At 52.1% G+C, this 141,757-nt stretch overlaps 3 protein-coding genes across 4 annotated transcripts; all 3 read left to right on the top strand.

The window, feature by feature from the left end:
- Positions 1–14,196: 14,196 nt before the first annotated feature.
- On the top strand, positions 14,197–16,800 carry LOC123354110 (resistin-like). The gene is made up of 3 exons (XM_044995795.1): positions 14,197–14,335; positions 16,124–16,201; positions 16,621–16,800. Exons 1-3 carry the CDS (start codon positions 14,218–14,220, stop codon positions 16,749–16,751), a joined length of 327 nt encoding a protein of 108 aa, XP_044851730.1. The 5' UTR covers positions 14,197–14,217; the 3' UTR covers positions 16,752–16,800.
- A 22,268-nt stretch (positions 16,801–39,068) lies between these two features.
- LOC123353799 (resistin-like) lies at positions 39,069–137,552 on the top strand. Its single transcript, XM_044995213.1, has 4 exons — positions 39,069–39,072; positions 55,073–55,210; positions 136,923–137,000; positions 137,422–137,552. Exons 1-4 carry the CDS (start codon positions 39,069–39,071, stop codon positions 137,550–137,552), a joined length of 351 nt encoding a protein of 116 aa, XP_044851148.1.
- Positions 80,954–90,730, top strand: LOC123354109 (G-protein coupled receptor 54-like). 2 transcript variants are annotated; one of them, XM_044995793.1, is made up of 6 exons: positions 80,954–81,090; positions 81,574–81,951; positions 84,154–84,278; positions 84,500–84,635; positions 85,329–85,567; positions 85,801–90,730. In XM_044995793.1, exons 2-6 carry the CDS (start codon positions 81,660–81,662, stop codon positions 86,155–86,157), a joined length of 1,149 nt encoding a protein of 382 aa, XP_044851728.1. In that variant the 5' UTR covers positions 80,954–81,090; positions 81,574–81,659; the 3' UTR covers positions 86,158–90,730. The 2 variants fall into 2 exon arrangements, with proteins under 2 accessions (XP_044851728.1, XP_044851727.1); XM_044995792.1 differs by having other exon boundaries at positions 85,798–90,729.
- Positions 137,553–141,757: the final 4,205 nt, after the last annotated feature.

Genomic DNA, 141,757 nt, shown 5'->3' with positions numbered 1-141,757 from the left:
GGAACTGATGGGCAAGGTCCCCTGGGAGAATAACATGACGGGGAAAGGCGTCGAGGAAAGCTGGCTGTATTTCAAAGAAACCTTATTGAGGTTGCAGGAACAAACCATCCCGATGTGTAGGAAGAAAAGTAAATATGGCAGGCAACCAGCTTGGCTTAACAGTGAAATCCTTGCTCGTCTTAAACACAAAAAAACAGCTTACAAGAAGTGGAAGATTGGACAAATAACCAGGGAGGAGTATAAAAGTATTGTTCTGGCATGCAGGTGTGAAATCAGGAAGGCCAAATCACACTTGGAGTTGCAGCTAGCCGGAGATGTTAGGAGTAACAAGAAGGGTTTCTTTAGGTATGTTAGCAACAGGAAGAAAGTCAAGGAAAGTGTGGGCCCCTTGGTGAATGAGGGAGGGAACCTAGTGACAGAGGATGTGGAGAAAGCTAGTGTACTCAATGCTTTTTTTGCCTCTGTCTTCACAGACAAGCTCAGCTCCCAGACAGCTGCACTCTGCAGCACGGTATGGGGAGGAGGTGACCAGCTCTCTGTGGAGAAAGAAGTAGTTTGGGACTATTTAGGAAAGCTGGACGAGCACAGGTCCATGGGGCTAAAGGAGTTGGCTGATGAGATTGCAGAGCCATTGGCCATTATCTTTGAAAAATCATGGCGATCGGGGGAGGTCCCAGATGACTGGAAAAAAGCTAATGTAGTGCCCATCTTTAAAAAAGGGAAGAATCCTTCGAAGAAGAAGGATTGCTAGGCAGAGACGGGCTCCACCTCACGAAGAGAGGGAAGAGCATCTTTGCAAGCAGGCTGGCTAACCTAGTGAGGAGGGCTTTAAACTAGGTTCACCGGGGGAAGGAGACCAAAGCCCCGAGGTAAGTGGGGATGTGGGATACCGGGAGGAAACACAAGCAGGAGATTACAAGAGGGGAGGACTCCTGTCTCAGACCAAGAAAGCGGGACAATCAGCGGGTTATCTTAAATGCCTATACACTAATGCAAGAAGCCTGGGGAACAAGCAGGGAGAACTAGAAGTCCTGGCACAGTCAGGGAATTATGATGTAATTGGAATAACAGAGACTTGGTGGGATAACTCACATGATTGGAGTACTGTCATGGATGGATATAAACTGTTCAGGAAGGACAGGCAGGGCAGAAAAGGTGGGGGAGTTGCATTGTACGTAAGAGAGCAGTATGACTGCTCAGAGCTCCAGTATGAAACTGCAGAAAAACCTGAGTGTCTCTGGATTAAATTTAGAAGTATGAACAACAAGGGTAATGTCGTGGTGGGAGTCTGCTACAGACCACCGGACCAGGGGGATGAGGTGGACGAGGCTTTCTTCCAGCAACTAACAGAAGTTGCTAGATCACAGGCCCTGGTTCTCATGGGTGACTTTAATCACCCTGATATCTGCTGGGAGAGCAATACAGCAGTGCACAGGCAATCCAGGAAGTTTCTGGAAAGTGTAGGGGACAATTTCCTGGTGCAAGTGCTGGAGGAACCAACTAGGAGAAAAGCTCTTCTTGACCTGCTGCTCACAAACAGGGAAGAAATAGTAGAGGAAGCAATAGTGGATGGGAACCTGGGGGGCAGTGACCATGAGATGGTCGAGTTCAGGATCCTGACACAAGGAAAAAGGGAAAGCAGTAGAACAGAGACCCTGGACTTCAGAAAAGCAGACTTTGACTCCCTCAGGGAACTGATGGGCAAGGTCCCCTGGGAGAATAACATGACGGGGAAAGGAGTCGAGGAAAGCTGGCTGTATTTCAAAGAAACCTTATTGAGGTTGCAGGAACAAACCATCCCGATGTGTAGGAAGAGAAGTAAATATGGCAGGCGACCAGCTTGGCTTAACAGTGAAATCCTTGCTCGTCTTAAACACAAAAGAACAGCTTACAAGAAGTGGAAGATTGGACAAATAACCAGGGAGGAGTATAAAAGTATAGTTCAGGCATGCAGGTGTGAAATCAGGAAGGCCAAATCACACTTGGAGTTGCAGCTAGCCGGAGATGTTAGGAGTAACAAGAAGAGTTTCTTTAGGTATGTTAGCAACAGGAAGAAAGTCAAGGAAAGTGTGGGCCCCTTGCTGAATGAGGGAGGGAACCTAGTGACAGAGGATGTGGAGAAAGCTAGTGTACTCAATGCTTTTTTTGCCTCTGTCTTCACAGACAAGCTCAGCTCCCAGACAGCTGCACTCTGCAGCACGGTATGGGGAGGAGGTGACCAGCTCTCTGTGGAGAAAGAAGTAGTTCGGGGCTATTTAGGAAAGCTGGACGAGCACAAGTCCATGGGGCCGGATGCGCTGCATCCGAGGGTGCTAAAGGAGTTGGCCGATGAGATTGCAGAGCCGTTGGCTATTATCTTTGAAAAATCATGGCGATCGGGGGAGGTCCCGGATGACTGGAAAAAAGCTAATGTAGTGCCCATCTTTAAAAAAGGGAAGAAGGAAGATCCAGGGAACTACAGGCCAGTCAGTCTCACCTCAGTCCCTGGAAAAATCATGGAACAGGTCCTCAAGGAATCAATCCTGAACCATTTAAAGGAGGGGAAAGTGATCAGGAACAGTCAGCATGGATTCACCAAGGGCAAGTCATGCCTGACTAACCTAATTGCCTTCTATGACGAGATAACCGGCTCTGTGGATGAGGGGAAAGCAGTGGATGTACTATTTCTGGATTTTAGCAAAGCTTTTGATACAGTCTCCCACAGTATTCTTGCCAGCAAGTTAAAGAAGTCTGGGCTGGATGAATGGACGGTAAGGTGGATAGAAAACTGGCTAGATGGTCGGGCTCAACGGGTAGTGATCAATGGTTCCATGTCTAGATGGCAGCCGGTATCAAGTGGAGTGCCCCAAGGGTCGGTGCTGGGGCCGGTTTTGTTCAATATCTTCATTAACGATCTGGAGGATGGTGTGGACTGCACCCTTAGCAAGTTTGCAGATGACACTAAACTGGGAGGAGTTGTTGATACACTGGAGGGTAGGGATAGGATACAGAGGGACCTAGACAAATTAGAGGATTGGGCCAAAAGAAATATGATGAGGTTCAACAAGGACAAGTGCAGAGTCCTGCACTTAGGACGGAAGAATCCCATGCACTGCTACAGACTAGGGACCGAATGGCTGGGTAGCAGTTCTGCAGAAAAGGACCTAGGGGTTACGGTGGACGAAAAGCTGAATATGAGTCAACAGTGTGCCCTTGTTGCCAAGAAGGCTAATGGCATTTTGGGTTGTATAAGTAGGGGCATTTCCAGCAGATCAAGGGATGTGATCATCCCCCTCTACTCAGCACTGGTGAGGCCTCATTTGGAGTACTGTGTCCAGTTTTGGGCCCCACACTACAAGAAGGATGTGGATAAATTGGAGAGAGTCCAGCAGAGGGCAACAAAAATGATTAGGGGGCTGGAGCACATGACTTATGAGGAGAGGCTGAGGGAACTGGGATTGTTTAGTCTGCAGAAGAGAAGAATGAGGGGGGATTTGATAGCTGCTTTCAACTACCTGAAAGGGGGTTCCAAAGAGGATGGATCTAGACTGTTCTCAGTGGTAGAAGATGATAGAACAAGGAGTAATGGTCTCAAGTTGCAGAGGGGGAGGTTTAGGTTGGATATTAGGAAAAACTTTTTCACTAGTAGGGTGGTGAAGAACTGGAATGGGTTACCTAGGGAGGTAGTGGAATCTCCTTCCTTAGAGGTTTTTAAGGTCAGGCTTGACAAAGCCCTGGCTGGGATGATTTAGTTGGGTTAGGTCCTGCTTTGAGCAGGGGGTTGGACTAGATGACCTCCTGAGGTCCCTTCCAACCCTGAGATTCTATGATTCTATGATTCTATGATTCTATGAAGATCCAGGGAACTACAGGCCAGTCAGTCTCACCTCAGTCCCTGGAAAAATCATGGAACAGGTCCTCAAGGAATCAATCCTGAACCACTTAAAGGAGGGGAAAGTGATCAGGAACAGTCAGCATGGATTCACCAAGGGCAAGTCATGCCTGACTAACCTAATTGCCTTCTATGACAAGATAACCGGCTCTGTGGATGAGGGGAAAGCAGCGGATGTACTATTTCTGGACATTAGCAAAGCTTTTGATACAGTCTCCCACATTATTCTTGCCAGCAAGTTAAAGAAGTCTGGGCTGGATGAATGGACGGTAAGGTGGATAGAAAACTGGCTAGATGGTCGGGCTCAACGGGTAGTGATCAATGGTTCCATGTCTAGTTGGCAGCCTGTATCAAGTGGAGTGCCCCAAGGGTCGGTGCTGGGGCCGGTTTTATTCAATGTCTTCATTAACGATCTGGAGGATGGTGTGGACTGCACCCTTAGCAAGTTTGCAGATGACACTAAACTGGGAGGAGTGATTGATACGCTGGAGGGTAGGACTAGGATACAGAGGGACCTAGACAAATTAGAGGATTGGGCCAAAAGAAATATGATGAGGTTCAACAAGGACTAGTGCAGAGTCCTGCACTTAGGACGGAAGAATCCCATGCACTGCTACAGACTAGGGACCAAATGGCTGGGCAGCAGTTCTGCAGAAAAGGACCTAGGGGTTACGGTGGACGAAAAGCTGAATATGAGTCAACAGTGTGCCCTTGTTGCCAAGAAGGCTAATGGCATTTTGGGTTGTATAAGTAGGGGCATTTCCAGCAGATCGAGGGATGTGATCATTCCCCTCTATTCAGCACTGGTGAGGCCTCATTTGGAGTACTGTGTCCAGTTTTGGGCCCCACACTACAAGAAGGATGTGGATAAATTGGAGAGAGTCCAGCGGAGGGCAACAAAAATGATTAGGGGGCTGGAGCACATGACTTATGAGGAGAGGCTGAGGGAACTGGGATTGTTTAGTCTGCAGAAGAGAAGAATGAGGGGGGATTTGATAGCTGCTTTCAACTACCTGAAAGGGGGTTCCAAAGAGGATGGATCTAGACTGTTCTCAGTGGTAGAAGATGACAGAACAAGGAGTAATGGTCTCAAGTTGCAGAGGGGGAGGTTTAGGCTGGATATTAGGAAAAACTTTTTCACTAGTAGGGTGGTGAAGAACTGGAATGGGTTACCTAGGGAGGTGGTGGAATCTCCTTCCTTAGAGGTTTTTAAGGTCAGGCTTGACAAAGCCCTGGCTGGGATGATTTAGTTGGGTTAGGTCCTGCTTTGAGCAGGGGGTTGGACTAGATGACCTCCCGAGGTCCCTTCCAACCCTGAGATTCTATGATTCTATGATTCTATGACTGGTGGGGATACTGGGAGACTGGAGTGTCTAAGGAAATTGCTTGTGTGACTTGTGGTTAGCCAGTGGGGTGAAACCGAAGTCCTTCTTGTCTGGCTGGTTTGGTTTGCCTTAGAGGTAGAAAAACCCCAGCCTAGGGCCGTGACTGCCCTGTTTGAGCAATTGGTCCTGAATTGGCGCTCTCAGTTGGGTCCCATCAGAACCGCATTGTCACAACAACTCACACAGCACCGTACGTATTTCATGACATCTGTTTGTTACCTCCCCTTATTTCTGCTATCTTGGACAAAACATCCCTATCCATAGTCTTGTCAAACCATCTCAACTTGTATTAGATTGGGGTGTATCAGTACTAGCTGGAATATATTTATGTAACTATCTAGTGCCTAGTACACGAGCAACAATTCTGCCAAGTTCATGTACCGGACAGTGAACCTGTAAACATTTGCTTTAACACATGTGTAAGCGGGGGAATGGTTCCGCTATTGTGGGGAACTTTCCTGGCTTCTGCACTACCCCGGTGAAGTGGGCTAGCGAAAGGATCTGAGTCCTCGCTCCCACTTCCTTTACCCAGAGGCCTCCCTGCCCTTGAGGACTCCCCTTCCACTCTCCTGTCTGGCAGAGTCCTCGTAACCCCAACAAGGCTGGGCCCAGGATTCCTAGGGGGCTCGACCCCCAACCCTGCTGTGGTCACCGAGGACAGGGGCTAGGGTGTCCCCACTCCGGGGTACTCTCTCTGCACTGCGCACATCCCTGACCCACTGATCACATCATACAATTTAAAGCAAATACAAGTTATTTAATTAACACTTAATTTAAAAAAAGAATAAGGAAAAATGGGAAAGGTTACAGGAAACACATCACCCTGCTCTGTGGCAGGGAACATCACAAACAGTGTCTCTGAAAGGTCAGGGCAGTTCACAGCCTGCTCCTTGTAGGTCCCAGGCCTCCTTCTCAGGCCCTGGCTGTGCTGCAGGGACGCTGCAGGTCGGACACTTGTTCCGGCGGTGGCCACACACTCTCAGGCTCTGGGTGGCAGGACCCTTCTCTCCAGCGTCACCCCCGCCCTGTCAGGGTTACAATCCCCCTCCCAGTCTGGCCTGCAGGGCCTCTTGGCTGAGGTATCTCCCTGCGCTGGGCCCACTGCCCGGGGTCCCCCTCGCTCTGCCCAGCTGCTCACCGCACTCAGCTCCAGACTGCCCCTGCTCCAGCTCCAGCTCCACTCTGCCTCAGCACGGCGGCTGCTGCTGCTCTGACTTCAGCTCCCTGGACTGCTTCTCTGGCCTCTCTGGCTCCAGTTGCTACCACTCTGCTCCCAGGGCAGGGCTGCTCTGCAGGCTGCTTCTGTGACTCTGCTCTGAGCTCTCATCTGCTTCCTGGGCTGCTTGTCTGGCCCCTCTGGCTCTGGTTGCTACAGCTCTGCTCCCAGGGCAGGGCTGCTCTCTCTGGGCCGTGCTCTGGCTTTTTGGGCTGCAGCTCCGCTCCCATCAGCTTAGCTTGGGGCCCCACTCTCTCCTTAGCTCGGCCCCACTCCATCTGACTCAGACAAATCCAGCTCACACGGAGGACGGGACCCCCCTGGCCTCCTGACTCCTTGATTAGCCTGCCCGCCCTGTCAATCAGGCTGACCTGGAGCACTGGCCTCTCCACATTGTTCCTGGAGACTGTCAGTCTCAGGCTCCTGATTTCCCATCGACCGCTCCCTTTTTAGTGCTGGGAGCTAGCAACCAAACACCCCCACTGAATGTTAGTAAGAGGGCAACAGTCCCCTTACACATGGCCTGATTTTGGTTCACAGCCACTGGTTCAGGCCTCAGATCTTGCACCAGGCCGAGTGCTCCAGGCTCTCACTCTCTCTCTTCTATATAGGGCAGCTGGGTGCTGGAGGGGGGGGTTGAGGTCTAGTGCATTACAGGAGGGAGGCAGGGAGCCAGGCCTTCTGGGTTCCATCACTAGTTCTGGGAGGGGACCTGTGTCTATTGGGTTAGAGCAGGGGACTGTGAGCCAAGACTCCTGGGTTCAATTCCCAGCTCTGGGCCAGGAGTCAGGATCTGTGCTATGTCCCAGCTTTTAAACATTCCCTCAAAGGCTCCCCTGCAGTGGGCCAGCCCCACAACAGGGCCCGCTCTTCCTCAAACATAGGCCACATATCCTCAATGCCTCTGCGACTGAGCTTCTGAGGCTCCTGCGCACTGACAGGGGAAAAGAAGAGTAATTCTATTTTGAAACCCTTCCGACCATGAAGTGTAAGTGAGCATCACTCCACAATGTCTGAAAGCAGGCAAGTCATGTAGCAGTAGAAATTGGAATGGAAAAAATAACAAATGGTGGTAAGCCAGCAGATCGTGACACTGAGTGCAGAACAAAAATAAGGGTTAACCACGATGTTGATGCGCACCCAAATGAGTGTAGAACAAGTTACCAAAATAAGGGCTAACCACGATATTGACGCGCACCCGAAGTCTTGACTATAAAATAAGCAAAAGCATAACGCTCTGTGGAGATGCCTAAGAAGCACTAGCAAAGCTGTTGTTCTCCCCAACGACCTGTGGAAGACTGGCCATTGGAAGAGGAGTGCCGCGGACTCAGCTTCACCTCTGACTGTTCGTAGTTGGGACTCGGGGTGCTTTCAGCCTATGGTAATAGTGATTTTTGTATCAATAAAAGGGGTTGTGTCAATCACTTAATGGACAGAGGTGCCGCATCCCCAGGAACTTCTTAAGATCACCCTGGCATAGTTAGCCCTTGGGAGTAACACAGTGAATCCAGCTGAGACAGACTCCTGGCCAGAGACTTGTCCACTCTTCAGGGCCCAACACACCTTGGCAAGAACTTGTAGTGACACCTTGCAGCCTTTACAGCCAGTCAGGTTTCTCGGATGGATCCCAGCCCCCAAGTCCCCAAGTTAGCACAGAGAAGCAAAGGCTAAAACATCTTCCATCCTGGCCACACCAGCGCACCAACCTGCCAAGCTGGCCTGGAACCCATTTTTGGCCCTTTCTCTTTCAGTCCCAAGTGAGAGCTCTGCATCTCCTCAGAGGCCAGCTCTTATCCTAGCCTCCTGCCACCCCTCAGTCCATCCTCCTCCTCTCCCAGGCCCATGCTGAGTTCACATGTTCCGCCTGCAGAGAGGTGTCAGTTGTTCAGGCTTTAGGGCTCCTACTGTCTTTCCAGCCCTTCCACTGATACAGCCAGTCCTTTAACACCCCACTCATTCCACCCCAGACAGCTGCGTGACCCATCGCCTCATGGCTTCTGCACTGACCCAAGAGCACATTTAACCCTTCTGTACTCACTGGGTAGCAATGTAAAATACATAAGGAAGCTGAGGCACGCATCCAGGGGCGGCTCTAGTCATTTCGCCACCCCAAGCATGGCGGCACGCCGCAGGGGGCGCTCTGGTGGTCGCCAGTCCCGCGGCTCCGGTGGAACTCCTGCAGACGTGCCTGCGGAGGGTGTGCTGGTCCCGCGGCTCCGGTGCAGCATCGGCAGGCATGCCTGCGGGAGGTCCGCCGGAGCCGCCTGCCGCCCTCCCGGCGACAGGCAGAGCGCCCCCCGCGGCTTGCCGCCCCAAGCACGTGCTTGGCGCGCTGGGGTCTAGAGCCAGCCCTGCACGCATCGGAATCATAACAATATTACAGAACATTCCCCTTTGTCACAGGATTAGAGCAGGGTGGCTGGGAGTCAGGACTCTTGGATTCTGTTTCCTGCTCTGCTGCAAGCTCACTATTTACAACACGTCTATATTGCCTCTCTGAGGTATTTGTTTAGCAGCAAGAATGGCAGTTACTAAACACCATCTGTTCAGCTTGTCAGGCCGGCGATGTTTTCCTGGTTCGCTCTGTGTGAGTTCTGGAAGGTCTCTGCCTCATCTTTAGATTCCGTATCTTTAGAGGCAGCGTGGTCTAGTGGCTAGAACATCAGGCTGGAAATCTGGGTTCTAGTCCTTGCTTTGCCACTGCCTTGCTCACTTGTGCCAATCACTTCCCCTCCCTCTGCCTCAGTTTTCCCTCCTCTTTAGACTGTGAGCTCCTGGGGCAGGGACTGTCTCTCCTTCTGTGTCTGCACACAAGCTACTACAGCCCATGAACTCTCAGGCTAATTGTTTCTATGTTCCCATGGCCCAGTGCTACCATGGGAAAGGCTGTGATTTGTGCAGTGGTACATAGAGGTGCCAGTCATCCCAGGGCTGGGAGGATGGCGCTCAGGTCTGTGGCTGGTGGCTCTTGCTCCCATGCTCAAGGTTTGAGATTTGGAAGGAAGCTTCTCCTGGTTTTGCAATGGACCTTGGTGTGTTTTTGCTTCTTGTGGAGCTTGGATCGCCTGCTGGGACGAGCTGGGCCTCTCCCCTAATCAATTCCCTGCCTTGCGGGGCCTTGGCCATTGATGGCACCTCTATTTCAACATTAGAGACATGTGGGTGACGTGCAATGGCCTGTGCTACACACACTGGATGCTCTGATGGTGCCTCCTGGCATAAGCTCTGTGAGACGGGGCTCACACTAGCAACTAGAGAGAGGTCAGAAAGCTGGGCTCTGATTGCGTGTTTGTCCTCCCTGCCCAGCCCCGTGCTGGGCTACGAATCCTGCTGGTGCATTTTCAAGCCATCTCTGGCTCTTGCCTCTACTCTGTTACCAGATTTGCCCATTACTTTGGGGTAGGCTCATTTATTCGGGTTACTCTTCTGGGGAAGGGATTCTGTAATTCTATCAATGTGCTGCTTGTGTCACTTGTGTGTTCATATGGAGCTCTACTTCTCCCTTCTGCAAGTCTCCTCCTAATGGAGCTATCCTGCAGGACCACAGTTCCCCAGGGCTGGGTTTCTCCAGCCCAGAACCAGATAAACACACAGCCACACCCACACATACATTAACAGAGCAAGGCTGAGTGGACCGGGTCAGTCAGCACTGTCAAGCTGACCCCTTATATGTCTCTGGACTCACGGGGCTGGATGAAGCAGCACTTTCAAGCTGCCTCTCCTTGTATGCCCCTGGGCTCCATGGACTGGGTCAAGCAGCACTTTCAAGCTGTTTCCCTCATGCGTCCCAGATTCAGCATGTCCCTATCCCCACTCTCACATCACTGGCAGTAACCTACTTGATGAGCAAACCCCACAGTAATTTTGGGCGCTGCAGGGATCTTTAGCTTAGGTAAAAGACGCGTTGCTGCAGAGTAAATGTGGGAAGCTAAAAACACAAAAGAGTAAAGTTCAGCAAGAGGGAGAGAAGCAACCAGCTTAACCATAAAAGTTATTTATTGAATAACTACACAAGGAGGCTTTGTGTAGTTGGCTTTGTTTAGTTGGGTTTGGTCCTGCTTTGAGCAGGGGGTTGGACTAGATGACCTCCTGAGGTCCTTTCCAACCCTGAGATTCTATGATTCTATGATTCTAAACCAACATAACATACAGTATTAAAGGTTAATACCTAAGGTAGAAAGGAAAACGAAGAAAGAGAGGGAGAGAAAAAAAGAGAAGGGGATCTCACCGCTCTCTGAAGCTTGAACTGGTCGGGGTTCCCAGGTGATGGTGGTCGCTCAGGGTCCTGAGTGCTGGAGACAGGCAGAGCCCCCAGCACGATCAGTCAGGAGAAGATAGAGTCCCAGTGGAACTGATGCAGAGTTTGGATCTAAGCATCAGAACACTGACTGGAGGGTGAGTAGGGATTTTTGTAGAGAAATTACAATGGTTGAAGGGAGAACACTAGACTTGTTTATAGGTAAGCTGATGACTCAAGGGTTTTCTTTAGGCTAGACAATAGAAGCTGATCACTCTTGGCTATGGGTGGTGTTTTCTTCCAGGGAGCTCACAATGCAACTAGGCTGCTTCAGTATTTTGGATATTGATCAAGGATTCCTTACTAGAATTGGTCTGATAATTGCTGAGCTGGGTATGTGCAGGCGTAGGTTCATTAGCATCTGGAGCAGAGATTCCCATGATTCATCATGCACTGCTACAGACTAGGGACCGAATGGCTGGGCAGCAGTTCTGCAGAAAAGGACCTAGGGGTTACAGTGGACGAAAAGCTGAATATGAGTCAACAGTGTGCCCTTGTTGCCAAGAAGGCTAATGGCATTTTGGGTTGTATAAGTAGGGGCATTTCCAGCAGATCGAGGGATGTGATCATTCCCCTCTATTCAGCACTGGTGAGGCCTCATTTGGAGTACTGTGTCCAGTTTTGGGCCCCACACTACAAGAAGGATGTGGATAAATTGGAAAGAGTCCAGCGAAGGACAACAAAAATGATTAGGGGGCTGGAGCACATGACTTATGAGGAGAGGCTGAGGGAACTGGGATTGTTTAGTCTGCAGAAGAGAAGAATGAGGGGGGATTTGATAGCTGCTTTCAACTACCTGAAAGGGGGTTCCAAAGAGGATGGATCTAGACTGTCCTCAGTGGTAGAAGATGACAGAACAAGGAGTAATGGTCTCAAGTTGCAGAGGGGGAGGTTTAGGTTGGACATTAGGAAAAACTTTTTCACTAGTAGGGTGGTGAAGAACTGGAATGGGTTACCTAGGGAGGTGGTGGAATCTCCTTCCTTAGAGGTTTTTAAGGTCAGGCTTGACAAAGCCCTGGCTGGGATGATTTAGTTGGGTTAGGTCCTGTTTTGAGCAGGGGGTTGGACTAGATGACCTCCTGAGGTCCCTTCCAACCCTGAGATTCTATGATTCCCTGCTTTTCTGGTCCCAGGGTTCAGTGCGGTTCTCTGTTCTCCATTCTGTATGCAAATTGTGATGTCTCCCTGTCCCATCTTTCAAGCAGATGAGGCTAGGGGAGTTGTCTGGGTTCTTCATTCTGTATGCTAATGGAGATGCCTTAATCTTGTCACCCTTGTCAGGAGGGGTCTAGGTGTGTCTCCCAACGCCCTTCACTGCTCTCTGCAAGTTTTTTTATCCTCTGCTGGGTTTTGGTTTAAGCAGAGGCTGGGGTTGGGGGTGTCTTTCATGAGTCAGGCTGGATACTGCACCCTGGTTCGCCAACAACATGGAGCTGACTTGTATCAACACTGTATCCAAAGATGTAATTTCCAGCTCAGGAACCGACTGAGCTAGTGGGGTAGAGCAGCTGTGTAGCCACGGCAGGATGGGAGGCGGTGTGGGCTGTCCAGGACCCAGGGTACATGCATGGGGCACCTGGCCCAGTCCACCTCCTGCACCACCGAGGCTACGCTGCTAGTTTCACTTCGCTAGCTCCAGCAAAGTTAATTACACCTCCAGCTGCAGCGCAGCCCACTCCTCAGTCTCCAAACCCAGAGTGGCCCTTCTTTCCAGCAAGCGCCTTACAATACCCAGGATGTTCCCACAGAGGGGAGCCCAAGAGGCAGGGCTGTCCAGACCCTCAGAGCCTACCCTGGTGTAATGGAGTTACACCAAGGGAGAATTTGGCCCTGGCAATGAAGAGCTGGGCAGGGGTTGAGCAAACAGGGAAGTTGCAAAAGAAACGTTTTTTGTTAGGAACAGCCCTGGGGTTGCCTCACACTTGCAGGAAGGGGGAGTCAATTGTCAAGCAGCCAATGGGGTGGAAGATTTCACCTCGTCTGCTCCAGCTGGCTCCTATTTAAAGGGGCAGCTTGTGAACTGGGAGCAGCCTCTTGCAAGATTGTGCCAGAAGGTGAGTTTGTACCATTGGTCGGGTGGGATTCTCCAGACTCAGCCGTGGGGTAGGTTTGGGGCACAGCTCCTGTGTGTGTCCAGCTCCCTCGGGCCTCGGCCATAGTCAGGGTGGCAGTGGTGTAACTTTCAAAGGCTTTCAAAAGTGATGGAGTTAATCTGGTTCCAGGCACAGTGGGGATGCTCTTAATCCAATGTGAATCAAGCTCCTCTCCATGTAGCAAGGGATCGGCTTGGGATAAAGTTTTATAAAGCAGCTAAGGGATTTAGGAGCCAATGTTCCATTTTCAAAAATAATGTAGCTGCCTATGTGCATCATTAGGTGCCTAAATGCCTTTGGTATCTGGCCTCTAGGAGCCTCATCTCATTGAAAGTCAATGGGAGTTAGAATCCTAAATCATGGGAAAATGTTACCCTTAAACTAAATCAATATAAATCTGGTTTTAATCCCATAAGGACTGGTCTAAACCCAGTTTTGCACCTATTTAAGGATACTTATTAACTAAAAAACTCTTTTGCTATAAATGATTTTATACTATTCTAGCTGCATCCGCCCCAGAGGGGCATGGCTCGAACTAGATCAGTCTGTAACGGATAACTCAGTGCAAAATAGTGCGTAGCTCAGTCTGAACCTGATTCACACCAGACGTATGTCAATTTAGCCCTTACCAAATGGTGATTCCATTGGAGTAGGAATGTTCACACTGCGACTCACATGGCTTTCACCGAACTGGTTTACAGTCATGCCGAGCGAAACAGGTGCAGCTTGGAGCAGAGAGACGAGGCTCTTTTTGTGGGTGCTTAAATTTTGTTTTGGGGAGGGGTCGCTGGGGGAGGGAATCAGTTCTCTAAGGAGCTCATTCCAAACCTTTAACGGGAACCTCCTTCCCGTGTGTGTGTGTGTGTGTGTGCATATGTGTTTGTGTGTGTCGATTTCAGCCTGAAAATGCAACCGCCAGTGCACATGGTCCCCACTGTCAGCTTGGAAGCAGTCTTGCTCTGCTAGCCCCTAGGTTGGGGGTGCCATTCCAGCCCTCCCCAATAACCCCCCATTGCCATCCTGCCTGCCTCCCCACCCACCAAACACTCCCAGTCTCCTGTTCCAAATCCTTCCTCCTTTTCCCCTATTTGCTGCCATTACATTTCCCCCACCCCTCAGTATCCCTTCCAGCCCCCTCCATTCTCCTCCCCACATCCCCTGCCCCCTTGGCCCTGCCTGTCCCCACTCTCACCCTCACCCCCTTCCCTGGCACTGTGGCTTTCCATCATGCCTGTGCCCCACTCCGCTGCCTTGTGTGCACCTCGGCTCCTGCCACCGGTTCCTGAGGGCTCCTGTTCTGGGGTCTCACGCATTGGCCGGGTCTCTCCCCTGCAGGTAGCTCAACACCCAGCGGGATGAAGGCTGCCGTGTTCCTGCTGCTCACCCTCCTGGTGCCCGCGTACCACACGGGTGCTCAGTGCATCATTGACAATGCGGTCGATCTGAAGGTGCAGTCAGCGATTAGTTCCATAGGTAACTGACCCAGGGTCACCACCCCCAGAAATGGGGGGTCACATATAGGGGAGGCCGGGGGATGGGACTTTGCAGCAAAAGGCGAAGCTCCGGCAGTCTCTGCTCTGAGCCCCAGACTGGGCGAGGGAGCTGCCAAAGCTACGACTTTCCTCCCAAACTGCCTCATTTACACTCTCTGCTGTACCTGTCTCTCCTCCTTCCTGCCATGCAGCATCTGACCCCTGCACCCTCTCCAGTGTATTCTTACTGCAAACACTTGGGTGCCAGGTTTATTAGGTGTCTGGCAGTGGCCAAATAGGAGTTACAGGGCTTTCAGGGTGTCTAGAAACAAGGGACTTTTGTAGATTTAGGCCAGAGAAGCTAAATGACTTACCCAAGATCATACAGGGAGTCTGTGGCAGAGCAGGGGCTTGAACCTAAATTTCTTCAGCTCAAGTCTGGACCATTGCACCAGCCTGCCCAGGCTCACAAGTCATTTGTGCATTGGTGAGATACGACACAGGCAGCGTCAGTGACTGGGTCAATCTTCTCCTGATTTTTAAACCAAGATTAATGGGATCAACTAAACTGCTGGGAAAGCCACATGAGAACTTGTTGGAACCAATCACATACAAGAGCAACATTACCTGTGCCCCACACTGTGGCTCAGACATGTAGTTTCTAATACTGCCTCTGAGCTGATGGGCCTGGGGCTTTGACTTAGGCAGAGACTCCAGGAGTCCCAGGTTTGATCCCTGCTCCTGCTGAGCCACCCAGGGCCGCTTTCTCACTGCCTGTCCCATTCTGCTCCCAGCCAGCCCGTAAACAGGATGAGCGGAGCTGAAACACTTGGGGTTCCCTGAAGTTCCTCAGCGTCAGTTCAGGCCTGAGCACAGCACGGAGCCGGCATTTGTGTTAGTTCTATTTCAGTGGCTGCGCTCTGGGCCCCGTCATGCCAGGCGCTGCACAGGCCATGGTGAGATGCTCCCTGCCCAAAAGAGCTGCCAAGAGATGGATTGTCATCCCCATTGCACAGAGGGGAACGGAAGCCCAGAGGGACTATGTGATTCACTCAAGGTCACAAAGGGAGTCAGTGGCAGAGGCAGGAATTAAACCCACATCTCCTGCAGCCCAGTCCAGTGCCTTAGCCACAGACCCACTGGATTGGTCAGTCACCCCATGGGAGTTTCTGGAGATGGGGTCCATGAGATGCCATCTTCACAGCTAGCGCCACCTCACCCCAGGGGCTGAACCGGGCTGGCTGGGGTTGCTCTACCCATCTCTCTCAGGCTGCTGCTCACCTGGACATGGCTGCATTCAGCGGGGCTGGAACAATTTGTATTGTGGGGGAGCTGAGAGACATTGAACCAAACTGTAAACCATGTATATGATGGAATCCTCTTCAAGCCCGGAGGGGGGGTGCAATAGCGCCCCAGTTCCAGCACCTAAGGGTGTATTGGCTGGGGGAAGCAGCCAGAAATTACTTCTGCTCCCTCCACCCCTGCCCTTTGTTCGCAACCCAAAGGGGTCTTGTTGGATGCCCAGCGGCTTCCACCAGGTAACATTCTTCTGGGGGGCTGTGGGCAACCGGCATCAAACATGAGACCTCCAGATCTCAGGCCAGGAGCCTCTATTGCCTGAGGCTTAGCTACAGGACGCAGTTCCAGGCACTGCGGCTCTGGGAGGGTTACACCTGCCCAGGTAGCAGCTGGGGCAGAGGCAGCTTCTCTCCACCTGAGCCTGGGGGGAGGGGACAGCCTTTCCGCACCCAGGGTCCTGCCGGCTACAACTCTGCTTCTTGCCTTGCAGTGTCCTCCACCCTGGCCAAAGCCAAGCTACTCTGCCAGGACGTCTCGGCACGTGGGGCACTTGTCTCCTGCCCAGCAGGTGAGAGCACTTTCCCGAGTGCCCCGCAGGCCCAAGGAGGGAGGCGCCCCTGGGGCACAGACCCCACCCCCTCTGCAATCCTGGGCGGGTGTGGAGCTGGGGCAGCGATGCACCACCAGCCTGCCTGGGGCCCCCCTGCCCATGTGCTGCTCAGTGCCGGGAGCAACAGCATTCACATGACTCCTGAGTCCCTGGGGGCACTGGATGCTGTGGAGCTGGGACCAGTGTGGGCCCCTGGGCCAGACCTCTGGGACGTCTCACTGGCCTCCCTTGCTTGGGCAGTGACCTGGCTGCAAGGGAACCACAGGGCCATGGCCTGGGTGCTGGGAGGAGGAGAGAGCAGGGCACCTCGCTGCCCCCCATGATCCCATCCTGCCACCACCTGCTCCCCTAACCCCACCTCCTCCATCCCCCCACAGGGTACAAGCCCACGAGCTGCGCCTGTGGAATGGCTTGCGGCTCCTGGGACATTCGCTCCGACTCCACCTGCCACTGCCAGTGCAGCGGCATCGACTGGACGTCCGCGCGCTGCTGCAAGATAGGGCTATAGTGATGCCAAGAAACAGCCTGGGGCACTGGAGAGCCCCACCTGGCCTGCTGCCCCCTCGCCGTGGGCCCTGGCACAGAACCATGGTTTGCCCTTTGTGCCCAGTGCAATAAATAAACTTGAATCTGAGGCTTCTCTGGCTCTGTTCTTCCCCTGACTCCAGGTCTCTGGTACCTAGGGCCAGAGCATGGGCAGGGGGCACAACTCTGCCTCCCTCCTATTTACCCCATAGAGGCCTCTGTCCCAGATCTGGTCGGGCTGCCACCGCCGGTGGCTCACCAGATCGCTACAGAGGTCCAGACACTGAACCCCACAAGTGCTCTGAGCTTCCCAGGGTATCACAGGCTGCAGCGCTGGTGTCTCCTGGTGTCTGGGGCACATTTCCTGGGCATTGGCTCTGTCTGTTACCCCTTCACAGAAATGGAGCCCCGTGACCCACCTGCCTTAGGCCCTAGGCCCAGCACTGACCCCCATATAGCTCAGTAGCTTAACTCCCCCCACCTCCCAGAACTCCCCCTGGAGGTGTGGGCCGGCTGGGTTCCCTCTTCCAGGGGCCGGGGGGGCAGTGTAGCATGGAGCGCACAGACACCACGTGCAGGGTTCCAGCCCCATTGCTCTTCACTTAACAGAGCCCAGATCATAAAGGAAACAACCATCCCCCACCGCAGTGCCGCTCGCCAGCTCACCTGTCCCTTGGGAGTCCTTTGAGGTCTGTCTGGGTTCAGGTCACAGGGTCCCCCTCACCACATTGGGATCCTGCAGCAACTGGGGGTGGGGGAGCTCTGGGGAGCTTCTTTAGCTCGTGAAAATGTACAAAGACACGAAATAGATCAGCCCTGGCCCTTTGTAACCTTCCAGCCCTGCTGTCACCTGCCTCAGCCTCCCCTGGTGATCCCAGACCTCGAGCAGGTGCCTTCATGGCCAGGCCACCCCCTCCCCAGACAACCCGCTGGGAGCCAGTCTATTGGCCAGGGTGTCTGTAGTAGAACAGAGGATCATCCCAAGTTAATGACCCTCAGGATCTGGGCCATTTGCACATGCAGGTATCTGATTTAGGCCAGTTAGGATCCAGCCCTCTGGAGAGATGCCAAGTCTGGGTTTAGAGACATTGGCTGAGGTCTTTCAATCAAGAGGGGCTGCTATGAATTGTATTATGGTAGCACCCAGGAGCCCCAGCCAAGGGCCAGGACCCCATTGTGCCAGGTGCTGTACAGACCCCAGAGAAGCACAAACACGAAAGGAGCCCAGCCCCAGAGAGCCCATGTGGGCCAGCACAGGCTCTGCCCTGCCACGGCTCAGAACCCACCTGCCCCCGCAGAGCACGCTGGTGGTGCTGGGACAGGCTGCGCTCTGGACAGGAGCTGAGGGAGGGCTGTTGGCCCCGGTGTACAGAGGGGAACTGAGGCCCAGCTCCATGGAGGCCCTGGGGGGTGGTGATGCTGAGCGTTGTAGGGCCTAGATATTCGCTGGAATGACGAGGTCATCCATGAGGCCTGAGTCAGGCGCCCGGGCTGCCCCCTTGATGGATGGGGGAGAGAGGTGCCTGAGAATGGGAGTAACAAGAGCCAGCGAGCGAGGCGGCAGCCAGCCAATGGGAAATGCCGAGGAGAAGGCTGTGTGCTAAGCCCCACCCCTCTCCTGGAGGTCAGGGCCCAGGGCCACGGCTACACTGCGGGCGCTGTGGTGGCGGAGCCCCAGTGACTCCGTAGCACCATGGTGTGGACACTTTCAGGGGGGCCGGCAGTGCTGTTTCCCTCGCTGCAGGAACTGCCCCTCCCTGAATGAGGACAGCAGCCGGCTACGCTGGCAGTTAGGTCGGCTTAACTGGGTTGCTCTGGGGCATGAATTTTTCACCCCCTGAGCGCCGGGGCTGTGTCAGCCGAGCTTCGAAGCGTCGGCCAGGCCTGAGCCCGCAGGGAGCCGCCTGTTTCCAAGTGAGCCACCAGCCCAGAGCAGCTGTGTGGCCAGCTGCCGGCCTCACTGGCGCAGGGCCAATCCGTAGGGGGCGCTGAGGGGCTGACGAACTATCCACAGAACACATGCGGGGAAGGGGAGCCAGCTCTCCTTTAGCCCACGGCTCAGGGCACTCAGCTCGGATGGGGGGTGCCCCCGATTCAATTCCCCCCTCTGCCCGATGTGGGGCAGGAGTTTGAAGAGGGATCTACCACCTTGCAGGCGTGTGCCCTGGCTAAGGGCTATAGAGCGCGTCTTGCTTGTGGTGTGGCCCAATTCACTTAATTCTTCAACTATTAATTAAAGTGGAACAACTTCAGTAGGAGAGATGGGGAGCGAGAGCGAGACCCACCTCAGAATAGCCCATAGCCCAGCGGTACCTAAACATGGGCCTGGGGCCCCTCAGCTCCTCTGGTGGCTCTGGGACAGAGTCTGACCAAATCACTCCAGCAGGCTGCTGCAGAGCAGGGAATTGACCCTGGGTCCCCCAAGGCCTAGCAAGTGCCCTCCCCATGGGCCCAGCCTTCCCCTCCGTAGGGGCAGCAGCCGACATTCATGTCCAGGCTGCCCCCTGAGTCTCTCCTGTTGCCCACCTGCGTGGACTCACTTTCCAAGCTCTGGGGCAGTTGGGTCATTCGCAGCGGCGGCTCCAGGCACCAGCACTCCAAGCACGTGCCTGAGGCGGCAAGCCCCGGGGGGCGCCTGCCGGTCGTGGTGAGGGTGGCAGGCAGGCTGCCTTCGGCGGCGTGTCTGCGGGAGGTCCACTGGTCCTGCAGTGCAGAGCCCTTTGAATCCCGGCCGCGGCTCTGGCTGCCGGGCTGGGGCCGGGATTTAAAGGGCTCAGAGCCCCCCTCAGTGGCAGGAGCTCTGGGCCCTTTAAATCCCTGCCCCAGCCCCGCAAAGCTCGGGGTTCCTGGTGGCCAGAGCCCCAGGCCCTTTAACTTACCCCTGAGCTCCGGGGGGGGCCCCCAGCCACCTTTTCAGCTGGGAGCCCCTGGTTGATTTAAAGACTCTGGTTCTCCCAGCCACAGCTGGTGCCCCAGGGCCTTTAATTCTTGAGAGGCCACGCCTCTTCTGGATGAGGCCATGCCCCTTCAGTACTCCAGCAGTACCGGTAAGTCCTGTAAGTTACTTTCACCCCTGGCTGGCTGGAGACAGGTGTGGGGCTGGCTACAGGCAAGGGCAGGTGCGGGCAGGGCAGGGGGTGCGGGGCTGGTGCGGGCAGGGGGTGCAGGTACAGAGGGTACAGCCCACCCTGTACGGTGAGTGCCTCCTCCTCCTCCCTCCCACACCGGGGTAGGAGCAGCAGCAGCAGCCCAGGGCTCGGGGGCTATTTAAACAGCCCAGGGCTCTCCTGCTTCCACCGCCCCGGCCCTTTAAATAGCCGCGGGAGCCCTGGGGAAGTGGCGAGGCTCCAGCAGCTATTTAAAGGGCCAGGGCAGTAGAAGCAACCAAGCCCCGGACTTTTTAAATAGCCCCCAGAGCCCCACAGCCCTACCCCAGGGCTCCAGCAGTGGGGCTTTGGTGGCAATTTAAAGGGCCTGGGGTTCCAGTCCCTGCTGGGAGCCCAGGCCCTTTAAATTGCCCCCTGGGGAAGCCGGGCCACCCCGCACAGCGCACTGGCTTTTGCCGGTATGCCATACTGAGGCTTGGGCGCGGGGCCCTCTTAGGGGCGGGGCCCGATTCAGGGGAATTGGTTGAATTGGCCTAAAGCCGGCCCTGATGGAAAGGGGCCATGACCGGGACGTGCTGCAATGCAGGGTTAAAGTGAAGGAGCTGCGGAGTGCCTACTGCAAAGCCCACGAGGGAAACCGCTGCTCCAGCACTGCCCCCATGACCTGCCATTTTTACAAAGAGCTGGACGCGATACTTGGGGGTGACCCCACCTCCACTCCGAGGACCACAATGGACACTTCAGAGCGGGGGGGGGGAGCAGGAGGAGGAGGAAAGCGAGAGTGAGGGTACTGGGGTGGGAGGAGACACCCCGGAGTCCCAGGAGGCATGCTGCCAGGAGCTCTTCTCAAGCCAGGAGGAAGGTAGCCAATCGCAGCAGCCAGTACTTGGTGAAGGACAAGCAGAGGAGCAGGTTACCGGTAAGCGGCTTTTATTTTCAGGATGGAAATTTTTTGGGAGAGGAGGGAGGGTTAGGGCTGCATTTATGCATGCCTAGATGCGGAACAGCACATTGATGTGGTCTATCACGTCGCGTTAATCGGCCTCGGTAATCTCTTCAAAAGTATCAGCCAGAGCATGGGCAATGCGCTTGCGCAGGTTTATTGGGAGAGCCACTGTGGTCCTTGTCCCAGTCAGGCTAACGCGGCTGTGCCACTGTGCTGCGAGGGGCGGGGGGACCATTGCTGCACACAGGCAAGCTGCATAGGGGCCAGGGCGGAATCCGCATTGCAGTAGAAGACCCTCCCGTGCTTCCCAGGTGACCCGCAGCAGCGAGATATCTTCCAGGATAAACTCCTGTGGAAAATATTGGGATAGTGTTCAGTGTAGGTGCCCCCTGCAGCTGTTTGCTTTCCCCAACGCACAGAAACCCCAGTACAGCCCTGAACCAATCAGTCCCCCTTACTCACCATTTCGGGGCGCCCGTGGGTTATGTGCGCTCTCTTTGGGATGGGAAAATTATGCTATTGTGAAGACTGTTAATGTGCACTCACTCCTTCACTGCAGGGGAATAACTCTGTCTGGTATAAACAATGCTGCCTCTGTTAAGTGTTGCATTTTGCCTTTACAAATGCAACCTTGAGAACTCGGCTGTCCGTGTTATCACTGGCTGAGAGACTACAAAACCCCTGGAAGAAGCCGCGAAAAAGCAAAAAAGACATGCTGCAAGAAGTGATGTAGCAATCTCTTGCAGAAAATAAAAAAGCGCAGGACTGGAGGGAAAGGGAAAGCAGGATCCGCAAGAAAAACACAGCGCAGAGGAAGAAAAACACGAAGCAGCTGCTAAGCATCCTGGAGCGCCAAGTGGACTCTATCCAGGCACTCATAGCCATGCAGGCGGAGCACTACCGTGCCCACCCCCCTGCCGCCCTTGTCCCAAAGCTCGTTCCCTTGTGCCCCCATGTCAGCTCAAAACCCCTTTCCCCAGCATCTAGGTTCTTACCACCACCAGCTGCCTCCAACACCTGTACATTCACCAAGCAGCCCTGAGAACTACGACTCTTACCCTCTGCACTCAACCCCCATCGCCATGCAGTATAGCCATCCTGAAGTGCAGCACTCATTGCACAGCACTCCAGACAGGACATATTCAAACCTTTGACTGTACAGTCCACCACCCCACCCCCCGCCCTTTCAGATTCCCAAAAAGTTGGGTGTCTGTCAATAAAGTTATTTTCTTTTCAATAAATGAATTCTTGGCTTTGAAAACAGTCTTTATTATTGCAGAAAGTTAAAGATACCTTAGCCCAGGAAAGAAACAGGCACTGCAAATCAGCTTAGGAAACAGAGATTCTTACTAACATTGTAACCACTGCACTTCACTCCCGTGCAAGGCACCAAACATTACTGTTGGTTTTCAGCCTCAAATTCCTCCCTCAAGGCATCCCTAATCCTTGCAGCCCCGTGCTGGGCCTCTCAAATAGCCCTGCTCTCTGGCTGTGCAAATTCAGCCTCCAGGCGTTGAACCTCGGAGGTCCATGCCTGACTGAATCTTTCACCCTTCCCTTCACAAATATTATGGAGGGTACAGCACGCAGATATAACCGCAGGGACGCTGCTTTCCCCCAAGTCCAGCTTCCCATACAGAGATGGCCAGCGCCCCTTTAAACGGCCAAAAGCACACTCCACAGTCATTTGGCACCGGCTCAGCCTGTAGTTGAACCGGTCCTTGCTGCTGTCAAGGCTTCCTGTGTACAGTTTCATGAGCCACGGTATTAACGGGTAAGTGGGGTCTCCAAGGATCACAATGGGCATTTCGACATCCCCTACTGTGATCTTCCAGTCTGGGAAAAAAGTCCTGGCCTGCAGCTTCCTGAACAGGCCACTGTTCTGAAAGATGCGCGCATCATGCACCTTTCCAGGCAGCCTGGGTTAATGTCAATGAAACGCCCACGGTCATCCACAAGCGCCTGGAGAACCATAGAGAAATACCCCTTCCGATTAATGTACTCAGATGCTAGGTGAGGTGGTGCCAGAATAGGAATATGGGTCCCATCTATCATCACTCCACAGTTAGGGAAACCCATTTGTGCAAAGCCATCCACAATGTCCTGGCTGTTCCCCAGAGTCACGGTTCTTCTTAGCAGGATCCGATTAATGGCCCTGCAAACTTGCATCAATACGATTCCAACGGTCGACTTTCCCACTCCAAACTGTTTGCGACTGATCAGTAGCTGTCTGGAGTTGCCAGCTTCCAGACTGCAATAGCCACCCGCTTCTCCACCGTCAGGGCAGCTCTCAATCTCGTGTCCTTGCACCGCAGGGTGGGGGCAAGCTCCTCACACAGTCCCATGAAAGTGGCTTTTCTCATCCAAAAGTTCTGCAGTCACTGCTTATCATCCCAGACTTCCATGACGATGTGATTCCCACCACTCAGTGCTTGTTTCCTGAGCCCAAAAGCGGCGTTCCACGGTGCTGGGCATGTCTGTGAATGCCACAAGCAATTTCGTGTCGTACGCATTACGCGACTCGCTATCATCATCCTCACTGTCACTTTGGATCTTAAGCAATAGCTCAACTGCCAAACGTGATGTGCTGGCGAGACTCGTCAGCATATTCCTCAGCAGTTTGGGCTCCATTTCCCGCAGACTGAAACGGAACACAGAATCGCACTGCACAGAAACCATTGAAAGATGCAAGATGGCGCCAAACGTGGATGGAAAAACAGGGATTGCTGGGATGTGAAGCAATGCATCACGGGGCGTTGGGACAGGAAGCAGAATGACCCGCACCCTCTGCCCCCTTCCCACAACCCATGGCGCCAGAATTGGAAGAGGTGCTCTATGGGATAGCTGCCCATAATGCACCACTCCCAACACCGCTGCAAATGCTGCAAATGTGGCCACACTGCAGTGCTGGTAGCTGTCAGTGTGGCCACACTGCAGCGCTTTTCCTACACAGCTGCACGAAGACAGCTTTAACTCCCAGCGCTGTACAGCTGCAAGTGTAGCCAAACCCTTAGGGTTGCCAGCTTTCTAATTGCACGAAACCGAACACCCTAGCCCCGCCCCTTCCCTGAGGCCACGCCCCTTCCCTGCCCCTTCATAGAGGCCCTAACCCTGCTCATTACATTCCCCCCTCTCTCAGTGACTCGCTCTCCCCCACCCTCACTCGCTTTCACTGGGCTGGGGCAGAGGGTTGCGGTATGGGAGGGGATGAGGGCTCCAGCTGGCAGTGGATGAGGGGTTTGGGGTACAGGAGGGGGATCCAGGCTGGGGGGGTGGGGCAGATGGGTTCAGGGTGTGGGAGGGGGCTCTGGGCTGGGGCAGGGCATTGGGGTGCAGGAGGGGTGAGGCTCCATATGGGGGTGCAGACTCTTTGGTGGGGACAGGGATGAGAGGTTTATGGTGCCAGAGGAGGCTTCAGGTTTTGGTGGGGGTCAGGGCAGGGAAGGCAGTTGGGGTGCAGGAGGTGTGAAGGCTCCATCTAGGGGTGCAGACTCTTTGGTGGGGCTGGAGATGAGGGGTTTGGGGTTCCAGAGGAGGGTCCGGGTTTGGGCGGGGCTCCAGGCTGGGGCAGGCAGTTGGGGTGCAGGAGGTGTGAAGGCTCCGTCTGGGGGTGCAGACTCTTTGGTGGGGCTGGGGATGAGGGGTTTGGGGTTCCAGAGGAGGGTCCGGGTTTGGGCGGGGCTCCAGGCTGGGGCAGGCAGTTGGGGTGCAGGAGGCTGCTCCATGTGTGCCAAAGAGTCACAGCCAGAGCCCTGCTGGGGTAAGTCTGCTCCCCCGTCATTCGTGGAGTGACACTGACTTACACCCCCTGGGGATCTGGCCCCATGTTTCTGCCCCATACACTGCAATAAGGGTGTGAGGTACAGGAGGGCAGGTCCCAGGGGCACAGCCTGGATCAGGGTTACCAAACACCTGCTGCCCCCAATGTCACATGGCTGGGAAGGACCCACAGGCCGCAGAGCCCAGGGGCAGCTCTGGCCCCGAGCCCAGCCAGCTGAGCTCAGCAAGCTGGGGCTGGAGCATGGACAGCGGCCGGGTTGCCTGGGGGTGGGGTTGCCAGGCGGGTGTGGAGTGGCTGCGGGGAACAGGCCAGAGCGTCTCAAGAGCTTCACAGGAACAAGCACAAAGGAGGCTGATGCTTGAAAGCAGCTCACAGGGACACTGTACAGAGACAGGCCCTCTCCCCCCCCGCCATCCTTACCTCACAATACCCCCCCCCCCCCGTATCTATCTATCCATCCCCATGACACCCCCCTGTATCTATCTATCCATCCCCATACACACCCTGTTAGGGGTGGTTAGTTAAATCTCAGTAAAATGATTGGCTAAGGTATAGCTGAGAATATTACTATATTCTAATATACTATATAGATAAGCCCGACTGGTGTGAAGGGCTTCAGGATATGCTTGCTTGGAAACCAACCCCAATAAACATCACATTGTCTGCACTTTGGACTTCTGGTCTTTTGCTGCTTGTTGTCTGCATGACAAGAACCTGTATCTACCCATCCATCCCCATACACCCCGTATCTACCCATCCATCCCCATACACCCCCATATCTATCTAACCATTCCCCATACATCTCTGTATCTACCTACACATCCTCTTATACCTCCATACCTATCCACTACCTCTAGCTAGCTAGATAGCTAATCCCATACCTGTGCCCCTCTGGCCCTTAAACCTCCTGCCCCCCACTCCCAGTTGCTCAGTGGGTAGCAGTGGTGCTGTTACTCCCTCCCAGCCATCCCAAGAGAGTTGATGGACACAGCAGGTTGCAGCCCCTGCAGAATCACCCTGTTGGTTCATGTCCTGCCCCACGGGCTCAGTGGCAAGGGAAGGCCCTGGGCTGTGTTGAAGGGGGTGAGGAAGAGGGATTCACCCCTCAGTGCGTGCAGAGCAGGGACCAGGCAGCTCCATGGAATAATAACAATGCCTAGTGGCTCCATCTCTCTCCAACCCCAACCCAAAGGGCTGCACCTCTCCCTGCCCATGGAAACCCACCGCACTGACAGGATGCTACAAATCACAGGACGTGCATGTGCTCAGGACTCCTGGGTTCTATCCCCAGTGCTGGGAGAGGAGTGGGGTCTAATGGTTAGAACAGAGGAGGAGGAAGCTGGGTGTCAGGACTCCTGGGTTCTATCCCCAGTGTCGGGAGGAGAGTGGGGTCTAGTATCTTGTCCCCCTCTGTTAAGCAGAGGTAATGACGCTGATCTATCTCATGGGGATGGGGGTCAGACTTTCAAAGCTTAATTAATTAACCAGTCAAATCATCTGGGCATGGAATGGGAGGGCACGGTACCAACTGGGGGTGTCACCCACAGCAGGTGCCAGAGCTGCCCTGGGAGCACTGGCAAGTGGAGCGGCCGTGGTTGAAAGCCCCAAACTGGCAAAGGGGCTTTGAGATCTTGGGAGGAAGCGGCTGCCGTGTAACCGAACCTCCCCACTGAGACAGGAGGTTTGTGTGTGTTCCACCTGCTGCCAGGTGCTGGCTGTGCTGAGCCTGGGCTCTGGCCCATCAGCACCAGGCAGGGGGGTGATCGTTGCTGGGAGACAAAGGGATGAAAAGCGACAAGTGGGTTTTAATTAAACAGCACCCAGCCAGGCTGCAGTGGGGTCTGCATCTGCGCGATGCCAGGCAGCGGCACTGGACTAGGGCGCCTGAAGGCCCCTGGCACAGCTGGCTAGAGGGAAATAAACGAGAGATGGGAGAGGTCTGGTGCAGCAGTTGAGTGGCCAGTACCCTAAGCTGGGAAATCGGAGACCTGGGGTCCAGTCCCAGTTCTGCTGCTGGGGGAAAATCCCTTTGTCTCTCTGTGCTGAGGCTGAGCTCATAGAGGGCTCTTAAGGTCACAGGATCCGTGACTCTGTAATGAAACCATATCCTCAGTTATGAGCTAACAAGAGCCATAACAATGCCAAGGGCTCTTGAGGGACAAGGGTGACTTGGTGACAGTCTCTAACCAGCCCCCACAGAAGTACCTGCTGGAGGAGCTGCACTTTGGTAACAGATCCACTCTTCAATGCTGCAGACAAAGGTTTAACATGATTCAATGGCTGGAACCTGAAGCTCAACAAATTCAGCCGGGAAATAAGGTGCAGTTTTGTCACAGGGACAGTAATTAACCAATGGAGCAACTGCCCAAGGGGCATGGGGAAAGTTTGGACTCCGGATCGGCTGTTTTTCTCACCGATCTGCTCTGGTTCAGGGCAGGTGTCTGGGCTACCTTAGGCAGGAGGTCAGCCTAGATCACAGTGGCCCCTTCAGCCTTGGACTCTAGGAAGCCACAAGCAGCAATTGCATGGGAACGACCTGTGAGCTCTGCATTTTCCATCCCTGGGGGGAGAGATGGGGGGGCTCAGCCCCATGGCATAGGCACCAACTCTGTGGGTGCTCCACGGGCTGCAGGGGTCCTTCGACAGCTGCTGGGAAGCTCTCAGCTTGCTGCAGGATCTGGCCCTAAGTGAGAAGATGACAAATTTACCTTCATTTTCGCTTCCCATTATCCCCTCATTACTATGATTTTCTCCCTGCCATCTCAGGGTATTTCTACACTACAAAACTATTTCGAATCAACTTAAGTCGAATTTGTGGAATCGACCTTACGAAGTCGAATTTGTGTATCCACACTAAGGACACTAATTCGACTTTGTGAGTCCACATTAACGGGGCAAGCGTTGACTTTGGAAGCGGTGCACTGTGGGAAGCTATCCCACAGTCCCCGCACTCCCCGCTGCCCATTGGAATTCTGGGTATAGCCCCCAATGCCTGCTGGGGGGAAAACTGTGTCGAGGGTGGTCCTTGGTAACTGTCAGCATTCAACCGTCACTCCCGCCGGCGGGAAATCAGTTCGCGCACTTTTCCTGTTATAAGTGACAGCGCGGACGCCACAGCACTCCACTGCGATCATGGAGCCCGCTGCGATCATCGCTGCACTTATGGCCATTGTCAACTCCTCGCACCTTATCGTACACCTCTTCAACAGTCAGATGCTGAGAAATCGGGCGAGGAGGCAACGGCAGCGTGGTGAGGACATGAAGTCTCAGACTGGCACAGACATCTCAGAAAGCACGGTACGCCGCGCCGTGGAGATCATGGTGGCACTGGGTCATGTTCATGCTATGGGACGGCGATTCTGGGCCCGGGAAACAAGCACGGACTGGTGGGACCGCATAGTGCTGCAGGTCTGGGATGAATCACAGTGGCTGCTAAACTTCAGGATGTGTAAGGGCACTTTCCTTGAACTGTGTGACCTGCTGTCCCCTGCCCTGAAGCGCAAGGACACCCGCATGCGAGCAGCCCTGACTGTGCAGAAGCGAGTGGCCATAGCCCTCTGGAAACTTGCCACGCCAGACAGCTACCGGTCAGTAGCGAACCACTTTGGCGTGGGCAAATCTACCGTGGGGGTTGCTGTGATGCAAGTAGCCAACGCAATCGTTGAACTCCTGCTCTCGAAGGTAGTGACCCTGGGAAACGTCCAGGTCGTCATAGCTGGCTTCGCCGCGATGGGATTCCCAAACTGCGGTGGGGCTATAGATGGGACTCACATCCCTATCCTGGGACCGGACCACCAGGCCAGCCAGTATATTAACCGAAAGGGCTACTTTTCAATGGTGCTGCAAGCACTGGTGGACCATAGGGGACGCTTTACCAACATCAACGTCAGGTGGCCGGGCAAGGTTCATGATGCGCGTGTGTTCAGGAACTCTGTTCTGTTTAAACGCCTCCAGACAGGTAGTTTCTTCCCGGACCACAAAATAACTGTTGGTGATGTGCAGATGCCTACAGTGATCCTCGGGGACCCAGCCTACACGCTAATGCCCTGGCTCATGAAGCCCTATACAGGCGCCTTGGACAGTGAGAAGGAACTCTTCAACTACCGGCTGAGCAAGTGCAGAATGGTGGTGGAGTGTGCTTTCGGACGTCTCAAGGGGAGATGGCGGAGCTTACTGACTCGCTCGGATCTCAGCGAAAACAATATCCCCATTGTTATTGCAGCTTGCTGTGTGCTCCACAATCTCTGTGAGAGCAAGGGGGAGACCTTTATGGCGGGATGGGAGGTTGAGGCAAATCGCCTGGCTGCTGATTACGCTCAGCCAGACACCCGTGCCATTAGAAGATCCCAGCGGGAAGCGCTGTGCATCCGGGAGGCTTTGAAAGCTAGGTTCCTCAGAGAGCAGGGTAACCTATGACTGTCCAGTTGCTTTACAGAGAAGCTGAACCTGCCCCTGTTTCTTTACCCAGTTACTGTTGACTCTCCTCTGCAGTTTCATACCCCGTTCACCCCATTTGCCTCCTTCCAACACACGTGTAAAAATAAAGTTAATGGAGCATTGTTATTTAAAAACCTTTTCTTTAATAATGATTTCGCGTTAAAGGGTTGAAACAGGGACGCGGACTGTGGTGGGTAGGGTGTGCAGTGATGTAGAGACCGCTTCTAGACTCTAGGAATGATAGGCTACTGCTCCTACAGCGGTCTCTGGGGGGAGGACGGTTACAGGTGGGTGTGCAGGAAGGGGTGAGGGGTGTAGGCTTTGGGACGGAGTTTGGGTGCAGCCTCTGGGCTGGGGGTGGGGGCGTAGGAAGGGGTGAGGGGTGTGTGGGAAGGGGGAGGAGGCGTAGGGGGTTGCGTGCTGTGGCTGGGGCTGAGGGTTTGGGGCATTGTAGAGGCTCAGGGCTACGGTAGAAGGGCAGGGTGAGGGCAACCTGCCTTGCCATTTGTGGATGGCAGGCGCTAGGACCCTGGGGCAGCAGACAGCATTTCTGCTGGTAGCCGCTCTACTGTCAGATAGGGACGCAGCGCGGGGCGGGGGGGGGGGGGCGACACGCCGGGGGAGGGGTGGCAGGTGGGCGCTGGGACCTGCTCCAGGCAGGGAATTGACGGGGCGGGGGAAGACCCGCGTGGGCCAGGGCCCGATCCAGGCAGGGCCGGGGGAGAGACCCACCTCCAAGTATACCTGGAGCAGGGCACCTGCCGCCTATGAACAGAACATTAAAAACACCTCACAGACTGACCAGGGTGCCTAGTGACTGCACTCAGTGAGTAACCTGCTGTTGATCCTGCCCCCATGTCTGTACCTTGTTCATGGTGAATGTCCTATGCAATTACCAAACCCCTCTCCCCCCTTCACAGAAAGTCTTCAGCAAACAAACATGACAGAAACAGTAATTAACAGCAAACTACTTTTAATACTCGACAACACAGTAAAGGTAAGAACTTTTCAAAATCTAGGGACTGTGAACTTTTGGGTAATTTAGCAGTCCGCTGTGGTGCAGTGACAGTTTTCACGGCCCTTGGTGCCCCTCCTTCTTGTTATTCTGGGTGAGGTGGGTATTGGAGTGTGTGGCGGGGGAGGGCGGTTGCAGACACAGTGCAGGGGGGCTCTGTCCTCCTGCCTGCGGTCCTGCAGAACATCCACAAGGCGCCTGAGCGTGTCCGTTTGCTCCCTCAGTAGTCCAAGTAGCGTTTGAGTCGCCTGCTGGTCCTCCTGACGCCATCTGTCCTCCCGTTCGCTGTGTGAGCGCTGCTGATGTGTGAGGTTCTCCCTCCACTGGCTCTGCTGGTCCGCCTCTGCTCTGGAGCAGCCCATAAGTTCAGCAAACATCTCGTCCCGTGTCCTTTTCTTACGCCGCCTAATCTGCGCCAGCCTCTGTGAGGGGCATGGTGGAGCAGGTCGGGATACTGTTGCAGCTGTGTGATGGGGAAAAGGGAGTGAATTGCTTACAAAGATATATTTTCTCAAAAATGAAACATAGTCTACTCATTGTCTGTGAACCAGACCATGGACGGCACCTATCTCATGCGCACTCACTCAGGGAAAGTTCGATTTCTCTGCATTCGCTTTCATTGCCTGGGGTATTGCACTGCAGACCAGGCAAGCGGGGCAGGAAAGCTGAATCCGTGGAGCAGCCAGGCATGGTAAGCCAAAGGCTTTTGGCTGCTTAAAAGTCAATGTCCAGCTCTGTCCTCTTGCTGCAGGCAATCCTGAAAGCATAAACGCTGCCCCTGTTCCACCCCGTCGCGGTTTTCCCTTGGAAAAGATCCCTGTATGCTGCCATTCTGTAGCCTCCAGCACGTGGCTCTAAAGTGACGCTTCTTGTTGTTCTAAGGAACAGTGAAGCACTACCAATAGTAATAGTACACAAATCACTATACTTCCATGCAGGAGTCTGCGCACGAGATCACCTTGAGGAGGGTGTCACAGAGAGAGAGAGAGCGCATGCTGAATGAAAGCCAGCACAAGCCAGGGCCCTATGCTGTGATGCTCGTCAAGGCACTGGTCCCGGAGTACCAGCTGAGAGCGTGGCGCGGAAAAGTGTGCCACCTCGGAGCACCCAATAAGCCAGCTCTCCCCAGGAACCTCCTCCATAGGCTTTTCGACTACCTCCAGGAGAGCTTCCTGGAGATCTCCGCGGAAGATGCCTGTTCCATTCCCCTGTATATAGACCTTCTGTTCGCCTAGTCTATTTTCCTGTTCTTTTAAGAAATAAATGTTAACATGTTTAAAGCACTTACCCACTGATCCTTCTCCTGATTCAGGGTCTGTGGTAACGGCTGCGGAGGGTTGGTAGGGGATCTCAGTGAGGGTGATGAAGAGATCCTGGCTGTCGGGGAAATCAGCGTTGTAAGCGCTGTCGACTGCCTCCCCCTCCTCATCTCCTTCCTCATCTTCCCCATCTGCGAACATCGATGAGGAACTGGCCATCAACACTATCCCTTCGTCAGAGTCCACGCACACTGGTGGGGCAGTGGTGGCAGACCCACCGAGAATGGCATGCAGTGCCTCGTAGAAGCGGCATGTCTGGGGCTGGGCTCCGGACCGTCCGTTTGCCGCTTTGATTTTATGGTAGCCTTGTCTCAGCTCCTTGACTTTCACGCGGCACTGCATTGCATCCCGGCTGTATCCTCTGTCTGACATGGCTTTGGAGACCTTCTCGTAGGTCTTCGCATTCCGTTTGTTGGAGCGCAGCTCCGAAAGCACAGATTCATCGCCCCACACCGATCAGATCCAAGACTTCCCGGTCAGGCCATGCTGGGGACCTCTTTCTATTCTGGGATTGCCTGGACTCCTCTGCTGGAAAGCTCTGCATTGTTGCCGGTGCTGCTGAGCTCGCCCCGATGTCCAACCAGGACATGAGATTCAAAGTGCCCAGACAGGAAAAGGAATTCAAATTTTCCCGGGTCGTTTCCTGTGTGGCTGGTCAGAGCATCCAAGTTCGGACTGCTGTCCAGAGCGTCAACAGAGTGGTGCACTGTGGGATAGCTCCCGGAGCTACTAAGTTCGATTTGCATCCACACCTAGCCTAATTCGACATAGCCATGTCGAATTTAGCGCTACTCCCCTCGTCGGGGAGGAGTACAGAATTCGAACTAAAGAGCCCTCTATGTCGAATTAAATGGCTTCATGGTGTGGACGGGTGCGCGGTTAATTCGAATTAACGCTGCTAAATTCGAATTAAAGTCCTAGTGTAGACCAGGCCTCAGTGTAATTGGCTCTGTGGCTCAGGACGGGGAGGAGGCAGAGTCTCAGGCATTTCCCAGTATAGGCCAGACCCTGGGGGGCTTGTCTTAGCTGGAATGAAGCAGCCTCTTGGGCAGCAGGGGACGGTTGGTGTGGAACAAGTTTGCTGTGTCTCATGGCCATTCCACAAAGAAAGACCCACAATCACAAGCAGCAAGAGTGTCCCTCTCGCAGGACTGAATGGGCCCCAGAACCTGAGCCCCCTTCCCCCATGGCAGGGTCACTCTGAGGTCTTGGCTACACACGGAAGTTGCCCTCCTGTAACCGGAATGAGAATGGATTAGGTTTAGCCCTGTGTGCACATGCGTCCATCGCTTTATGTGTCATGTGGCAATTTACCCATTACTGAGTCCAGAGCTCCACCTCAACCATGAGCAGAGATGCAGCACCTACCTTTTGAACTGAGGATCCATATCACCCTCGCCTGCAAAAAGTGGGACCCTGTTTTATTTGTAGGGACAGGATGCAGAAAGTCCTGGGTAACCCATTACAGCAGGGGTAGGCAACCTATGGCACGTGTGCCAAATGCGGCACACGAGCTGATTTTCAGTGGCACTCACACTGTCCGGGTCCTGGCCACCGGTCCCGGGGCCTCTGCATTTTAATTTAATTTTAAATGAAGCTTCTTAAACATTTTAAAAACCTTATTTACTTTACATACAACGATAGTTTAGTTATATATTATAGACTTATAAAAAGAGACCGTCTAAAAACATTAAAATGTGTTACTGGCACATGAAACCTTAAATCAGAGTGAATAAATGAAGACCCGGAACACCGCTTCTGAAAGCAACAAAGAGTCCTGTGGCATCTTATAGACTAACAGATGTATTGGAGCATGAGCTTTCATCGGTGAATACCCACTTCGTCCATGCATCTGACGAAGTGGGTATTCACCCACAAAAGCATCTGTTAGTCTATAAGGTGCCACAGGACCAGACTAACACGGCTACCTCTCTGATACTTGACACTTCTGAAAGGTTGCCAACCCCTGCACTACAGTCTAAAACAGGTAGAAATGTCTCTCCAGGGAGTCTCATGTCTATACTATGAAATTAGGTCGAATTTATAGAAGTCAATTTTTAGGAAGTGATTTTATACAGTCGATTGTGTGTGTCCCCACTAAGCGCATTAAGTCATCAGAGTGCGTCCATAGTACTGTGGCTAGCATTGATTTTTGGAGCATTGCACTGTGGGTAGCTATCCCACAGTTCCCGCAGTCCCCGCTGCCCATTGGAATTCTGGGTTGAGCTCCCAATGCCTGATGGAGCAAAAACATTGTCGCGGGTGGTTTTGGGTACATGTCTCAGTCGCCTCTCCCTCCGTGAAAGCAACAGCAGATAATCATTTTGTGCCTTTTTTCCATGCAAGTGCCATACTGCTTTCATAAGATGGTGCAGTAGGACTGCTAACCGTCATCCAACCACTGCTTCCGCTGCAACTCTGCTCTCCTGCTTGTGTCTCAATAGCAAATTTCTACATGTTGTCTACCATGGGCTCCCAGGAACGTGTGTTCTTCCTTATGAAATGTGCGCGGTGCTAACCGTCGTCCTCCACTGCTTCCACTGCAACTCTGCTCTCCTGCTCTCCTGGTTCCATGAATCCACCTCACAGGTCCTCTCGTCGTTTGGTATAAATATCTATTCTCGTGGCATCTGTCGTCATCCACTGCTTCCGCTGCAACTCTGCTCTCCTGCAGACGCCATACCACAGTAAGCATGGTGCCCGCTCAGCTCACCGCTGCTGTTGTGAGCATTGTAAACACCTCATGCATTATCCTGCAGTATGTGCAAAACCAGAACCTGCAAAAGCAGGCAAGGAGGCAACGACAGTGCGATCACAATAGTGATGAGGACATGGACACAGACTTCTCTCAAAGCACAGGCCCAGGCAATTTGGACATCACGGTGGTAATGGGACAGGTTCATGCTGTGGAAGACCGATTCTGGGCATGAGAAACAAGTACAGACTGGTGGGACTGCATAGTGTTGCAGGTCTGCGATGATTCCCAGTGGCTGCGAAACATTCGCATGAGTAAGGGCACTTTCATGGAACTTTGTGACTCACTTTCCCCTGCCCTGAAGCGCAAGAATACCAAGATGAGAGTAGCTCTCATAGTTGAGAAGTGAGTGGCGATAGCCCTCTGGATGCTTGCAATGCCAGACAGCTACTGGTCAGTCGGGAATCAATTTGGTGTGGGTAAATCTACTGTGGGGGCTGCTGAGATCCAAGTAGCCAACGCAATCACTCAGCTGCTGCTATCATGGATAGTGACTCTGGGAAATGTGCAGGTCATAGTGGATGGCTTTGCTGCAATGGGATTCCTTAACTGTGGTGGGGCGGTAGACGGAACGCATATCCCTATCTTGGGACCAGACCGCCTTGGCAGCCAGTACATAAACCGCAAGGGATACTTTTCAGTGGTGCTGCAAGCACTGGTGGATCACAAGGGACATTTCACTGGCATCAACGTGGGATGGCCAGGAAAGGTGCATGACGCTCGCATCTTCAGGAACTCTGGTCTGTTTGAACAGCTGCAGGAAGGGACTTACTTCCCAGACCAGAAAATAACTGTTGGGGATGTTGAAATGCCTATAGTTATCCTTGGGGACCCAGCCTACCTCTTAATACCATGGCTCATGAAGCCATACACAGGCACCCTGGACAGTAGTAAGGAGCTGTTCAACTATAGGCTGAGCAAATGTGCCTTTGGACATTTAAAAGTGCGCTGGCGCAGTTTACTGACTCGATTAGACCTCAGTGAAATCCATATTCTAATTCTAATTGTCGCTTGCTGTGTGCGCCACAATATCTGTGGGAGGAAGGGGGAGATGTTTATGGCAGGGTGGGAGGTTGAGGCAAATCGCCTGGCCACTGATTACACACAGCCAGACACCAGGGCGATTAGAAGAGCACAGCAGTGCATGCTACCCATCAAAGAAGCTTTGAAAACCAGTTTCATGACTGGCCAGGCTACAGTGTGACCGTTCTGTTGTTTCTCCTTGATGAAAACCTGCCTCCCTGGTTCACTCTACTTCCCTGTAAGTCAACCACCCTCTCCCCTTCGATCACTGCTTGCAGAGGCAATAAAGTCATTTTTGTTTATTGTTCTTTATTAATTCATCACACAAATAGTGAGATAACTGCCAAGGTAGCCCGGGATGGGTTGGGGAGGAGGGAAGCACCAGGTGGGGTGGTGGATGAGGGGAGGAGGGAAGGAAAAAGCCACACTGCACTTCAAAACTTATTGAATGCCAGCCTTCTGTTGCTTGGGCAGTCCTCTGGGGTGGAGTGGTAGGGTGCCCGGAGCTCCCCTGTGTTCTTGGGCGTCTGGGTGAGGAGGCTATGGAACTTGGGGAGGAGGGTGGGCGGTTACACAGGGGCAGCAGCGGCGGTCTGTGCTCCTGCTGCCTTTCCTGCAGCTCCACCAGACGTCGGAGCATGTCAGTTTGCTCCCCCATTAGCCTTAGCATTGCATCCTGCCTCCTCTCATCTCACTCCCAACACCTCTCATCTTGCTCCCACCACCTCTCATCTCGCTCATCCCTCCTGTCCTCGCATTCATTTTCTGCTTTCCTGGACTCTGAGATTGTTTGCCTCCACGCATTCTGCTGAGCTCTTTCAGTGTGGGAGGGCTGCATGAGCTCAGAGAACATTTCATTGCAAGTGCATTTTTTTACCTTCTTATCTGCGCTAGCCTCTGGGACAGAGATGATAGAGGGAGCGTTGAAATATTTGCAGCTGAGGGAGGAAAAAAAGGGGGAGTAGTATTTAAAAAGACACATTTTAGAGAACAATGGGTAAACTCTTCACGGTGAACCAAGCTGTTAACATTACATAGCACATGTGGTTCGGTACAAGGTCGCATTTTGCCTCTTATATTGAGGGCCTGCTGTTTTGGTGTGAGAGATCACACGCGCAGGTCCGGGCAACAGAATTCGGCTTGCAGGCTGCCAGGGTAATCCACAATCTTTCGGCTTCTTCAACCTTCATAACATGTGGGAATCGTTTCAAACAGCAGTGCCCTCCTTTCCCATACCAAGCACCCATCGGGTTGGCCATTTAAAAGGAGGGGCTGTACTGGCTGCAAATGCATCCCAAGTCTTCAGGGCAAATTAATCATTAAACATGTTTGCTTTTAAACCATGCATTATATTTACAAAGCTACTCTCACCAGAGGTGCCTTCTCCGGCTTCATGGTCTGGGAGCCCGCTTTGGGAGGGGTGGGAGGGTATTGGTTCCAGGGTGATAAACAGTTCCTGGTTGTCGGGGAGAATGTTTTTTCCACTTGCTTGCTGTGCGCTATCCTCATCCTCCTCCACCTCCTCATCTTCCTCGTCCCCAAAATTCTCATTGTTAGGATATAGATATTCAGGCCTGTATGCAAAGGCCTATACTTTAAGAATTTAGGTGTAATCTTTTCACTTAGCTAGTTATAGAGGTATAAAAGAAAGAATCAAAATCACTGTCTGTGGAATGGCCTTCTCTTACTGTGACAGGCTAAGGTCTTCAGCTAAGATGTACTTAGGCAGCCATAAGCTGGGAAGTGTTTGATCACATCCACACATTCCAAACTTGAATAATTTGAAATAAGGTGCTATTGGGCTTTTAGGAATACAATCCTGTTCTGATATTCCTCCCACCTCCAGAGAAAGGGTAGAGCCTAGAAGAAACTTAGTTTGATAGCATCTTGTCTGGCAAGAACTCACTTATCAATAGACACAGCTGGAGAACCCTTATGTCTGTATAGATGTAGTTGTAAAACTCTTATGTCTGTATAGTGAGTTGTGAAATCCTCACTTCTGTATTGTTTTGTATGTTTATTTGCATGGTCTCTGTCTGGTTCTGTGATTGTTTCTGTCTGCTGTATAATTAATTTTGTTGGGTGTAAACCAATGAAGGTGGTGAAATATAATTGGTTAAATAACCAATGTTAGGATTGGTTAGTTAAATTTCAGTAAAATCATTGGTTACGGTATAGCTAAGCAACACTCAGGTTTTACTATATAGTCTGCAGTCAGTCAGGAAGAGGGGGGGAAATGGGAACAGGAACTGGGGATGGGGGAATTGGGATCATTTTTAGTAAAGGGGGAAATGGGAACAGGGGATGGGAACAGAAACAGGGACACAGACAAGGCTCTGTGGTGTCAGAGCTGGGAAGGGGGACACTAAGGAAGGAAACTGGAATCATGCTTGCTGGAAGTTCACCCCAATAAACATCAAATTGTTTGCGCCTTTGGACTTCGCGTATTGTTGCTCTCTGTTCATGCGAGAAGGACCAGGGAAGTAAGAGGGTGAAGGAATAAGCCTCCTAACACTCATCCCTGTTGCATGAGACTCCCCCCTTGCAGGTGTCCACGGACAGGGGTGGGGTAGTGGTAGGTGCCCCCTCTAGAATTGCATGCAGCTCATCATAGATGCGGCATGTCTGGGGCTCTGACCCAGAGTGGCCGTTTGCCTCTTTGGTTTTTTGGTAGGGTTGCCTGAGCTCCTTAATTTTCATGCAGCACTGCTGCGGGTCCTTATTGTAAGCTCTGTCCATCGTGCCCTTGGAGATTTTTTCAAATATTTTGGCATTTCATCTTTTGGAACAGAGTTCTGATAGCACAGATTCATCTCCCCAAACAGGGATCAGATCCAGTACCTCCCATTCAGTCCATGCTGGAGCTCTTTTGTGACTCTGGGACTGCATGGTCACCTGTGCTGATGAGCTCACCACACAGGAAATGAAATTCAAAAATTCTCAGGGCTTTTGTTGTGTACCTGGCTAGTGCATCTGAGTTGAAAGTGCTGTCCAGAGCGGTCACAATGGAGCACTCTGGGATAACTCACGGAAGCCAATACCATTGAACTGTGTCCACACTACCCCAAATTCATCCCAGCGATGTTGATTTCAGCACTAAACCCCTCATTAGGGAGGAGTACAGAAATCAATTTTAAGAGCCCTTGAAGTCGACAAAAATGGCTTTGTTGTGTGGAGGGGTGCAGGGTTAAATCGATCTAACACTGCTAAATTCGACCTAAACTCATAGTGCAGATGAGGTCTCAGATGCTAGTGTCAGTGGTAACTGCAGTCAGGGTATGGTGGCGCTCCTCACTGGGTGGAACAATTGGTGGAGGTCATGAACTGGCTTAGGCAGTTAAGAAGAGCTAGAAGGAGCACTGCAGAGGATGTACTGGGAATCGCGGGTGCACAAGCTCTAAATGCAGTTGATCTGGAGGTGGTGCAGAATAAAGCGGGTGTAATAGGAGGGGCACTGGAATATTTGCATATCCTGTTAATCTCTTCACTGCAAGCATTAGGCCTACTGGGGTGCTTGGAGGCTAATCGGGCTGAAGCTGTGCTTAATATCTCCTCGCAGGATCATCAAGTGCTTGTGCAAGCTCTAGAGGAACAGGAGCAAGCCACCTGCTTGGCTATTACTGGTGCGCAAGCCCAGGCCTGGATACAGACAACAGCAGAAGGAATCATTCAAGAGGAAAATGCTGAAAATTTGGAAAATCACCAGCTGAGATTCGGAAAGTAGTGTGGGATAATCCCTCCCAAGAGGAAAGAGATCGACAAGCTTGGTGGACTCTTCATGACATTATATATTTCCATCAGGACAAAACTATTGTCATGTATCTGTTTAAGTTAGCAAGGGTGAAATATATATAATCTCCCATTGTATCCGGGACTATGGAAAAATAACATGTTAATGATGCCCAAAGATCACCGCTATGGGTGAGTCTGGCAAAAAGGACCTCGGACGTCTACACTTTATAGCCTGAAGCATGTGCAGAAGAGAGAGGGCTGAGGTAGATTTCTGACAAGCGAGATGAACGCATCAACACATCCTCCAGAGCTCACTTTGAGCTGAGACAGAATTCCTCTAACACGTCTATTGTTGTATATACAGGACATGGTCATTTTTGTTTTAGGACAAAATGTGGTTTTGTTGTAAACGGACATAATCTGAATGTTAGTGACAGTAACTATTGTAACATAATGTAAATAATTTAGCTTCATATGATAACGTTAGCACTCCCATATGGACACAACAAGATTTAAAGGTTAATCATCAAACTTATAACTACTTAATAACAAGGGTTCAATATCCAGGGGTCCCTCTTAACAATACAACACAGAACTGGCTCAAGCCCCAACCCAGTAATCTGGGAAAATTAAACACCGTCTCTGGGTGCACAGAGTCTATATAGCTGAGAAAACTTTTTAAAAAAGGGGACAGGAACCTGGCGTTAATTTGGGAAAACACCATAACCCTGATTCGAACACACCTGACCTGGGGCGTGCTCAGGGATTTACATGTGACTACTTTTGGGGGGCACTTTAAACACTGGCCCCCTGCCCAATCCCCCTGGGCCCTGCTGCCTCCTCCACCTCCTGGCTCCCATTTCCTCCCCAGGCTCCCCATCCATCCCCCCAGTGCCTTGCTGCCTCCTCCCACCACCATTGTCCCAAGGGCCAAACACTTACTGGAGGCTGCAGGCAAAGAAGGGATGGGGCTCAGCTGGCTTCCTGGGCCCCCTCGCACAGAACTCTGCTGACAGCTGGGGTTGCCAGCCCTCCAGGATTGTCCGGGAGCCTAACAGAATTGGCACCCATCTCCCGGTGACTATAGAAAGCAATCCGGGATATTTTAATAGGCCACTAAAAGTCCGGTTGGCGGCACAGTGGGGTAAGGCAGGTTCCCTACCTCCCCTGGCTCCGCGTGGCTCCCAGAAGTGGGTGGATGTCAGGCTCGTAGGTGCAGGGGCAGCCAGGGAGTCTCCGCATGCTGCTCCTGCCCCAAGCGCTGATTCCGCAGCTCCTGGTCAATGGGAGCTGCAGGGGCAGTGCCTGCAGCAGGCAGGGGCAGCACCCAGAGCTGCCTGACTGCTGCTCTGCCTAGAAGCCCGGACATGCCAGCCATTTCCGGGTGCTGCCTGAGGTAAGCACCACTCAGTCAGAACTCACACCCCACTCCCCTGCCCCAGCTCTGAGCTCCCTCCCACACCCAGTGGTTTCCCCAAGAATTGAAATTAGGGGGGGTGTTCGAATTTACAGGGGGGGGTGTCAGGACCAATGAGATATGTAAAAGAGATATGAATAAAGTAAATGTTTTGTTAGGATTATGCAAATTTAACATAAGAATAATGCAAGTTACACCAAAACATATAACAGGTCTAGATTTCTAAAAAAAATATACATTTTAAAAAAAGTATTTAATTTAAATTGACTTTTGAAAAGTAAGCCATCATAGGGTAAGAGGGAAGATCCTCTCATGGATCAGTAACTGGTTAAAAGATGGGAAACAAAGGGTAGGAATAAATTATCAGTTTTCAGAATGGAGAGAGATAAATACTGGTATCCCTGAGGGGTCGGTACTGGGACCAGTGCTGTTCAACATATTCGTAAATGATCTGGAAAAATGGGTAAACAGTGAGGTGGCAAAATTTGCAGATGATACAAAACTATTCAAGATAGGTAAGTCCCAGGCAGACTGCGAAGAATTACAAAGGGATCTCATAAAACTGGGTGACTGGGCAACAAAAATGGCAGATGAAATTTAATGTTGATAAATGCAAAGTAATGTACATTGGAAAACAATCTCAACTATACATACAAAATGAAGGAGTCTGAATTAGCTGTTAACACTCAAGAAAGATCTTGCAGTCATTGTGGATAGTTCTCTGAAAACATTCACTCAGTGTGCAGCGGCAGTCAGTGATTTCCAACATTCTGTTTGCTTCTTTAAAAAGAACAGGAGCACTTGTGGCACCTTAGAGACTAACAAATTTATTTGAGCATAAGCTTTCGTGGGCTACAGTCCACTTCAACGGATGTAGCCCACAAAAGCTTATGTTCTTTTTGCAATACAGACTAACACGGCTGCTCCTCTGAAACCTTTGCTTTTTTAAGAAAGGGATAGATAATAAGACAGAAAATATCATATTGCCTCTATATAAATCCATGGCACATGTACACCTTGAATACTGTGTGCAGATCTGGTTACCCTATCCCAAAAAAGACATACTGGAAATGCAAAAAGTACAGAGATGGGCAACTCAAATGATTGGGGTATGAAACAGGAGAAGAAATTAAAATGACTGGGAATTTTCAGCTTCGAAAAGAGACAACTAAGGGGGGATATGCTAAAGGTCTATAAAATCTTGACTGATGTGAAGAAAGTGAATAAAGTAAATGTTTTGTTAGGATAATCCAAATTTAACATAAGGAAAATGCAAGTTACACCAAAACACATAACAGATCTAGATTTCTAAAAAAAAAATAATTAAAAAAAATGTATTTAATTTAAATTGACTTTTGAAAAGTAAGCCATCATGGGGTAAGAGGGAAGAGCCTCTCATGGATCAGTAACTGGTTAAAAGATGGGAAACAAAGAGTAGGAATAAATTATCAGTTTTCAGAATGGAGAGAGATAAATAGTGGTATCCTTGAGGGGTCAGTACTGGGACCAGTCCTATTCAACATATTCATCTGGAAAAATGGGTAAACAGTGAGGTGGCAAAATTTGCAGATGATACAAAATTATTCAAGATAGTTAAGTCCCAGGCAGACTGCGAAGATCTACAAAGGGATCTTACAAAACTGGGTGACTGGGCAACAAAATGGCAAATTAAAGTCAATGCTGATAAATGCAAAGTAATGCACATTGGAAAGCAATCTCAACTATACATACAAAATGATGGCATCTGAATTAGCTGTTAACACTCAAGGAAGAGATCTTGGAGTCATTGTGGATAGATCTCTGAAAACATCCACTCCATGTGCAGCAACAGTCACAAAAGCAAACAATATTGGGAATCATTAAGAAAGGGATAGATAATAAGACAGAAAATATCATATTGCCTCTATATAAATCCATGGTACGTGCACACCTTGAATAGTGTGTGTAGATCTGGTCACACATCCTAAAATATATATATTGGAATTGGAAAAGGTACAGAGATGGGCAACTAAAATGATGAGGGGTATGAAACAGGAGGAGAGATTAAAGTGACTGGGAATTTTCAGCTTAGAAAAGAGATGACTAATGGGGATATGATAGAGGTCGACAAAATCTTGACTGGTGTGAAGAAAGTGAATAAGGACATTTTATTTAATCCTTCACATAACACAAGAACTAGCAGTCACCCAATGAAATTAATAGGCAGCAGATTTTAAAAAAACAAAAGGAAGTATTTCTTCACACAATATAAAGTCAACCCAGGGAACTCTTTGCCAGGGGATGCTGTGAAGACCAAAACTATAACAGGATTTTAAAAAGAACTAGATAAATTCCTGGAGAACAGGTCCATCTGTGGCTATTAGCCAGGATGAGAGGGATGCAACGCCATGCTCTGAGTGTCCCTAGCCTGTTTTCCAGAAGCTGGGAATGGGCAACAGGGGATGGATCACTTGATGATTCCCTGTTCTATTAATTCCCTCTGAAGCACCTGGCCTTGACCACTGTTGTAAGACAGGGTACTGGGCTATATGGACCATGGGTCTGACCCAGTATGACCATTCTTATGTAAAAATTAATTATAATAAAAATGTTTAGTACAGAAACTCCCCAACATAATGACCTCTCAAGATAGCAACAATGTGAGATAACAACCTTGGCAAATACTGCATTTTAAAAATCTTGGCCTACTGGGAAACATATTTATATAAGTTTCCATTCCCAGTCACAAATCTAGCATTCTGGAGCAAAGTGACTAAAATATAGTCCAACAAACAAATGCTTATTTAATGTGCCCCTCACTTTTCCCTCCACCGCACTCCACTCACCGGTGTTGTCCTTGGTCAGTGGAGACTCAGAGTTCAGAGATGCTTTCACGTGAGTACACCTTCCAGGTGGGGACAAAAAGGCACAGTTTGCTCTGGCCACGGCTGTTCGTTGTGCCATGGTTCACTTTACCACTCTGTTGCCAATGGCCCTGCACAGTCACCTTCTGCTGTCACCTACCACTGTGACCTCTGCGAGTTGGTCTCTTGAGGTTCCACCAGCTCTCAGTGATTTCAGCTGAGCTCTCAGTGCGGGAACCTTGCTGCTAGTGCAGTCTGGGCTGTCTCTTACACAAAAACACTGTACCCACAGGAACACTGTCCCCACAACAGGACTAAGCAGATTGTCAGTGATTTCAGCTGCAGTGGTCACTTAACAGAACAAAAGACTATCTATCGAGCCTAATCAGCTCTGTCTTTAAACAGTGGAGAGGGACAGGTCCCCACCCTCTCTCTTGATGCCTTAAAATCATCACAGACTAAGTACAGTTCTACTGCCCTTTACTCATACAATAAGAACAACATTTCATCCCCCCTTCCCCGACATTCAAGTGGTTTGTAACCCAACCCCAGCCAAAATCTATCACTTGGACAACACAGCTCTGTTTGCTGGATACCTAGGTAGATTAGGTGTGAATGTAAATATAATCTGGCCCTGAAGCCTTAGCCCCCAGCTCATCACTAGCTGTCAGGGAGAACTCATTTAGACTTTGCTTACAAATCATCATTTGAAATTATTAGGTTGGCCAACATCAACTAAATGAATGCACTGACATCATAAAAAACAGCTGTATAAGGAAGCAAGGAAGCTAGTCTATGTTCATACTTTTCAAATATATTATACTTTTTCAGATACACATATTTTATCAGCAAAGAATCCTGTGGCACCTTATAGACTAACAGACGTTTTGCAGCATGAGCTTTCGTGGGTGAATACCCACTTCTTCGGATGCAAGTAGTGGAAATTTCCAGAGGCAGGTATATATATGCAAGCAAGAAGCAAGCTAGAGATAACAAGGTTAGTTCAATCAGGGAGGATGAGGCTGTGAATGGCTTGCCAACTACTGAACAAGTTTCTTCTCCCTTGGTTTTCACACCTCTACTGGTAGAACAGGGCCTCATCCTCCCTGATTGAACTAACCTCGTTATCTCTAGCTTGCTTCTTGCTTGCATATATATACCTGCCCCTGGAAATTTCCACTACTTTCATCCGAAGAAGTGGGTATTCACCCACGAAAGCTCATGCTGCAAAACGTCTGTTAGTCTATAAGGTGCCACAGGATTCTTTGCTGCTTTTACAGATCCAGATTAACACGGCTACCCCTCTGATACTTGACATATTTTACCATACACTGTATAAGCTTTTAAAGTGTGTATTAATGTTTCAGTTTAAATTCAGATTTCCAAACAGTCACTAAATTGGTATGTAACTAGCTCACAAAACTTGGGGGGGTGTTGGGAAAATTCAGGGGGGGTGTAGGGAAATCACTTGTCATTACACAAAGTAAAACCTATTTCCCCATGCTAATTTTTCCCCGCACTGTTGCTCACACCTTTTTGTCAACTGTTGGAAATGGGCCATCCTGATTATCACTACAAAAGTTTTTTTTTCGCCTGTTGATAATAGCCCACCTTACCTGATTACTCTCGTTATAGTTAGTATGGCAACACCCATTTTTTCATGTTCTCTGTGTATATATATATCTTCCTACTGTATTTTCCACTGCATGCATCTAATGAAGTGGGTTTTAGACAACGAAAGTTTATGCTCAAATACATTTGTTAGTCTCTAAGGTGCCACAAGTACTCCTCCTTCTTTTTGCTGATACAGAGTAACATGGCTACCACTCTGATACATAGAAGGGTTCAAGTAACAATTTAATTGGTGTGTGAGGGGCATACATGGAAACATCACTGGAAAAGGGATTTGTGGGGAGCAGTAACCACAGGGTTGGGTCTATTTAATCTGGGGGACAGTTGGATAACCAAGCAGTTGAAAAGCCCAAATGTGAAATTGCAGCAGCAAATCAATAAGCTACTGGCACAGCAACAGTCTGCAATCTCAATGGGACGGAAAAGGGTGGCAAATGTGAACCTGTGGCTAACTCAATGGACAGGAAACCTCATGACATGGGCGGAGGATGGCTTCAAAAGGCTAACTTGGGAGAGGGAGGTGTGTATGGGGATACAAAATGCTCAACTCTGGGGCTAGCTCCTGTGTAATAGTTACTGAGGTACCTTGGAATGGGACGGCTAGTAAGGTGGTCCCCATGAGCCCTGTCGGAACAATGGGAAATGGAGGAGCTTGCTGGGAACCACTGGGGAGGATGAAATGGTGTAAAATGGACAATAATTCACTTAAGTAATTGTTTGTCCAGAGAAAATATTTGAATGTGTCCCTCCTCAATGGCCATGAAGGGGCAGAATTAATGGCCTGTTGCAAATGGGGGCCATTAGGGATGATATATATGGGGTATGGGGTGTTTGCTGGGAACGTACACAACACTTGGGTACACAATTGCACCAGCATCTGGCACAGTTACACAAATCTACATGCCGCCATCGGGACGTCAATGCACGAATGGATCTGTGGAACTCATTGCTGTGGACAATCGAACCAGTACTTACTACCTGATTCCATACCATGTGGTTGAGCTAGTTTGGACAATACCCCATTTCTCTGTGGACGTTCCATGGACTCATGATACAGACAAAAGCATGCAAAACCTGCAGGAGCAGCTCGATGCAACTGCCAACAATTGGACACATTTAAAATAGATTCTCCAGAATGGTGTTAAAAGGATCTTAACCCTGTCAAAAGAAGAGAAGCAGCATTTCTGGTGGTGGCCCAGATGCTGGACTATATTACGATGGTCAGGGCTGACAATATTACTTTGGATTATTGTGGCTATTGGTCTATGGTATGCTAATTTTGCAATGTATACTACACTGGCTAAGGGGGGCACAGACCCACAAGGTACAACCACTAATTGTCACATATAAGCAATATGAACGGTCCTCCACCGAAGTGTAACAGATAACCTGGACCCAACCTTCTCATGCCCATTACTATGGGGAGTCTAGCACATTCATTGGAATGTATGTGCAATATGGCCGTTCGAGGGAAGGTGCAGGGCACCATACTGCATAGGGGACAGTGGGGCAAATGGAGCATCAACACATTCCATCTTGATACTTGGCCCTTTCAGGAAACGTGCCGCCATATGTCCTATGCTTTTCCCAGGATACCTGGGCAGGAGGGTCCCAGAAGAAAAGAAAATAAAGGGGTGGAGTGTTAGTATACAGGTCTGTTTGTTAGCCTGGGATAGAATTTTAGGTTTGACTGTTTTATATGTGTAAGCAGAGTAAGGATGAGCTCTACCCTGACATCTAGTGGTGAATTGTGGTGAGTTGTGAAAAAGAACTTCAGGGTCTGATCTTGTTTGCATAGGCAACCTACCCCACCTAGCATGAGCCCACAGCAACCCAAATGGTCACTTCAGCTGCTGTGGGATCTCCAGTTTCTCTGTTGTTGGGGCAGGAAGAATAAAGTGTTGTTATCCTGATTATGTGAATCAAGGACAGTGGAACTGTTTTATGACAGAGGGACTCACCATCAACTAAGTAGCACTCGCTAGACAAAGGACATGGGTTCCAAAACCCAGTGAATTGAGAGAGGCTGGGGACAGGTATTTGTACCTGCTAGCATGGGTCCTGTTTGAGGACCTGAACCACCAATTGCACCTTCTCCTCTTTCTACTGTGGAATATCTGAGCTAATTTTGATTCCATTAAGAATGTAGGTGAATTCTGTTGGCTAAGGGAGCAGGGCTAGGTGAGAGGCTGCCCTGGGGCTGGTTACAATAGAAGGCATGTTCAGCCTCTGCATGCCCAGCAGGAGCCCAGTCAGTGTCAATGAGATCTGTGAATTCAGCACTTGTGAAGGGGGGCCCTGGGGAGCCAACCTCCCCTCCCCTCCACCCCCGCCCACCAGCTCCAGGCGGGAGCTTCCCCTGCATGCACACACTTCTCTCAGGGAGGCCATTGTGGATTGGGTATAGGGGGATCTGTTTATTGTGTCAATCCCAGCTGGCTTCTGCTCCTGGGATTTCACCTGTACCAAGGTTCAGGGCAGCTGGGCGCTAGAGAGGCTGGTGGTCAATGCAGGACTCCTGGGTTCTCTTTGCTAGCTCTAGGAGAGGGTTGAGATCTAGTGCATTAGAGCAGGGGGCTGGAAGCAGGGCCGGATTAACCCATAGGCTAATAAGGCTATAGCCTTAGGCCCTCCTATTTTTAGGCCCTACTGGAGGACCTCCATTCCATATTGAAGTAACAGCTGAGCGATGGTAGCAGGGCCATCAGAATTTTTTTGTCTCATTAGATATTGCTTTGTAAAAATTAACCCATCAAGATTGTGAATTCAGTTTATGGTGGTTGTGATTTTGTCTTTGTGGGCTAAGTGTTTGTGAACCCAAGCAATACTGAACTCTGTACACGGTAGGCCTACACTGGACAATAGAAACCATGTCGAGAAAACATGAACTGTTTTTATTGCCACCTGTTTTCTGATACCAAAAAGTGGGGAATGTTCTGCGAAGCCTTCAATGATTGGAAGAAAACTCTATACATTACCAATCATGCAATGAGTGAGCCGCATATATTGTCAGTTAGTGGCTACCATGCCCAAAAGAAAGTTAGTGGCAGAATTGAAACCAAAATGGAAAACCAGTTTTTGGAAGCTTGTGCTTATTGGAAGAACATTCTCAGATGCATAGTTGAAACCATAGTTTTTCTTGTTGAGTGTGGTCTGCCATTCCATGGCTCAGATGAGACTGTTCGATTGAAACACAATGGCAATTATCTTGGCGTTGTAGAGCTAATCACTAAGTTTGACTCTTTCTTAGCTCAGCACATCAACGTGAGGTCTGGAATGATATACTTCAGCCATTCAACAGGTGCAGTCTAAGCTTGCAAAGTGCTCAAATTGACCTTTCCACTGCTGTAAAACTAACGAGGAGTCTTGGAACTGTTCTTCAACAAATACAGGATAGTTTTGATGACTATGAAATTCAGAGAGGGCTGCAAGGACTGCTAGCCAAACACTGCAAAAGACAGAATATATGCAACAACACTCCTTCAGTGACAAGGAGGCCTTCACAGTTAATACCTTCATCACAATCGTTGACAAACTGAAGAGTTCATTAGAACGTCGGATCGAGGCTTACGAAAATATTGACAAAATCTTCAGTGTACTGACAAATTTTTCACTTAAAATTTTAAGTTCTGAAGTCAGTGAAGGTATCAAACATCTGTGTCAGAAGTACCCAAACAATCTCCCAGTAGATGTTACTAAAGAATTTCTTCAATTTGTTGAATTCACATCACTCTCAGATATATAGAGAAAAAATGACAAAAGCAAATCTATTTGGATGTACCAAGTTATCACTGAACCCAGTGTTTCCCGAATGTTGAAAGCGCCTTGCGGGTGTATTCATCACTAATGATCACAGACTGTAGTACAGAACATTCTTGCTCTCTTCTAACAAGGGTAAAAAATATCCTCGATCCACCATGACTCAAAAGCATCTCTGTGCTTTGTTCCTCTTGAGCACTGAGAATGAAATCGTCAGGTCTTTGAATTACGATGACATAATTCATTACTTTGCCACAGCTAAAGCTAGGGGGAAAATGTGTTTGTTTGAAGAATTGAGTGTAGTGAGAGGAGAATAAACTTGTTAATTTTACATAAATAAATAATATGTAAATATGTATGTAGATAATGGGTACAAAGAAGGGCCACTAGAATGATCCGAGGAATGGAAAGCCTGTCGTATGAAAGGAGACTTGAGAAGCTCGGTTTGTTTTCCTTAACCAAAAGAAGGTCGAGAGGAGATATGATTGCTCTCTTTAAATATATCAGAGGGATAAATACCAGGGAGGGAGAGGAATTATTTCAGCTCAGTACTAATGTGGACACGAGAACAAATGGATATAAATTGGCAGTTGGGAAGTTTAGGCTTGAAATTAGACGAAGGTTTCTAACCATCAGGGGAGTGAAATTCTGGAACAGCCTACCGAGGGAAACAGTGGGGGCGAAGGACCTCTCTGGCTTTAAGATTAAGTTTGATAAGTTTATGGAGGGAATGGTTTGATTTAGTCAATAGGTCAATAACGTGCCACCACAAGTAATTAGTACCGAGGGTCAATGTTGAGATATTGAAAGTCTTTTTCCTGAGTGTCTGGCTCGAGAGTCTTGCCCACATGCTCGGGGTTCAGCTGATCGCCATATTTGGGGTCGGGAAGGAATTTTCCTCCAGGGTAGATTGGCAGTGGCCCTGGAGGTTTTTCGCCTTCCTCCGCAGCATGGGGCAGGGGTCGCTTGCTGGAGGATTATCTGCTACTTGAAGTCTTTAAATCAGGATTTGGGGACTTCAACATATGAGTCAAGGGAGAGAATTATTTCAGGAGTGGGTGGGTCAGCTTTTGTGGCCTGCATCTTGCGGGAGGTCAGACTAGATGATCATAATGGTCCCTTCTGATCTTAAGTTCTATGATTCTATGATAAATGTTTGATGATGTCATAACTTTTTTTGTAATATGTAATTCATACTTAGGCCCTTCCCTCCCATTACCTAAGTCCCCTAATAACCGTAATCCAGCCCTGGCAAGGAACCTGGCCTCCTGGGTTCCAGCACTGGTTTTGGGAGGGGACTTGTATCTATTGGGTAAGAACAGTGGGCTGGGAGCCAGGACTTCTGGGTTCCCTTCCTACCTCTGGGTGAGGAGTGGGGATCTGTCCTGGGTCTCCAGGATCTGTGCTATGCCCCAGATTTTAAACAGTCCCTGCACTGGGCCAGTCCCCAAAGGGGTTCTGCTCTTCCTCAACGGCATATTGGGCTGTATTAGTAGGAGTATCACCAGCAGATTGAGGGAAGTGATTAGTCCCCTCTGTTGGGCACTGATGAGGCCACATCTGGAGTATTGCATCCAGTTTTGGTCCCCCCACTACAGAAGGGATGTGGACAAATTGGAGAGAGTCCAGCAGAGGGCAACAAAAATGATTAGGGGGCTGGGGCACATGACTTACGAGGAACTGCAGAAGAGAAGAGTGAGGGGGGATTTGATAGTAGCCTTCAACTACCTGAAGGGGGGTTCCAAAGAGGATGGAGCTTGGCTGTTCTCAGTGGTGGTAGATGACAGAACAAGGAGTAATGGTCTCAAGTTGCAGTGGGGGTGGTCTAGGTTGGATATTAGGAAACACTATTTCACTAGGAGGTTGGTGAAGCACTGGAATAGGTTCCCTAGGGAGGTGGTGGAATCTCCATCCTTACAGGTTGGAGAGAGAGGCTGGTCTGGTGGATAGAGAGCAAGACCTGGGTTCTATTCCTCCCATGGACTTTCTGTGCCACACAGGCCAATGCCTCATACCAGTGCCTTCAGGACATACTTTGAAAACCTTTTAGGCACTCAAAGATGCAGCTGGGCATCTAGTGGGGCTTACAAAGCACCTAACCTTCTAGGTACTTTTGAAAATCCCACTAGGTGCCTAAATACCTTAGAAAATCTGGCCTTTAGTCTCTCTGTGCCTCTGGGGATAACAGCACTGCTCTACCTCAGCAGGGCTGCAAGGAGAAATAGGTTAGACATTATGAGGGGCCACATAAGTACCACAGGTAGAGTGGGAACTTCTCTATACCACTGCTACCCCTTCCCTTGGCTTTGGCCCTTTCTTTTCACCTACAAATCTCCCCCTTTTCTGAATGTAATCTTGGTTCAGAGGACTTGGCTTCTGAGTCCCCTGTGTTCTCTCTAAAACAAAACTTACCTCCCTCCAGCATCCCCACAGAGGGGTTCCTGTTTTACAAGCTCCACTTCCAGCTGTTATCTTAATCACCCTGCCTCTGTTTGTAAACAAAACTCTGGCTCCCTGTTCCAGGGACACCTGTCCTCTGCAGAACTTAATTTCACACTAATGCTATTGTGACATTCTGTACCTCAGGGGAACCCCCTTCACCCCATGTTCATCCTTATAAAATGATTGTGTGGTATCCAATGCACATGGGTGTCTTCGGAAGGCTTATGATGCACTGAGCATTGTTGTTACAGTGATGTTATAGTAATTGCTGTTACATTAATGTTATAGGTTGTAATTTCATGTATATAGTTATGAGGCTGAAAATATGTCTTCATGGCTTAAAACAAGCCCAGGCAAAACTCTCCAGGAATAGAGGGGCAGTTCACACCTCATCAGGGCATGCATGGGACAAACCCAGCCCAGCCTCATAGGAACAAAGGATGCTGGCCTAGGCAGGAACAAAGGATCTGTTGGACTCTCCGAGTGAGTCACCCCCCTTCCCTTGGTCAGTCAGGGACTATGATGCAGCAATGCTCACCTGACCCTGAAGGGGGGGTGGGGCACAAAGCCAAGAGGGCAGAAAAAACATGATAAAAGGAAGAGATGTTTGCCAGGCTCTTCCTCTCTCTTCCACCTCCATCTACAGACACCACCACCAAGCAACTGAAGCACTGAACAAAAGGGAGAGCCTGGCTGTAGGGCAACCAGCCAGCCTGTGGTGAGAAGCATTTAAGTTTGTAAGGGCATTGAAAGTGCTAAGATCAGTTTAGAATGTGTTTTGCTTTTATTTCATTTGACCAAATCTGACTTGTTGTGCTTTGACTTCTAATCACTTAAAATCTATCTTTGTAGCTAATAAATCTGTTTGTTTATTCTACCTGACGCCGTGTGTTTGGTTTGAAGTGTGTCAGAGACTCCCCTTGGAATAACAAGCCTGGTACATATCAATTTCTTTGTTAAATTGACAAACTCATATAAGCTTGCAGCATCCAGCAGGCATAACTGGACACTGCAAGACAGAGGTTCCTAGGGTTGAGTCTGGGACTGGAGATATTGGCTAGTGTCATTCGGTTGCACTGTCCAAGGAGCAGTTACATGCCAGAGGCTGTGTGTGAACAGCCCAGGGGTGGGGGTTCTCACAGCAGAGCAGGGTGAGGCTGGTCCCAGCGTCAAGGATTGGAGTGGCCTAGCAGATCACCAGATCACAGCTATGCGGCAGTTAAGAGCTCCATCTGGGAGCACATCTCCTGTAGGAAACTTGGGAGGGGGGTCCTGCCCCCCCAACTCACCTAAATGGTGCCCCTGACTTCCTCTATAGGCTCTCCCATTCCCAAAAGGTTCTCCAGTTCCTAATAAATCTAAACTCCTCCTCCCTACACCATTGTCTCATCCATGCATTTAGACTCTGCAGTTCTGCCTGTCTAACTGGCCCTGCGCGTGGAACTGAAGGCATTTCAGAGAATGCTACCATGTGGTCCTGGACTTCAATCTCTTACCTAGCAGCCTAAATTTGGCCTCCAGGATCTCTGTCTTATCCTTCCCTATGTCATTGGTACCTATATGTACCATGACCACTGGCTCCTCCCCAGCACTGCACATAAGTCTATCTAGAGGTCTTGAGAGATCTGCGACTTTTGCACCAGGCAGGCAAGTCACCATGCAGCTCTTCTGGTCATCGCAAACCCAGCTATCTATGTTTCTAATGATCGAATCACCCATTATTAATACCAGTCTCTTTCAAATAACTGGAGTCCCCTCCCCGCAGGAGATGTATCCTCAATGCGAGAAGAAACCACAACATCATCTGGGCTGGAGCACATGACTTATGAGGAGAGGCTGAGGGAACTGAGATTGTTTAGCCTGCAGAAGAGAAGAATGAGGGGGGATTTGATAGCTGCTTTCAACTACCTGAAAGGGGGTTCCAAAGAGGATGGATCTAGACTGTTCTCAGTGGTAGAAGATGACTGGAGCACATGACTTATGAGGAGAGGCTGAGGGAACTGGGATTGTTTAGTCTGCAGAAGAGAAGAATGAGGGGGATTTGATAGCTGCTTTCAACTACCTGAAAGGGGGTTCCAAAGAGGATGGATCTAGACTGTTCTCAGTGGTAGAAGATGACAGAACGATTCTATGACAGAACAAGGAGTAATGGTCTCAAGTTGCAGAGGGGGAGGTTTAGGTTGGACATTAGGAAAAACTTTTTCACTAGTAGGGTGGTGAAGAACTGGAATGGGTTACCTAGGGAGGTGGTGGAATCTCCTTCCTTAGAGGTTTTTAAGGTCAGGCTTGACAAAGCCCTGGCTGGGATGATTTTAGTTGGGTTTGGTCCTGCTTTGAGGTTCCAACCCTGAGATTCTATGATTCTATGATCTGGAAGGAGTGTCCCAACTATAGGATCATTTCCCTCTGCTCCAGCTGTATGTTCTTGTTCCCTGAGACTTTCATCCTCCTCAACAGCACAGTGGCTGTCAGATCAAGGGTGGGACCATTCTACTGTGTCCTGGAAAGTCTCATCTATGTACTTCTCTGTCTCCCTCAGCTCCTCCAGTTCAGCCACTCTGGTCTGCAAAGGTCTCTGAGGGCCAGGAGCTGCTTGCATCAAATGCACACATATGCCACCTGCCCATGGGCAGGTAATCATGCATGCTGTATTGAGTGCAATAAACTGGATAGCCCCCATTCTGTTGGGGGGCAGGACTTCTGCCTGCATTCCCTTTTTACTCCTGAAGCTCTTTCCTTTGTTGTTTTGTTTTTATCTGGGGATGTTTATTGCCTTACATTTAAAGAATGTGCTTGGAGAACCCAAATCCTGGCATGTCTGTTGCTGAGTCACCAGCCAAGGTTGAGCAATTCCCCTGGTGTGGCCTTGTGCAAGCGAATCATTGAATTGTAGCTCCCTTGCTGGACAATGACGGTTGATGGTTGACACCTTTTGACGGCTGACACCTGTTGTGTATTTGGTTGTCATGGTTTTTGTTCCTATGGCAACTGAGTTAGATTATTAGGGGATAGCCCAGCCTGTTTCGGACAGTTGGGTGAGCTCTGTGTCTGTAAATAAAATGGTAGTTTTGTTAGCTGTCTGCTGTCTGGCCTCAAGTGATTTCTTCCTAAACCGGCTGCCCCCAAGGATATAACAACACCCACCCGGGTGTTGGTTAGCTCCCTTGTTTTTTCTGGGGAGCTACTATCTGGGTGATTTCACCACTCACAGCATGTTTTAGTGACAACCATACAACACAATCTCATAACTTCATATGCAGTCAAGATACACATATTTAGATAGAACAATGGCTTTCAGCAGATCATAACCTTTCCCACGATACCTCACATGGCCTGCTTTATATGCAATATCACAATTATATACAAATGGTAAATATGGGGGTTACAGGGCGCCCCCGTGTGGTATAGTGTGTCACAGCAGGAAGGGCTGGCCACACAGAGTATGATCCTGACTGAGACCTGGGATACGTGTATGGGGCAGCTGGCCCATCCCGCATCACTTGGGCAGCACAGCTCTGTCTGCTGGATACCTAGGCAGAGTAGGTGAGTTCATGAAGACACAGTCTGGTCCTGAAGCCTTCCCACCCACCCCTGGCTCATCACTGGCTGTCAGGGGAGAGCTCATTCAGACCTGGCTTACCAATCATAGAAGGCCAATACAGCCGAAACAAATGTGCCGACATTGTCATAAATAACAGCTGTATGAGGAAGCTCGTTTTTGTTCAGACTTTCCAAAGCCATTATGCTTTCTTGGGTACAAGTGTTTTACCATATACTATGTATGCTTTTACAGTGTGTATTAATGTTTCAATTTCAATTCAAATTTCCAATGAACTAAATTGGCAACACTGCATGTATCTGGTTCATCACTGGGGTGGGCTGGTGTTGGAGAAATTCAGGGGGGCTGTACACCCCCTAGGGAAATCCCTGCCACCCTTTCCTGCACTCGTGGGTCTGCCTTTCCCCCCTTCTGACCTCACTCCCACATGCCTGTGCCCCACTCTGCTGCCTTGCGAATGCACCTTGGCTCCAGCCACGGGTTCCAGAGGGCTCCTGTTCTGGGGTCTCACACATTGACTGGGTCTTTCCCCTGCAGGTGGCGCAGCACCCCGTGGGATGAAGGCTGCCGTGTTCCTGTTGCTTGCCCTCATGGTGCCTGCATGCCACACGGGTGCTCGGTGCAACATTGATAACATGGTCGATCTGAAGGTGCAGGCAGCAGTTAGTTCCATCGGTAACTGTCTGTCAGACCAGGGGGCATCTCCCCCAGAGATGTGGCTCCCAGCTGGGGGAATCCGGGGGATGAGACTCTGCAGCAAAAGGCGAAGCTCCAGCAGTCTCTGCTCTGAGCCCCAGACTGGGCGAGGGAACTGGATTTGCAATTCGTCATGTGCTGGGAGCCAGTCACTCACACTGCCTGTGTCATATCTCACCAGTGCTTACATCCCCTGGGGATCTGGCCCCATGTTTCTGCCCCATACCCTGCAATAAGGGTGTGAGGTACAGGAGGGCAGGTCCCAGGGGCACAGCTTGGATCAGGGTTACCAAACACCTGCTGCCCCCCATGTCACATGGCTGGGAAGGACCCACAGGCCGCAGAGCCCAGGGGCAGCTCTGGCCTCCAGCCCAGCCAGCTGAGCTCAGCAGGCTGGAGGCTGGGGGGCTGGGAGCATGAACCGGGCTGCCTGGGGGTGGGGCTGCCAGGCGGGTGTGGAGTGGCTGCAGCGAACAAGCCAGAGCGTCTCAAGGGCTTCACAGGAACAAGCACAAAGGAGACTTGAAGAGGGTGCTTGAAACCAGCTCACAGGGACACTGTGCAGAGACAGCCCCGCCCCAGCCCTCCTTGCCCCAAAACACAGGCGGAGTGGGGAAGGGTGAGGGGCATTCATTTCCCTTTTTCTGTAGGAGTCTTAATGTAATGAAATATCCCATCGTCCATCTATCCATCTCCATACGCCCCTATATCTATCTATCCAACCCTATACACCCCCCATATCTATCTATCCATCCCCATTTGCCCCCGTATCTATCTATCCATCCCCATTAAACCCCCGTATCTATCTATCCATCCTCATACACCCCCCATATCTATCAATCCATCCCTATACGCCCCTGTATCTATCCATCTCCATTAAACCCCTGTATTTATCTATCCATCCCCATACACCCCCCGTATCTATCTATTCATACCTGCCCCCACTAAGCTCAATGGTGCTGTTACCCGCTCCCAGCCATCCCGGGAGTGTTCATGGACACAGCAGGTTGCAGCCCCAGCAGAATCACCCTGTTGGTTCATGTCCTGCCCCATGGGCTCAGTGGCAAGGGAAGGCCCTGGGCTGTGTTGAAGGGGGTCAGGAAGGGGGGTTCACCCCTCAGTTCGTGCGGAGCAGGGACCAGGCTCCATGGATTAATAATGATGCCTAGTGGCTCTTTGTCTCTCTAACCCCGGCCCAAAGGGCTGCACCTCTCCCTGCCCATGGAAACCCACCACACTGACAGGATACCACAAATCACAGGAAGTGCATGTGCTCAGGACTCCTGGGTTCTTTCTCCAGTGCTGGGAGGAGAGTGGGGTCTAGTATCCTGATATGGACGGAAACATGCAAAACCTGCAGGAGCAGCTTAATGCAACTGCCAATAATTGGACACATTTAAAATAGATTCTCCAAAATGGTGTTACAAGATCTTAACCTTGTCAAAAGAAGAGAAACAGCATTTTTGGTGGTGGCCCAGATGTTGGCCTATATTACAGTGATCAGGGCTCCTAATATTACAGTGGATCATTATGGCTATTTGCCTGTCGTTAAGTACACTAATCCTGCAATGTATACTGCGGTGGTTACAGGGGGCACAGACCCACCAGGTACAACCACTAATTGTCAGATTTAAGCAATGTGAATGATCCTCCACCCAAGTGTAATGGATAACCCGGATCCAACCTTCTTGGGCCCATTACTATGGGGAGTCTGACACACTCACTGGAATATACGTGCAGTATGCCCATACGAGGGAAGGTGCAGGGCACTATGTTGCATAGGGGACAGTGGGGCAAATGGAGCATGGACACATTCCATCTTGATATCTGGCCCTATCAGAAAATGTGCTGCCCTCTGTCCTATGCTTTCCCCGGGATACCTGGGCAGGAGGGTCCCAGAAGAAAAGAGAAATTGGGGTGGAGTGTTAGTATACAGGTCTGGTTGTTAGCCTGGGATAGAATTTTAGGTTTGACTTTTTGATACTCTTATATCTTATATGAAAATGTGTAAAGAAGGGACAAAGATGCTGTGATGGTGGTTCTGCCTAGTCAGCTGGGTTTGTTGGTCCAATGGGAACAGACAAGAGCGGTTGAGGTGTTACTCCAGAGCACACGTTAAGGTTGCCTTAACCCCTATCTCAAGGCAAAGTCAAGCAAGCAGTGGGAGGGGCAAAGGAGGTTTGGGGGGAAGGTATAAAACACTATAAGACCAAAGAAATGCCTGTCCCTGACTGTAGCATTACCTCACTCCTTGCCCCTCCCCTGGGGTCTGACTGTGGGCCTGCACTGCAGGTATATTTGGGCCTGCTAAGAAGGAGGAGGGGGGAATAGGGAATGGGGACTAGGGACATAGGCAGGTTGTGCAGCGTCGGAGCTGGGAAGGGGGACACGGGGTAACGGCTCTGTGGGGTCACAGCTGGGAACGGAGCACTGGGGAACAGACTCTGCCAGCGTGTAGAGCTATGGACATGTTTGCTGAGAACTAACCCTGACAAACATCGCATTGTTGGCACTTCTGGTCTTCTGCTTTCTGTCTGCATGACAAGAACCAGGGGAGAGGGTGAAGGGAAAGCCCTCTAACGGTGTCACCCACAGCAGGTATGAGAGCTGCTTTGGGAGCACTGGCAAGTGGAGCGGCTGCAACTGAAAGCCCCAAATAGGCAGCAGATTTTAAACAAACAAAAGGAAGTATTTTTTCACACAACACACATTCAACCTGGGGAGCTCTTTGCCAGAGGATGTTGTGAAGGCCAAGACTATCACAAGGTTCAAAAAAGAATTAGGTAAGTTCATGGAGGATGCAGCCATCAATGGCTATTAGGAGGGAATAGGCAACAGGAGATGGATCACTTGATGACTACCTGTTCTGTTCATTCCCTCTGGGGCATGTCTCCCCACTGAGACAGGAGGTTTGTGTGTGTTCCACCTGCTGCCAGATGCTGGCTGTGCTGAGCCCAGGCTCAGCACTAGACAGGGGGGTGATCATCGCTGGGAGACAAAGGAATGAAAAGCAACAAGTGGGTTTTAATTAAACAGCACCCAGCCAGGCTATGGGGTCTGCGCGATGCCAGGCAGCGGCACTGTGCTAGGGCACCTGAAGGCCCCTGGCACAGCTGGCTAGAGGGAAATAAACGAGAGATGGGAGAGGTCTGGTGCAGCTGATCCCTAGGATCAATCCATCAACCTGGCTGGCTGGCTGCAGCAGTCGAGTGGCCAGTGCCCTGAGCTGGGAGATTGGAGACCTGGGGTCCAGTCCCAGTTCTGCTGCTGGGGGAAAATCCCTTTGTCTCTCTGTGCTGAGGCTGAGCTCACAGAGGTCTCTTAAGGTCACAGGATCCGTGACTCTGTAACGAAACCGTATCCTCAGTTATGAGCTAACAAGAGCCCTAACGGTGCCAAGGGCTCTTGAGGGACAAGGGTGACTTGGTGACAGTCTCTAACCAGCCCCCACAGAAGTACCTGCCGGAGGAGCTGCCCTTTGGTAACAGCCGCTCTTCAGTGCCGCAGACAAAGGTTTATCATGATTCAATGGCTGGAAGCTGAAACTCGACAAATTCAGCCGGGAAATAAGGTGCAGTTTTGTCGCAGGGACAGTAATTGACCAATGGAGCGACTGCCCAAGGGGCTGGGGGAAGGTTTGGACTCCGGATCGGCTGTTTTTCTCACCGATCTGCTCTGGTTCAGACAGGAAGGAATTCAGGGCAGGCGTCTGGGCTGCCTTAGGCAGGAGGTCAGCCTAGATCAGGGCCGCCCAGAGGATTCAGGGGGCCTGGGGCAAAGCAGTTTCAGGGGCCCCTTCCATAAAAAAAAAATTGCAATACTATATTCTTGTGGGGGCTCCTGCGAGGCCTGGGGCAAATTGCCCCACTCCCCCCCACCCCACCCCACCTCCCGGGTGGCCTTGGCCCCTATGGCCTGGACTTGAAGAACTTATGTGTATTTTTATCACTTAGCTAGTTACAGGGGTATAAAAACAAAGACTCAAAATCCCAGTCGGCCTGTGTACGAGCCTTCTCTCACTAGGATAGTCTGAGGCCCATAGGCGGCAGGTTTGTATAATTTTTGGTGGGGCCCAAAATGGTGGTGCCCCCCCGCTCCCGCCCTGTAAGCCGATATAAAATGAAGCTACAACGCGTCAGCGCCACAAGATTACAAGGGTCAATTAAAAGTGGAAAGTCAGAAGCAGCACTTGCCTACTTCAATATACGGTATTATATTTTGTTGCATCTGTTGTGATGAAGTGGGAATGTTCTTAATATTTTCTCTGAATACTGTGTGGGTGCCTCAGTTTCCCCTGCAAGATGCCAACTGAAGGTGTTGGGGACAAAGAGATCAGGTGGCCTCCTTGTCCAGAAGAGACACAGAGGCCAGAGGAGGGAGTGTCAGTTTGGAGCTGGCTGGGGAAATTGGGAGAGACCCAGAACTTGGTTCTGGGCTCCCCACCCCCCAAGATGGACCTGACAGAGGGGTTCTGTTTTCTGTACCAACAAGCTCTGTTTAAACTGTGTTCCCGTCATCTAATAAACCTTCTGTTTTACTGTCTGGCTGAGAGTCACATCTGACTGCAGAGTTGGGGTGCAGCGACCTCTGGTTGCCCCAGGACCAGCCTGGGCAGACTCACTTTGGAAAGTGCATGACGTGGAAGGGCATGCTGAATGCTCCGAGGTCAGACCCAGGAAGGTGTAAGCTTCTTGCCCTGGAGACAGTATGCTCCGAGAGAGGAGGCTCCCCCAGAGTCCTGACTGGCTTTGTATGGAGATGTTCCAAAGCATCACAGCATTCCCTTCCACACCGTGCACTTCCCAGAAGTCCGCACAGGCACTGACACTCCCTCCTCCGGCCTTTGTCTCTTTTCCAGGCATTAGGAGGCCACCTGATCTCTCTGTTCTCCAACACCTTCAGTTGGCACCTTGCAGGGGAAACTGATTTGGGAGAAATGAAGTAAAAGCTGCCCAAACCGAGCTTGAGCACTCCTGAATTTTGAGGTGTTCAAATCTGGAAGGCAGGTGCTGGGGGTGGGAGAGGGCTGTGGCCTCCATGGGGGAGCATAGCAGCAACTGTCTGGAGCTGCATGGAGCCAGATAGGCTGGTCTGAGTGCCACAGTAAGCAGTTTGGGGGTTGGAGAAGAGGTAGGGAGTTCCGGGGGGCAGTCAAGGGACAAGGAGCAGGGGGAGTTGGATGGGGCAGCGGTTCGAAGGGGCAGTCAGGGGACAGGCAGCAATTGGATAGGCATGGGAGTCTAAGAGGTTTATCAGGGGACAGGTAGGGGGTGCGGTCCTGGGGGGGGACGTTGGGTGGGGTCTCAGGAGGGGGCAGTTGGGGACAAGGAGAAGGGAGGCTTAGATAGGGGCTGAGGTCCCAAGGGGCAGTTAGGGGCAGGGGTCTCGGGAGGGGGTAATTGGGGAACAAGGACCAGTGGGGCTTAGATAGGGGGTGGAGGTTCTGGGGGGTAGTTGGGGCAGAGGTCTGGGGAGGGGGCAATCAGCGGACAGAGGCTGGGATTCAAAGGGCTCTGGGCTGCTGGCAGCCGCGGGGATCCCAGAGCCCTTTGAATCCCAGCCCCGGCTGGGAGTCAGAGGACTCTGGGCTGCCTGCAACCGCAGGGAGCCCAGAGCCTTTTAAATCCCAGCCGGGGCCGGGAATCAGAGGGCTCTGGGCTGCCCGCTGCGGCGGGGAGCCCAGAACCCTTTAAATCTCAGCCGCTGCTGGGATTTAAAGGGCTCTGGGCTGCCTGCAACCGCGGGGAGCCCGCAGCCCTTAAAAACTCAGCCGCGGCAGGGATTTAAAGGGCTCTGGGCTGCCTGCAACCGGGGGGAGCTGAGACCCTTTTAAATCCCAGCCGCAGCCGGGAATCAGAGGGCTCTGCGCTGCCCGCTGCGGCGGGGAGCCCAGAGCCCTTTAAATCTCAGCCGCGGCTGGGATTTAAAGGGCTCTGGGCTGCCTGCACCCGCGGGGAGCACAGAGCTTTTAAAATCCCAGCCGCGGCCGGGAATCAGAGGGCTCTGGGCTGCCTGCTGCAGCGGGTAGCCCAGAGCCCTATCAATCCCAGCCGCGGCTCGGATTTAAAAGGCTCTGGGCTCCCCGCGGTTGCAGGCAGCCCAGAGCCCTTTAAATCCCAGCCGCGGCCGGGAAACAGAGGGCTCAGGGCTGCCCGCTGCAGCAGGCAGCCCAGAGCCCTCTGATTCCCGGCGGCGGCTGGGATTTAAAGGGCTCTGGGCAGCCCTGGCGGCGGCGGCGGCGGCAGCGGCGGGGGGGCGCTCCAAGCAGGGGAGAAAAAACATTGGTGGGGCAGAGCCCCTGCTTGGGATTTATTCATGGGGCTAAAGCCCCAGAGCCCCATATAAGTCGGCGCCTATGCTGAGGCCTTGTTCTTAGCTAAGGTGTGTGGCTAAGCAGCCAGGGCAGCCGTAAGCTGGGAAGCCTACGGTCACATCCCAAAGCAGTCACACTGAAATAAGGTGCTATTGGGCTGTTAGGAAGACGATCCTGTCCTGATAGTGTCCATCACCACCAGATAAAGAAACAGATCTTAAGATGGTTAAAGAAAACTTAGTTTGACAGCATCCTGTCTGGCAAGAAATCGCTGATCAATGATTTTGGTTGTGAAACCCCCTTTCTATGTGTTTTATCTTTATGACCCCGACTTTTCTATTGTTAATCTGTCTGGCTCTCTAATCTGTCTGCTGTATAATTAATTTTGCTAGGTGTAAGTTAATTAGGGTAGTGGGATATAATTGGTTAGAGAATTATGTTACCATATGTTAGGATTGGTTAGTTACATTTCAGTAAAGTGATTGGCTAAGGTATAGCTGAGAATATTACTATATAAACTGGGGTCAAACAGGAAGTGGGAGGGAAATTGGAATCAAATTTGCTAAGGGTGGGGAACAGGGAATAGGGCATAGGAAAGGCTCTGCGGCAGCGGAGCCGGGGAGGGGGAGGCGGAGGCGGGGTAAAGGCTCTGCGGCGGCGGAGCCGGGGAGGGGGAGGCGGAGGCAGGGTAAAGGCTCTGAGGTGTCGGAGCTGGGAAGGGGGACGCGGAGGCGGGGTAAAGGCTCTGCGGCGTCGGAGCCGGGAAGGGGGATGCGGAGGCGGGGTAAAGGCTCTGCGGCTTCGGAGCCGGGAAGGGGGACGCGGAGGGGGGTAAAGGCTCTGAGGTGGCGGAGCTGGGGAGGGGGACGCGGAGGCGGGGTAAAGGCTATGCAGCGTCGGAGCCGGGAAGGGGGACACGGAGGCGGGGTAAAGGCTCTGCGGCGTCGGAGCCGGGAAGGGGGATGCGGAGGCAGGGTAAAGGCTCTGTGGCGTCGGAGCCGGGAAGGGGGAGGCGGGGTAAAGGCTCTGCGGCGTCGGAGCCGGGAAGGGGGACGCGGAGGCGGGGTAAAGGCTATGCAGCGTCGGAGCCGGGAAGGGGGACGCGGAGGCGGGGTAAAGGCTCTGCGGTGTCAGAGCCGGGAAGGGGGATGCGGAGGCGGGGTAAAGGCTCTGCGGTGTCGGAGCCGGGAAGGGGGACGCGGAGGCGGGGTAAAGGCTATGCGGCGTCGGAGCCAGGAAGGGGGATGCGGAGGCGGGGTAAAGGCTCTGCGGCGTCGGAGCCGGGAAGGGGGATGCGGAGGCGGGGTAAAGGCTCTGTGGCGTCGGAGCCGGGAAGGGGGAGGCGGGGTAAAGGCTATGCAGCGTCGGAGCCGGGAAGGGGGACGCGGAGGCGGGGTAAAGGCTATGCAGCGTCGGAGCCGGGAAGGGGGACGCAGGCTAAATGATCTGCGGCATCAGAGCTGGGAAGGGAACACTGGGGAACAGACTCTATCATTGTATAGAGATAAGCCCGACTGGTGTGAAGGGCTTCAGGATATGCTTGCTTGGAAACTAACCCCAATAAACATCCCACTGTCTGCCCTTCGGACTTCTGGTCTTTTGCCGCTTGCCTTTCTGCGTGACAAGAACCAGGGAAGTGGGAGAGTGAAGGGAAAGCCTCTAACAACCTCTAGGAAGCCACAAGCAGCAAATGCATGGGAACCACGCTGTGAGCTCCGCATTTTCTATCCCAGGGGCGGGGGAGGCTCAGCCCCTCGGCATAGGCACCGACTCTGTGGGTGCTCCACGGCCTGCAGGGGTCGCTTGACAGCTGCTGGGAAGCTCTCAGCTTGCTGCAGGATCCAGCCCTAACTGTGAAGATGACAAATTTTCTTTCATTTTCGCTCCCCATTATCCCCTCATTACTGTGATTTTTCTCCCTGCCATCTCAGTGTAATTGGCTCTGCGGCTCAGGACAGGGAGGAGGCAGAGTCTCAGGCATTTCCCAGTATAGGCCAGACCCTGGGGGGTTTGTCTTGGAATGATGCAGCCTCTTGGGGAGGGGGTGGTGGTTGGTGTAGAATGAGTTTGCTGGGTCTCATGGCCATTCCACACAGAAAGACCCACGATTGCAAACAGCAAGAGTGTCCCAGAACCCAAGCTCAAGCTCCTGCTAGGAGAACAGTGGTGCTGTGTCCTGGCAATCAGTGCTGCCCCGGCTGACCCAAGGTAGTGCTCGGAGGTCCTGTGCTGTGGGGGGAGTGCTCAATAGGGGCACTCTCCCTTGGCAGGGAGTGCTGCCCTGAATGCCCAGCACTAAGGGGTGCTGTGCTCTGGGGAGCGGGGTTGGAGGTTTAGAAGGGGGCACTTCATACCCCTCCCATGCTGCCCTCCTTGGAGAACGCTGCTGCTGCTGCCACCCCCTGCTGGAGCTGATGCAGCACATGGACAAGGGCCGGAACCGAGCCTGCCTCTCACTCCCTCTCCACTAGCTCTGCCCAGAGACCCCAGTCTCCCACCCCCTCTGAAATAGGGGTCAGTAACCCTTCTCCAGCCAGGCAGTTCAACCCTTGCTGGGGGCGGGGCGGGATCTCTGTGGTTTTGTGTGTGTGCCCTAGTCTCTCCCCATGCCCCTCTCCTCTGCCCCCCCAACTCCCCTCACTCTGCAGAGGCCTAGGCAACAAAACATACTTTAATAAGAGCCTTTATCTGCCAGCCCAGGGCTCTGTCCTTTGTTTTCCCAGGAGCTGCTGGCAGCCAGGATGTGATTAGCCCCTCACAGAAGGAACAAAGCCATCCCAAAGGGGAGGGGGGGACCCATTATCTCATCCCCTCATTCACCGGCTGGCTGACGCAGCAGCACCACGTCAGCCTGCTCAGCCCATAATAACCACGGTAATTGTGCCTCTGCCCAGGCTGTTCATTGTTCTCCAAACTGCCAAAGGACGGGCTGATTGGCGCTCTCACCGGGCAGTGACACAGCTAGTTAGTGGGTGTCGCCTCTGCTGGATGGAGACACAACTACCCAACTGCATGCATCCACCCGATGAAGTGGGCTTTAGCCCACGAAAGCTTATGCTCAAATAAACTTGTTAGTCTCTAACGTGCCACGAGTACTCCTGTTCTTTTTGTGGATACAGACTAACATGGCTGTTACTCTGAAAACTACCCATCTGTGCGTCAGAGCCCCCATGCTGCTGAGAGCGGAGGAAGATTCTGCTGTAGTTCAAGCTGTAGGCCAGGGATGGGCAAACTTTTTGGGCCGAGGGCCACATCTGCGTGGGGAAATTATATGCAGGGCCGGGGCAGGGGGTTGGGGTGCATGAGGGAGTGGAGGATGTGGGAGCGGGTGCAGTGTGCAGGAAGGGGCTCAGGGAAAGTGATTGGGGCAGAGGAGGGGTGTGGGGTGTATGAGGGGGCTCAGGGAAGAGGGTTGGGGTGCAGACTGTGGAAGGGGGCTCAGGATGGGGTTGGGGTGCACAGGGGTGCAGCAGGGAGCTCAGGGCAGGGAGTTGGGGTGCAGGAGGGGTGCGGGGTAGAGGCAGGGGGCTTAGGGCAGGGAGTTGGGGGGTACAGGAGGGGTTCGGGCTCCGGCCAGGCACTGCTTACCTAAAGCAGCTCCGGGGTGGCAGCGGCACTCACTGGGGCCAGGGGAGGCTCCTTGCATGCCTGCCCTGGCCCTGGCCCTGGCCCTGCAGCGCTCCAGGAAGCGCTGTGGCCCCTGGGGGGTGGAGGGGGTGGGGTGGTTCCGTGTCTGTTGCCGTTGCCGCACCTCCAGGTACCTCCCCCGAAGCTCCCATTGGCTGCAGTTCCCCATTCCTGGCCAATGGGAGCTGTGGGGGGCAGTGCCTGGAGGCATAGGCAACGCACTGAGCCCTCTGCCCCCCCCCACCCGGGGGCCGCAGGGACATGGTGCCGGCCACTTCTGCAGAGTGGCGCAGGGCCCGTGGCGCCACTGGGGGCAATCCCACAGGCCGGATCCAGCCCGCCCCTGCTGTAGGCCCTGGGCTGTGAGAGCCGGGAGAGTGTTATTATCTATATAGTGAGAGCACCTAGGTTATGTACCTTGTTTAGCTGGGGTATTACGGTAATGCCTTTGTGTCCCAGTCATGGGCTAGAACCAGGACCCCACTGTGTTGGGCTCTGTACCTTATTTATTAGAGGTATTATGGTAGCACCCAGGAGCCCTGTGGTGCTGGGAGCTGCACAAACAGAACAAAACGATGTCCCGGGCAGTGCAGGTGTAGTGAAATCCCAAGCCGGGAGGGGGGGAGAGCTCTGTGACATGTTTATACCCCCCCACCCCAGGGACCTTTTGCAACCATTTCCCTGCACTAAGTTCAGCCCAGTGACAATAGCAGCCCCGAGACAGAACAAAAGTGATGAAAGGGGGAGGGATAGCTCAGTGGTTTGAGCATTGGCCTGCTAAACCCAGGGTTGTGAGTTCAATCCTTGAGGGGGCCACTTAGGGATCTGAGGCAAAAATTGGTCCTGCTAGTGAAGGCAGGGGACTGGACTTGATGACCTTCCAAGGTCCCTTTTTTTTTTTTTTTTAGGTTGGATATTAGGAAAAACTTTTTCACTAGTAGGGTGGTGAAGCACTGGAATGGGTTACCTAGGGAGGTAGTGGAATCTCCTTCCTTAGAGGTTTTTAAGGTCAGGCTTGACAAAGCCCTGGCTGGGATGATTTAGTTGGGTTTGGTCCTGCTTTGAGCAGGGGGTTGGACTAGATGACCTCCTGAGGTCCCTTCCAACCCTGAGATTCTATGATTCTATGAACACTCCGAAGCTGACAGGGCAGAGGGATAACCTGCTCCCCCAGGGAGAGTATTCAGTCATTTCCCAGCAGCCCTGACGAGTGACCCAGACAGCCTGGGCTAGTGGGCAGGGAGCTGGGACTGCCACTCCCTGCTGGATGCTCTTCGGCAAGCCACTTCCCCACTCCATGCCTCAGTTTACCCTCCCACACTTTGTCTATTCAGATGGGAATTTCCATAGGGCAGAGACTGGCGGTGCCCTGCAGGCGGTGATGCTGGGAGGGGCAGAGCCCCATAGCCTGGGGGCACTGGCAGGGTTGGTGGTGCCCTGCAGGCGGTGATGCTGAGAGGGGCAGAGCCCCATAGCCTGGGGGCTCTGGAGGGGTGGATGGTGCCCTGCAGGTGGGCTGTGGGGAGGGGCAGAGCCCCATGGCAAGGGGCTGGCGCCAGCCATTATAACTGCTCAGTTGTTCACTCAGTGGCCTGCCCTTTCTGCCTGACTCTCCAGCCTCCAGCCATGGGACAGGGCCTGGCTGGAGCGTCTGGACCCTGAGGCTCTCTGGAGTAGCCCTTGCCCCCAGCTCAGTGCTCATGTCTGGGAGCAGCACGGTGCATGGCTCCAGCCAGGGGCTACCATCCAGGGCCATCTTCCATCTCTCAGCTAATCTCTGAGCTGTCCTCCCACAGGGCACTGGCCTGCAGACATCCCCTGCTCCACTGCCAAGCAGCAAGGTGAATGTCTGCCATGCAGAGAGCCAGGCTTCCCTGGATTTAACCCCTCCATTGCCACTGCCCTCCACAGAGATGGTGCCTTATCGCAGCTCCACAGTGCACAACAGACCCTATCCAACACTTCCCCTCTCCAGGCCTCCATTCCCCAGCCTGCCCTTTGTCCAGTTGGACTGTGAGCTCTTCAGGGCAGGGACTGTCCTTCAGATGTATCTGTACAGCGCACGGCACAATGGGGCCCTGATCTTGGTTGAGATGTCCATAAGACAAATGATAATAATGGCGATGGGACCAGAGAGCCGCAGTTCAGCTCCTGTGCTGCAGACAGACAGCAGACTGGCATCTGGGCATCCCCCCCGGGCACCAGACTCCCTGTAGCACCAATGGGTGCAGTGTTACCAAGAATATCTAGGAGCTGGGAAGAGCCAGGCAGAAGGGCCAGCTGTGTGTGCCCTCTGGGCTTCAATCCATGGTGCTTAATGTTCCCACTTCATTGCTGCATGGGAGTGATTTGATCTGGCAGCCCCACGGGAGCCCTGAGAGAGCCAGGTGTGAAATGCCACCTTGTGATTAGAAAATCAGCATGGACTCTGGTGCTGGCAGACACAGTCAGTGGCTCAGAGCTCATTGCTGTTATTTCTAGCCTGTGGCTTAGGATCCTCTCTGACAAGCAGGTGAATAACAAAATGAGCTGGCTGGGGCGGGGATCTGTCCCCACTCCTCTTCATGGAATGGAATTAGAACTAACTTGCTGTGAGTCATGAGCCCTATACTGCTAACAGGAGAGGGAAGTTCTCGCAGAGGCATGGCTTAGGAGCAGATGAATCCCAGTCACCGAGGGGCTGTGGATAGCAGCAGTTTGGCCACAAATTTGCCATGGAAACATTTTCTCTTCCTCAAACATCCTTTTCCATCTGGCAAATGGATTTAGATATGTGATGCTACACCTCATATTCTTCATAGAGATATTGTTATGGCATGAATATGGCATAACTAAGATATATTTTATGCAAGATGGGTCATATGAGGTATCATTGGAAAGGATCAGATTTGCTGAATGTGATTATCCAATTGGTACACATGTATCGTTTCTGTATCTGAAGTTAGGAATATTGACTCTGTACCAATTACAGCTGTGTGTGTACTTGGGGGAACACCCACCAGACAGCAGGCAATCAGCCTGAATGGGCCATTTAAGAAGGACAACAGGACTTTGAAGATGCTAATCTCCCACCTTTCTCAGAAACTTCCTGGGATGGTGCTTTGACATTGCAGGGTCATCAATCCAGGGTGTTGTTTTACTTTCAATTCAGTGAAAAATTCAGAAAATTCTGTGTTCGGTTCAACCGAAAATGAATTCTTCCCTCCATTTTTTGGAATTCCCAGTGACCAACAAATCCATTATTTGCCCTGCTCTACCAACAAGACCTATCTCAGATTCACTGAGAACTCTCCAGGTCTGCATGGTAGAGGAGTCTTGATTTAACAAACCTGGACATGAGCTGAGCAGAAAACAGAATTTCTGTTCCCCGGGAAATCCTGACATTTCGAAATTTGGTTTTGTTCCAAATCAGAACACTGAGTTGCCATTTCTAATTCTTTTGCAAAATGGAAATTTTGCAAAATTTCAATTTGGAAGCATCAAACCATTTTGTTTTGGCCATATCAAAATGCCCTGATCTCCCCAGGCAGCAGGTGAACCTGCTGCCTCTGAGACACAGCAGCCCAGGTGCCGGAGAAACTCCAGGCTGTCTGGGGGCCCACTTAGGGATCTGAGTTCAATCCTTGAGGGGGCCACTTAGGGACCTGGGGCAAAAATTGGGCCTGCTAGTGAAGGCAGGGGGCTGGACTCGATGACCTTTCAAGGTCCCTTCCAGTTCTAGGAGATTGGTATATCTCCCCTTATTACCTTTTTTTTTTTTATTACCCAGCTTTTCCTCGGAATCTGACTTTCCGATTTGCACCAAAATCCATATAGCCCCACCCACTGATGCCTAGAACATTCCCTGACATTTTGGAATTGATTGGCTGTGTGGCTCCGGAGCTATAGAGCACCCCTGAAGCTGAGTGCAGGCAGGGATGGGATAGCTGGGCCTGTGCATTTACTCTCAGTGTGAGCTTAACTGTGAAAAGGGAATGAAAGTTCATAAAGTCTCAAAACCTCCTGTAACAGCAAAGGCCGATGGGAAACGCTGCAAAAGGGAGACAGACAGACTGAACTAGTCCAAACGAGAAGGCCTCCAGGGATCACTCAAGGACTGTGTTACAATCATGCCTGGGAAAGACGAACAATGGCAAAACCAGAGCAAAATGGACCAAAACTGGTGGGTTCAAAACTAGGCCTAATTGGTGGTCAAAATAATGAGGGGGCTGGGCTATTCTGCCCATCACTCCCTTTCTGTGGGGAGACTGTGTGGGAAAAGAGGCTCCCGCGATGCTGCCGACTGATAGGAGAGGTATCGCAGGGGGACAATGGCTGACAGAAAGAAGGGGAAGGAGTAACTTTCACCATCATGGCTGCCACCTGCACTGGCTCCTGGGACCCTGGGATCACATCACATCACTGAACCTTCATTGTCCTGAACTCAAGAGATGTCCTCACCACCGGGCCAAGGAGGGACTCGGACGACAGCGCCACCTCCCCTGGGTCCAGCTGAATCCCAAATACCACCTGGGACTGTCACCTTCACCCCCGCCCTGTGCATCCTTTTCCTCCCCTACCTTATTTCTTGTCTTTCCTATCTCTCTCCTTTGGCCTTCTATTGGATAAGAGTCTGTCCCCCCCGCCCTGGACTGCATATTTTGCAACACTGCTCTAAGTGTTCTGTGGCCAGAAAGGCAGCTAAGTGCAAAGCCCTAATTACCCGATGCTGGTACAAGTTTGCCAGGTCTCAGAGTGTCTGGTAAAACCATGCACCATGTCTGTGGTTCTCCCAGCAGGGAGATTGCAAGACAATAGCAACACCAGAGACAAAAGCTGGATTTTGTGTCTTTGCTGGTCATGTCGCTCCCCTTTGGTGTGTTTGTCTTGCTTTGTCTTCTAAGAAATGGGATCAGACAGAAACCCCCACAGCACTAACAGCAGCTGCAACTAATGTCCTCTCTTTCCCCCAAAGAGGACAGTTCTCACCCTCTAAGCCAGTGGTCCGTAACCCTTTTTCTTTGCGGACCCCTTTGGAAATCAATTGTCTGTGTACACAGTGGAGTTCTGTTCAGTCAGTCTTCAGTCTAAGGCCATGCCCGCGCTACCACTTATGTCGACAAAACTTCTGTTGCTCAGAGGTGTGAATATTCCACCCCCCCGAGCAACATACGTTACGCTGGCATAAGTGCACCGTTGGCAGGAGAGCTTCTCCCACTGACATAGTTTCTGCCGCTCACCAGGGTGGCTTTTTTATGCCGACCGGACAGCTCTCTCCCATTGGCATAGAGCGTCTTCACCACATGCGCTGCAGAGGATCAGCTGTACCGGTCCAGCTGCACCGCTGCAGGGCTGTAAGTGGCCTTATTTTTGGACCCCATATCTTATACTGCAGACACCAAGGGTCCGCGGACCAGGGATTGAGACCCACCAATCTGAGATACAGTCAGATAGAGGGTTTTCCTTGCAAAGCCTCTCTACTGCTCAAGAGAAAGGGAATGACAACAAAAATGTTGTTAAGATAAAAGCCTTCCTTAGGATTTTACACCTCCAATGCTTTCACTGTTTTTCTTTCTTCTTCTGGATCTTCAGTAGAAAGTTACCAAGATTTTTAAACGGGTTCTTTGCCGTGGGACTAAGTAGGTTGAGGTATCTGTAAAGCAACCTTCCTACTTTATATCCGACTCTTTAACGTTGGGCAGCTGCAGGGTCTCATTAGCACCTCTGACTCTCTGGGCCTGATTGTCCATCTAAATCAGGGGTCGGCAACCTTTCAGAAGTGCTGTGCCGAGTCTTCATTTATTCACTTTAATTTAAGGTTTTGCGTGCCAGTAACACATTTGAACGTTTTTAGAATGTCTCTTTCTATAAATCTATAATATATAACTAAATGATTGTTGTATGTAAAGTAAATAAGGTTTTTTAAATGTTTACGAAGATTCATTTAAAATTAAATTAAAATGCAGAGCCCCCTGGACCAGTGGCCAGGACCCAGGCAGTGTGAGTGCCACTGAAAATCAGCTCGCGTGCCAACTTCGGTACACGTGCCATAGGTTGCCTACCCCTGATCTGGGTGGGAGGGATAGCTTAGTGGTTTGCGCATTAGCCTGCTAAACCCAGGGTTGTGAGCTCAATCCTTGAGGGAGCCACTTAGGAATTTGGGGCAAAAATCAGTACTTGGTCCTACCTAGTGAAGGCAGGGGGCTGGACTTGATGACCTCCTGAGGTCCCTTCCAGTTCTAGGAGATTGGTATATCTCCAATTATTATTAACAAGCACTGACCAATGCAGATAAAAAGGAACACTAACTAGCTGCCCTTTCTAATAGCCCCATCCATCCTGTGCACTGAAGGAGGTGAGGCTCCTGGAAAAGCTACCATGTGAGCTGCAATGAAGACTGTAGCCTAATGCCCATGCACAAAGGGGCAGAGGTAAGGTGATGAGGGCAAAGTGGGTTAAGCGGAACAGGGCAGCCTCATTCCACAATGAAAGTCTCTACCAGCACTTTTCTGGAGGCCAGTCCCAGCCTGCGGAATGAGCTCCCATAAATCACCCCAGCACAGGTTGTGGACCTTCCCTTCTCTATGATAAACACACAACACCACACATCTACAAATCCTCCCAAAACAAGCTGCTTCACTGCACACGATTCGCTGATTGGAGAACAAACGGCAGGGGATGGGTAGTCATGTGGCTTAGTGCTCTGCTGGAAGGAGCTCAGATACTGCAGTGATGAGTGTGGTATAAAACCCTCTATAGAACTGAATAGCTATTGGGCTTTAAAGTCACACCTGACCTTAATCCAAATTAACTTTCATGTGTAGACAAGCCCTGAATGACGTAGGCACCTGCTTAACTTTTGGAACACAGGACTGGGAGCAACCTCCTGGGTCTTGGGGTCTGGTAGCTGCTATCACAGGCCACCCTCTCATATTACCCTGTTCATCAATGGCCCGAGCTCGACCTTCAGATCGGTTACAGTCTCTTGCCCTCATGGTCCTACTGTGAGGCAGTTCCAGCACCTCCCTCCTCTGGGCAGTTCAAAACCTGCTTCTAATTGATTCCTGGTCAGCTTAGCCCCATTGATTCTTGGGCAACACTGTCTGTTAGCTGCACTAGCCCTTCGCCCTCCCTGGCATCCTGCCCCCCCCGATGTATTTCTAGAGCGCGATCAGATCTCTCTCAGCCATCAGTTTGCTGGGCCACATAAGCCAAGCCCTCTCAGAGCACAGCTACACTGTCGTCAGGGGTGATTGTAGCTGGAGCTGACATCTGAGCTGACTTTGATCAGTGCCAGAGCAGTGAAACCCCAGGGACGTGGCATCAGCAAGGGACAGCTGCATACTGACCCAGGGGTCTGGCTGGGGTTTACAGCTCATGGTGACACTTTCACTGCCACAGCTTCCAGTCCCCAAGCTAGCTAGGTCCAAGTTGGCTCCGGTCTGTCTACACGAGCTGCAGTCACTCCTCTGACTGCAGTGAAGCCGCGTGTCTCCTCCAGAGCTGTAGCTGAGCCACCCAGTTGACACCCATGTGTCTCCACTGGCTCACATGTATTCAGTCTTTGCAGGATCAGGCCTCCAGAGCTGCCCTCGAACCATCAAACCCCCCCCCCCCGCCCCCCATCAATGGGTTTGTTTCAAATCGCTTCTCTGAGTTTATGAATTGAATGAGTTTGTAGTCCCGTTTGAGCCGGCCCGGAGGAGTTCTACCCAGCTCTGGTCAGTTCTGTCTGCATTCCAACAGCAACTGGGACTGGGACCAGGTGGCAGTGGGGGGCTAGTTGGCAGCACACGACTGGGCCACCCACCCATTTCTACACAGAACAGGTATAAATGCCATGACACTAGACTCAGTGGCCAGGGAAGCTGCTGGGGAAACCGAGGCAGCGCTGAGCATTGCTGTGGTGGAGATCCCAGACATGAGTGGGGAAATGGAGGCTGTTAGGGGTACTAAGGACATATGATACCTGCCGGAGGGTGGGGAAAGCCCAAGGCAAGAGAGAAGCCACTGCTTGGGAAGATGCAAAAGGAGCCGTGGCAAAGAGGAAGGGGGAATCCCCACCTCCCAAATGGAACTAGCTGATGGTCTGTGAAAATGTAACTGACCCTGATGGGGTGGCAGAGGAGATGCTGCTCGCCCCTTCTCAATGTGTGGGAGGGACCCCGAATCCTGACCCACTCCCTGCAGCACAGCACCCCTGGAGCCAGGCTGGGACATTGGGGTCAGCACTGACTGCAAGGGGAGAGCCTTCACCAGGGGTGAAAGTAACTTACAGGACTTACCGGTACTGCTGGAGTCCTGAGGGGGGGCGTGGCCTCATCCAGAAGAGCCGTGGCCTCAACTTGAAGAGGTGGTGCCTCTCAAGATTTAAAGGCCCTGGGGCACTGGCTGTGGCTGGGAGCCCCAGGGGCTTTAAATCAACCAGGGACTCCCAGCTGCAGAGGTGGCTGGGAGCCCCTGGGGCTCAGGGGAAAATTAAAGAGCCTGGGGCTCCAGCAGCCGCGGCACCCCAGAGCCCTTTAAATCCGGCCCCAGCCCGGCCGCCGGAGCCGCGGGCGGGGGGTTTAAAGGGCTCTGGGCTGCCTGCTGTGGCGGGGAGCCCAGAGCCCTTTAAATCCCCGCAGAAGAAGCTGGTGCGGTCCGGCATGGCGTGCTGGTTCTTGCCGGTATGCCATACCGGCCTGTACCGGCTTACTTTCACCTCTGGCCTCCACCCTGCTCCCTGCAGCACAGCGGCCCCTAGCACCGCACCGCACTGGGTCAACTTTCTCACGTTCCCGTGCCCTTACTAGATGCAGCGCCTAGCACAATGAGCAGCGGATCTAGGCAGGGCCTGCGGGTGCTTCCAGAACAAGAGGATTGTTTGCCCTGTACTACCTGTATAGAGACAAGAGTGCCTCACAGTGATGTGCAGCGGAGTCCTGTGTTTTGTAAAGCTGAGGAATGACGTCTGTTCCAATCCACAAGCTTTTAACACTTAGATTCCCCTTTATGAAACTCCCACACTTTGGCCGCTGCCTTGTGCCAGCCAAGCTGGATGTCGCTGCGTCAGCAACATGCGGCAGTGAAAGGAAAGGACTGAATTACTGCGTGACGAGGGAGTGATATGAAAACCCTCCTCCAAAAGGCGAAGCCCTAGCCAAGACACCAACTAGTGTCTGAGATGAGCTGGCAGCTGTGAGTACTATTTATTAGCTGTACTGCAGTAGGCCTACATGCTTGGAGAGCTAGGGATCAGAAGCACTATAGAAGAGATAGGTATTATTACTGTGCTAGATGCTGGACGAATACTGAGTTAAAAGACAACGCCCTTACAATCTTCAGACTCCTGTCTTTACAGCCAGCCTGCTCTGTAAGGGGGCATGGGTGGGGGTGAGGACCCTTCCGTATAGACAGCAATCCCTGTAGCAACCTGCATGTGACTTATAGGGAGGAGCCCAGGTTGCAGGAGGGATTAGCCATGTGGAAGTTAGTCTGTGTGTACATGGCTGGAATGTCGCTGCAAATAGCTCTCTTAATCCAAAGCCAGTTTAGTTTTACAAGCCTCTTGGGAAACAATCCCCAGACACAATGAGCCCGCTGTGCTGACTTTGATGGTGTTACTCCGATCGCTCTTCATGTGGAAGGAAAGTCAGGTCCTGTGTCCCTCTGAGGCCCCTTGCTGGGAACCCCCAGGCCATCCAGAAGCAAGGATGTCCCTGGACCAGCTGCAAAGAAATCACTCCAAGTGATTGCCCTTGGAGCATAGCCCAGGCAGATGGGGAGGGAGGTGTGTCTAATTAATGCAATGTTCTCTCTTTGGTGTTCTGCAACTGACAGCTATGGCCCAGCTTGCTGCTGTTCAGGCAGCCTCAGCCGGCTATCCCCATTTCCTTGAGTGCCCTTGTACCTCACACTCTCCTTAAAATTGGAGTCAGTCAGGCTGGAAGCCAGCGACAATCTGTCTTGTGTGGGTGACGTGTTATTTCTGCAAGGACAGACTGGGTTAGTACTTGGACTGGGAAACCCCAGGCTGCTGCAGGGACTGAGGCAGGGGCTCAATAGAGGGTGGGGTGACGGAAGCTCCCTAGAAGTGGGGGGGGCACCTGCACTCAAACTGTGGTCCTGCGCCCCTGTGCTGCCCCTTCCCCCTGTGGCCCCACTCCCATGCCACCCCTTCCCCACATGGCCTTCTGGCCACCCCATTCTGGTGCTCCTAGTAGAGGGCACTCACTCCTCACAGTCAATGCTGACCCCAATGCCCCAGCATGGCTCTGGGGGGTGCTGTGCTGCAGGGAGTGGGGTGAGGAGCTCAGTAGCGGGTGCTCTACCCTCAGAGTCAGTACTGACAGCAATGACCCTATGTGGTGCTAGGAGGTGCTGTGTCGCAGGGGAGGGTGTGGAGGGCTCCATAGGGGGTGCCTCTCCCCGTGGAGACAGCACTGATTAGAAACCTTTCTAAAAGATTCACTGCAGCTCAGGCAGACTGAGAAACTACATGTAGGAGCATTCTGCAGGTCAGACTGGCTCAGCATGCTCCCTTTTGACCATAATATCTATGAACCCTAAATTGAAATAAGCCTCTCTTCCACCAGAACAAGAGAGTCTGCACGGAGCTTGCACCAGTTTGAAGCCAATTTAAATCAAACCTGTGGAACTTCTGCGTGCAGCCAAGTCAAAACTGGCACCCGATTCCCATGGAAATTTCCATCGTCTGGCTGCTTTGCCAATCCCAGCACAAGGGAACAATCCCCATTGTTCACTGATCCGTCTACTCACCTGGCCTCTGTGGTGACTGGGATGGAGGGGGAAGGCAAAATGTTTTCTCTCCCATTTCAGCTTGTTGGCTCTGCTGGCATGTTGCATCTGGGGCAGTTTCACAGCATTCCTCTATAGAGTTGTCCCTGTCTACACCCACTGAAGGTGTGCTGCTTTAACTACTAAAATTGTACAACACCCCCTAGTGTGGACGCAGTTACGTCGGTAGAAATATGCTCATTATTATGGTTTATTAGGAATATTATGGTAGCACCTAGGAGCCCCAGTCATGGATCACGATCCCATTATGCTAGGTGCTGTACATTATTTATTAGGTGTATTACGGTAGCACCAACCATCCCAAGCATGGACCAGGACTCCATTGTGTTATCACTGTACATTATCTATTAGGTGTATTATGGTAGTATCCAGGCGCACCAGTCAGGGCCAGACCCTCATTGTGGTAGATACTGTACATTATCTATTAGTTGTATTATGGTAATGGCCAAGTGTGCCAGTCAGGGGCCAGACCTCCATTGTGCCAGGTGCTGAACAAACAGAACCAAAAGACAATCCTTTCCCCTAAGAGCTTCCAGTCAAAGACAAGAGACAACAGATGGAGACAGACAGACCAGTGTGGGGTGGGGATTACAAGGAAACAATGAGATGTTATTGATCAGCAGGATGGGCCAGGGCCTCAGCGCACCAACCACCTAACTGGTGTCCAGATTCTCCTCAGCACCATGGCAAAGGAGAGTGTGAGGGAGGGATGGAAGGAGGCTAAGGAGTGAGTTTTAGAGATGTTTCTGGGAGGGGAAGCAGGGGAGAAAGCACAATGACCTAACCAGCAGGTGAAGAAGGCTGGGATCATGGACTGGTTGGAGGCAGGCGCTGATCCCTCGACAGTGAATGAGAGATGACAGGTCAGGTGGGGTGGGGATAGGATGTGAAGGGCCTCGAATACAAGCATTTTAACCTTGATGTGCTAGAGAAGGGGCTGATGGAGGGATCCAAGCAAGGGGTGATGTCGTCAAAGCAACAGGCCAGGAAAAGGGTCTATGCAGCAGCATTCGGAATGGATACCAGCGAGACATGGCTGCCTTTGTCTAGGCCAGAGAGAAAGATTTTGCAATAATCGAAAGGTGAGGTGCTGAGAGCCAGGACGAGCGTTTTCGCTGGGTGCTGGTCCTGTACAGGAAGAAGAATAAACAACACCAATGTAAGGTGCCTTTACACCAGCATGACTGGGTCCATGCTAGCAGTTGGACTGATATAACTGTATCAGTAACAGGTCACTCCCCTGGCGGCAATAGCTACACCAGTACAAAACCTGCGTCAGTTTCACAGCAATGGCCTTTGCTTTCTTTCTTAGCTTGATTGCAGTTCACTGACGTCCCAAACTTGGGCCAGGTGGGAACGTTCTCAGAATATGAGACGGACGGGGTCTCTGAAAGGGGTGGTGGGACCAGCTGCACCCTCGGGCTGGCGGGAATCCCCGAACAAAGCCGGGATGATCCCACAAACAGTGGGGTGGGCGTCAGCCTCCGAACCTCCCAAAGTGCTGCCGAGGCCTGCATTAGTAGCTGCCCCTCCCTGCCTACAGTGCCATCCGGCAACTCAGCAGAGCCGGCATTGGACATGCAGCTCAAACACAAAGGCCATGGCTGGGGCTGGCGAGGAGACAAGATTCCTGCTGGCCCAGTGTACCGCTCCAGAAGATTTACAGTGTCTATGCATGTTCCCAACTTGGCCCAAGATGAAATACTGCCGAGCTGGAAATTAAAATTGGATTTGGGTTGGTTGTGATTTGTGTGATTAATTTTAAGAGTGGAAATAAGTTGTCAGAGGAGAGTGCTCTCTGCCTGTCACCATCCATCTGTCCATCTATCCCCATGTGCATCCGTCTCTCTCTCACACACACCCTACACACCCTTCTAGCTGGGGGTCTCTCTAGCTCTCTTGTATTAGCACCTGTCACTGTAGTATCTGAGCTAAAGTGGCTGAGCAGCATAAGAAAGGCTTTTTATAAGCAGAAGCCAGGACAAAAGCCCTACAGAGCATACAGGGCCCATTAATTAACGAGGCAGGAGACAGAATCAATAAGGGCTCTACAAGAGCAGAGCTTCTCGACGCATGCTGTAAATTGACTATCGATAAAAGGCAGGTGAAATCTGCAGGCCCAATCGGAGCACCTCGACGGCTGGGCATATGAATCTGCTAACAACTGTCACAGACTTTGCACCCTTTGTGTCAAAGCGATGGCGCCCAGGAGAAAAATGAAGTGTGGAAATGGAAAGCAGGGAAAACCTGCCAGTTACTGATGCGAGGGTGATTTCTGTCCCTAATAAAATAAAGGAACATGTTGTTTTAATCTAAACAAATGACCCCGTGGGTAGGACACAGCCAGTGGTGTAAGTAGAAATCATTTCTTGCTGGTACTGCACTCATGGGAGGGACACAAGTGCGGGAGGGAGGACGACATGATCTCCCCATGTGACCCTTCATGTGACTCCTTTCTGCCCCGCCCTTAGCCCAGGGCCACCATGCTCTCCCCGTCCCCTGGGGTACCCCCTTTTGTATATACAAATATCAACATGCTTAACTAGTCACTTCCCCCTCACATATGTAGTATTCAGTTTGTTTATATGAGAGTTGTGTGAGAAGCCATTTCAGCATATGTATGACTTATTAACAGACAAATTTTAAGTAGAACTGTGTCCTAAACTGCTTTATGGTATTGTACCCAAACATTGCATTTCAGTGCAGGATTCAACTTCCTTTATAGGAACAGATTCCTGAACAGAACAGACTCCTGAAACTCTTACCACAAAAGTGGCCCATACTCATGTAAATAGTCCCATTGCCTTCAATGGGATTGATCAAATGATTAAGGGTTTACAGGATTAGGTTCCAAGTTTATAAATTGTTCTGGATGAAACTGACAATGCCTGAGCTGTCAGATCAGAAGGGGCTTCATTCGAATAAAGGTGGGCAGATGCGTGATGAGGAACATATTTTCAGCAAAGTTCTTGGCAGATTCCTGAGGCAGCTGGTTTAAGGCCGTCAGTGTCCAGCATTATAATCTTCACTTATAATTCTCTCATCTACAAAGCTGGAAAATGAGGCATTTGTTTTCTTTGTTTTGCTTCTCCAGTTCCAGTTTAAAAAATGCACGTTAGATTAGTTTGACTGCAAAGAAGAATTCTATGTACACTGGGGACAACACCCATAAGGCTGCAGAACTGTGCTGACATGAGAATCCAAACATCCTCTGGCCAGTGCAAGCAGAGGCATTTCTCTAATGATTTGGACTTGATGTGATGCAGTATGGATGTCATGGATAATTCAGACCAAAGGGGAGAAACAAAATAAAAAACACTGTTTAAACACCTTCCATCTGCCCCACCCCCAACACCTCCCTTGAGGACTCATGACCAACATAACAGCACAATACATATGCTAATAAACTTAAACAAAGTATGGTGCTGTTAAAGCCATATGAAGAATGAATGCCGTGCCTAGGCATGTTCTGCTCCTTTAAGGAGTAGAGTGCAGCCCCCTCATCCCCCGGGCGGGGGGACTAGCTCCAAGTCTTTCCAGTACCCCATACCTGCTAAAAATGTCTTGCCAGTACTGCGTACCGGAGGGTACCACACTACTTGCACTCCTGGACACAGCAAAGGTGGATAAAGGATGAATGATGCCAGGCCAAGCCCATTTGGGGATGAGGGTATAAAGTGGCTGGTGACGGGAACATAACTGGGGCGAGCTATCTTGGTTTCAGCCGAGCAGTTGATTAGGTTCAGCACTCATGGCACTAGGGGGTGCTGTACTGCAGGAAGCAGGGTAGGTGACTCCCCAGGGGGTGCATTTCCCTAGGAGCCAGTGTTTACCCCCATGTCCTAGGGGGCTTGGTAGGAGGCACTTTCCCCTGGCAGTCAGCGCTGACTCCAATACCCCAGTGTGGTGCTAGGGGGTGCTGTGCTGCAGGGAGAGGGGTCAGGGCTTTACTCTAAGGGTACGTCCATACTTCCCGCCCGGGTCGGCGGGTAGCGATCGACTTCTCGGAGTTCGATATATCGCGTCTCATCTAGACGCGATATATCGAACTCTGAACGCACTCCCGTTGACTCCGGAACTCCACCAACACGAACGGCGGTGGCGGAGTCGACGGGGGAGCCGCGGACTTCGATCCCGCGCCGTGAGGACGGGTAAGTAACTCGAACTAAGGTACTTCGAGTTCAGCTGAACTTGCATACCTTAGTTCGAACCCCCCGCCTAGTGTAGACCAGGCCTATATACATTTAAATGTCCTGAGTTACTGATTTTTGGAGGTGTCAGTGAAGGGCCAGCTGGTTATTAGGACTAACAAAGCCCCCAAACTGGGGAAATTATGAACCATTTTGTTGGAAATGTTCCCCCCCATTTCTGTTGTTTGCTCCCCTCTAAATGGGGCTTTTTGGTGAAATCCAACAAAGTGGCCGATTGTCCCTCAGATATCTGCCCTGTGCAGTGCCAAGGTACTGGGGGGGGGGGGTGAGAACCTCTCCCTTCCCCAGCAACACACGTGGCGGGGGGGGGCATGTTTTCAGCCAAATGAGTCCTCGTGCCCAGACCAAGGGGGCAGCTTTGCCTTGGGTTACAAATATTTCACTCCCCTCCTCTCACAGACTGTCCCTGCCCCCTAGCAAGCAGGTGAGGAGCATGGTCCCAAGGGGCCAAATAAGACGTGACTTAACCAAGGTCGCTCACAACACAGGCAGCGGCAGCAGAGCTGGGAATAGAACCCAGGAGTCCTGACTCCCAGACCCCCCCCTACAATACTTCCCCCTAAACTCCTGCTTCTCCTGCCAGTACATAAAGGGAGCCGCTGGCGAGCCGCTGCCCGGGGTCTCGGCACAGGGTGCGAGCCCCTCCCCGTGGATTCCCCAAGGGAGGGGTCGGGTCTGGTCCGCACCCCCCCGGGTCTCTCTGGAGCCGCCTGCCGGGACGAGCCCCACCAGCCACAGCTCCCACCGCCCAATCAGAGCTTGGCGCTCCCCCCCCACTCCCCGCCCCGGTAAGTTGAGCGGGGCTCCGGCAGCTGCTCTCAGCCCGGCTGCAGACCCGCGCTCGCAGCATCGGAGATGGGAGAGCGGAGCCCTGCGCGGGGCTCGCCCGCCCGGCGCTAGCCGCCCCCGGCCCGTCCCGCCCAGCGCAGGTGAGAGCTGGGGGCGAAGGGGAACGGGGCCCTGGGAGCAGCTTGTGGGGCGGCTCGAGCCCGCCCCCTTCCCAGAGCCAGGGATCGAGCCAGGAGTCCTGACTCCCAGCCCCCTCCCCCCTTTCCCCCCGCGTTGGGAACCCAGGAGTCCTGACCCCGCACTTCCGTAGGGGACCCACCAGCAGCTGGGGCTAGCTCAGCACACGGCCCAAGGAAACATGCCCAGCAATGCCCGGCTGGGCTCGGTGGGGGGCTCAGGAGCTGAGCGCAGCTCAGTGAGTGGACGGGGTGGGTGGGGGTGCTCAGCTCAGCAGGGGATGTCTCACAGTGATGGTTGCAGGACAAAGCCAAGGCACTTGGAGCAGCTGGCCCGTTTTGGGAGGGGTAATGTTGCTGGCTCTGGCTTTTGTGCCCCATCTCTGCTGGATCAACCCCCACCCCTTGCCTCAGTTTCCCTTCTGTTTATATGTTCCCCCTCCCCAGGGAAGAAGCTGGCCAGGACTGGCACGTTGGAACCAGGGACCAGTCCTGGCTCCAGCGCCCGCCTGCCCTGGGCTCAGAGACCAAGGATGGATGCAGAGTCCTCTCCGTTGGGTGGCTGGCTGGACAATGGCTCTTGGACACCAGTGCCCACTGCTGCCCCCCACCTGGACATGAGCACGCCAGTGGGCCCTGGCAGGAGGGGGCTGTGGATCTTTAATAGCAGTGGGGAGGACACGTCACCCCCATTCCTGACGGATGCTTGGCTGGTGCCACTTTTCTATGCCCTCGTCATGCTGCTGGGGCTGGTGGGCAACTCACTCGTCATCTATGTGGTGTCCAAGCACCGGCAGATGCGCACAGCCACCAACTTCTACATCGGTGAGTGCCCCCCCCATCCCTCCCCTGGCTGGGTGCCTCAGCCCCAACCCCCCCATCCCCAGGCACCATCCCACCCCCGGCTGGGTGCACCAACCCTCCCTGGCCCCTGGGTACCTTCTCTCCCCTGGACAGGTGCCCCAGCACCTGCCCACCTTGCTTCCGGACCATCCCTCCTCTCCCCTGGTTGGGTGACACAGTGCCAGCCCCCCCTTTGTCCCTGGGCTTCTTCCCTTCCCTGTCTGGGTGCCCCAACAGCAGCCTCCCCATCCCCTGGCACCTTCCCTCCCCTAGCTGCATGCCCCAGCTCCAGCCCCCCCTCACCTCTGGACATCATCCCTCCCCAAGCTGGGTGTCAGAGCACCAGCCTCGCCCCCATTCCCGAGCACCATCCCCCTCCACCCCAGTGGGTTCCTCTGCCTCAGCTCCAGCCCTCCTGCTACTGGGTGCCTCGCCACCTTCCTGGTGGGTGCTCCAGCACCACCCCCACCAGCCTCAGCACCTGGATGCCTTCCCCCCTGCTGCTCCCCCCAGTGCCAGCCCCTGCACCCCATTCCTGGCCTGAAACACCCCTCTCCATCAATGATCATCATCATGGCTCAACAACATGCACTGTACTGTCCATTAGCGAGAGGGTGGCACTGGGCTCCCCGCAGCCAATATCCCTCAATCATGAGACACAGCCCCCTGCTATCCCAGCCCAGGGCACCCTCAACACCCTTGACTCTGTGTTCCGCCCCATTATAACAGAGCACCCATTCTGCTGTGAGTGGGGCTCCATACTTGCTTTCTGTTTAAAGAGGGACTATTCTAAGTCCTCTGAAATCTACACGCTGACTCCAATTGTCTTGAAAATTGCTAAACCTCATGGGGGCTTGGGATAGAGTTAGTGACCCAAATTTGGGATCATGTGAGCAAGGGGTTCCCGAGATACAGCTCCCCCCAAAACCCAGCTCCTTACAACACCAACCTGTTCTCATGTCTTTTGCCAACAGCAGAGGCTCAAAGTACTACAGCTGTGGTCCAACTGATCTCAGTGCATGGCACCCACTGGAAGCAAACTTAAGAGTTGGGATTTCTGGGTCAGAACATGCTGAACTGTCAGCTCAAAGAGACTGAACTGGGCATGTGTAGCAAGACGAGGGTTCTGTTAACAACAGCAGAGGGCACATATTAAAGTGAGTGGGTGGCTCAAAGACCTTGGGCTGTAAATCCTGAGCCTAAATTGCACCTGTGTGCTAAGTTTGAGCCCTGCCTGGGGCAGCTTTCAGCTACTGTGTCTCAAGCATGTCCTTGTTCCTTCTGAAAGTTTTCCTGAGGCCAAAATTCCTAGTGTAAAAGCACCATTGTAAAGTGCTCTAAAACCCCAGGCAGGCTCTGATTTTGGATGGACAAGGAAACCAGCATTAAGTAAACAGAGCAAAGGAGACAGACCATTAAGATAATGTAGGCAGGTTTCCTGAGCAAGAGCACTGAGTGTGATCAGAGGAAAGCAAGACATTGGGGCTGCTGTTCCAGGGGTTCCAGATGCACAGCCCTCCAGTGTGAGTGGCTCAGATTCTTATAGCATATCTGGGGCAGAGCGTGGGAATATGGGGGTTTGGAGCAATGAGGGAGAATGGGGGGAGCAGTGCTGGGGTTGGAAGGGTGTAGGTAGGAAAGTTGGGGGAATAGAGAGAGAAGTGTTTGGGGCTGTAGTGAGGGGGGCACTAGTGGATAAATGGTGGGGCAGGGGCTCTGGCTGGGGGAAGACAATGGGGATAAAGGGAAGTAGGTGAGAGACTGGCATCTTCAAATGGGAGTGGAAAATGTGGGGCTGACAGGCACCCTGCCCATAATTCCCAATCACTACCCACTCCCACCCAGCTCTTCATTTCCAGTGGGCTGTTCTGAGTGCATCAGGGACTCAGCCTGGGCTCTGGGGCTCATACAGCCCCAATCACCCAGTGCCCTCCAATTATTGGTGGTTTATCCCTATGGGGAAGGGCAGGCCTGCCTGTTATCCCCATAGCAGAGGGAGAGAACTGAGGCACAGGAGAGAGCAAGTGATTTTTCCATGTCTGTGACTGAGCCAGGCATTGAACCTTGGGCTTCTGGATCCCAGGCTGGCATCTGAGCCACCAAGCTTCCCACCCCCCACCCCTATTGTCTGGCCAGTCCCCACCATGGCCCCTACCCCTGATCCCAGTTCCACATCTGTTCCAGCAAACCTGGCGACCACAGACATCATCTTCCTGGTGTGCTGTGTCCCCTTCACCGCCACGCTCTACCCCCTGCCCAGCTGGATCTTCGGCGACTTCATGTGCAAACTTGTCAACTACCTGCAACAGGTAGGGCTGGCGGGGGAGGGGCTGGTTGGGCTGGGGGTGCAAACATGCATGGGTGAGTGTGTGCATGGGTGTGCTGGGGAGGGACATGCAGCAGCTGCTGCTACCTGGGGCACTGTACAGTCCCAGGGCCCTGCCCTGCGGGGAGGGTGGTGCCTGGCAAAGGGCCAGGGCCCCCCAGGTGCCTTTGCCTTGGGTCACTGGGCCACCCTTGCTCTCTGCAGGTGACGGCACAGGCCACCTGCATCACCCTGACGGCGATGAGCATGGACCGCTGCTACGCCACCCTCTACCCGCTGCAGTCGCTGCGCTACCGCACCCCACGCGTGGCCATGGGCGTCAGCGTGGCCATTTGGATCAGTGAGTAGGATGTGTCGGGGCCGGGGGAGAGCAAAGAGCTGGGGAAGGGCCCCCCCCAGGGATGGTGGAAGGAGGGAGGAGAGCTGTGTCCCTGAACATGCATCCAGGACAGCAACCCTGCAAAGGTCTTGTAAAAGGTTTCCCAGGGATTCCTGGCCTGACCCTGGCCAGTCCTGAGCCCAGCAGCACAGCCCCATACCCAGCGCAAAGGCTTCTCTGGGATCTCTGAACGGAGGCAGAGGGAGTTTATATTTGTGCCTTGGCATCTGATGGTCAATAGAAGCTTCCACCTTCTGTTCTGATTCTATCCCACCCGCACCCACAAATCTGCTAATTCACCTCAATCCAATCCACAGCCCCCTGCTATCCCAGTCCAGGATCCCTATACACAGAGCTCGGCTGGCACTGCTCAATCCCAACCTGTATCCCCTGCTATTCCAGGCCTTGCCTGCCCACCTCATCTCTACTTTTGCCTCTCAATCCTGACCCACCGCCCCCTGCTATTCTACTCTCCTGGGTCTTTGCTGACCAGAGATGGATGCTAACCCAGAGCCCCTCTATGCTGATCAGCCTCAGCCATTCATGAATGTGCCAAATCAGTTCTCCTTATGCTCAGAGCCATAGCTGGACCTCAGGTCTCCCCAGAGCAGTGGCCCCGTCATGCCTTTCACCCCTTTGTTCTCCTGTCCCCAGGCTCCTTCCTTCTCTCGCTGCCTATAGCCATGTACCACCGCACTGAGGTAGGCTACTGGTATGGGCTGCGCACCTATTGCATCGAGGCCTTCGCCAGCAAAAGCCAGGAGCGCAGCATCATCCTCTACACCTTCCTGGCTGTCTACCTGCTGCCTCTGCTCACCATCTGCCTCTGCTACTCCATCATGCTCAAGCGTGTGGGGCGCCCCATCGTGGAGCCCATCGACCACAACTACCAGGTGAGCCGGGGGCAGTAAACTGGGGTGTCTGTATTGGGGACCCCCTCTGCCCAATATATCTGGAAGCCCCATCACTCAGCCCCAAGACTTTTCTCAATAGGGCATGGAGTCTTCACCCCCAACTCCCCTTCTCCCCACTCCCCTCTCAGAGCCAGGGATAGAATCAGGGAGTCCTGGCTCCTAGCCCCCCTGCTCTAAACCAGGCCTCTGTTCCTGCTCCCCTCTCTCAGCAGGTACAGCACCTGTCCGAGCGCTCTGTCGCCATGAGGGCCAAGGTGTCCAAGATGGTGGTGGTGATCGTGGTACTCTTCACTGTGTGCTGGGGCCCCATCCAGCTCTACCTCCTCTTCCAGGGCTTCTATGGCAGCTTCCAGGCCAATTACGAGACCTACAAGATCAAGACGTGGGCCAACTGCATGTCCTACGCCAACTCCTCCATCAACCCCATCGTCTATGCCTTCATGGGCGACAGCTTCAGAAAGTCCTTCAAGAAGGCTTTCCCCTTCCTCTTCCGGCGCCGGGTGCGGGATGGCGCCGTCCTCTCCGGCTCCCGCAATGCCGACATGAAGTTTGTCACTGAGGAGACCTAGTCCCAGCACCAGTCGTGCTACCCTGTGCGGCCTGCTCCTCCTGGCTTTGGACACTGAGGTGGTAAATCCAATATGGCTGCTGGGCCACACTGACATTGCTCAGGGCAAGAGGCACCATTCAATGGAAGCTGTGGTGGCTGGCTGTTCAGAATCCCTGGCTTGGAAGGGGCCAGGGATAGTCAGGGCCAGGGGTTCTTCCCAAAGGGCTTTCTTATTTGGGGTTCCTCTGTGCTCAGGCTGAGGCATCCTCACAGTCCAAATACTGAGGCAACCAGAAATGAGTGGACACTTTGGGAAGTGTGTGTCCTAAGCCAGATGCCTCCCTTCCCCCCGCCATACCAGTGTCCCCAGCACATCATCGTAGCTTTGAGCATCCCTGCTGGTGCCTCAGGGACCTGCCCAAAGCATCTGGAAATAAAGCTCTTTGGCTTTGTAAGGAGACATTGGCCTGATGTTTGGGGTGGAGGACGTCTGGCAAGGTGTCTCCTATGCCAGGCTGGAGGATTGAGAGCGAAGCCTTGCCTCTGAACCAGGGGGCCAACAGCTTAATAACTCATCCACAGGGACCTGGGCTGAGACCAGCCCCAGGCCCCTTTGCCCCAGCCGGTGAATGGCCCTCAGTGAGCAGCACCTTTTAATCCCTAGAGCACAGGGCTCGGCTGGATCTGGCCAGCTTGTAGGTCCCCTTATTGCTCTTTGCTGCTCCCATCAATCCCCCTGTTATGCCTTCCCCACAGCTCCATGCAGCCAATGGGGTTTAAAAACAAAACAACTAGCCAATGACAACAACCCTTCCATGTAGGCTTGTTGGCCAATCCAAAGTAGTGGCTCAACCAGCCGGGGTGAGGGTTCTTTATGGGGAGGGTTGGGACTGAAACAGACACTATCCACCCCCTCCCCAGTGGCCATCAGAGAGCCCTGGGGGCTGTGGGTGGGGTGGGTCAGATTTAGGGCACCTGAGCAGGAGGTTCTTGAGCTTGCTGCAAAACCTATTCATGTGGGAGCTCCCTGTGCAGCAGGTGTGATGGCCACCGTCTTGGCAACATCCAAAGCTAAAAGCCAGGGCTGCTGTAGATAGCTTGAGTTACAAAACCAGGGCTGGGGCTGGCACAGCCACGTGCCCTGTGTAGATCAGGCACAGAGATGGCAGCCATCTTGTTGCCAGAATCACTGCAGACTGTTTCACAGGAGCAATGCACAGACTACGCTCTCTCATCTGTATTCCACATCCTCCAGGGTGCAAGCACATGGCATGTGGAAAAACCACAACAGTCACAAAATAAAAGCTCTCTAAATAACCCCCTTCATCCAACAATTTCAGTGTCTGAGAAAATCTGCTGGGGTCGTGACGGGTTCATGGGCAGAATGGGTTGAGTAACCTGTTTGCAGTGAGTAGCTGGGCCAGTTCTGTCTACAGTCCCCCAGCAGACAGAGGATGCCTGCAGCCAGCAGAGAAACACCTGGGTTGTCATCACTTGCATTTAAACAGTGCCTTGCATCCCAAAGTGCTAGTGCCCCAGGTGTGCACCTGGGAGAGGGGAGGGGGCAGCGCCAGCCCCGGTGCTGGGGCAAAGGGGCACGAAGAGGAGCCACAAGGGGGAACAAAGCTTCTCCAAGCTGGGTTGAAAATTTTAGTTGAAACCATTTTCTATCAGAAAATGCCATTTTGGTTAAGCCAAAAATTTTGGCAAAATCTTACGGATTTTGATGAAATTTTGCTTATAAAATTGTGGGGGGGGGATTTGAAAATGTCAAAACAGTCAAAAGTTTTGAAAATGTCAAAATTGCAACAATTTCAGGAAAAAAGTTTGGATTTTTGGCTTTTCTTTTGAAACAACTTTTCATTGAGAATTTTACATTTTATGTATTAAACAAGCAAGGGTCAAAATCAAAATATTTTGTATTTATCAAAATCAAAACATTTGGATTGCCCTGAAACAATTTTTCCTCAAGAGTTTCATTTAGTGAAAAAATGTTGAAATATCCTGATTTGAGACAAGGGTTTGGGTTTTTTTGGATTTTTTTGCAGGTTGGAAAGTCCATTTTTTGACCAGCTCTGCTCCGCTGTACAGAACTGCCCCATGGAAACCCATGTGCCCCATTATCTTTGGGTACATCCTTCCCTTATGGCTAGGCTGCTGGTATAAGGAGCTGGTGCTTACACTAGGGAAAAGTGTATTTTTAACTCCACCAGAACACCCTGTGCTAGCATTACAGCTTGCCTTGGCCACAATGGGTATTTAACGTTAGTTATTGCGCACTTAAAATACAGCTTTTTAGCTAGTGGCGACATGGACAGAGGCACCGAATGAAAGAAGGGTGGTGCAGTTGTTAGCACACAAGTTTAGACGTGAGACAGCTAGGATTCAATTCCCAGTTCTGTCACCAAGTCCCTCTTGGGCCTCAGTTTCCCAGTGCGTTACGGTGCAGTCTATGAATACATGATTGCATGCGAGTTTTTCCACCGGACCCCTGTGGGATTCAGTGCACAGGATGGATGTATTCAGTAGGTCGCTTTCTCCTTGTTCAATGGTGGCCCCTGACTATTGACTGAATATGATTCATATCCTGCTCTGAAGACAGAATTATTAATTTCTTCTTGGGCTTTTCTATGGTGCTCATCACTATAACATCCGAGTGCTTCACAGCTATTAAAGAAGAGGAGGCATGACCCCCATTTCACAGATGAGGCACAAGGAGATTAAGGGCAAGAGTATCCATTAATTATGGGTGTCTAATATGAGACACCTAGGACCTGATTTTTTGTTACACAGCAGATAGCATGTTCAAAGCACAGCTCCTACTGACTGCAGGTGCAGCTGCAAGTGCTCACGATCTTAGGTCAGGCACCCACAAAATGAGGAATACACAATTAGTCACTGCCTGTGAAAAGTGTGGGTTAAGTGACTTTTCCAGCAGCACCCAGGAACTCAGAGACAGAGGCAGGAATAAAATCCAGTTCTCCAGGGCAAAATTCAACTGCCTCAACCATGAGATCCTCTTTTCTCAGCTTGCCACTCCCTGGCTCTTTCACTACACAGTTTCTAATGTGTTCAACGAATGGGGTTCTACAGACAACAGCCTCCTTCACTGTACAACCCTAGATCATGTCCAACCTGTGCACTGAATGAGACAGGGGTTTGTGACAAAAATAGTATGCAGTCATGTAATGAAAGACTGTGCCATAATGTATATGCACAAGGGGCAGAGTTAAGGTGACACAGCCATCCTTTATTCTGGCATTTCCTAACTTTTGAGATGCCCACTCCTTGCCCATTTCATTGATTCCCAGCCTCTGTCCCAGCTCCCCATCTGATCTCAGTCCCACTCCTCCTTCATTTCCCTTCCAGGTTCTCAGTGCCAGTCCCCCTGTCCTCTGGTGCAAATCCCAGTCTCTTTACCCGGATGGTCCCAATCTCTCTCCACCCCAAATCCCAATTTCCTTCTCTCTCCTCCCCACCAGTCTTCAGTCCCAGTCTCCTGCCCAGATTCTGAGTCCCAATCTACTCCCCTGCCTCTCACCTAGGACTGGCCTGCTTAGCCTTAGACTAAGTTTAGCCGAAGTCTAGCAGCAAAGCTCTAGCAAGTCTCAAACTGTGATTTTTTTTAAAGGCTTAGAATTTGTTCAAATTTGGGTGAATTTTCACCAGAAAAGCAAAAGGCATGTCCCTCGTACGAAAGCAGCTCCCCAGCCAAATTTCCAGTCCCTGCTTCAAAGCCGGGAGTGCTAGAGCGTCTCAAAGAATAGGTCACGACATTTTTTTAAAACGCACAAAAGAACATATCTTTCCCTAGCCTCGTTCTCAGAAATGGATAAAGTTTGGCAAAGTTATAAGCGACTGAAAACAGGGTCTTGTAACAGGAAGTGTCAAGCTTATAATCAGGGCCAGCCTTAGGGAATATGACATCCTGGGTAAACTTGTGTTTTGGGGCCTCTGGCCCCAGCTGCCTCCCCAGGATCCCCACCCATGACCCCACCGCTCCCTGCATCACCCTTGAGCCCCATTGTCTCCCCCGCATTGCCCCAAGCTCCCTTCCACAGCCTCACACTCGAGGCCCATCCCACTCCTGGCCTCTTGACCATGGCAGGCCCCTTTGACCACGGTGCTCTGGGTAGTTGCCCGCATTGGCCTGCTCCCCACCTGACCCTGCACACAGACATGCTCCTCAGACACGCAGCAATGCAGTCCACTGACCCCCCAGCATCCATACCACACACCCTGTAGGAACAATTGTTTGGTCAATCGTTCGATCCCTTGAATTTATTGGCCACATATGTCATGTGCTGCTGGATTTCTTCCCCAGCTGGCTGAGCAAAGCTGTGTAAATGACTCCCACTGTTGCCCGAAAGTTTGTCACTAAATAAATATCAGTGAAACTCCCCAAATCCTCTCCTATTCCTGACCAAATTCAAGGGCCTTCCAGCCAGTATACTCTGACGTGAGGGGAGGGTGAAGGATGGTGGTAGCTCAGCTGAGGCAGTGCCGGCACCCACTGGAGTGTAATCATTACAGCAAGTAGCAAATTGCCAAATTTTGATTTTTCATGCACATTTTTGTCTCCAAATCGATTTTTTGCTAACACCCTCCCCCTGACTCCAAAAAAAATTTGTTAATGAGAAATATGTGTCCAAAATGTTTGGGCTTTTCGATGAGCTGTATTTTAAAATATAAAAATTTGGAAACAGGAGTAATTTTGTTTTTAATCGAGGCAACATTTTGTGTTGTTTTTTCAATCAGCTGTGATAACCGTGCTCTATATTGATATCATTGCTCTCTAATCCCTGTCCCCCCCGCAAGGAGTCCCTAGTGCTTTTCACTGCTAATGAATTAACCCTTGCACTCCCTGCGTGAAGGTGAGGAAATACCATTTTCTCTTTCCATTAGTTTAGGCACTAGACTGGAATTCAGCAAAGGTGGGTTCAATCCCCAGTTTTGCCACAGACTCCCAGTGTCACTTTTGGCAAGTCCTCTCATCACATCGTGCCTCAGTTTCCCATTTGTAAAATTCAGATATTAATCCTTCCTTTGTCAGACTGTGAGCTCTTTGAGGCAGTGATTGTCATGACTCACAATAATTTTCTCTATTTTACTGATGGGGAAACTGAGGCATAGATAATGGAGCCAATTACCTTGTCACATAATAAGCCTACTCCAAAGCCAGAGATGGAACCCAGGAGTCCACAGAACCACACCCCCCACTGTCTAACCATTAGACGCCACTTCCCTCCTAGAGCTGGGAATAGAACCCAGGAGTCCTGTCTCTCAGCCTGACCCCCAACTTTAAGGACTAGATCCCCCTCACCTCCTGGAATACGGGCAGGGAGGGGGTGGAGTTGGGGCCTGGACTTTGGGGAAGGGGATGGCATGGGGGCGGGACAGGGGTGGGACCTCACAGAAAGGGTGGGGCTGGGGCAGAGGTGGAGTCGAGCACCCACCGGCGGGAGCAGAAGTCGGTGCCTATGTCCCCACTCCCTAGTGCCCCAACATACACATCTTCCCTGCCCCCTCACAACCCAGCACTCCCACCCCCTGCAAGAAACCCACTCCCCCATGCCCTGCCTCCCAGCCACACTCACTGGCCCTGCTGGGAGGCAACTGTGTCTGCCAAGCTGAGCCTGGTCATGGGGTGGGGAATCGCTCCGGTCCCTTGGGAGTGGTGTGATCAGCCAGGCCAGGGCCTGCCCCGACCGGGCTCCCTCAAAACGCACTGCCCCTGGAAGGGCCCAGCCAAGCTCTCCGCACTGTCCCCTTCCCCCCGCACCCCTCCAGCGGAGAGTGCATGGGTGGCAAGTTTGTAAAAATTTTGGTGGGGCCCAGAACCCGCCCCCAACTCCGCCCCCCCAACTCCGCCCCCACCTGCCTAAGGCTCTGGGAGGGGGCTCGGCGGGGGAGGTCTGGGGTGCAGATCCTGGGCTGGGGATTAGGGTGCAGGAAGGGTGCTGGGTGCAGGCTCTGGGCTGGGGCAGGGGGTGGGTGTGCAGGAGGAGGTGAAGGGTGCAGGCTTTGGGATGGAGTTTGGGGTTGGGAAGGGGTGTGTGGGAAGTGGGAGGGAGTTTGGGGATAGGAGGGAGTGCAGGGTGAGGACTGTGGGGCTGAGGATGAGGGGTACATGATGCAGGAGGGGGCTCAGGGCTAGGGAAGAGGGTTGGGCTGTGGGGTGAGGGCTGTGGATGAGGGGTTCATGATGCGAGGGGGCTCAGGGCTAGGGAAGAGGGTTGGGCTGTGGGGTGAGGGCTGTGGATGAGGGGTTCATGATGCGGGGGGGCTCAGGGCTAGGGAAGAGGGTTGGGGTGTGGGGTGAGGGCTGTGGAGGAGGGAGGGTTCATGATGCAGGGGGGCTCAGGGCTAGGGCAGAGGTTTGGAGTGTGGGTGAGGCTGTGGGGCTGGGGATGAGGGGTTCATGATGTGGGGCGCTCAGGGCTGGGGCTGAAGATTAGGGTGCAGGGGGTGAGGGGTTCATGCTGGAGGTGCTCAGGGCTGGGGCTGAGGTTTTGGGTGCAGGGGATGAGGGCTCTGGCTGGGGCTGAGGATTAGGGTGCAGAGGGATGAGGGGTTCATGATGTGGGGGTGCTCAGGGCTGGGGCTGAGGATTAGGGTGCAGGGGGATGAGGGGTTCATGATGTGGGGTGCTCAGGGCTGGGGCAGAGGATTAGGGTGCAGGGGGATGAGGGGTTCATGATGTGGGGGCGCTCAGGGCTGGGGCAGAGGATTAGGGTGCAGGGGGATGAGGGGTTCATGCTGTGGAGGTGCTCAGGGCTGGGGCTGAGGATTAGGGTGCAGGGGGATGAGGGCTCTGGCTGGGGCTGAGGATTAGGGTGCAGGGGGATGAGGGCTCTGGCTGGGGCTGAGGATTAGGGTGCAGGGGGATGAGGGGTTCATGATGTGGGGGTGCTCAGGGCTGGGGCTGAGGATTAGGGTGCAGGGGGGCAGAGGGCTCTGGCTGGGGCTGAGGGTTTGGGGCGTTGGAGAGGCTCAGGGTAAGGGCAGCCTGCCTTGCCATTAGTGTTGGGCAGGCACTAGGACCCTGCGGCAGCAGACAGCAGTTCTGCTCGGAGCCCTCCAGCAGCACGGAGCAGGCAGGGACGCGACACAGCGCGGAGGGGGGGGGCGGAACACGCGGGGAGGCGGGGGGGGGGCAGGCGGGGGCTAAGATCTGCTCCAGGCAGGGTCGCGGCGGCGGGGGGAGACCTGCGGGGCCCGGGGCCCGATCCAGGCAGGTCCGAGGGAGAGACCCAGCTCCAACTATTGCTGGAGCAGGGCGCCCAGCCCTGAATATTGCTGGGGCCCGGGCCGCACACAAATATATAACCTGCCGCCCATGGGAGAGTGGCCAGGCTTCTGCACCAGTCCCAGGCAGCTCAGCTCTGGGGAGACAGGCGGGGCCCCACAGGTGGTGGGAAGCCGAGCTTGTCCAGAGCCGGAGCTGCATTGGGGTCTGGCCAGGGGGCAGAGAGGAGCAGGGGAGTGGGGCTGAGGAGGCAGCAGGCCAAGAGGAGCAAGTGGTGGGCTGGGGGACCCAGAGAGGTCTTGTGGCGCAGTGCAAGCGGAGCAGGCCGGGACCCTTCTGAGCATGGGCCCAGCTCCACGGAGCCGCTGGATCCATTGTAAACCTGGGACTGTTCAAGCCAATCCTCCCCCACAATCATGGCCCTGTTCTCCCATTGGTCACTCTGGGGGGGCGTTCTGCCCCTCACCCTGCCCCGGCTGCTCTAGTTACATTGACAGCTCTTCCAGGCAGGGACCAACTGCTACTCTGCGTTGGTGCAGCACCTAGCACAAGGGGGCCCCAGCCTGGGCTGGCCCGCAGTTCATAACTATACTTTGGTTTTCAATAGACAACTAAATATCCTGCCCTCGGGGTGCCTCCATTGTAGTCACTGAGGAAGGAAACCAAGTCCGAGGTTTTTTTCAGCGTTAGAGTTTCCTCGCGGAAGCAGCTGAAAAGCCAATGGGCCTTTGAAAATCTTTACTGTAGCAGACTCATCGATCTCTCTCTCTTTCCCTTGCATTTCTCTTTCAAATTCCTTGGCAAATGCTCAGAACATTCACTCAGCTTCTTGCCTGTATTATCTGGAAACGCTTCAGTAAATGTGGAGATTATTAAACTCAGAATGAAATGGCATCTAACTGAGCCCTGCCTACAACACTAATACAGAAGCCACAGCCTGTGTTGTTGTAGCTGTGTTGGTCCCGGGGGATTCGACAAGGTGGGTGAAGTAACAGCTTTTATTGGACCACTTGCTGTTGGTGACAGAGACAAGCTTTCCAGCTACACAGAGCTCTTCTTCGGGTCTGGGGAACTTAGGCCATGTCTGCACTACCACTTATGTCGGTAAACGTATGTCGCTCAGGGGTGTGAACAAAAACCCAGCAGAGCTTCTCCTGCCGACATAGCTACAGCCGCTCGTTGGAGGTGGGAGACGTCTCTCCCATTCATAGGCACCGACTCCGTGGGTGCTCCAGGGCCAGAAAAATTGGTGGGTGCTCTGCACCCACCGGCAGCTCCCCGGCCAAGCTCGCCTCCGCTCCACCTCCGCTCCACCTCTCCTCCCCGCCTTTTCCACCTGGCTCCCAGCGCTTGCTCCTCCAAACAGCTGTTTTGCGAGGCAAGCACTGGGAGGAGGGGGAACGCGGCGCGCTTGGAGAAGAGGCAGGACTGGGGCGGGTAGGAGGCGGAGACTTTGAGGAAGGGGTTAGAATGGGGGCAGGGCAGGGGCAGGGAAAGGCTGGAGTCAGGGCAGGGCCAGGGGTGGGGGGGCACGAGCACCCACCGGTGCCGGGGAAAGTTGGCGCCTATGCTCCCATTGGCACAGAACTGCTACACAAGAGATCTTACAGTGGCGCAGCTGCATCGATACAGCTGTGCCCATAGGCGGTGCGTGAGTCTTCCATTTGGGGAGGCTCACTCGTGACTGCCAGAAGCTCCCTAGAAATGGGGGTGGGGAAACCACTGGCGTGTGGACTTTGCCCCACCCCCAGGGCCCACCCCAGCTCTGCCTCTTCCCCCAAGGACCCACCCTCACTCCATTTCTTGCTGCCTCCACTCTGTCCTCGAGCCCCCTGTCTGCCCTTCTCTGCCCCCTCCCCTGAACCTGCCCACCAGCTCCTCTCTGCGTCTCCCCCCGAGGCCCACCCACTGGCCAGCTGACCTCTTACTCACTCGCTCGCTCCCCTTCGCTGCGGAGAGGAGCGAGTGGCGGGTGGGGCGCCCAGGGAGAAGAGGCGGAGTAAGGATGGAGCCTCGGGGGAAGAGGCTGAGTCTGGGCAGGGACTTGAGGTGAAGTGTGGGTGGGGCCACAGTCCAGGCACCATTGTCCCCACCCCCCGCCACAACTTCTAGGGAGCTTCACTTCTGGCGCTCCAAAGGCGCCAGGCCGATGTACTTCCAAATGGCGGAGACCCGCACCACATCTGTAGCATTTACCCTCCTGCATGGCCAGCATTTTCTGGGGAGGCTTAGCCCCCGCAAGCCTCTTATATGTGCCACCTACGGCTGTGCCGCGGTAAGGTCTGTAGTTAGACATGGCCTTATGTAGAGTGTCACAGTTAACTACAGGATGGAACAGATTGTTGCACAAGTAGTTAACACATATCTCAAGGGACCATTGAAGGTGAAGTGGTCTGTTAACGCCCTTCCAGTCAGGGAGGAAAGGCAGGGGGAGGGAGGGGTTGTAGTGGGTTATAAATTATTGTAATAAGCAATATATCCCGTGTCTCTGTTTAGTCCATGGCTTTTAGATAAGATCTGGCCTATGCAGATAAGACCCTGCAGACACAGCATTCTCCATTTGGCATCTTTAGATCCAGACTGGACGTCTCCTTCTAAAAGAACTTATGCTCCAGTTCAGCCACAAGGTATTGGGTGAATTGTGGGTGAAATTCTCTGGGAGGTCAGTCTAGGTGCCCAGAATGGTCTTGACTAGCTTTTACACCTAACCCTTTATGAGTACGTCTACACGGCATACAAGCCCTGCGGCATTGCTGTGGTTGGCCCGGTCAGCTGACTCGGGCTTGTGGGGCTCTGTCTGCGTGACTCAAAATAGCAGTGTAGACATTTGGGCTTGGGCTGGAGCCTGCGCTCGGAAACCCAGCAAGGGGGGAAGGTCTCAGAGCCTGGGCGCCAGCTCGAGCCTGAATTTCTACACTCCAATTTTTAGCCCAGCCTCATGAGCCCAAGTCAATTGACCCTAGCTCTGAGCCTCGGCTCCATGGGTTTTAGTTTGCAGTGTAGACGTACTCCTTGTCTAGAGACAAACAGAGTGTTATTATTATCAGACGGACGCAAGCGATCTAGAAGAAGCTGCTGATCTATTGTCAGTTAATTAGGAAGAGGTCTCAAAAGGAATACGCGCTGCATGCTAATCCATGGCAGAATGGGCCTCGGTGACATCAGACAGGAAAAGCAGGGGCAGTGTGTCAGAACGAGCCGAGCCTGCCTGACAGTTAGAGTCACGTTATTCTTCAGTCAGGGAGAGGGCTAATTTCGTAATTGAACTAGGCCAGGAGGAGCATCGAATTAAAGCAAATTAGCTCTTCAGAAGAGCAACAAAAGAGTTCTTGATTTTCTCCTCGTCAGAGGATACGGCTGCTTCTGCCACTCATTCATTGGTTAATAGCTGTGCAATTTGTCATCATCCCGAGATAATGGCGCCTCTTAGCAAAATGTGGCATATTCTGTGGCAAGCTGCCCTTACATCTTGATGTTGCAAGGTTGCCTTGTTTCTGCAGTAGAGGCCTAACTCGCAGCTGGATGTGATTTTTCAGTTTGTCTGTAATCTGATAACTTTTGATGGCAGTGTCCAAACAGTTCCAACATTTCGGGGAATGTTCTAGGCATTCATGAAAAGAACCCTCTGGATTTTGGTGACAACTGGGAACCAGAAAGGCCTGATTTCCACTAAAACAGCTGATTGGCTGATTTGCCTTTGATGTCACAATCCCACTGGGGAGCTTCTTTGGTGCTGAGATGGGGGCAATGGAGGACACAGACAGCCCCTGGCATGGGGGGAAAATGGGGGACTTTGGCATGGGGGCTATCGGGGGGGGGCAGTGCTATTGTGAATCAGAACCCTGTCCATCAAACTGTTAATTCTGTGGCATCTTCTATTAACCCTCTGCCACATTAAGGGACAATGACCTTGCAGGTGCACGGCTGGCATGGCTGGTGGATGTGAATGCTGAGGAGGCCTCCATCGGAGGCTGCAGAAGTTCGCTTTGAATGGAGGGGTGGTGGTAGGGTTGCCAACTTGGTAATATTTAAAAACCAGACACTCCAGCAGGAGTTCCAGAACTTCTCCTGCCCCGCCTCTTCCCCCTCCCCCCCCCCGGAGGCCTTGCCCCACGTCTTTCCCCTGAGGCCTTGCCCCTGCCCCGCCTCTTGTCCATTCCTCTTCCCCTCCGTCCCCCTGTCACTTGCTGCTTTTTTCCTCCCACCCACCCCCACCCAGGTTGGGAGAGACTTGCCTGTGGAGTCAGGCTGGGAGCTGCAGCCGCCCGATGAAGGTAGGAGGTGGCCCCTGACTGAATAGGGGCTGGCGTAGGTGATGACCCAGTGCCTCCCTTAATCCGACATTGGGTGTCCGGTCAGTAGATCTGACCGGACACTGTCAGCTCCCCATTTCGACTGGAATGTCCAGTTGAAAACCGGGCACCTGGCCACCCTAGGTGGCAGGAGAGGAGGAGGAGCAGGGCAGGCGCTCTGCATGTAGGGTGACCAGCAGTGGCGTAGCCAGGTTCTAAGAGCAGGGGGAGCAAACATAAAAAAGGCGCCCCCCTTGGCTCCTCCTCCGGCCACACCCCCCGGCTCCTCCGGCCACGCCGGGCCCCCTCCCCCACTTGGCTGGCTCCTCTGGCCAAACTGCGGCCATGCCACCCCCCCATGGCTGTACAGGGAGGCTGGCAGAGGACAGGGGGGTTTATTCCGGTGAGCCACGGGCGTCGCCGAGGCTCCTGCTGGGAGTGACCGGCCCAGTGTGGCTGCCATGAGCAGCGCAGAGCTGCGGCATCCACTCCTCCAGCATGCATGGGCTCTGCCGCTGCCTCTGCTTTGCAGCCACACTGGCGGGACTCTCCTGGGCCAGCAGTTTCTGCTGGCAGCGCCGGCCGGCAGGCGCCGCTTCCGTGCCTGCCTCCCTGAGGGGAAGCGGGTGCTTCCATCGAACCCCTCTCTCTACGCTACTGGTGACCAGATGTCCCGATTTTGGGGTCTTTTTCTTATACAGGCTCCTATTACCCCTCACCCCCTGTCTGGTCACCCTATCTGTATGGGAGCCGCTGAGACTCAGCAGGCAGGGGCAGGAGCTAGCTCCAGGCTGGGAAGTCAGTCTCAGCCAGTCTCTGTCTTGTCAACCACCGGGTAGCTGCTCCCAGTCCCAGCCTGATCACTCCAGTTCCTACCTGGTCCTTGGCATGGCAGCAGCCACTCCAGCCTCCAGATCCTGCTGTCTCCTCTGCCCCCCACAGAGGCGTGTATGCAGTTTACAGGGCATATTGGACAGGGTGTATGGACAGGAATACAGACCAGCCCCCACAATATTTCTATTGCAGAGGCGCTAGCCCCCCCCAGATCTGTGTGACAATGCTTAGAAGGGAAGCTGCACAGAGCACTGCATGAGTTAAGGACAGCGTTGTGAGCAATATGAACGGCGCAAGTGTCAGAACAGAACCCAGGACCTGTAGATTTAGAACCACGTACACCTATGGCCTGACCTACAGCAGCTGCTTCTAAGTTGGTAGCTGCAGCAAACTCACAGCCGTGTCTCTGCTCTGGTGCAGCGTCTCAGTGCGGTAGGGGCTGGTGGCGAAAGCAATGCAGGGGACTTAGGGCCATATTTACAAAGGTATTTAGGTGCTTAAAGATGCAGATAGGCGCCAGGTAGGTTTTACCCAAGCACCAAAGTGATTTAGGCCTTTAACATAGGTGTGGCCTCGTGGAGCACATGTTGGACTGGGAGGGCGGAAATGTGGGCTCTAGTCTCACCTTGGTAACTGGGTGAGGGCAGGTCTATTTCCTGCTCCGTGCCTTAGTTTCACCATCTATAAGACTGGGATGATAATAATACTTGCCTCCTTTGGAAAGGACTTTTAAATTGACTGATGGTGAGGGTTATATAAGAGCTAGGAATTATTATTGTTACTATTATTAGTTATTATGATGTACCTTTTTAAACCTGGCCCTTTTTCCTTTGCTTTTTGTTTGCTTTTAAGATTTTGGATGGGTGGGGTGGGGTGGGGTGGGGTGGAGGTTGATATCACCTTAAACTGTCACTAAACCACAGTTTTGTTGGTGTTCATTCTGATATTAAACCCAACGCGTTGTCATACATTTTCCATCTGCTGCAGGTTTTTCATATTAACACATCACTGAGTCGTAACTGTCAAGGGAGAAGCTGGATGTTTCCAGCATCTGCCTGGGGCTTTTGAGATTCAGTGGGAAGCAGTTGGCAGTTGTGACTGGCATGAATATATTTGCTTCAGCTACAAAGATCATGGGTGAAATTGCAGTCCTTATGGAATTTTCTTCTCTGTAGCAGACAAAGGCAGGATGAGATCTGACAACTGGGACGTGAAGGGAGATGGACTAGAAATAGGACGCAAGTTTCTAACATGGGAGTTAAGCATGGAACAGATTCCTTTGGGATGTGCTGCATTCTTCAGGATCAGCCCGGGATAAAGAACAAACTTTTGTAGCCTGTTGGGTTTGTCTGAACGGGAAGGTTTTACTCTCAAAAGTGATGCCAGCCACTCTGCTGAAAATGAGGATGCATCACAGAATAGCTTCAGAGTAGCTTGGCTTTCTTGTCCATTTAAGGACAATGCAAACCATTTTTGCTGTGAATTTGTTTTTTGGTTTTTGTTGGGTTTTTTTGGTACGTGCAAGGCCACAATCTTCAGGCACAGGCTACTGAGGATGGGCAGACAATAGAGCTGAGCAAATAATAGATTTTTAAAAAAATCCAATTCCATTTGAACTGAAAACAATGTTTTCTAATATTGCATCAAATCTAAACCGGAACACTTTTTGTTTCAAATCTACTAAAACATTTTGAATGGACTCCACACAATTATGTTTTGATTTTTATTTATTTCATGTTGAATGAAACATTTTGGTAAACTGGAAATAAATTCCTGCCTCCAAGGTTTTCATTTTGATTAGGCTGTTTTGGGTGTTTTTCACCCTCTTGTTTTTTTTTTTAATTGGCCAAATCTGAAATGGAAACCGTGTTCGGAATTGAAAAGTCAGTTTTTGACTTTTTCAAGATTTCTTTTCCGCAGCTGAAACCATTCTTCAAATTCAAACCATTCTTCGAATTTTCTGTATTTGATACTGTTTTCGGCAATCGACACGATATCGTCCACGAATCTGAGGTGGTTTAACTGCTCTCCATTGACACGGATCAATTGGTGCTGAAAGATCAACAGGCTGTCAATGAAGTTATGGATTCTTTCAATCAATCAAGACTAGATGGCTCTTTCTAAAAGACCTGCTCTAGCTCGGCCGGAAGCTGTTGGGCTGGATGCTGGTGTGACAGGGCCTGTGCGATGCTGTGCAGGGGTCGACCAAGATGATCTTAATGGAACCTTTTAGCCTTCAGCTCAACGAGTTGCCCATATTATAGGGGCCGTGTACGTCACGCCTGCAGCGCGGCACAATCAGTGAGTGAACCCATTGTCCTCCCAGCCACAGAGCTGCCCAGCCTGTTAGCTGGACCCAGCTGGCATCGCCCTACAGTCATCAAAGGAAAAACGTGAAACACATCCCCGATGTGCGTCCAGGATGAAAAGCATCTGCAGGCAGGGATGGGGGTAGCAGCCCGGAGCTCATTTCCATGGCAATAGGCTCAGCTGGGACTCTGCTATCAAGAGGGGATGGCTGCAATTATATTAATGGGACTCAGAGACTGACCTGGGCACAGCTGGCAGTGGACACAGTGATGGACACTCAGAGCCAGCAGGAGTTGCAGCAGGCTCTGGGGAGCAGCCGCCAGCCCCACTCTCAGCCTAGGGGGTGCACAGGGCGGGGGAGGGAGAGCAGGTGGCTGTGGGTGTGGGGGGCAGCCATGGCCAGCAGCTCCTAGCATGGGGGCGGGAGGAGGGGACAGCGTGGTTCCAAGTGCTGATAGGCCATAAACCAAATCCTGAGAACCAAATCCAAGTTCTCTGTCTCCCGCCCCCCACCCCCAACAGCCCCTACCAGTAGCTCCAGGGCAGGGAAGAAGACTGCAGTGCATCCCCTCCCCTGCCACCCCCATATAGGGGGCACTGAGCCAGCGAGGGTGGGAGAGAGCTGCTCCTGTCACCAATGGGCTCCTGTACCCAGCACTGAAGAGGCACAAGAGGTGTGAGAGCGAGACCCAGGGGTGGGTTGGGGAAGGAGAGAGGGAAGAGAGGGGGGACCTTGATGCTGCCCAGGCCGGAGCTGTTCTGGGGACAGAAGCCGTCAGTCTCTGAGGCTGTCACTTAAATGCTGTGTGAGAACCAAGCTAGCGCAGAACAGAAATGCTGAGTGGGGAGGTCACTGCAGACCCAGTCTACCCACATGGAGGTGGGGGCTCGTTAGCTGTAGAGTTACCAACTTTCTAATCTCACAAAACTGAACACCTTTGCCCCGCCCCCTGCCCTGCCCCTTCTCAGAGACCCCATATCCCACTCACTCCATCCCCTCTCCCTCCGTTGCTCACCATCCCCAACCCTCACTCACTTTCACCAGGCTGGGGGCAGGGGGTTGGGGTGCGGGAGGGGATGAGGGCTCCGGCTGCGGGTGCATGTCCTGGGGTGGAGCTGGAGATGAGGGGTTTGGGGTGTAGGAGGAGGCTCAGGGCTGGTGGAAGGAGTTAGGGTGTGGGAGGGGGTTCTGACCTGGGGCAGGGGGTTGGGGTGTGTGCTCTGAGAGGGAGCTGAGGGCTAGGGCAAGAGGTTGGGGGTGAAAGGTGCAGGCTCCGGGAGGTGCTTACCTCAGGTGGCACAACCCCTCCCCCTGTGGGGTAGGAATCTTTTATAGATGGGGAAACTGAGGCACGGAGCAAGTGACTTCCACACAGCAAATCTGGGGCAGAGCTGGGAGGTGAACCCAGCCCTTCCGAGGCCCAGCCCAGTGGCTTTCAACCTGATCCAAGTCAGGAGTTCCCAGCCCCCGCACCTGCATATGGCCAGACCCCCTCCCAGTGAGCAGTACCAGAAAGGCAGGATGGTCCTGTCCCCGCCCTCGACACTAGTCGAGAATTCCTGCCTTGCCATGAGGATTTTGCTTGAATGAGGATGGCAGAACAGAGCCCAGGGAGAGCACTCCGGGACCCACTGATATGGTCCGAGCGGAGATATTCTGCCATCTGATTCCATTGTCCCTTCAAAGATGCACAGAGAAACCACAATGCCAGCTTTTCAGCTCCCAGATCCCAAGCTAAGCCACCCCTTATGGGAAAATTGGAAATCGTAAAGAGATTCAACCAATACGACACTACAGAAATTTCCTAGGGACCTATAGAAATCCCACTATCTCTAACCTGTAGATTTGAAAAGACTGAAATGCCTTCTACTGGAGTTTTTAGAAGCATACTGTAGAAGTCTACGGCAGGCATCTGTTTAAATTCTACAGGATGGTGCAAAAAGAAAAAAATGCTACAGAAAAATGCTGATGTGCTGCTCGGACTTTCCAGTACGGGGCAGTGCCAGGGGTAGGTGACCATGAGGGGGCAAAGGAATCTATGGGGCAGGGAGGAAGCTCTGGGGAAAGGAGGGGTGGGGTGCAGAGAGGGATACTGGGGATACCAAGCTGCTTCCTGCCAAGGCTGTGTGGAAATGGTGGCAGTCAAAAAAGCTAACAGCATTTTAGGAGCCATTAGGAAAGGAATAGATAATAAGACAGAAAATATCACAATGGCACTATATAAATCCAGGCAACACCCACACCTTGAATCCTGCGTGCAGTTCTGGCCACCCCATCTCAGAAAAGATATATTAGAATTGGGAAAGATGCAGAGAAGGGGAACAAAAATGATTAGGGGAATGGAACAGCTTCCGTATGAGGGAAGATTAAAAAGACGAGGACTTTTCAGCTTGGAAAAGAGACGACTAAGGGGGGATGTGATTGAGGTCTATACAATCATGACTGGTGTGGAGAAAGTGACTAAGGAAATGTTGTTTATTTCTTCACATAACACAAGAAGCAGGAGTCACCTGATGAAATTACCAGGCAGCAGGTTTAAAACAACCCTAAGGCAGTACTTCTTCACACAACGCACAGTCAGCCTGGGGAACTCGTTGCCAGGGAACGTTGTGAAGGCCAAAAGTATAACTGGGTTCAAAAAAGAATGTGATAAGTTCCTGGAGGATCGGTCCATCGATGGCTATTAGCCAAGATAGTAGATAGATAGCAGGGACAGGACCGCACAGAGGATTCAGGGGGCCCAGGGTCTTCAGCAGCAGGGGCCCCTGCTTCGGCGGTAATTTGGCAGCGGGAGGTCCTTCCGCTCTAGGACCCGCTGCCAAAATGCCCCGAAGACCTGCGGCAGGGACCCCCCGCCAGAAGTGCCGGGTCTTTGATGGTAATTTGGCAGTGGGGGGTCCTGGCGCCCCGGAGTGGAAGGACCCCCCGCCACCGAAGACCTGGAGTGGAAGAAGCTCTGGGAGCCCGGGCCCCGCAAGAGTTTTCTGGAGCCCCCAGAGCGAGTGAAGGATCCTGCTCCAGGGGCCTCAAAAAACTCTTGTGGGGGCCCCTGCGGGGCCCGGGGCCTGCGGCAAATTGCCCCACTTGCCCCCTCCTCTGAGCGGCCCTGGTCAGGGACCCAGCCCCATGCTCTGGGTGTCCCTAAACCTCTGACTGCCAGAAGCTGGGACTGGATGACAGGGGATGAATCATCCTCTAATTGCCCTGTCCTGTTCCTTCCTTCTGAAACCTCTGGCACTGGCCACTGTCAGGAAATGGGCTACTGGGCTGCATGGACCATTGGGCTGACCCAGCCTGGCCATTAAGTTCTTATCCTAACTGAGGGCAGCTGTGGCTTCAGTCCAGTTTAGAACAATGGGAGGCGGGAGCCATTTTCAAAGGGGGCAAAATTTAAGTGACTTTGTGCCTGTTCTTCACTCAGGAGAATGCTAGTGACCCCGGTGTCACTGGCCTGGTGAGAATAGCCCAATATGATGATAATGTTGTGAGACTGGTTACTCTTGGGGAGGCAGGCTGCATGGGAACTGCACATCCAGGAGGCAGGCAGGGGAGCGCAGGCCAGGGGGATTGTGGGACATAGGTGGGTGCTGGGGAGCAAGGAGGGTGAGGGGTGGCCCCCAGAAACACAAACACAACTAGTGCTGCTGATTCATAGAATCATAGAATCTCAGGGTTGGAAGGGACCTCAGGAGGTCATCTAGTCCAACCCCCTGCTCAAAGCAGGACCAAACCCAACTAAATCATCCCAGCCAGGGCTTTGTCAAGCCTGACCTTAAAAACCTCTAAGGAAGGAGATTCCACCACCTCCCTAGGTAACCCATTCCAGTTCTTCACCACCCTACTAGTGAAAAAGTTTTTCCTAATGTCCAACCTAAACCTCCCCCTCTGCAACTTGAGACCATTGCTCCTTGTTCTGTCATCTTCTACCACTGAGAACAGTCTAGATCCATCCTCTTTGGAACCCCCTTTCAGGTAGTTGAAAGCAGCTATTCCCCCCACCCCATGTCACTTCCCTTTATCAGTACACAGCTCATTATGTAACAGCTTATGGCGCAATTGGCCCTGTCTCTTGCAAGCTGTTATCAGACAGTAACAGGGCTTGGGGGAACCGCTGACCTGCATGGGGAGCTGGAATCCTCACCCAGGGGAAGTCAGGGCCTTCATATGGCACCAAAAGCAGGACACGAGGCTCTGCCTTGGGGCTAGGCACAAGGGGAACGACACTAAACTTGGAATCCCCACTCCCTACCAGGAATTTTTCAGGAAGTGATGTCACTGCTCCAGCCACGCAGGGTTGGGATTTCCAATCACCAGGTAGCACCATGCTGCTATTCAGCATGTGCACACCTGGGCTGGAACTTGCTGGAGGCAGTGAAGATAGATCCAATAAGCCACCAGAGCTAAAGGAGAATCCTTGTTAGCTATATGGAGTCTATGACCTATGGTCACTAGGTCTGCTTCCCTCCAGCAGAGATGACATAAACCTGGCAGCTCATTCCAATGCACTACTGATGGATGAACCTGCTTCCCAAGTCACGAATCAGGAATAGATCCCAGGAGTCCTATGTCCTACCCACTGGGCAACTCCACCAGCCCATGCCACAATGTGGCCTGCTTCTCCCACAGGCAGGACTGTCCTGACACCAGGACTAGCAGACACATTGAGACCACGGAGAGCGATTTACGGGGTGTGTGAGGCACAAGGCTGGGACCGAAGGATTCCATCTGGATCAGGACTGCCCCCGAAGCGCAGTCATGTCTGGGTTTGCTATTCTGCTGTGTCCCAGTCATAAGGCTGCCACCCAGCGGGGAGAGGCAGCATGGCCTAGCACCTAGAACACTGGACTGGGACTTGCAGAGCTGGGTTCCAGTTCTGGTTCTGCCAATGGGCAAGTCACTTCTCCTTCTGTGCCTCAGTTTCCCCATCTGTAAAACAGGGACAATGATAACAACCTTCTTTGTGAAGTGCTTTGAGATCTACTGACAGGAAGTGCTGTATGGGTACTAGGGACTAGCATTGCTTGTGTAACACTGACAGACTCGGGTTGTTGGCGAGCAGGATCGAACCAGGAACCTCTAGAGCTTAGTGCACAAGCTAAAAGCCAACAGGCTGCTGAGCAAACTCATTTTATTTCTCTATGTAAGTGGTCTTAGGGCCACTAGATGGGACAGAACACCACACCCAGAAGCTGTGTGGGTTACACTTGCACCCAGGTTTCACTTGTTGACTGCAGTGGAGTCACTTCTGATTGACACTGGTGTGAGTGAGGAGGGCAGCAGGCCTAAGTCCTTGCCCCAGGGTGCTCACTATCCAAGGAGAAGCTCAGAGGACAGGACAGGATATGGGGATGGGGTTCCAGGGATAGGGCAGGAGCTGCCTCCTTGATCTACGTTCGTGCAGCACCCAGCACAAGGGGGTCCTGATCCATTGCCACCTAGGCACTCCAATAATACACCTAATAAATAATGTACAGCGCCTAACACACTAGGGTCCTAGTCCATGACTTGGGCTCCAGCATGACCGTGCTACATCTAATAAACGATCGAGACCACACTGGGCCAGTTTGCCATGAAGATACAGATTCTGATCTGAAGCACCCGGAAGATCTGATTTCCCATCTCACCCCAACTTTCCCCCCAGATGATGTCTTGAAATTCCCACCCTTTGCGTGGGTCATTTATCTGCCTGGGCTGGAGAGAACCTCCCTTCCCACACCCACACATCTGCAGTGGTTTTCTCTCCTGCCCTGTTGCTTCACAGCTAGAGGTGGTGCTGGTCTGAACAGCAGCCCCCAGGCGCCTGCTTTCCCAGGGCCAGTGTAGTGAGGAGAAGCTGCCGTAGTCCTTTGATCTTGGGCCCAGCAGTAGCGTCTCGGAAATGCAGCCCCATTGGCTCCCCCCTGGCTCTGATGCCATCTGTGGTTACTCAACAGGGCCCGTTGTTGAAATAAGATGCTCTGTTGTGTCATCCAGATCAGAGTTGGAGAGACAGCTCACGGAATGGTCGAACGTAGTCGCGGGACGGGGCCATGGAAATTAACAACATATATGTGAACCATGAGGCTGTGGAGAGGTCACCAGGCAGAAGGATGAAAAGAACCAGTCTCAAGCCAGCAGGGCATGGAGGTAAAAGCCAACACCAGTTGCCAACTCAGACGCATGCGGCATCCAAGCAGCAGGTTCCAATAGCACGGAGCCTGAGAGCACCCCATCAGGGCCGTCCTTAGACATAGGCAGAATAGGCAGCCGCCTAGGGCACCACTAGGTCTGGGGGCACCACTCTGCCGGACAGATGGGAAGCAGTGGAGCATGTAAGAGCAGGCTGCTGGGTCCTAGAGAGAGCCGAATGCAGCACAGGCTGAGGGAGGGGATGGGCTGCTGGGGTCTCTGGGAAGGGGAGGGGGTAGGGGTTGGGGAAGGAGCTCACCTGTGAGTATGACTCTTTCCCCCCCCCCCCAGCTGAGGCAGGCTCTGCGGCTCTGGAACCAGTATCCTTTGTTGTCCCCCATAACATCCATTCTTCTCCCCCCCTGCCCCATGGAGCACCCCCTCCTTTCTCCCTCCTCCCCAGGAGCATCCCTCTCTCTCCTCCCTCCCCTCCCTCAGGGCTGGGTTGGGTGAGGTGCTGGGGGCTAGGTGGGGGGGGAGGCTGCCTGCCTGCTGAAGAATGAAAGTGAAAGTAACTCACTTCCTCGGCCAGGATTGGAATGTCACACAGGGCTGGGCTGGGGTTAGCCAGATGTGTGAAAAATCAGGACAGGGGGTTGGGATAGGGTGAGCAGATATCCCTATTTTATAGGGCCAGACCCAATTTTGGGGTCTTTTTCTTATATAGGCTCCTTTTACCCCCACCCCGTCCTGATTTTTCACACTTGCTGTCTGGTCACTCTAGGTGGGGGTAATTGGTGCCTATATAAGACAAAGCCCCAAATATCAGGACTGGCCTTATAAAATCAGGACATCTGGATCTGGGCACCCTAGCTGGGGAGCGCCTCTCCCCCGGGCTGGCAGCTGCCAGCGATCCACCTCATCCGGGGGGAGCTACACAGGGCAGGATGAGCTGCTGTGGCTCCATGGGTGACCTGTCCCTGAGATCAGATGCTGTGCTAACTTCACCATGGTCCGTAAGGCTGGTGGTGGTGCCCATTGGCATGTGATTGAACCTGAGGGTTTGCTGCTGCTGTTGCCACTCTGCACCCCAAGAGGTGGATTTTGGGGTGTACTGCAGCTGTTGGACCAGCAGGCTGGGGGGTGAGCCAAGCATGAAAGCAGTACTGTGTTGCCATTTAGATTGTCATTTAACAACTTTGTTTGCCAAAAATTCTTGCTAACAATCCTGAATCCAATTTCAATATTTTTTTTAAAAAATCAATATCTTAGCCAAAAACAGAAAATTAAGTTGTTGACAATTATTAGTGACAGGTTTGGTTTGAGGCAGGGAGTGGGCCAGTTTTCATCAGAGAAACAAAAAATGTTGACTGACTTTCCTATAGCCTGTTACTCCTGATAAGAGCCGTCCAACAACTGCAATATGCTCATCTCCTTACTAGCGTATAAAGCAGGGGTCGGCAACCTATGGCACACGTGCCAAAGGTGGCAGGTGAGCTGATTTTTGATGGTACGCAGCGGCAGGCTGTGCGGCTCAGCCCATCACTGCTCTGGGGTTCCGGCTGCTGCCCTATTGCCAGCTGGGATACCGGCCGTCGGCCCCACTCAGCACCTGCTGCTGGCCTGGGGACCCCCAAGGAACCCCAGGCTGGCAGCGGGCTGAGCAGGCCGGCTGAACCATTGAACCTGCTGTCAGCCTGGGGTTCCATTCACTCAGCCGGCACTGGGCTGAGTGGGCTGGTGGCGGGCTGAGCAGGGCCGGTGGAGGGTTGAGTGGCTCAGTCTGCTGCCAGTCTGGGGTGCCGGCAGCACTCAGCCTACTGCTACTCCGGGGTTCCGGCTGCCAGCCCCTTGCCAGTCAGGAGCCCAGCCGCCGGCCCCACTCTGTCTCCTGCCAGCCTGGGTGAGCAGAATCCCAGGCTGGTAGCGGGCTGAGGGGGGTTGGCAGCCGGGATCCTGGCTGGCAGGAGTTGGTGGTCAGAACCCCAGACCAGCAGCGGGCTGAGCAGGGCCTGGGATCCTTGTCTAGGATTCCAGCCACCAGTCCCGCTCAGCCCGCACCCGGTCTGGGGTTTCATTTACTCAGCTGGCAGTGGCCTGAGCAGGACCAGTGGCCAGGACCTCAGATAATAACAATAGTTTATTTATATAATATAGACATAGAGAGATACCTTCTACAAAAGTTAAAATGTATTACTGGCACGAGAAACCTTAAATTACAGTGAACTTGGCACACCACTTCTGAAAGGTTGCCGACCCCTGGTATAGACTGACCATATGTTGTATTAAGATTCTCCTGCTTTTTTTTTTCCTGTGAGTAAGTATAGCTTTTGCCAGCCCAGAAGTTGGGCAGCCAATGTTTTACGTTTTCACAATGTTTTCTCCAACTTTCATAAAGTAAATACATAGTTAATGAGTTAAAAAGGCCAGGGACACTTCCTTGTGAAGAATCTGTACAGCAGATCGTGCTAGAGCTGTGAAAATGTCAGTTTTTGATGGAACTTTAGAGGCAGTGATTTATTATGTATTTTATCATGTGAATGTGCTGCTATTGCCAATGTCTTTCCAAACAAAAATAAGGTAGAATAGAACTTCTGTAACATTTCTGTGCTACCTTAATCTAGATGAGATGATTCTATGCTGACTTCATTTTGGTCACTTTGTGCTTTACCTAGCAGTAAAACTAGGGTTATATTTTCCCACTGTTTGGGAATCCAGCTTATTAAACTGATTTTGCAGCCAAAAAAGCCAGAAAGATTGCTTTTAATTAAAAACAAATCTTTGTTTCAATACCTCTTCATATAAATTTCCAATAAAATTTTGACAAATTAAAAAAATTATATTATTTGCATCATTCTGTCAAATCAGAATTTTTTCTATAGTGCTACTTCTTTAGTGCAAGTGCATCAGCATTATAGTGTGCTTAAGTTAAACTGGTTTTAATAACGTGAATGTGGCAAGTTTTCCAATACTGTATGCTTATATTTGTGTTACTAAGAGCAGATCAGGCACAGGGGCACCAGTTTAATAATCTCGCCTAGGGCACCAGAAATCCTAAGGACGGCCCTGCCCCTCAATAACAGCCCTGTGGCCACTACAGCTCATGTGGAAGAGGAGCCAGGTGTGCTCAGACCACCAGCGAGCTGTCCATGGGCCACAGCATGGGAACCTCTGGCTTAGGCAGCTCCACAGAGCAGAACTGCATCCAAACTGGGATCACTAGAAGGATTTGGGGTGGCTGATTTGAGCCAAGATTTAATTTCAACCCCAGAGGGGGCTGATCATAGCAGAGTCAGGAAAGGCCGTACTATAGTACCCAGCCCCACAATTGAGCAGATTGGAGCCAGTGTTACAGGGTAATACAGAGGCCCCAGAAGGCAGCGGTTTCTGCCAGTGGAGGGCAGACGTGGCACAGAGACACCCGGCAGCTAGTGACTAGATCAAATCAGGGAAAAAAATTTTTAACCCTGTAGAAAAATTTCAGCAAAAACATTGATTTCTTTCATCACATTTTTTTTCTAATATTTTGAAGTTCTTCAGAAAATAAAAATTTCCAATGGACCAAAAACCCCAAAGCATTTTTAGGTTTTTCCACAAGGTTTTGGATGAAAATTGAAAAAAAAAATGTTCATTTTGTAATGGAACAAATAAAATTACACACACACATTGATATGGGAAAATGTTCAATTTTGAACATTGCTAATGACAACCCTTAAAATAGCCAAAGGCTGAGTTTTTCCAGTTTGAAATCATCCTTTTTTAAAAACTCTGCCTGTTTTTCAGCAGCGGAGTTTTCTGATGATGAAATGCCTGATTACAAAAATATATCAGTGACGACTGACGAGAAGAATCCCCAGCCTCCAGCAGAAATGCCTCCCTCATACCCAGGTAAATCAGAACAGCATGGCACTGGCACCCACAGCCCCAGAAGTGGCTGCATTCTAATGCTAGGAGAAGGGTCTCAAAAATGCTTTCTACTGCTTATGCAGAAAGGGATCAGTTGTCCCCTGCTGAAATGCAGCCACTTCTGGGGTGCGAAGTAGCAACTCTTTAACAGCTACACAGCAGCATGAAGAGCACTCACACAGCATTGAAATGCAGCCACTTCTGAGGTGGGGGAAGGCAACTGTTTAACAATAGTTTAGGACAGGAAGTGAAGAGGAATCCTGTATCCAGATGAAAGGATGACAGAATGGAATTACTCCAGTGGAAATATTGCCTGGATACTGGGGTAAGGGGGCATAAGCAGTAAAAATGGGATGCCTGTCCACGGGGGTTGGGAGGAGGGAAAAACACCTTGCCAAGCAACAACCCCCCTGCCTTCTCCATCCCACAGGGCTTGTCTGTACCAGTGGGAGAGGCTGTGCAAGGGTCTTGCTGGGGAGACGTCTACCTGGAAAGTTGTGAGAGGCTGGTCCCAGGGTATCAGTTACTCCAGCCCAGCTCGCTGCAGGCAGTACCAGCACTGGGGCAAACACAGCGTCCTTCCAAAACCGCCTGGGAGAGATGCTGGAGTAAAGACCGTTCCCAGTTCTTGGGAATTAACACCCCCTACTAGAAGCGCCAGCCTCTTCGTGGTGGTGGTGGGGGGAGGCTGAGGTGGGCATTAGCTCCTCCTCACTACAGAGTCCCACACCCTGAAGAACCCTCCACACCCTAGCCAGGCCGGAAGCCAGAGCGGGGCCATGGTACGAGCTGCCCAGGGAGCCTGGGCCACTGTGGGGAACCCTGGTCCCTTCATCTGCCCTGGATGATGCACCCCAGGGGGCAGGGACATGGGCTGGGGGCTGCCCTTGGGCACCCTGCTCCCCCACCACAGGGCAGGTGGAGAGTCCGGGGTTCTCCCAGCAGCCCAGGCTCCCTGGGCGGCTCTTACCATGGCCTGGCTCTGGCTTCCAGCCTGGCCAGGAGGCGGGCCTTGGGGGGAAGAGGAGAAGCAGGGGGCACGGCCACAGTTCCAGCACGGGTGGCCTCCCCACACTTCTACACAGGTTCCAGTGTTCCTGTTTGGGCCCCCAAATTGGCCGGGCCCTTGGGCACGGGCCTCGTGCCCCATGCATTAATCCCCCACTGCGTACGGCACATGTATTGGCACATACGGAAGACGGAACATACCCAGAACCTGCTCAAATGTAACAACAGCCTTTTTCCAGCCCCTATAGCTCCATCCACCCACCAACTTGCCAAAGGGAGAACCTGGGAGAAGAAACACATGCTGATGCTGTACCTCCTTATGGCCATTTGCTTTCTCATGTGGATCTGTCTCCTATCGCTTACACTCGTGAACGGTGAGTCTGCCCCCAGCAAGCCCTGGGCACCAAACGGGTGGGGGATCACTTGTGAAAGGTTCAGAGAAGACACCAGGTCCTATGACCATTCGAGGACTGGAACACCTGTCTGAGAGTGAGACACAGTCTGTTTAGCTTATCAGAGAGGAAGTTAAGAGGTCACTAGCGATCTATGGGAAAGAGCTTCCTGAGCACGGCCGACCATAAAGGATCGACCACAAATTCAATATGAGTCAACAACGTGGTGCTGTTGTGAAAAAGGCAAATGTCATTCTGGAGTGTTGCATGTAAGACACACAGGAGCTAATTGTTCTGCTCCACCCGGCTCTGGGGAAACCTCAGCTGGAGTCCTGTGTCCAATTGTACATGCCGCACTTTAAGAAAGATGTGAACAAATTGGAGAGTCCAGAAGAAAGCAACATAATTGATCAGGGGGTTAGAAAACTTGCCTCTGAGGAGAGGTTGGAAGAATTGGGCATGTTTAGCCTAGAGGAGAGAAGGCTGGCGGGGTTGGAGGGTGGGGGACACACCTGATGACAGTCTATGGATCTGTAGCAGGTTGTTTCAATGAGGACAGGGATCAGTTGTTCTCTATGTCCCAGCTTTGATGGAACTGGTGGAGCAAGGGAGATTTAGGCTGGATATTAGTTAAGCTCTGGAACAGATGACTTAGGGAGTTGTGGAATCCCCGTCATTGGAGGTTTCTAAGAAGAGGTTGGACAAACACCAGCAGGGATGCTAGGTATCCGTGGTCCTACCTTAGTGCAGGGGACTGGACTAGATGACCTCTCAAGGTCCCTTCAGCCCTGCATTACCATGATTCTATGATTTTTCTGACAGCTCTAATCTAACAGATCCAAGGGCTGGGAGGAAGTTCCGACTGTGCTATATAAGGTACATATTTTGAACAGGGCAGGGAATTAACAATTGGGACAGCTGACCCAGGGGTGTGGTGGGTAGTCATGAACTTTAGCTGCTTTAAAAGCAGACTGAGTGGTTCTTGCTTTAAAATCCACTCCAGCTCCACCACCAGTTCCTGGGCTCCAGTCAGGGTTCACTGTGTGGACTGCTCTGGCCTTTGTTTTGGAGGCGTTCCGACTGGATTACATTGGTCCCTTCTGGCATTGAACTCAAGGGGTGGAACCCTGGCCCCATGGACATCAATGGCAAAATGCTGTCTGGATTTCACCCTAGCAATCTGTGAATCAGACAATGAAAATCAGGGGGTAAGCACAAAACCCCCTTGGGACAGGATTCTGGAGCTACAGAGATGAGGTGCAGGTGGCAGTTTTAACACAGATGTCTAGGGTGGGAGAAAAGCCCTCATCCCAGGCGGGGAAAGCCCCTTCCACCCATATACAGCTCAAAGACCCGTCTCTGCTGAGGGCCTGATCCATGGGATTCTGTCCATTGACATCATTGGGCTCTGGATTAGGCCTCAAGTCTGCCTGCATGAGATGGCAGCAGTTCAACAGAATGTGAGAGCTTCCGAGATAGAAACATACAGACTACGGGGTTCCTAGAGACCCCAAGCGAGATCAGGTTCCTCTTGTGCCAGGCCCCGCCCCAAAGATCTTATGATCTAAGTAGGCAAAGGATGGGAAACTGAGGCACAGAAAGGGGAAGTGACTTGCCCAAGGTCACCCAGCAGGTCATTGGCAGAGCGAGGAAGAGAACCCAGGTCTCCCGAAGCCAGTGCCCTACCCACTCAATGGTGCTGCTTCCCTGGTTTTGTTTGGGTATAGCTTGTTAAATTTTCTCCATATTTCTCAAGACATCACAATTCAAAGTTCTTTCCAAAATAATAGCTAAAGATATTAACTGATAATACCAGAATCAGACATTCAAACAAATAAACAGTCCATGGATCATGAATCAAGGCTTTTGTGTTAAAATGAAATATCATAGAATTGGAAGGGACCTCAGGAGGTCATCTAATTCAACCCCCTACTCAAAGCAGGACTAACCACCAGATTTTTACCCCAGTTCCCCCAAATGGCTCCTGCAAGGATTGAACTCATAACCCTGGGTTTAGCAGACCAATGCTCAAACCACTGAGCTATCTCACCCCCTCTGTTTGAATCATATGTGTTTCTCTGCACTGGATATGACTGCATATGACTGGTGTGTTTGTGTTTCTTATGTGGGCTGTGCTAGATAGATTGAGTCCTCAGCTAGTCAATGCCTTGCTTGGGGTACTTGAATTTTGTGAACATAGTGATAGATCAATACATTAATGTCACTTAGTCACCCTTACATGATAACTTTTGTTTTTTGTTTTGGAATATCTGAGTACACGCAGTGTGATGGCTAAATACATGTGCTAATACCGATGGATGGAGGGGTGTGTGTATGTATGTCAATAGATGGATGGACAGAAGGATGAGTATTTATGCTGATGAGTGAATGGATAGGAGTATCTATGCCAAAGGATGGATAAAGGAGTATGTATGCCAATGGATGGAGGATGGATGGATGCATATGCATGCCGATGGATGGATGTGTGTGGATGCTTATGGATGGAAGTGTATGTATGTTGAAGGCTGGATAGATGGAAGGCTGAGTATGTATGCTGATGGGTGAATGGATAAAGAAGTATATATGCCAATGGATGGAAAGATCATAGAATCATAAAAGATTAGGGTTGGAAGATACCTCAGGAGGTCATCTAGTCCAACCCCCTGCTCAAAGCAGGACAAACCCCAACTAAATCCTCCCAGTCAGGGATGTGTATGTATACTGTAGGATGGAGATTGGATGGCTGTGTATGTATGCTGAAGGATGGAGAATGTGTCTATACACCAATGAATGGACGTGTGTGTATGTCAATGGATGGATGGATGAATAGATGTATATAGATGCCGATGCGTATGTATGCATAGAGAGATCCTTCCTACCAGACAATCATCAACTCTCCCCACCCATCTGTGGGAAATGTCCAGACTGATTGAGTTAAGGGAATTGTAAGGCTGCAATGAAAAGGATGCCTGTTTAACATTTTGTTGTTGTTGCTTTAAGACCAGAAGATGACTGAGGAATTAAAGACGATAAATGCTGCCCTTTCCCAGCTAATAGACCAAGGTACGTTTGAATCATAGAATAAAATAATAGAATATTAGGATTGGAGGAGACCTCAGGAGGTCATCTAGTCAAATTCCCTGCTCAAAGCAGGACCAACACCAACTAAATCATCCCAGTCAGGACTTCGTCAAACCTGACCTTAAAAACCTCTAAGGATGGAGATTCCACCACCTCCCTAGGGAACCCATTCTGGTGCTTCACCACCCTCCTAGTGAAATAGTGTTTCCTAATATGCAACCTAGACCTCCCACACTGCAACTTGAGACCATTGCTTCTTGTTCTGTCCTCTGCCACCACTGAGAACAGCTGGGCTCCATCCTCTTTGGAACCCCTCTTCAGGTAGTTGAAGGCTGCTATCAATTCCCCCTCACTCTTCTCTTCTGCAGACTAAATAACCCCAGTTCCCTCAGCCTCTCCTCGTAAATCATGTGCCCCAGCCCCCTAATCATTTTTGTTGCCCTCTGCTGGACTCTCTCCAATTTGTCCACATCCCTTCTGTAGTGAGGGGACCAAAACTGGATGTAATACTCCAGATGTGGCCTCACCAGTGCTGAATAGAGGGGAATAATCACTTCCCTCAACCTGTTGCCAATGCTCCTACTAATGCAGCCCAATATGCCGTTGGCCTTCTTGGCAACAAGGGCACACTGCTGACTCATATCCAGCTTCTCATCCACTGTAATCCCCAGGTCTTTTTCTGTAGAACTGCTGCTTAGCCAGTCGGTCCCCAGACTGTAGCAGTGCATGGGATTCTTCCTTCTTAACTGTAGGACTCTGCACTTGTCCTTGTGAAACTCATCAGATTTCTTGTGGCCAAATCCTCCAATGTGTCTAGATCACTCTAGAGCCTATCCCTACTCTCCAGCATATCTATCTCTCCCCCAAGCTTAGTGTCATCTGCAAACTTACTGAGGGTGCACTTCATCCCACCATCCAGATCATTAATAAAGATGTTGAACAAAACCAGGCCCAGGACCAACCCCTGGGGCACTCCACTTGATACTGGCTGCCAACTAGACATCGAGCTGTTGATCACTACCCATTGAGCCCGACAATCTAGCCAGATTTCTATTCATCTTATAGTCCATTCATCCAATCCATACTACTTTAACTTGCTGGCAAGAATACTGTGGGAGACCATATCAAAAGCTTTGCATCCACCACGTTCCCCTCATCCACAGAGCCAGTTCTCATCATAGAAGGCAATCAGGTTGGTCAGGCATGACTTGCCCTTGGTGAATCCATTTTGCCTGTTCCTGATCACCTTCCTCTCCTCCAAGTGCTTCAAAATGGATTCCTCGAGGATCTGCTCCATGATTTTGCTGGGACTGAAGTGAGGCTGACAGTCTGTAGTTCCCCGGTTTCTCATTCATCCCTTTTTTAAATATGGGCACTATATTTGCCTTTTTCCAATTGTCCAGGACCTCCCCTGATCGCCACGAATTTTCAGAGATAATGGCCAATGACTCTGCAGTCACATGAGCCAACTCCCTCAGCACCCTTGCCTGCATTAGATCTGGATCCATGGACTTGTGCATGTCCAGCTTTTCTAAATAGCCCTTAACCTTTCTTTCACCACTGAGGGCTGCTCACCTCCTCCTCATACTATGTTGCCCAGTGCAGCAGTCTGGGAGCTGACCTTGTCTGTGAAGACCAAGGCAAAAAAAGCATTGAGTACTTCAGCTTTTTCCACATCATGTGTCACTAGGTTGCCTCCCCCATTCAGTAAGGGGCCCACACTTTCCGTGACCTTCTTCTTGTTGCTAACATACCTGTAGAAACCCTTCTTGTTACCCTTCACATACCTTGCTCGCTGCAACTCCAATTGTGCTGTGGCCTTCCTGATTACACCCCTGCATGCTTGAGCAATATGTTTGTTCTCCTCCCTAGACATCTGTCCAAATTTCCACTTCCTATAAGCTTCCTTTTTGAGTTTAAGCTCACCGAATATTTTGATGTTAAGTCAAGCTGGTCACCTGCCATATTCGCTTTTCTTTCTGCACATCAGGATGGTTTGTTCCTGCGCCCTCAATAAGGCTTCTTTGAAATACAGCCAGCTCTCCTGGACTTCTTCCCCCCTCATATTAGCCTCCCAGGGGAAGGATGCTGAAGGATGGAGGATGTGTCAATGGACGTGTCTATATGCCGATGGATGGACGCCTGTGTATGCCACTGGATGGATGGATGAATAGATGTATATGGATGCTGATGCATATGTATGCGTAGAGAGAGCCTTCCTGCCAGACAATCATCAACTCTTCCCACCCCTCTGTGAGAAATGTCCAGACTGATCAAGTTAAGGGAATTGTAAGGCTGCAATGAAAACGACGCCTGTTTAACATTTTGTTGTTGTTGCTTTAAGACCAGAAGATGACTGGGGAATTAAAGAGGATAAACACATCCCTTTCCCACAGGATAAACCAAGGTACGTTTGGTTCCTGTCTTGACTGCAGAACCAGTATTTCTAGGTCAACAGACAGCACAAGAGGCTGGAGCATCATCCATCACACGCAGCCTCTAAGAAGCAGTCATGGAGTTCAGGGGCTTGGCATTGCCAATAGAGCATCTGAGCCATCGATGGCGTGGGCCTGGGGCACAGCTAATGGGCATTCTCCATAACCTCCTGTGGGGAGAGGGAGGTTCTGTGAGCACAAGGCCAGGAGAGTTATGCCCAGGTAGCCCCAGCATATGGGGTAGTGGATAGGGCCGGAGGGAAAATTTCCATCAAAACCTTTTTCTGACAGAAAATTGAGCTTTTGACTAAACTCATTTTTGCAGAATGTATCTGCCTCCTGCAAAGATTTTTGATTTTTCATCAAAAAAAACCTAAATAAAAATTTTTTTTGGCAAAACTGAATTTGTTGTTCATTTTTGGCCAGTTTTCAGCTGCAGTGTTTCAGCTGCTGAACACCAAAAAGCTGTGGATTTTCTGAAAAAATGTGAAAATTTTGGCAGATTTTCCCCTCTCATCATTTTCGTTGAATTTTTCCATGGAATGCCCTACCCTCATTCTGTGACCAGAGTTGATAGCTGGGGACCTGGAGGGGCTAGGAATCCTTGTGATGTGAATGACAGTAGTGCCTAGAAGCTCGTTGTTCTGGGTGCTGTACATTATTAGGTGTATTACGGTAGTGCCTCAGAGCCCCAGTCTTGGCCCAGGACCCCATTACACTGGTTACTGTACATTATGTATTAGGTGTATTAGAGTAATGCTTGGGAGTCCCACTCATGACCCAGGACCCTGCTGTGCTAGGCGCTGTACAAACCAAATACCAAGAGGGCCCCTGACCCAAAGAGCTGACACTCTAAGAAGATGGAAGTGATTGGTGGGGAGGGGCCCTCATACTGACATCTCCTTGCTGTGCTGAGATCAGATGCCTCTTCCTTGTGTCTTCAATGTCTGAGGAGGTGAAAGAAGCCCAGGGTCAGCTAAGAAAGGCATTGGCAAAACAGAAGGCAGCGGATTAGGGTCAAGGAGGGTCTCTAGGGCTGGGAGTCTTACCCCCTGTCCCATCACCCTACAGCTGCAGAGCCCGCTCCATCTTAGTGCATCCTCCCCATGCAAACTGCCTCTCAGGCGCCATTTCACAGGCACCCGGACTGGGCGAGAGTCTGCTCCCCGGCTGGAGGCTGAGAGTGGGAGCAGAACACAGGCAGGGCTAGCAGAGGGTGGTGTAGCCTGGGCAGCCAGCAGGGGATGGGGGGGGAGGATGTTTTCAGGGGCTCCTAAAGGCTCCACAAACTTAATCCCAGGCTTGCTCAGACGGCAAAAATACCAGAGTTTATTTCAGACCAAAAGACTAATCCTTAGCAAACAGGGAAACTGAGGCGCAGGGCAATTGAATTGACCCTCCCAGGATCAATGGCAGAGGTGGGAATAGGCCCTGAGCATCCTGCCCCACATCTCCTTCTCCAGTCACTGCCCGGCTGTGCAGGAACATAGTATGATAGTCCTCTGTGAAGAATGGGTGAGATTCTCTGCGTTCAGCACGCTGGGGGCAGAGCCCCCTTGAGAAATTGGCCATAAGCCTCCCAACGGGGACTGCTGAGGAGTCTGGGAAATGAAGCCATGATGGTGTGTGGAAATCCAAGCCTTGAGCTTCTTTGGGAAATCAGGCTCCACAAGACAAGAGACAGCAAAGCCCTGAGGCCGACCCAGGGAACCAATTCACTACCCCGCACGCATGGCTGGATCAGCCCTTCCCACCGAGCAGCAGGGAGAGAGCCTGTGGCATACAGCCCTTGGGCTGTGTTCTCTGCGGGGCTCCTTTAGGCCCAGCGGGGCTGCTCCAGACATCCCCTGCGGGCATGAAGCTGTGTTTGGGACGTAGACAGGTGCAGACCATAGGGCACTGCCAGGACCAGTGCTACCATTTAGGCAACCTAGGCAGTCACCTAGGGCACTGGCATTTGGGGGGCACCATTTTCTTCGGCAGCGACCGTGGCGGCCGGATCTTTGGCCGCCTCAGTCGCCGTCGGCATTTAGGCGAAGGGACTTGGGGCAGGGGAGCGCAGGGAGGGCCGCCTGCAACAAGTAAGGGGGGGGTGGCACGCAGGGGAACTCCCCGCCCCAGCTCACCCCTGCTCCACCTCCTCCCCGAGTACGCCGTGGCTGCTTCACTTCTCCCGCCTCCCAGGCTTGCGGTGCCAATCAGCTTAGGCACCACAAGCCTGAGAGGCGGGAGAAGTGAAGCAGCCACGGCATGCTCGGAGTGCTCATGCTCGTGCGCGGAGCAGGGCTGAGCTGGGGTGGAGGGGTGCCTCAGGGCGGAGGGTGGTGGGAGGGGAACTGCCGCAAAGGGGGCACCTCAGTGCAGAGGGGGGAGCTGCTGCGGGGGGGGGCTCCTCAGGGCGGAGCGGGGGAGCTGCTGCAGGGAGGGGCGCAAGGTGGAAGTTTCGCCTAGGGCACGAAACATCCTTGCACCGGCCCTGGGCAGTGCTGGCCAAGGTATCCACTTTTCACAGATCCGAAGCACCCACCTCTGTACATGGGTGGGGCCCTTCATCTGCCCCTGTCCCTGCTCACCAGCTGCTCAGAGCCCCCGTCATGGCCCAGCCCCTTTTGTGGATGGATTCGCTGTGATGGGCCCTTCCCAATCCCCCACACGGAGGGATCTGGGCCAGTTCAAAGGACGGAGGCACAAGGTGGCAAGAGGAGGGGCGATAAGAGGGCTCAGGCGGAGGTGAGCTTGGCTGCCATGGGAGGGGATAGAGAACTGGCTCCTACTCACTGGGCCTGGCTGAGCAGGGATGTTTTTGTCTCGTTTCCAGCCTCAACGACCAAGGCTCCAAGCTCCTGAGGAGCTCTAAGGGGGAGCAGCCCGCCTGAGCGCTGGACTGGGGACCGTGCACTGTGGGTCCCCCTTCTCCACAGCCAATCAGCCCTTGGCCTTTCTGCCAGATGACATTTGTGTGGTTTGCGGGGAGCTAAGCCGAGACCCTCCCATGCATTCCCACCGAGCAGCCACCGGGTGGCTAACAACCCTCTGCCGCAACAAACCAGCAGAAGCTTTGAAGTGCTCACCTGCTGTAGAAATGAAAGGCTCCAGTCCTCTCTCTTGGCACCACTGTCCGATAGAGACACAAAGAGCCACCCACATTCCGATCTGAGGTGTGAATCTAGCGTGGCTTCACTCGGGATCTACCCAGGACTGGATGAGAGCTGGCATGCAGCTATCACCAGCGTGCACGTGGAACAAACTGATGCTCTCAGACAGGTTGGACAGACGGAGCGAGTAGAATTGGCCCCACTGTGTTTTTTTCTAACACCCAGGGGTGGGATTTTCAAGTGCCTACAGGTAACATTTTCAAAAGCACTTAAGTGACTTAAGAGTAGAGCTGTGTGAATAGCGGGTTTCTCAGGCCTTGTCTACACTACAAGACTATTTCGAATCAACTTAGTTCGAATTTGTGGATTCGACCTTATGAAGTCGAATTTGTGTATCCATACTAAATACACTAATTCGAATTTCTGAGTCCACATTCACGGGGCCAGCATCGACTTTGGAAGCGGTGCACTGTGGGAAACTATCCCACAGTTCCCGCACTCCCCGCTGCCCATTGGAATGCTGGGTAGAGCCCCCAATGCCTGCTGGGGGGAGAAATGTGTCGAGGGTGGTTTTGGGTAAGTGTCGTCATTGAACCGTCAATCACAACCTCCCTCTGTGAAAGCGCCTGCGGGAAATCTGTTCGTGCACTTTTCTGGTCAGTGACAGCGCGGACGCCACAGCACTGCAAGCACGGAGCCCGCTGCGATCATCGCCGTTTTCTCCTCCTCGCACTTTATCGTCCACGTCTTCCACAGTCAGCTGCTGAGAAATTGGGCTACTTTTCAATGGTGCTGCAAGCACTGGGGGACCATAGGGGACGTTTTACAAACATCAACGTCGGGTGGCCGGGCAAGGTTCATGATGCGTGTGTTTTCAGGAACTGTGGGCTCTACCATACCATTGTCCCCAATTGAATCTTTTATTTATTAACGCTGCTAAATTCGAATTAAAGTCCTAGTGTAGACCAGGCCTCAGTTCGCTGCCAATCCCAAAAACCAGGGGGCAGGGGGGAAATAGTTTCAGGTTGAACCTAAAATGAAATTTTCCAGATTTGTAGGTAAAGCAAAAAGTTTTTATAAAATTATGTTGGGCTCAATTGAAAAATACTCTTTTTGAAATTTTCAGTGAATTGAAAAATAAAAAAAATCTTATTTCATTTGATTCGTTTTTTTCAAGCATTTTTGAATATTCTTTTTTTTTCAAATTAAATTAGTTTGGAACCAAAAAGTCAAATTCTTTCCATTTCTTTTGGAGGCTTTTTTCCCAACTGAAACAATTCAGAGAAATCGACATGAATTTGAGGAATGTTTCTGTGATGCCAAATCCACATTTTTCTCTGGAAAATGATTTTGGATGAAAAATTTCCTCCAGCTCTTCTTAGAAACCCAAGTCTCTGAAAATCAGCAAGTCCCCCTGACTTTCCAAGAGGCTTGGACTCCTAAGGGCCAGATTCTCAGAGGCTCCTAACTCCCAGGGATTCCAATGGGAGTGAGGTACCTAATTCCCTTTGAGGATCTGGGCCTAAATAGCTCATGCCCATGCTCCCACTGCCAGCGCTCAGTTGACAAGAGCTCCCTGCTATGCCAGCTGCTTCCAGGCCTCATGGTGCATTTCACCCCCATCCGGGACTCTCATCTGTTGCACGTCTGCTTTGCTGCATTTCTGAGGAGGTAATGGGAATCCTCAGCAGTGTGGCTGATGAGATCTGCTCTCTCCCTTGCCTTTATGCTCCCTCTTAACCCCACCCCTCATTTAACTGCTGGCCAACCAGCCATTGGGAAAAAATCCTCATTAAAGAGAAAAGATTTTCCTTGGGAAATGTGGCTCATTTCATTCCTTGGTGGCTCATACATTTATTTAGATTGGATGCTGTCTGGAGAAGGGCCCAAAGAGAAGAGTGAAGGAATTGAGCTCCTGAACTACAATTCCCAGGAGACATCGTGGTACCTAGTGCAGAGTCCACTCCCCAAATTCCCAGTCTGTGTCTCCACTCCATTCCCCACATCCTGTCCTGTACTGGGCAGCAGTGAAAGGTCGAACCACTCCCCTAGCTCTGCGCAGTTTGTCTCTTGGATCTGGGCTTAATTAGCTGGGCCCATCTCTGGTAGGAACTTCATCAACATTTCCTGGAGTCTCTCTGTTCCTGGTAGCCCCTCCAGATCCCCTACACAACACCACCTTCCTAACAACCCCTTGCAAATCAGTTATCAGTGGCCAATGACTTAAGTCAGGCTAGATGCAATGGCAATAAAAAGCCACGTATTTCCAGCAAAAGTCTTGCCTCCTTAACAGAATCACCAGCCCCAAACCTTGAAAAATTACAAGTCCAGTCCCTGAAAAATCAGGAGATTGGCTGAAAAGTCATGACTTTTAAAAAAAATCACGTGCATTGGATTCTGTTTCTTTATTTTCTGGATTCTGCGCCTTGCAAGGTCACATTTTCCAGCTTTTCTGTGTGAGTTCAGAAAAAAGGCTTTAAAAAAAAAAGAAGAAAGCCAAGATTCTCCTGTAATCCCATGACTCCCGGAGCTGGGGCTTTAACATCAAAGAGACTCATGACAAAATTGTAACACTGGGAGTGTTTTGGATCTGGAATTGTGGCTTGGGCCCAACTCCAGCGGAAACAAGTCCTGAGGGTGTTCCCTGGCTATTTCCTAGAGACTGTTCTGCTGCTGCTGGACACCCTCCTGGATCCCCACCCTAATGCCACCACCCTGACGCTACGCACCATACCCTTCCGAACAGTCAGCCCCTGGACCTGGGCCAATCCAGTCCCATTCGCATTTAGTATTATTTCTTAGGTGTATTACGGACTTCGGAAGCAGGTTCACCCATCAGTAGCGCGTTGGAATGAGCTACCAGTGGGCAGGGCCGGATTAACTTTCTGTGGGCCCGGCTCCAAACATATTTCTGGGCCCCCTGGGAAATGATTGTAAAAGGGGCTGGGGGCAAAAGCACAGTGGGGCAGGAGCTGGGGTTGGTCTCTGGAGCAAGAGAGGGGCCAGGGGTAAACTGCAAGCACAGCAGGGCTGAGGAGGGGGTAAACAGGATCCCTCCAACCCCTTGCCCACATGGAGCGGGTACCTACCTTCTCCCTGGTTCTAGCCCATTCTCTTCATCTCTCTCTGCACTGAGCTGCCCCTCCTCCAGTGTGACAAAGTGGGAATGTTCTTAATGTTTTCTCTGAATCCTGTGTGGGTACCTCAGTTTCCCCTATGCCTTTCTCAAGTATCTAGGTGGTGGGATAAGGGGGTGTGATAGTTGCAGAGCACGAGAGGGCAGGTGTGATGCTGTCTGCACAGAGAATGGCCGACGCCCTGTCTCCTAGCAACTGATGGCCTGGGCCCCTCCCCTGCAAGGTGCCAACTGAAGGTGTTGGAGAACAAAGAGATCAGGTGACCTCCTGGCCTGGGGAAAGAGACAAAGGACAGAGGAGGGGCAGGAGGGGGTTGTAGTTTGGATCTGGCTGGGGAAACGGAGGGAGGTTCCATTTTCTAGTGGAGGTTCCAGTCTAAAACCGGATACCTGGCAACAGGGCTGCCAGAAAAACCTGATGGGGGGAGGAGGGGCAAGCACTCATTTGTAAAAGTGAGAGGGCTAAGCCTTAAGCGGTGGGAAGCAAGGGTGGGTGGGTGGGCGAGGGAGTGGAGAGGAGCTAATGGGCAGGGCCATGTCTGCGGTACTGCCCAGGTAGGTTGGAGACTGTGGGGATCAGCTGACACAGTATCCCCAGCCCAGGTGACGTGACAGCCAGTGGTGGAGTTAGAGTTAGTGGGGCCCCCCAGCCCTGTGCTCAGCTTCATCTTCGGGGCCCCTCCTTGGGACCCAGCCAAGAAAAAGAACATTCTCTCTTATCTCCCCCCCCGCCCCGTTTTTCATTTTTTTTTCTTCATCCTCCCCCTATAAGTAATAGCAAGTCAATGAAAATAAAGCGAGGTACCTTGATTGTTCTTGGAGTCTAACTTCTTTTTCCACAGACCACTTTAAAATTGCAGAAGATCTCGATGGACCACTTAATGATCTTTACAAATATTGTAAAAAAACATTGGGGTGCGGGGTCTGGGTAGGAGCTAGGGTGAGGGAGAGGGCTCAGGGTTGGGGCAGGAGGTTGGGGTGCAGAGTGCTTACCTGGGCCAGTTCCTGTTTTGTGCAAGGGGCACAGGTGGGAATGTGGGGGGTGCAGGAGCTCATGTTTGGTGCTCAGGATGGGGGTGGGGATGTGGCGGGGTTCAGGAGTCAGGGCATGGAGTGTGGAGGGGCTGGGTATGTATGGGAGGTGGAGTCAGGGCAGGGGGCTCAGGGTGTGTGAGGGGGTTCAGGGAGCTGGGGGTGTGTGAGGGGGGTGCAGGGGTCAGGATGGGCAGAGGGCTGTGGGTGTTGGCTGGGGTCGTGGGGGTGCTCACGGCAGGGGTATGCCCCGATTCCCCAAGGCCCTGCCCCCACCTCTTCTCCTCCTCCTCCTCTGAGGCTCCACTCCTCCTCCTCCCTCCTGCCAGCAAGCAGCTGATCCAGCTGATCAGCAGCAGGGATGGGGGGAGGGAACGTAGCACTCTGGGGAAAGAGGTGAGGAGGAGCTTGGCTGCTGGCAGAGCCTGCCTTGCTGCAGCAGAAGCTGGCAGCACTAAGCTTCTGCCCCCATAGGGGATGGGGGGTAGCAGAGAAGAGCCGGCCAGTCCATGGCCCCTTTGAACCATGAGCCTAGCGCCATGGTAAATCCAGTACTGCCAGGGGGTCCTAGTCCATGACTTGGGCTCCAGCACGACCGTGATACACCTAATAAATGATTGAGACCACACTGGGCCAGTTTGCCATGGAGATACAGATTCTGATCTGAAGCACCCCGAAGGATCTGATTTCCCATCTCACCCCATCTTTTCCCCCAGGTGATGTCTTGAAATTCCCACCCTTTGCTTGGGTCATTTCTCTGCCTGGGCTGGAGAGAACCTCCCTTCCCACACCCACACATCTACAGTGGTTTTCTCTGCTGCCCTGTTGCTTCACAGCTAGAGGTGGTGCTGGTCTGAACAGCAGCCCCCAAGCGCCTGCTTTCCCACGGCCAGTGTAGTGAGGAGAAGCTGCCGTAGTCCTTTGCTCTTGGGCCCAGCAGCAGCATCTCGGAAATGCAGCCTCATTGGCTCCCCCCGGCTCTGACAACAGGGCCCATTGTTAAAATAAGAGGCTCTGTTGCGTCATCCAGATCAGAGTTGGAGAGACAGTTCACGGAATGGTCAAACCTCGTCGCGGGACGGGGCCATGGAAATGAACAACATATATGTGAACCACGAGGCTGTGGCAAGGTCGCCAGTGGGGAGGATGAAAAGAACCAGTCCCAAGCCAGCAGGACATGGAGGTAAAAGCCAACACTAGTCGCCAACTCAGACCCACGCGGCATCCAAGCAGTGGGTTCTAATAGCTCGGAGCCTGTCCTGAGAGCACCCCATCCTCAATAACAGCCCTGTGGCTACTACAGCTCATGTGGAAGAGGAGGCAGCTGTCCTCAGACCACCAGTGAGCTGTCCACGGGCCACAGCATGGGAACCTCTGGCTTAGGCAGCTCCAGAGAGCAGAACTGCATCCAAACTAGGATCACTAGAAGGATTTGGGGTGGCTGATTTGAGCCAAGATTTAATTTCAACCCCAGAGGGGGCTGATCATAGTGCAGTCAGGAAAGGCCGTATAGTACCCAGCCCCACAGCTGAGCAGATTGGAACCAGTGTTACAGGGAAGTACAGAGGCCCCAGAGGGCAGCGGTTTCTGCCAGTGGAGGGCAGCCGTGGCACAGACACACCAGGTAGCTAGTGACTAAATCAAGAAAAAAAAAACTCATCCTGTAGAAAAATTTCAGCAAAAACATTGATTCCTTTCATCACATTTTTTTCTAATACTTTGGGGGTTCCTCAGAAAACAAAAATTTCCAATGAACCAAAAATTTCAAATATTTTGAGGTTTTTCCACAAGATTTTAGATGAAAATTGAAAAAAAATTGAAAAAAAATGTTCATTTTGTAATGGAACAAATAAAATTACACACACACATTTATACGGGAAAATGTTCAATTTTGAACTTTGCTAATGACAACTCTTAAAATAGCCAAAGGCTGAGTTTTTCCAGTTTGAAATCATCCTTTTTTAAAAACCCTGCCTGTTTTTCAGCAGTGGAGTTTTCTGATGATGAAATGTCTGATTACGAAAATATGTCAGTGACGACTGACCAGAAGAATCCCCACCCTCCAGCAGAAATGCCTCCCTCGGACCCAGGTAAGTCAGAACAGCATGGCACTGGCACCCACAGCCCCAGAAGTGGCTGCATTCTAATGCTAGGAGAAGGGTCTCAAAAATGCTTTCTACTGCTTACGCAGAAAGGGAAGCCACTTCTGGGGTGGGATGTAGCAACTGTTTAACAGCTGCACTGTGGTGCGGCATAGAGATCCCTCACACATCGTTGAAATGCAGCCACTTCTGAGGTGAGGGCAAGACAGCTGTTTAACAACAGTTTAGGATAGGAAGTGAAGAGGAATCCTGTATCCAACTGGAAGGATGAATTACGCCTGTGGAAATATGGCCTGGATGCTGGGGTAAGGGGGAGTAAGCAGTAAGCAGAGTCCACAGGGGCTGAGAGGAGGGAAAAATACCTTAGCCAAGCAACAACCCCCCTGCCTTCTCCATCCCACAGGGCTTGTCTGTACCAGTGGGAGAGGCTGTGCAAGGGTCTTGCTGGGGAGACGTCTACCTGGAAAGCTGTGAGGGGCTGGTCCCTGGGCTCAGAGACAGCTGCTATCAGTTACACCAGCCCAGCTAGCTGCAGGCAGTACCAGCACTGGGGCAAACATAGGGTCCTTCCAAAACCACCTGGGAGAGATGCTGGAATAAAGACCGTTCCCAGCTCTTGGGGATTAACAGCCTTTGACATGTGGAAAAGAAACAACAACATGGGGGTTTAAATAGCCAGGGCCTCAGATTTACATCTCACCTGGAAGAGAGCATCTCTAGCAGCACAGCACCCTCTAATGCCAGGCTGGAGCATGGGGCCAGTGCTGACTGCCAGAGGAGAGCCCCCTACTGAGCCCCCCACCTTGATCCCTACAACACAGTGCCTCCAATGCCACGCTGGGGCAATGGGATCAGCACTGACTGCATGGGGTGAGTGCCCCCTACTGAGCCCCCCACCTTGATCCGTACAACACAACGCCCCGTCCTCAGCATAGCAGCACAGCACTGAGTTCACACCACCTTCTACAGTGTCCAGGGAGCTGTGGTTTGTTTGGGGAGGTCCCCAACTATTGCCCAGGCCCAGCTCTAGGCAGATGAGGCTAAGTCATCCATCACTCCCTCCCCGTCTCCCTTCCTCTCTCCCTTCCCTTCTATAGCTGGCAGGGCAGCTGGCCATGGAATCACCAAGCCAGCCCGGCTCTGGGATCTAGGGCTGGAAACCCCTGTGTAAATGCCAGGTATTACTGTGCTGTATGGCCCCAGAGGCAGATTAAGATATATTGGGACCCTGGGCACAAAGAATGTTTGGATCCTCAACACCCCGGGGGGCCAAGGACACCGGAAGCGGTGAGGGCAGAGGGGCCATAGCCCCCCACTTTTAAAAGCGGGAGGGCCAGGCCTGCACACCCTTTTAACATGTGCAGGCGCAGAGCAGCGACCGGGGCTGACTTTTGCGGGGGGCGCTGAGAAGGTGATCAGCTCCCCAGCTATGCAGCACAGCCCCTGTGAGAAGCACCAGCCACTTGTGGGGAGGGGGCTGAGGTGAGCCTTAGCTCCTCTTCGCCACAGTGCCCCACACCCTGCAGGCCCCGTCCCCTGGCCAGGCCAGAAGCCAGAGCGGGGCCATGATAAGAGCTGCCCAGGGAGCTCAGGCCCACTGTGGGGAGCCCCAGACCCTCCACCTGCTCTGGACGATGCACTCCAGGGGGCAGGGACATGGGCTGGGGGCTGCTCTCAGGCACCCTGCACCCCCCATCCCCCAGGCAGGTGGAAGGTCCGGGGTTCCCCGCAGCATTCCAGGCCCTCTTACCATGGCCTGGCTCTGGCTTCCAGCCTGGCCAGGGGGCAGGGTCTTGGGGGGAAGAGGAGGAGCAGGGGGCAGGGCCACAGTTCCAGCACCGGTGGCCTTCCCACACTTCTGCACAGGTTCCAGTGCTCCTGTGGAGGCCCCCAAATTGGCCGGGCCCTTGGGCACAGCCCCCGTGGGCTAACGCGTTAATCCCCCACTGCGTACGACACGTCTATTAGCATGTACGGAACATACCCAGAACATGCCCCAGAACATGTAGGGTTTTCCAGCCCCTACAACTCCATCCACCCTCCAGCCCGCCAAAGTCCTGCTTTGAGCAGGGGGTTGGACTAGAAGACCTCCTGAGGTCTCTTCCAACCCTAATCTTCTATGATTCTATCATTCTAAAGGGAGAACCCAGAAGCAGAAACATATCCTGATGCTGTACCTCCTGGTGGCTATTTGCTTTCTCATGTGGATCATTCTCCTCTCGCTCACAATCAAGAATGGTGAGTCTACTCCCAGCAAGCCCTGGGCACCAAGCGTATGGGGGATCACTTGTGAAAGGTTCAGAGAAGACACCAGGTCCTATGACCATTCGAGCTCTGGAACACCTGTCTGAGAGTGAGACACCATCTGTTTAGCTTATCAGAGAGAGGTCACTAGGGATCTATGGGAAAGAGCTTCCTCAGCATGGCTGACCATAAAGGATCTACCACAAATTCAATATGAGTCAACAATGTGGTGCTGTTGCAAAAAAAGGCAAATGTCATTCTGGAGTGTAGCATGTAAGACACACAGGAGCTAATTGTTCTGCTCCACCCGGCACTGGGGAAACCTCAGCTGGAGTCCTGTGTCCAATTGTACATGCCGTACCTTAAAAAAGATGTGAACAAATTGGACAGTCCAGAAGAAAGCAACATAATTGATCAAGGAGTTAGAAAACCTGCCTCTGAGGAAAGGTTGGAAGAATTGGGCATGTTTACTCTAGAGAAGAGAGGGCTGGTGGGGGTGAGATGAGGGACACACCTGATGACAGTCTATGGATCTGTAACAGGTTGTTACAATGAGGACAGTGATCAGTTGTTCTCCATGTCCCAGCTTTGATGGAACTGGTGCAGTTTGCAGCAAGGGAGATTTAGGCTGGATATTAGTTAAGCTCTGGAACAGGTGACCTAGGAAGTTATGGAATCCCCATCATTGGAGGTTTCTAAGAGGTTGAACAAACACCGGCAGGGATGCTAGGTATCCGTGGTCCTACCTTAGTGCAGGGGACTGGACTAGATGACCTCTCGAGGTCCCTTCAGCTCTTCATTACCATGATTCTATGATTTTTCTGACAGCCAGGGGGTTCTTTAATCTAACAGATCCAAGGGCTGGGAGGAAGTTCAGACTGTGCTATATAAGGGACATATTTTGAACAGGGCAGGGAATTAACCATTGGGACAGCTGACCCAGGGGTGTGGTGGGTAGTCCTGAACTTTAGCTGCTTTAAAAGTAGACTGAGTGGTTCTTCCTTTAAAATCCACTCCAGCTCCACCACTAGTTCCTGGGCTCCAGTCAGGGTTCACTGTGTGGACTGCTCTGGCCTTTGTTTTGGAGGAGTTCTGACTGGATTACATTGGTCCCTCTGGCATTGAACTCGAGGGGTGGAACCCTGACCCCATGGACATCAATGGCAAAATGCTGTCTGGATTTCACCGTAGCAATCTGTGAATCAGACAATGAAAATCAGGGGGAAAGCACAAGACCCCTTTGGGACAGGATTCTGGAGCTACAGAGATGAGGTGCAGGTGGCAGTTTTAACACAGATGTCTAGGGTGGGAGAAAAGCCCTCATCCCAGGCGGGGAAAGCCCCTTCCACCCATATACAGCTCAAAGACCCCTCTCTGCTGAGGGCCTGATCCATGGGAGTCTGCCCATTGACATCATTGGGCTCTGGATTAGGCCTCAAGTCTGCTTGCATGTGATCCCAGCAGTTCAACAGAATGTGAGAGCTTCCGAGATAGAAACATACAGACTACGGGGTTCCTAGAGACCCCAAGCGAGATCAGGTTCCTCTTATGCCAGGCCCCGCCCCAAAGGTCTTATGATCTAAGTAGGCAAAGGATGGGAAACTGAGGCACAGAAAGGGGAAGTGACTTGCCCAAGGTCACCCAGCAGGTTAATGGCAGAGCCAGGAATAGAACCCAGGTCTCCCGAAGCCAGTGCCCTACCCACTCAATAGTGCTGCTTCCCCGGTTTTGTTGGGGTATAGCCTGTTAAACTATTCTCCATATTTCAGAAGACATCACAATTCAAAGTACTTTCCAAAATAATGGCTAAAGATATTAACTGATAATACCAGAATCAGACATTCAAACAAATAAACAATCCACAGATCAGAATCGAGGCTCTTGTGTTAAAATGAAATACATGTTTCTCTGCACTGGATATGACTGGTGCGTTTGTGTTTCTTATGTGGGCTGTGCTAGATAGATTGAATCCTCAACTAATCAATGCCTTGCTTGGGGTACTTGGGTTTTGTGAACGCAGTGATAGGTCAATACATTAATGTCACTTAGTGACCCTTACATGATATTTTTTGGTTTTTGTTTTGGAATAGATGAGTACATGCAGTGTGATGGCTAAATACATGTGCTAATACCAATGGATGGAGGGTGTGTGTATGTATGTCGATGGATGGATGGACAGAAGGATGCGTATTTATGCTGATGAGTGAATGGATAGGAGTATCTATGCCAAAGGATGGATAAAGGAGTATGTATGCCAATGGATGGAGGATGGATGGATGCATATGCATGCCAATGGATGGATGGATGTGTGTGGATGCTTATGGATGGAAGTGTATGTATGTTGATGGCTGGATAGATGGAAGGCTGAGTATGTATGCTGATGGGTGAATGCATAAAGAAACATATATGCCAATGGATGGAAAGATCATAGAATCATAAAAGATTAGGGTTGGAAGGGACTTCAGGAGGTCATCTAGTCCAACCCCCTGCTCAAAGCAGGACCAATCCCTACTAAATCCTCCCAGTCAGGGATGTGTATGCATACTATAGCATGGAGCTTGGATGGCTGTGTATGTATGCTGAAGGATGGAGAATGTGTCAATGGACGTGTCTATATGCCGATGGATGGAAGTCTGTGTATGCCACTGGATGGATGGATGAATAGATGTATATAGATGCTGATGCGTATGTATGCGTAGAGAGAGCCTTCCTACTGGACAATCATCAACTCTCCCCACCCATCTGTGGGAAATGTCCAAATTGATTGAGTTAAGGTAATTGTAAAACTGCAATGAAAACGAAGCCTGTTTAAAATTTTGTTGTTGTTGCTTTCAGACTGGAAGATGACTGAGGAATTAAAGACGATAAATGCTGCCATTTCCCAGCGGATAGACCAAGGTACGTTTGAATCTTAGAACAGAATAATAGAATATTAGGGTTGGAGGAGACCTCAGGACGTCATCTAGTCCAATTCCCTGCTCAAAGCAGGACCAACACCAACTAAATCATCCCAGTAAGGGCTTTGTCAAGCCTGGCCTTAAAATAAAATAAATAACCCCAGTTCCCTCAGCCTTTTTCGTTGCCCTCTGCTGGATGCTCTCCAATTTGTCCACATCCCTTCTGTAGTCGGGGGACCAAAACTGGATACAATACTCCAGATGTGGACTCACCAGTGAAGAATAGAGGGGAATAATCACTTCCCTCAACCTGCTGCCAATGCTCCTACTAATGCAGCCCAATATGCCATTGGCCTTCTTGGCAACAAGGGCACACTGCTGACTCATATCCAGCTTCTCATCCAGGTCCTTTTCTTAAGTGTAGGATTCTGCACTTGTCCTTGTAAAACTCATCAGATTTCTTGTGGCCAAATCCTCCAATGGGTCTAGATCACTCTGGACCCTATCCCTACTCTCCAGCGTATCTATCTCTCCCCCAAGCTTAGTGTCATCTGCAAACTTACTGATGGTGCACTTCATCCCACCATCCAGATCATTAACAAAGATGTTGAACTAAACCAGTCCCAGGACCAGCCTCTGGGACACTCCGCTTGATACTGGCTACCAACTAGACATCGAGCTGTTGATCACTACACATTGAGCCCGACAATCTAGCCAGTTTTCTATCCACCTTATAGTCCATTCATCCAATCCATATTTCTTTAACTTGCTGGCAAGAATACTGTGGGAGACTGTATCAAAAGCTTTGCTAAAGTCAAAATATATCACATCCACCACGTTCCCCTCATCCACAGAGCCAGTTATCTCATCATAGAAGGCAATCAGATTGGTCAGGCATGACTTGCCCTTGGTGAATCCATGTTGCCTGTTTCTGATCACCTTCCTCTCCTCCAAATGCTTCAAAATGGAGTCCTTTAGGACCTGCTTCATGATTTTGCCAGGACTAAAATGAGGCTGACAGGTCTGTAGTTCCCTGGGTTCTCATTCTTCCCTTTTTTAAATACAGGCGCTATATGTGCCTTTTTCCAATTGTCCAGGACCTCCCCTGATCACCACGATTTTTCAGAGATAATGGCCAATGTCTCTGCAATCACCTCAGCCAACTCCCTCAGCACCCTTGCATGTGTTAGATCTGGATCCATGGACTTGTGCATGTCCAGCTTTTCTAAATAGTCCTTAACCTGTTCTTTCACCACTGAGGGCTGCTCACCTCCTTCTCATCCTGTGTTGCCCAGGACAGCAGTCTGGGAGCTGACCTTGTCTGTGAAGACCAAGGCAAAAAAAGCATTGAGTACTTCAGCTTTTTCCACATCATGTGTCACTAGGTTGCCTCCCCCATTCAGTGAGGGGCCCACACTTTCCCTGACCTTCTTCTGGTTGCTAACGTACCTGTAGAAACCCTTCTTGTTACCCTTCACATACCTTGCTAGCTACAACTCTAATTGTGCTTTGGCCTTCCTGATTACACCCCTGCATGCTTGAGCAATATGTTTATACTCCTCCCTAGTCATCTGTCCAAATTGCACTTCCTATAAGCTTCCTTTTTGAGTTTAAGCTCACTGAAGATTTCACTGTTAAGCCCAGCTGGTCGCCTGCCATATTTGCTTTTCTTTCTGCACATCAGGATGGTTTGTTCCTGCACCCTCAAAGAGGCTTCTTTGAAATACAGCCAGCTCTCCTGGACTCCTTTCCCCCCTCATATTAGACTCCCAGGGGAAAGATGCTGAAGGATGGAGGATGTGTCAATGGACGTGTCTATATGCAGATGGATGGAAGCCTGTGTATGCCACTGGATGGATGGATGAATAGATGTATATAGATGCTGATACATATGTATGCATAGAGAGAGCCTTCCTACTGGACAATCATCAATTCTCCCCACTCCTCTGTGAGAAATGTCCAGACTGATCAAATTAAGGGAATTGTAAAGCTGCAATGAAAATGACGCCTTGTTTAAAATTTTGTTGTTGTTGCTTTAAGACCAGAAGATGACTGAGGAATTAAAGACGATAAACGCTGCCATTTCCCAGCGGATAGACCAAGGTACGTTTGAATCATAGAACAGAATAATAGAATATTAGGGTTGTAGGAGACCTCAGGAGGTCATCTAATCCAATTCCCTGCTCAAAGCAGGACCAACACCAACTAAATCATCCCAGTAAGGGCTTTGTCAAGCCTGGCCTTAAAAACCTCTAAGGAAGGAGATTCCACCACCTCCCTAGGGAACCCATTCCAGTGCTTCACCACCCTCCTAGTGAAATAGTGTTTCCTAATATGCAACCTAGACCTCCCCCACTGCAACTTGAGACCATTGCTTACTTGTTCTGTCCTCTACCACCACAGAGAACAGCTGAGCTCCTTCCTCTTTGGAACCCTTCTTCAGGTAGTTAAAAGCTGCTATCAAATCCCCCCTCACTCTTCTCTTCTGCAGACTAAATAACCCCAGTTCCCTCAGCCTCTCCTCGTAAATCATGTGCCACAGCCCCCTAATCATTTTTGTTGCCCTCTGCTGGATGCTCTCCAATTTGTCCACATCCCTTCAGTAGTGGGGGGACCAAAACTGGATACAATACTCCAGATGTGGCCTCACCAGTGCTGAATAGAGGGGAATAATCACTTCCCTCAACCTGCTGCCAATGCTCCTACTAATGCAGCCCAATATGCCATTGGCCTTCTTGGCAACAAGGGCACACTGCTGACTCATATCCAGCTTCTCATCCAGGTCCTTTTCTGCAGAACTGCTGCTTAGCCAGTCAGTCCCCAAACTGTACCAGTGAATGAGATTCTTCCTTCTTAACTGTAGGACTCTGCACTTGTCCTTGTGAAACTCATCAGATTTCTTGTGGCCAAATTTTCCAATGTGTCTAGATCACTCTAGACCCTATCCCTACACTCCATCATATCTATCTTTCCCCCAAGCTTAGTGTCATCTGCAAACTTACTGAGGGTTCAATGAAAACGATGCCTGTTTTAAATTTTGTTGTTGTTGCTTTAAGACCAGAAGATAACTGAGGAATTAAAGAGGATAAACGTTGCCCTTTCCCACAGGATAAACGAAGGTACGTTTGGTTCTTGTCTTAGCTGCAGAACCAGTATTTCCAGGTCAACAGACAGCACAAGAGGCTGGAGCATCATCCATCTCACGCGGCCTTTAAGGAGCAGTCATGGAGTCCAGGGGCTTGGGCATTGCCAGTAGAGTATCTGAGCCATTGATGGCGTGGGCCCGGGGCACAGCTAACGGGCATTCTCCATAACCTCCTGTGGGGAGAGGGGGGTTCTGTGAGCACGAGGCCAGGAGAGTTATGCCCAGGTAGCCCCAGCATGTGGGGTAATGGGTAGGGCGGGGGGGAATTTCCATGAAAACTTTTTGCTGACAGAAAATTGAGCTTTTGCAGAATGTATCTGCCTCCTGCAAAGATTTTTCATCCAAAAAAAAAAAACCAGGAAATTATTTTTGGCCATAACTGAATCTGTTGTACGTTTTGGGGAAGTTTTCAGCTGAAATGTTTCAGCTGCCGAATACCAAAAAGTTGTGGATTTTCTGAAAAAATGTGAAATTTGTTGCAGATATGATTTCCCCCTCTTGTCATTTTAGTTGAAATTTTCCATGGAATGCCCTGTCCCCATTCTGTGGCCAGCGTTCATAGCTGCGGCCCTGCTGGGCTAGGAATCCTTGCAATCTGAATGACAGTTGTGCTTAGAAGCGCCAGCCATAGACCATGACCTCGTTGTGCTGGGCGCTGTACATTATTAGATGTATTACAGTAGTGCCTCAGAGCCAGTGGTGAGCTGGAGCCGGTTCCCACAGGTTCTCCTGAAACCGGTTGCTAAAATTAGACCTCCGTGGAGAACTGGTTGTTAAAGGGCCAGGGGGTGGGCAAAGAACTCCGGTCCGCGGGCCAGACCATCCTGTTGCTCCCAGGATTCCTGGCTGGGGAGGCTGAGGCTCCCCGGACCCCTCCCCCGCTTCCCCCCTGCTGCAGCATGGCCAGCCGCCGGCACCAGCTGGGCAGCTCAGCTGAGTTCGGGAGTCATCCTGCTGCCACTTTTTGAATGGCCTAGCAAGGTGTGTGTGTGGGGGGGGCTGCTGCAAGCTCCAGGGCTGACCAGAGGGGAGGGGAGGAGGCAAGTGGGGCAATTGGCCCAGGCCCTGCAGGAGCCCCTGGCCCCATGAGTATGTCTCCCCCCGCCCTGGCCCCTCCCACGCTTCCCCCCCCCTTAAATCAGAACTTTTTATAGGGAACCGGTTGTTAAGATTTTGGCAGCTCATCACTTCTCAGAGGCCCAGTCTTGGCCCAGGACCTCATTAAGCTGGGTGCTGTACATTATGTGTTAGGTATATTAGAGTAGAGACCCCTTGAGAAATTGGCCGTATTGCCTGAGGCTCAGCTACAGGATGCAGTTCCAGGCGCTGTGGCTGTATGTAGCCCAGCCACCACTCGGGGGAGCCAGAGAGCCACGTGGAGTGAGGCTGGGTGGGTTACACCTGCCCAGGTAACAGCTGGGGCAGAGGCAGCTTCTCTCCCCCTGAGCCTGGGGGGAGGGGACAGCCTTTCCGCACCCAGGGTCCTGCCGGCTACAACTCTGCCTCTTGCCTTGCAGTGTCCTCCACCCTGGCCAAAGCCAAGCTACTCTGCCAGAACGTCTGGGCAAATGGGGATCTTGTCTCCTGCCCAGCAGGTGAGAGCACTTTCCCGAGTGCCCCGCAGGCCCAAAGAGGGAGGGGCCCCTGGGGCATGGACCCCACCCCCTCTGCAATCCTGGGCAGGTGTGGAGCTGGGGCAGCGATGCACCACCAGCCTGTCTGGGGCCCCCCTGCCCATGTGCTGCGCAGTGCCTGGAGCAATGGCATTCGCACCACTCCCGAGTCCCTGGGGGCACTGGATGCTGTGGAGCTGGGACCAGTGTGGGCCCCTGAATCGGACCCCTGGGACATCTCACTGGCCTCCCTTGCTTGGGCAGTGGCCTGGCTGCAAAGAGGCAACAAGGCCATGCCCTGGGTGCTGGGGAGGAGGAGAGAGCAGGGCACCACACTACCTCCCATGACTCCCATCCTGCCACCAACTGCTCCCCTAACCTCACCTCCCCCATCCCCCGACAGGGTACAAGCCCACGGGTTGCGCCTGCGGAATGGGCTGCGGCTCCTGGGACATTCGCACTGACTCCACCTGCCACTGCCGGTGCAGCGGCATTGACTGGACGTCCGCGCGCTGCTGCAAGATAGGGCTGTAGTGATGCCAAAACCCAGCCTGGGGCACTGGAAAGCCCCACCTGGCCTGCTGCCCCCTCGCCATGGGCCCTGGCACAGAACCATGCTGTGCCTTTTGTGCCCAGTGCAATGAATAAACTTGGATCTGGGTCTGTTGAGGCTTCTCTGGCTCCGTTCTTCCCCTGCCCTCTCAGAGTTTGGTACCTAGGGCCAGACCATGGGCAGGGGGCACAACTTTGATTCGCTCTCCTATTTCCCCCAGAGAGGCCTCTGTCCCAGATCTGGTTAGGCTGCCTCTGCTGGCAGCTCAGCAGAGCGCTACAGGGGTCCAGACATTGAACCCCCCAGGCAGTGTTTTCCCCAGAAATTTAAATTAGGGGGGTGTTCAAATTTACAGGGGGGGCGTGGTCAGGGCTGATGAGGGGTGAGACTCGGAGGGTGAAGGTGGGCTGTATGGCACCACAGTAAAAACTGAAAAATGTTTCATGACCATTTTATGAGATTTAACTCATATTTTAAAATCAACACACAAATTAAAGTTGGCTACTCAAACCGTCTATGAAGCACTACCTCTCATAGGCGCCAACTTCTAATGGCGCTGGTGGGTGCTCGATCCCCCTTTGCCCCAAGCCCTGCCCCCAACTCCACCCTTGCCTCGCCTCCTCCCACCCCCATTCCAACCTCTGCCCCTATTCGACTCCTTCCCCAAATCTATGCCCCGCCCCTGCCTCTTCCCCGCCTCCTCCCCTGAGCGCGCCACGCTCCCTCTCCTCTCTCCCTCCCTCCCAGAGCTTGCTACAGCTGTTTGGTGGCGGCAAGTGCTGAGAAGTAGGCGGAGGAGCTGGTGATGTGGCGCACTCAGGGGAGGAGGCAGAGGAGGAGGTGAGGTGAGGTGGGGCGGGTGGGAATGGCAGGGTAGGGAGCTTGGCTGCTGGTGGGTGTAGAACACCCATTAATTTTTCCCTGTGGGTGCTCCAGCCCCGAAACACCCACGGAGTTGGTGCCTATGCTACCTCTACATCTTTCTTGTTATAATTTTGCACAACTCTGTTAATGAACTTCTTGAATGCAGTGCATTCATCTTTGGTGGCTTCTCTTATCTCCAGTACGACCATCTCTTCAATTGATATGCTTATTAGTTCATTCACATGATCAGGCACAAGGCATTTTCTTTCAGAACACAAGATTCTATTCAATGATGAAAAAGAACACTCAACTGTAGATGTTGTGCCTGGGAATAGCAAAAGATGAATTCTTACTTCTCTCATCCCAGTAAACATAGCAGAAAGATCAGGTCTCGCCACTAGTGATAATAAAAAAGAAGTTGAAGTCAAATCTTCATTCATTCGCCGTATGATATTCCACTCTGTGTTCAAATTCTCTATTCTGTCTTGAGCACAGGGCAGCCCCATTGCTGGTAGTGCCTCACTTCACTCAACTGTCGGTGTTTTATAGGACAGGCATCTGTAAAAGCTACGCAGAGGTTGAGTAGAATCTAGAAGTCACTGTTACAGATTTTTAAGAATCAAGTCTGTGTACTTTTTTAGTTGTCTTAACAAACACTTCTTGTCCTCTTCACTTCAGTATTCAATATAAATGCCTTCATTAGTCAACTTCTGGACTGAAATCTTTGCTTCTTCCAGGACTTTTTCAATGGATAGCTCTCTAGTTGGGGATTGGTCCTGCTTTGAGCAGGGAGTTGGGCTAGATGACCTCCTGAGGTCCCTTCCAACCCTGATATTCTGTGATTCTGTGATTCTATGATTGATCCAAATGTAGCTTCTATCACTCTTGTAGCAGATGCCTGGATGGCATTATTCAATGACCCAAGTGGTTTCAACAGTAGACTTACGAGAGAGAGAATGGCAATAGTCTTCTCTGAACGCAGTAGCAAAAGTAATCCACCAGCCTCACTACTTAGATCCATCCTATCTTGGTGGATACTTTCCAAAGTCAATAATAGTGGCTGGAGTAATTTTAAGACAACAGCCAAGGATCGCTCATGACAAAGCCAGTGGGTTTTCCCAGTGGTGAGCTGCAGCCGGTTCGCACCGGTTCGCGCGAACCGGTTGTTAAATTTAGAAGCCCTTTTAGAACCGGTTGTTCCCCGTGGGACAAACTGGTTCTAAAAGGGCATTTAAATTTAACAAGCGCTTCCTGCTGCGGCCCCAGCTCACCTCAGCTCTGCCTCCACCTCCTGCCATGAATGCTCCTCCTTGCTTCTCCTCCCGCCCTGCTTCCCGCGAATCAGCTGTTCGCACGGGAAGCCTGGGAGGGCTGAGAAGCAAGCAGGCTTCCCCGGCCCAGGAAGATGACGCTGAGGTAGGAAACTAGGGGGGGCCGTGTGCCCCGGCCGGTCTCCAGCCGCAGCCCGTCCCCGGCCGCGACCCTCCCCGGCCCCGACCCTCCCCAGCTCCGCGTCCCCGGCCACCCGGCCCCGCGTCCCCGACCCTCCCCGGCCACCCGGCCCTGGCCCCGACCACCCCGGCCCCGGCCCCCCCCCCGCGTCCCCGCCCGGCCCCGGGTCCCCACCCGGCCCTGACCCTCCCCAGCCCCGGCCACCCGTCCCCGGCCGCGACACCTCCCCCCGTCCCCGCGTCCTCCCCCCGTCCCCGTCCCCGCGTTCCTGGCCCCGCATTCCCGGCCGCGACCCTGCCCGGCCCTGCGTCCCCGACCCTCCCCGGCCCCCCGGCCCCGGCCGCGGCCCCCCCCACCCGTCCCCGGGTCCCCGCCCGGCCCCAACCCTCCACGGCCATGGCCACGGCCGCGGCACCCCCCCCCGCCCCGCGTTCCCGGCCGCGACCCTGCCCGGCCCCGCGTCCCCGACCCTCCCCGGCCACCCGGCCACAGCGTGTTCCCGGCCCCGCGTTCCTGGCCGCAACCCTCCCCGGCCCCACGTCCCCACCCGGCCCCGGCCCCGCGTCCCCGGCCACCCGGCCCCGCGTCCCCAACCCCCCGCCCGGCCCCGGCCGATACCCCCCCCGGCCCCGCGTCCCCGGCCGCCCGGCTCTGGCCGCATCCCCCCCCCGGCCCCGCCATGCCCCCACCTACCCGGATGCCCGGCTCTGGACACGGCCCCCCAGTTCCAGCCCAGCCTGGCTCCGTGGCTCCAGCCACCCCTGCTGTTTTGCCACGGGGCCAGGCTCCGGCAGCGCGGGTCTGGGCGTGGCGGCGGCCCCGGCTGCCTGGCTCCAGCTCTGGCCACGGCCCTCCCTGGCTCCACCCGGCCAGCCGCCTGGCTCCGGCCGCCGGGCTCCCGCCACATCCTCCGGCTCCGGCCGCGCGACTCCTGTCCTGGCCCCGCGTCCTCGGGCTCCCGGCTCCAGCTGCGGCCGGACTGTAGCGCCGCCACCCACGTCCAGGCTGCGTGGTAAGGGGGCAGGGAGGGGGTGTTGGACAGAGGGTAGGGGAGTTTGGGGGTGGGGGGTCAGAGGGCAGGGAACAGGGGGATTGAATAGGGGCAAGGGTCCTGGTGGGGCAGTCAGAAAGGATCAGGGGTTGGATGGGGCAGTGGGAGGCAGTCAGGGGCAAGGGTTCCAGGGGCAGTCAGGGGACAGAGAGAAGGGGTGGTTGGATGGGGCAGGGGTCCTGGGGGGCCATCAGGAATGAGAGGAGGGGTTGGATGGGGCGGCGGAGGGTACTCAGGGTACAGGGAAGGGGGGTGGATGGGGCAGGGGTCCCTGAGGTGGGGGGGGCATCAAGGAACGCGGGGGGTTGGTTGGGGCAGGAGTCCGGGGGCGGGGGGATGATTCCTCCTGGGGTGAGGAGGGAACCGGTTGTTATGATTTTGGCAGCTCATCACTGGGTTTTCCCACGTTGGACTAATTTGAACTTCTGTCCCAATGTATCTACTCTATTTTCTAAGATATTCAGTCTTTTTGAACTCTTGCTGAAAAAAGAATATAATGAAGACATTACATTTATAGCTTTTTTAATGTCTTTTGAAGAGTCTGCAGCTTGTACTAGAGCTAGTTGAAGAAGATGGCCTCTGCAGTGTGTACAGGAGAGATTAGGGTTACACTTTTCTCCAAACAAAGCTTGTTCTCCACCATGTCTTCCAGAGAAGTTTGCAGCTCCATCAAATGTACAAGCAGTCATCTGTTTGGGGTCCAATTGACAAGCATTTAACTTTTCTAAGATGTGGGTTGTCATGGATGCAGCCGATGTGTCTTCTATAACTTGAACATCTAGAAATGCATCTACTGGCCTACCACAGACATCAAGATAA

Source organism: Mauremys mutica, chromosome 20 (genome assembly GCF_020497125.1).
Source record: "Mauremys mutica isolate MM-2020 ecotype Southern chromosome 20, ASM2049712v1, whole genome shotgun sequence".
Taxonomy (NCBI): domain Eukaryota; kingdom Metazoa; phylum Chordata; order Testudines; family Geoemydidae; genus Mauremys; species Mauremys mutica.
The sequence above is the reverse complement of the archived record's forward strand: the minus strand, read 5'-3'. Positions and strand labels throughout refer to the sequence as shown.

What these genes read in the sequence shown, in the direction of transcription:
- LOC123353799 (XM_044995213.1), top strand. An exon ending in GGCAGCAGTTAGTTCCATCG is followed by an intron (nt 55,211 to 136,922) that starts GTAACTGTCTGT and finishes CTTGCCTTGCAG; the next exon opens with TGTCCTCCACCCTGGCCAAA. An exon ending in TCTTGTCTCCTGCCCAGCAG is followed by an intron (nt 137,001 to 137,421) that starts GTGAGAGCACTT and finishes ATCCCCCGACAG; the next exon opens with GGTACAAGCCCACGGGTTGC.
- LOC123354110 (XM_044995795.1), top strand. Translation starts at nt 14,218, where the DNA reads ATGAAGGCTGCCGTGTTCCTGCTGCTCACCCTCCTGGTGCCCGCGTAC. An exon ending in GTCAGCGATTAGTTCCATAG is followed by an intron (nt 14,336 to 16,123) that starts GTAACTGACCCA and finishes CTTGCCTTGCAG; the next exon opens with TGTCCTCCACCCTGGCCAAA. An exon ending in ACTTGTCTCCTGCCCAGCAG is followed by an intron (nt 16,202 to 16,620) that starts GTGAGAGCACTT and finishes ATCCCCCCACAG; the next exon opens with GGTACAAGCCCACGAGCTGC.
- LOC123354109 (XM_044995792.1), top strand. Translation starts at nt 81,660, where the DNA reads ATGGATGCAGAGTCCTCTCCGTTGGGTGGCTGGCTGGACAATGGCTCT. An exon ending in AGCCACCAACTTCTACATCG is followed by an intron (nt 81,952 to 84,153) that starts GTGAGTGCCCCC and finishes CATCTGTTCCAG; the next exon opens with CAAACCTGGCGACCACAGAC. An exon ending in TTGTCAACTACCTGCAACAG is followed by an intron (nt 84,279 to 84,499) that starts GTAGGGCTGGCG and finishes TGCTCTCTGCAG; the next exon opens with GTGACGGCACAGGCCACCTG.